At 45.3% G+C, this 132,553-nt stretch overlaps 5 protein-coding genes across 5 annotated transcripts in view; 1 reads left to right on the top strand and 4 right to left on the bottom strand.

Moving 5' to 3' along the window:
• Positions 1-1,373, top strand: part of LOC306982687 (uncharacterized protein) — a gene marked incomplete at its 3' end in the record, with an annotated part of 21,539 nt that extends 20,166 nt beyond the window's left edge. Inside the window, exon 7 of the mRNA XM_079583153.1 lies at positions 1,155-1,373. Within this exon, the coding sequence (XP_079439279.1) occupies positions 1,155-1,373 (219 nt within the window). The remainder of the gene's footprint in view (positions 1-1,154) is intronic.
• Positions 1,374-3,039: 1,666 nt separating this feature from the next.
• LOC306982686 (pleckstrin homology domain-containing family A member 7-like) lies at positions 3,040-7,759 on the bottom strand (the record flags this gene model as incomplete). The annotated part of the gene is made up of 6 exons (XM_079583152.1): positions 3,040-3,102; positions 3,157-3,207; positions 3,256-3,319; positions 6,049-6,176; positions 6,921-7,067; positions 7,742-7,759. 6 exons carry the CDS (start codon positions 7,757-7,759, stop codon positions 3,040-3,042), a joined length of 471 nt encoding a protein of 156 aa, XP_079439278.1.
• Positions 7,760-11,983: 4,224 nt separating this feature from the next.
• On the bottom strand, positions 11,984-94,326 carry LOC306982685 (pleckstrin homology domain-containing family A member 7-like; the record flags this gene model as incomplete). Its single annotated transcript, XM_079583151.1, has 22 exons — positions 11,984-12,274; positions 12,377-12,523; positions 20,896-21,086; positions 21,410-21,521; positions 22,015-22,125; positions 25,534-25,680; positions 27,086-27,166; positions 30,204-30,266; positions 32,214-32,306; positions 32,428-32,481; positions 37,162-37,287; positions 42,116-42,199; positions 47,943-48,351; positions 65,138-65,212; positions 65,283-65,552; positions 67,034-67,198; positions 67,269-67,579; positions 73,035-73,135; positions 73,882-73,954; positions 78,378-78,621; positions 79,061-79,138; positions 94,091-94,326. 22 exons carry the CDS (start codon positions 94,324-94,326, stop codon positions 11,984-11,986), a joined length of 3,462 nt encoding a protein of 1,153 aa, XP_079439277.1.
• A 12,290-nt stretch (positions 94,327-106,616) lies between these two features.
• Positions 106,617-115,743, bottom strand: LOC306982684 (uncharacterized protein). The gene is made up of 6 exons (XM_079583150.1): positions 115,719-115,743; positions 115,532-115,685; positions 111,749-111,944; positions 111,086-111,416; positions 107,974-108,513; positions 106,617-106,834 (listed from the first exon to the last, which is right to left on the bottom strand). The coding sequence occupies exons 2-6, from the start codon at positions 115,647-115,649 to the stop codon at positions 106,619-106,621; spliced, it is 1,401 nt and encodes a 466-aa protein (XP_079439276.1). The 5' UTR covers positions 115,650-115,685; positions 115,719-115,743; the 3' UTR covers positions 106,617-106,618.
• Positions 115,744-119,544: 3,801 nt separating this feature from the next.
• rps13 (ribosomal protein S13) lies at positions 119,545-126,811 on the bottom strand. The gene is made up of 6 exons (XM_079583146.1): positions 126,707-126,811; positions 123,951-123,999; positions 122,816-122,894; positions 121,409-121,578; positions 119,941-120,041; positions 119,545-119,616 (listed from the first exon to the last, which is right to left on the bottom strand). Exons 1-6 carry the CDS (start codon positions 126,727-126,729, stop codon positions 119,583-119,585), a joined length of 456 nt encoding a protein of 151 aa, XP_079439272.1. The 5' UTR covers positions 126,730-126,811; the 3' UTR covers positions 119,545-119,582.
• Positions 126,812-132,553: the final 5,742 nt, after the last annotated feature.

Raw genomic sequence — 132,553 nt, 5'->3', positions numbered from 1 at the left:
TGTGACCTGTGACCTCAGTGACCTCAGTGACCTGTGACCTCAGTGACCTCAGTGACCTGTGACCTCAGTGACCTCAGTGACCTGTGACCTCAGTGACCTCAGTGACCTGTGACCTCAGTGACCTCAGTGACCTGTGACCTCAGTGACCTCAGTGACCTGTGACCTCAGTGACCTCAGTGACCTGTGACCTCAGTGACCTCAGTGACCTCAGTGACCTCAGTGACCTCAGTGACCTGTGACCTCAGTGACCTGTGACCTCAGTGACCTCAGTGACCTGTGACCTCAGTGACCTGTGACCTCAGTGACCTCTGTGACCTGTGACCTCAGTGACCTGTGACCTCAGTGACCTGTGACCTCAGTGACCTCAGTGACCTGTGACCTCAGTGACCTCAGTGACCTGTGACCTCAGTGACCTGTGACCTCAGTGACCTGTGACCTCAGTGACCTGTGACCTCAGTGACCTCTGTGACCTCAGTGACCTGTGACCTCAGTGACCTCAGTGACCTCAGTGACCTGTGACCTCAGTGACCTCAGTGACCTCAGTGACCTCAGTGACCTCAGTGACCTGTGACCTCAGTGAAGCTAAAGTGAAGCTAAACTAAAGCTAAAGTTAAGCTAAAGTTAAGCTAAAGTGAAGCTAAGCTGAAGCTAAAGTTAAGCTAAAGTTAAGCTAAAGTGAAGCTAAACTGAAGCTAAAGTTAAGCTAAAGTTAAGCTAAAGTGAAGCTAAAGTGAAGCTAAACTGAAGCTAAAGTTAAGCTAAAGTTAAGCTAAACTGAAGCTAAGCTGAAGCTAAAGTGAAGCTAAAGTGAAGCTAAAGTGAAGCTAAGCTGAAGCTAAAGTTAAGCTAAAGTTAAGCTAAACTGAAGCTAAGCTGAAGCTAAGCTGAAGCTAAAGTTAAGCTAAAGTTAAGCTAAACTGAAGCTAAGTTGAAGCTAAAGTGAAGCAAAAGTGAAGCTAAACTAAAGCTAAACTAAAGCTAAAGTTAAGCTAAAGTTAAGCTAAAGTTAAGCTAAAGTGAAGCTAAAGTTAAGCTAAAGTTAAGCTAAAGTTAAGCTAAAGTTAAGCTAAAGTGAAGCTAAAGTGAAGCTAAAGTGAAGCTAAAGTGAAGCTCAGTGACCTCAGTGACCTCAGAGTTCTCCTCCTCCTCCTCAGGTCCACCGTGTGCTGCTGCCCCCTGCTGGCGACGCCTCGGAGCGACAGTCTCTGGCCTTCTTCATGCAGCCCGACGACAGCGCTGTGATTGGCTGCTGCGACGGCTCCGGCAAATATCCACCAATCACGTCCGAGCAGTACCTCAACGAGCGCTACGCCAACACGTACGGACCCCGCCCCTTACTGACCCCGACACGTACTGACCCCGCCCCTTACTGACCCCGACACGTACTGACCCCGCCCCTTACTGACCCCGACACGTACTGACCCCGCCCCTTACTGACCACGCCCCTTACTGACCCCGACACGTACTGACCCCGACACGTACTGACCCCGACACGTACTGACCCCGACACGTACTGACCCCGACACGTACTGACCCCGCCCCTTACTGACCCCGACACGTACTGACCCCGCCCCTTACTGACCCCGACACGTACTGACCCCGACACGTACTGACCCCGCCCCTTACTGACCCCGCCACGTACTGACCCGGCCCCTTACTGACCCCGCCCCTTACTGACCACGACATGTACTGACCCCGCCCCTTACTGACCACGACATGTACTGACCCCGCCCCTTACTGACCCCGCCCCTTACTGACCCCGACACGTACTGACCCCGCCCCTTACTGACCCCGACACGTACTGACCCCGCCCCTTACTGACCCCGACACGTACTGACCCCGCCCCTTACTGACCCCGCCCCTTACTGACCCCGACACGTACTGACCCCGACACGTACTGACCCCGCCCCTTACTGACCCCGCCCCTTACTGACTCCGACACGTTTTTCAAAAATAAAGGATCCAGGAAGTATTTGAGACGAGCGTGTTTTTCTTTTACTGCATTTCTGACCCAACGCTGCCTGTGGGTCGAACACGGCCACGTCACACAAACAACTGTGAGTAATAATAGTCATTTTATTTAGTTTTAGTAAAACAAAAAAGTCCAAAATGTGAACAAGAACCCCTTAACCTTGTGAAAGGAGTGAAACAGCGCCCCCACTTTAACGCTGGTGGCCACAAAGTGTACTGCATCCCCTTAACCTTGTGAAAGGAGTGAAACAGCGCCCCCACTTTAACACTGGTGGCCAAAAAGTGTACTGCATCCCCTTAACCTTGTGAAAGGAGTGAAACAGCGCCCCCACTTTAACGCTGGTGGCCAAAAAGTGTACTGCATCCTGATTTTCCATTGAGAATGAATGGGACGCAGAAGTAGGTCCCACTTTGGGCACCCCCGGTCCAAACCCCAATAAAGCAAACTGTGTGAACAGCAGGGGGCGCTGTGCAGACGCACTGTTAAACCAAACCAGCCGAAAAACTATCTTCACTTCAGGTCCAAGTTCTGGTGCTGTTGGTCCAGAGACAGAATGAACCTCTGAGCCTCACCTGAGCCTCACCTGAACCTCTGAGCCTCACCTGAACCTCACCTGAACCTCACCTTAACGTCTGAGCCTCACCTGAACCTCACCTGAACCTCACCTGAACCTCACCTGAACCGTTTCTCCAGTTCAACTTTACTCAAATCTAAAGCTTCTTGGAAAAGAGCCACAACCCATGACAAAAATGTGACAAAAAAGTCTTAGCTTTCAAATGAGGCGTCACACTGACCTCCGGGCTGTGAACTCCAGTCCAGAAGCTTCTACATTCTGTGCCACCTTTTTCACATAATTCTGCGAATCCACTTCAGTTCTGCTCAAAACGATTAAAGTCTGAGAAAAGTCAAGTTAAAAATGAGATGAAACACGAGCAGAAGCTTCAAGAAAACCACGAGGATCTTCAACGTTAGAAGTTTATTGAGTTGGAAACACTGAACATTCTGGACAAACAACGCCTGTGTTTTTAAAATACTTTTCAGTCTGTGTTTGGTCTCCATGGAAACCTTTAGCTCTTCTGCTGATCCAGGACCTGCTGCTCCAGGACCTTCTGCTGCTCCAGGACCTTCTGCTCCAGGACCTTCTGCTCCAGGACCTTCTGATCCAGGACCTTCTGCTCCAGGACCTTCTGCTGCTTCTGCTGCTCCAGGACCTTCTGCTGCTCCAGGACCTTCTGCTGCTTCTGCTGCTCCAGGACCTTCTGCTGCTTCTGCTGCTCCAGGACCTTCTGCTTCTGGAGCAGAGCTGAGCCGAGCTCCGACACGTCCATCAGAGCCTTAACCGAGAACCTGAGGAGCACATGAGCGTCAGAACAAACCAGAAGCTTCATTTCACCACATTTTACCAGAAACTCAATGAGAAATACTTTAGACTTTAGACTTGAGTCACATGACCGAGAGGCGGAGACTAGAGTCACATGACCCAGAGGCGGAGACTTGAGTCACATGACCGAGAGGCGGAGACTCGAGTCACATGACCGAGAGGCGGAGACTAGAGTCACATGACCGAGAGGCGGAGACTCGAGTCACATGACCGAGAGGCGGAGACTAGAGTCACATGACCGAGAGGCGGAGACTAGAGTCACATGACCGAGAGGCGGAGACTAGAGTCACATGACCCAGAGGCGGAGACTTGAGTCACATGACCCAGAGGCGGAGACTTGAGTCACATGACCGAGAGGCGGAGACTAGAGTCACATGACCGAGAGGCGGAGACTCGAGTCACATGACCCAGAGGCGGAGACTAGAGTCACATGACCCAGAGGCGGAGACTCGAGTCACATGACCGAGAGGCGGAGACTAGAGTCACATGACCGAGAGGCGGAGACTCGAGTCACATGACCCAGAGGCGGAGACTCGAGTCACATGACCGAGAGGCGGAGACTAGAGTCACATGACCCAGAGGCGGAGACTTGAGTCACATGACCGAGAGGCGGAGACTCGAGTCACATGACCGAGAGGCGGAGACTAGAGTCACATGACCGAGAGGCGGAGACTAGAGTCACATGACCGAGAGGCGGAGACTAGAGTCACATGACCGAGAGGCGGAGACTAGAGTCACATGACCCAGAGGCGGAGACTAGAGTCACATGACCGAGAGGCGGAGACTAGAGTCACATGACCCAGAGGCGGAGACTAGAGTCACATGACCGAGAGGCGGAGACTAGAGTCACATGACCGAGAGGCGGAGACTCGAGTCACATGACCCAGAGGCGGAGACTTGAGTCACATGACCGAGAGGCGGAGACTCGAGTCACATGACCCAGAGGCGGAGACTAGAGTCACATGACCCAGAGGCGGAGACTTGAGTCACATGACCCAGAGGCGGAGACTCGAGTCACATGACCGAGAGGCGGAGACTAGAGTCACATGACCGAGAGGCGGAGACTAGAATCACATGACCCAGAGGCGGAGACTAGAGTCACATGACCCAGAGGCGGAGACTAGAGTCACATGACCGAGAGGCGGAGACTAGAATCACATGACCCAGAGGCGGAGACTAGAGTCACATGACCCAGAGGCGGAGACTAGAGTCACATGACCCAGAGGCGGAGACTAGAGTCACATGACCCAGAGGCGGAGACTAGAGTCACATGACCCAGAGGCGGAGACTAGAGTCACATGACCGAGAGGCGGAGACTAGAATCACATGACCCAGAGGCGGAGACTAGAGTCACATGACCCAGAGGCGGAGACTAGAGTCACATGACCCAGAGGCGGAGACTAGAGTCACATGACCCAGAGGCGGAGACTAGAGTCACATGACCCAGAGGCGGAGACTTGAGTCACATGACCCAGAGGCGGAGACTAGAGTCACATGACCGAGAGGCGGAGACTAGAATCACATGACCCAGAGGCGGAGACTAGAATCACATGACCCAGAGGCGGAGACTTGAGTCACATGACCCAGAGGCGGAGACTAGAGTCACATGACCCAGAGGCGGAGACTAGAGTCACATGACCGAGAGGCGGAGACTAGAATCACATGACCCAGAGGCGGAGACTAGAATCACATGACCCAGAGGCGGAGACTAGAATCACATGACCCAGAGGCGGAGACTAGAGTCACATGACCGAGAGGCGGAGACTAGAATCACATGACCCAGAGGCGGAGACTAGAATCACATGACCCAGAGGCGGAGACTAGAGTCACATGACCGAGAGGCGGAGACTAGAGTCACATGACCCAGAGGCGGAGACTAGAGTCACATGACCGAGAGGCGGAGACTAGAGTCACATGACCGAGAGGCGGAGACTAGAGTCACATGACCCAGAGGCGGAGACTAGAGTCACATGACCCAGAGGCGGAGACTAGAGTCACATGACCGAGAGGCGGAGACTAGAGTCACATGACCGAGAGGCGGAGACTAGAGTCACATGACCCAGAGGCGGAGACTAGAATCACATGACCCAGAGGCGGAGACTAGAGTCACATGACCCAGAGGCGGAGACTAGAGTCACATGACCGAGAGGCGGAGACTAGAGTCACATGACCCAGAGGTGGAGACTAGAGTCACATGACCGAGAGGCGGAGACTAGAGTCACATGACCCAGAGGCGGAGACTAGAGTCACATGACCCAGAGGCGGAGACTAGAATCACATGACCCAGAGGCGGAGACTAGAGTCACATGACTGAGAGGCGGAGACTAGAGTCACATGACCCAGAGGCGGAGACTAGAGTCACATGACCCAGAGGCGGAGACTAGAATCACATGACCCAGAGGCGGAGACTAGAGTCACATGACCGAGAGGCGGAGACTCGAGTCACATGACCCAGAGGCGGAGACTAGAGTCACATGACCCAGAGGCGGAGACTCGAGTCACATGACCCAGAGGCGGAGACTCGAGTCACATGACCCAGAGGTGGGGGACTCAATATTATGTATTATGTATTATTTATTGTTTATTATTTATTATTATTTAAACCTGGCGTTTTCTTACCCGTTCTTCTTTATTATTTATTATTTATTATTTATTGTTTATTATTTATTATCATTTAAAGCTGGCGTTTTCTTACCCGCTCTTCTGGAGCCGGGTCCGGATCCGCTCCGCTCTTTCCCGGCGCTGCTGAAGCTCCTCTGAGCTCAGCTCCTCCGGCTCCGGCTCCAGGCGCTCCGGGATCCGGACTTTCTCTGGACGGGACAGCTGAGACAGAGGAGAGTTAGACATCTGTACGGAAACATCTGTACGGAAACATCTGCAACAAACCCACAGCGCCCCCTGCTGGAAACACCACAGAGACAAACCCACAGCGCCCCCTGCTGGAAACACCACAGAGACAAACCCACAGCGCCCCCTGCTGGAAACACCACAGGGACAAACCCACAGCACTTGTAGTTATAGTCCTGTAGTAGTAAGTACTTCTGGTTATAGTCCTGTAGTAGTAGTAGTTATAGTACTGTAGTAGTAAGTACTTGTAGTTATAGTCCTGTAGTACTGTAGTACTGTAGTAGTAGTTATAGTCCTGTAGTAGTAAGTACTTGTAGTTATAGTCCTGTAGTAGTAAGTACTTGTAGTTATAGTCCTGTAGTAGTAAGTACTTGTAGTTATAGTCCTGTAGTAGTAAGTACTTGTAGTTATAGTCCTGTAGTAGTAAGTACTTGTAGTTATAGTCCTGTAGTAGTAAGTACTTGTAGTTATAGTCCTGTAGTAGTAAGTACTTGTAGTTATAATACTGTAGCACTGTAGTATAAGTACTTCTCTGCTGAGGTCCAGACTGAACTCCTGCAGTACTGTAGTAGTAGTTATAGTCCTGTAGTAGTAAGTACTTGTAGTTATATTCCTATAGTAGTAGCTGTAGTCCTGTAGTAGTAGCTGTAGTACTGTAGTAGTAGTTATAGTCCTGTAGTACTGTAGTACTATAATACTGTAGTACTGTAGTATAAGTACTTCTCTGCTGAGGTCCAGACTGAACTCCTGCGGCTCCAGGTCGACCTCGGTGACGCCCGAACGCCTCGTCCTCTCCTCTGATTGGACCGCCTCACTCTGGCCACGCCCCTGGCCGCTCTGACCCTCTGTGATTGGCCGCTCCTCCCCCTGAGGAAGAAGAGTTTAAACTGAGCACGGCCTGCAGAGGGCGCTGCAGCGTGTACAGCTCATCTGTATTTCAATAAAGTCATATTTTTTACCTAAAGTAAATGTTTTGTTGTGATATTTTCAGATGAAGTTCTTTTCAAACTTCACAGTGTAGATACAGACGCATCTCGTCATAGAAGGGGGCGTGGCCTCGCCGAGGGGGAAATAAAATCATTTGGGAAACTCAATTTTTCACTCTTATTTATCACATAAATAAGGTCAAGTGTAAATCAGGCCCATATGGATATTTCCTCACAGCAGACAGCTAACCGTTAGCATTAGCCCGATGCTAACATGTAGCATTGTGTTAGTATTCTCCGTTATTCATGTATTTATGGGCTGTTGAACCACTTTGCTCCTCCCCATGTCTTTGTATCTTTATTTAGTAGAAACTATATTCATAATTCAGCGTTTGTTACAGTAGTTTTTAAATAATAAGAGAAAGTTTAGATTTTTCTCCAAATTGTTTTCCCCCTTAACTGTTTTCAAACATGACCATATATGGGCGATTCCAGAGATGCCGTCTGTGTCTATAAGATGCAGTTGTAATATTTGTAGTATCTGTAGTACTCGCAGTAGTGGCGGTTGCTTCAGTGCAGTAGTATTTGCAGTAGTTTTGGTGCAGTGTGAGTTACTTGGTTAATCAGAGCCATGCGGCGCCACCTCCAGGCCGTGTCCAGAACTGCAGGTCCTTCAGGCTCAGAGGCAATAAAGAGGAGGCTCCTGCAGAAACACACACACACACACACACACACACACACACACACACACACACACACTGACACACTGACACACTCTGGAGCCACAGTGGTTTATTCAGAGCACATGTGCAGAGGGAAAAGTCGATCAAACAGAACTTCCTCACGTGTGCGTCTCCACAGTTTACATGTTTTTTTCTGTCTCCTCCGTCACGGCTGTGGCTAAACACGTCAGTCCGTTCACACACATGCAGGTTAGCGCCGTTAGCATCTCCCATAGCAAACAAAGGCCACATTAGCGCTGAGCTAACACCACAAAGAGAAGGTTCAGGCTTCACCAAAAAAAAACACGTTTACGAATCAAATCTCGATCAGAAAACCTTCGAGTCTTCGCGAGGGGAGTGGCCTGTCGCAGGAGTCCCGCCCCCCTAGTTACTGTTGCTATAGCGACGGTCACCATTTTTTTGTTGGGTATTCAACTCATTTTTGTAACATTTTTGTCATTTTTTCGTCCATTCTTTGTCAATTTCTTGTGACCGTTTTGTGACATTTTTGCCACTTTTTTTTAATCCATTTTTTGTCATTTTTTAATCAAATTTTTGTCACATTTTTATCACATTTTTGTCATTTTTTGTCACATTTTTTATCAATTTTTTTGTCATTTTTTTGTCCAATTTTTTGTCAATTTCTTGTGAAATTTTTGCCACTTTTTCATCAATTGCTCTTTAAAAAAACGCGTTTACGAATCAAATCTCGATCAGAAAACCTTCGAGTCTTCACGAGGGGAGTGGCCTGTCGCAGGAGCCCCGCCCCCTAGTTACTGCTGCTATAGCGACGGTCGCTAAGGGGTTTGATTATGGGGTTTTGCTTTAGCTCATTCTCTATAAAACCATAAATAAAAGGCTAAAAAGTGACTAAAATAGACTCTCTATATATTTCAATAATATATATTTCATATTTTTAAAATGTCTGAATAAAGGAGGGAAAACTCTTTATTCCTGGCAGTAAATAGATCTCTCTCTGTTCAGATATTTCTCTATAAAACTCTCTCTGATTTGGTGAAGACTGAACTTTACAGTCGATCAAGAATAAAAAGGCACTTTCAAATTAAAACCACAGCAGAAAAGAACGGTGTAAAAGCAGAATCTCTAGAAATATAAAGTTATTATTATCATTATTACTGTTGTTACTGTTGTTTCCCTGTGCGTTTAAAGCCGCGCCGTGGAGCCTTTCCTCCGCCGTGTGGCTTTAAAGGGCGTTACATTCAGTGTCAGCGAGGTCCCAGCAGGGGGCAGTGCGGCAGCTCCTTTTCAATGTTCCGTACGGGCGTGTGTGTGTCTGCGCGGAGGCGGAGCTCGTCTGCGCGGAGGCGGAGCTCGTCTGCGCGGAGGCGGAACTCGTCTGCGCGGAGGCGGAGCTCGTCTGCGCGGAGGCGGAGCTCGTCTGCGCGGAGGCGGAGCCGGGCGTCACTGATGAAACTTAAAGGGATGTTTCAGGATGTTTGACACAGGGCCTCATGTCCTCGTTATCCAGAGCGTTGCTGATTTATGGAGATATGGTTTTTGTAATTCATGCAGTTCTTATGTTTGAAGAGTTTCGTGGCGCTAGGCTAATGCAAAGCTAGTGCATTTCTATGGTATCAGCTAGCCTGCATTAACACTCCCACTTTTTCTCCAGTTTGGCTTTACCCCAATCCAAAAGCTTCTAGAAAAAAGCTGTGAAAATAGCAACAAAACTGAGACGAAAAGAATGATGGAAATGTGACAAAAAGCGAGAAAACATTGACAAAAAGTGATGAAAAACTGATGAAAAAGTGGCAAAAATGTCACAAAATTGACAAAAAAAATTTGTCATTTGTTTCGTCAATTTTTTTGTCAATTTTTTTATCAAATTTTCGTCATTTTTTCGTCCATTCTTTGTCAATTTCTTGTGACCGTTTTGTGACATTTTTGCCACTTTTTTATCAATTTTTTGTCATTTTTAATCAATTTTTTGTCACATTTTTGTCATTTTTTGTCACATTTTTTATCAATTTTTTATCAATTTTTTGTAATTTTTTGTCAAATTTTTATCAAATTTTTATCAAATTTTTGTCACATTTTGTCATTTTTTTGTCCAATTTTTTGTCAATTTCTTGTGACATTTTTGCCACTTTTTCATCAATTTTTTTCTCGCTTTTTGTCACATTTCCATCATTGTTTTCGTCTCAGTTTTGTTGCTATTTTCACAGCTTTTTTCCAGAAGCTTTTGGATTGGGGTAAAGCCAAACTGGAGAAAAGGCGGGAGTTAAGGGGTTAATGCAGGCTAGCTGATACCATAGACATGCACTAGCCTAGCATTAACCTAGCGCCACGAAACTCTTCAAACATAAGAACTGCATGAATTACAAAAAAACAAATCTCCATAAATCAGCAACGCTCTGGATAACGAGGACATGAGGCCCTGTGTCAAACATCCTGAAACATCCCTTTAATGTCTCGTGTTTTGGGACGATGATGAAGAGATATTTGGATATCAGAGGATTTTGATATTTAGTTCCGTAGCTTGCAAATATATATATATAGTTTCTTTTCCTCAAATATCTTTTGAGCACACAATATTTCTCTCTCTTTTGGGCACTTTAGGGGCTCCGTAACATCCCCTTTGTTTTTGGCCATTTTGTTTTTTCCCCGAGGTTTTCAGAAACTTTCCCCATTATTTTCCCAATTTATTTAAAGGGGGGGTGTTCTGCAAAATTGACTTTTTCCAGCTTTCCATCATGTTCTTCTGTCACTCCCTCATTAAAAACATGGCTGAAGTGTTGCCTTGGCACATTCACGTATTTGTGAGTAATCTGTAAAAACTCTGATGGCGGCCATTTTAGGGATAGGTTTTTGTCACATTTTTGTTGAATTTTTGTCACATTTTTGTTGATTTTTTGTTGAATTTTAGTGAATTTTTAGTTGAATTTTTGTCTTTTTTGTTGTTGAATTTTAGTCAATTTTTTGTCAATTGTTTGTCATTTTTTTGTTGAATTTTTGTCATTTTTTTGTTGAATTTTTGTCATTTTTTTGTTGAATTTTTGTCAATTTTTTGTTGAATTTTTATCAATTTTTTGTCATTTTTTTGTCAATTTTTTGTCATTTTTTTGTTGAATTTTTGTCAATTTTTTGTCAAGTTTTTGTCATTTTTTTGTTGAATTTTTGTCAATTTTTTGTCTAATTTTTGTCAATTTTTTGTCATTTTTTTTGTTGAATTTTTGTCAATTTTTTGTCGAATTTTTGTCAATTTTTTGTCGAATTTTTGTCAATTTTTTGTCTAATTTTTGTCAATTTTTTGTCATTTTTTTTGTTGAATTTTTGTCAATTTTTTGTCGAATTTTTGTCAATTTTTTGTCGAATTTTTGTCAATTTTTTGTCATTTTTTTGTTGATTTTTTGTCAAATTTTTGTCAATTTTTTGTTGAACTTTTGTCAATTTTTTGTCGAATTTTTGTCAATTTTGTGTTGAATTTTTGTCATTTTTTTGTTGATTTTTTGTCACATTTTTGTCAATTTTTTGTTGAATTTTTGGCTGATGGCGGCCATTTTAGGGATAGGTTTGCCTGAGTCCTCCTAGGAACGCCCCCACCTCCTGGAGACGCCTCCGAGCTTTGGTCACCAGCCGAGTAACCAACCACTGCTCCTCAGCAGAACCCCCTCCCCACTGATGCCACAGACAGCGTGTGGAGGGGGCGTGTCTAAAGGCTCAGAGGTTCTTAAAGAGACAGAGGCCTATTTCAAGACATTCACTGCAGCCATTTTGAGAGAGACATTTTATACAAGGCAGTTATTCTAATTTACTGCATTTACAGACCAACAGAAGGTTTGTCATCATTGTAGTGAGATATAGACTGGTGCTATGTGACTGACAAAAGCAGAACACCCCCTCTTTAAAGCAGAACACCCCCTCTTTAAAGCAGAACACCCCCTCTTTAAAGCAGAACACCCCCTCTTTAAAGCAGAACACCCCCTCTTTAAAGCAGAACACCCCCTCTTTAAAGCAGAACACCCCCTCTTTAAAGCAGAACACCCCCTCTTTAAAGCAGAACACCCCCTCTTTAAACTTTTTTCCTCTTTACTCGATGTTGATCTAAGGCCCGGCTGCGCAGATGAAGCGTCGCCTGCGCAGATGAAGCGTCGCCTGCGCAGATGAACCCTTTCTAAGCGTTAGTCTCGGGGCCGAGTCTCGCGTTCAGGATTTGGCGGCGTCGCTCTCGGCTGCTGCTGCGCTTTGGCGTGGGGGGCGGGGCTCGTGAGGGGGGCGGGGCTCCGCGCGCGCACACCTGGGCGGAGCCGTGGTCCGATTGGCCGGCGTCGCTCCGGTGGCGCCTCATTCGCCGCAGCTGCTCGTCCGCGCTCATCCGGCCGCGCGACTGGACCGAGCTCAGCCAATCAGAGTCCAGCGCCGAGGGGGAGGAGGCGGAGCATTCGAAGGCGCTCTTCGGGCGCTCCTGAAACGACAGGTCAGAGCGTCACCTCCACCTGCTGATGCAGTCCAGCCTCTAGAGGTTCTGAGCTTTCAAATAAGGAACACAGACGTAAAGGTCACTGACCCGAGCCCCGGCTCCTCCGCGCAGAGTGACGAACGCCGACACGGAGCTTCGCTTCAGCTCAGAGGGGGCGGAGTCCAGGTGAGTGCAGGAGGAGGAGCCTACAGGTAACTCCGGCTCACTCAGGAACGAGCGGAGGTCCGTCTGAAACTGAGACAGGGAGAGAGGACCTCAGAGAGGGAGCACCTCAGAGAGAGAGCACCTCAGAGAGAGAGTACCTCAGAGAGAGAGCACCTCAGAGAGAGAGTACCTCAGAGAGGGAGTACCTCAGAGAGGGAGTACCTCAGAGAGAGAGCACCTCAGAGAGGGAGTACCTCAGAGAGAGAGTACCTCAGAGAGAGAGGACCTCAGAGAGGGAGTACCTCAGAGAGAGAGCACCTCAGAGAGGGAGCACCTCAGAGAGAGAGCACCTCAGAGAGGGAGTACCTCAGAGAGAGAGTACCTCAGAGAGAGAGCACCTCAGAGAGAGAGTACCCGCCTCAGAGAGAGAGCACCTCAGAGAGAGAGCACCTCAGAGAGAGAGTACCCGCCTCAGAGAGAGAGTACCTCAGAGAGAGAGTACCTCAGAGAGAGAGTACCTCAGAGAGAGAGTACCTCAGAGAGAGAGCACCTCAGAGAGAGAGCACCTCAGAGAGAGAGTACCCGCCTCAGAGAGAGAGTACCTCAGAGAGAGAGTACCTCAGAGAGAGAGTACCTCAGAGAGGGAGTACCTCAGAGAGAGAGCACCTCGGAGAGGGAGCACCTCAGAGAGAGAGTACCCGCCTCAGAGAGAGAGCACCTCAGAGAGAGAGCACCTCAGAGAGAGAGTACCCGCCTCAGAGAGAGAGTACCTCAGAGAGAGAGTACCTCAGAGAGAGAGTACCTCAGAGAGAGAGTACCTCAGAGAGAGAGCACCTCAGAGAGAGAGCACCTCAGAGAGAGAGTACCCGCCTCAGAGAGAGAGCACCTCAGAGAGAGAGTACCTCAGAGAGAGAGTACCTCAGAGAGGGAGCACCTCAGAGAGAGAGTACCTCAGAGAGGGAGCACCTCAGAGAGAGAGTACCTCAGAGAGAGAGCACCTCAGAGAGAGAGCACCTCAGAGAGAGAGCACCTCAGAGAGGGAGCACCTCAGAGAGAGAGCACCTCAGAGAGAGAGTACCTCAGAGAGAGAGCACCTCAGAGAGAGAGCACCTCAGAGAGAGAGCACCTCGGAGAGGGAGCACCTCAGAGAGAGAGCACCTCGGAGAGGGAGCACCTCAGAGAGAGAGCACCTCAGAGAGAGAGCACCTCAGAGAGAGAGTACCTCAGAGAGGGAGCACCTCAGAGAGAGAGTACCTCAGAGAGAGAGCACCTCAGAGAGAGAGCACCTCAGAGAGAGAGCACCTCAGAGAGGGAGCACCTCAGAGAGAGAGCACCTCGGAGAGGGAGCACCTCAGAGAGAGAGCACCTCGGAGAGGGAGCACCTCAGAGAGAGAGTACCCGCCTCAGAGAGAGAGCACCTCAGAGAGAGAGCACCTCAGAGAGAGAGTACCCGCCTCAGAGAGAGAGTACCCGCCTCAGAGAGAGAGCACCTCAGAGAGAGAGTACCTCAGAGAGAGAGTACCTCAGAGAGGGAGCACCTCAGAGAGGGAGCACCTCAGAGAGAGAGTACCTCAGAGAGAGAGTACCTCAGAGAGAGAGTACCTCAGAGAGGGAGTACCTCAGAGAGGGAGCACCTCAGAGAGGGAGCACCTCAGAGAGAGAGTACCTCAGAGAGAGAGCACCTCAGAGAGGGAGTACCTCAGAGAGAGAGTACCTCAGAGAGAGAGTACCTCAGAGAGGGAGTACCTCAGAGAGGGAGCACCTCAGAGAGGGAGCACCTCAGAGAGAGAGTACCTCAGAGAGAGAGCACCTCAGAGAGAGAGTACCTCAGAGAGGGAGCACCTCAGAGAGGGAGCACCTCAGAGAGAGAGTACCTCAGAGAGAGAGCACCTCAGAGAGGGAGTACCTCAGAGAGAGAGTACCTCAGAGAGAGAGTACCTCAGAGAGGGAGTACCTCAGAGAGGGAGCACCTCAGAGAGGGAGCACCTCAGAGAGAGAGCACCTCAGAGAGGGAGCACCTCAGAGAGAGAGCACCTCAGAGAGAGTACCCGCCTCAGAGAGAGAGTACCCGCCTCAGAGAGAGAGTACCTCAGAGAGGGAGTACCTCAGAGAGGGAGCACCTCAGAGAGGGAGCACCTCAGAGAGAGAGTACCTCAGAGAGAGAGCACCTCAGAGAGGGAGCACCTCAGAGAGAGAGCACCTCAGAGAGAGAGCACCTCAGAGAGAGAGCACCTCAGAGAGAGAGCACCTCAGAGAGAGAGCACCTCAGAGAGAGAGCACCTCAGAGAGAGAGTACCTCAGAGAGAGAGCACCTCAGAGAGAGAGCACCTCAGAGAGAGAGTACCTCAGAGAGAGAGCACCTCAGAGAGAGAGCACCTCAGAGAGAGAGTACCTCAGAGAGAGAGCACCTCAGAGAGAGAGCACCTCAGAGAGGGAGTACCTCAGAGAGAGAGCACCTCAGAGAGAGAGTACCTCAGAGAGAGAGTACCTCAGAGAGAGAGCACCTCAGAGAGAGAGCACCTCAGAGAGAGAGCACCTCAGAGAGGGAGTACCTCAGAGAGAGAGTACCTCAGAGAGAGAGTACCTCAGAGAGAGAGCACCTCAGAGAGAGAGTACCTCAGAGAGAGAGCACCTCAGAGAGAGAGCACCTCAGAGAGAGAGTACCTCAGAGAGAGAGCACCTCAGAGAGAGAGCACCTCAGAGAGAGAGCACCTCAGAGAGAGAGTACCTCAGAGAGAGAGTACCTCAGAGAGGGAGCACCTCAGAGAGGGAGCACCTCAGAGAGAGAGCACCTCAGAGAGAGAGCACCTCAGAGAGAGAGCACCTCAGAGAGAGAGCACCTCAGAGAGAGAGTACCTCAGAGAGAGAGCACCTCAGAGAGGGAGTACCTCAGAGAGAGAGTACCTCAGAGAGAGAGTACCTCAGAGAGAGAGCACCTCAGAGAGAGAGCACCTCAGAGAGGGAGTACCTCAGAGAGAGAGTACCTCAGAGAGAGAGTACCTCAGAGAGGGAGTACCTCAGAGAGAGAGTACCTCAGAGAGAGAGCACCTCAGAGAGAGAGCACCTCAGAGAGAGAGTACCTCAGAGAGAGAGCACCTCAGAGAGAGAGCACCTCAGAGAGGGAGTACCTCAGAGAGAGAGTACCTCAGAGAGAGAGTACCTCAGAGAGGGAGTACCTCAGAGAGGGAGCACCTCAGAGAGGGAGCACCTCAGAGAGAGAGCACCTCAGAGAGGGAGTACCTCAGAGAGAGAGTACCTCAGAGAGAGAGTACCTCAGAGAGGGAGTACCTCAGAGAGGGAGCACCTCAGAGAGGGAGCACCTCAGAGAGAGAGCACCTCAGAGAGGGAGTACCTCAGAGAGAGAGTACCTCAGAGAGAGAGTACCTCAGAGAGAGAGCACCTCAGAGAGAGAGCACCTCAGAGAGGGAGTACCTCAGAGAGGGAGCACCTCAGAGAGAGAGCACCTCAGAGAGGGAGTACCTCAGAGAGAGAGTACCTCAGAGAGAGAGTACCTCAGAGAGAGAGTACCTCAGAGAGAGAGTACCTCAGAGAGAGAGCACCTCAGAGAGAGAGCACCTCAGAGAGAGAGTACCTCAGAGAGAGAGTACCTCAGAGAGGGAGCACCTCAGAGAGGGAGCACCTCAGAGAGAGAGTACCTCAGAGAGGGAGCACCTCAGAGAGAGAGTACCTCAGAGAGGGAGTACCTCAGAGAGGGAGCACCTCAGAGAGGGAGTACCTCAGAGAGGGAGTACCTCAGAGAGGGAGCACCTCAGAGAGGGAGCACCTCAGAGAGAGAGTACCTCAGAGAGGGAGTACCTCAGAGAGGGAGCACCTCAGAGAGGGAGTACCTCAGAGAGAGAGTACCTCAGAGAGAGAGTACCTCAGAGAGGGAGTACCTCAGAGAGGGAGTACCTCAGAGAGGGAGCACCTCAGAGAGAGAGCACCTCAGAGAGAGAGTACCTCAGAGAGGGAGCACCTCAGAGAGAGAGCACCTCAGAGAGGGAGTACCTCAGAGAGGGAGCACCTCAGAGAGGGAGCACCTCAGAGAGAGAGCACCTCAGAGAGGGAGTACCTCAGAGAGAGAGTACCTCAGAGAGAGAGCACCTCAGAGAGAGAGCACCTCAGAGAGAGAGCACCTCAGAGAGGGAGTACCTCAGAGAGGGAGTACCTCAGAGAGGGAGCACCTCAGAGAGAGAGTACCTCAGAGAGGGAGTACCTCAGAGAGGGAGCACCTCAGAGAGAGAGCACCTCAGAGAGAGAGTACCTCAGAGAGGGAGCACCTCAGAGAGGGAGCACCTCAGAGAGGGAGCACCTCAGAGAGGGAGGACCTCAGAGAGGGAGCACCTCAGAGAGGGAGTACCTCAGAGAGGGAGTACCTCAGAGAGAGAGTACCTCAGAGAGGGAGCACCTCAGAGAGGGAGCACCTCAGAGAGGGAGCACCTCAGAGAGGGAGTACCTCAGAGAGGGAGGACCTCAGAGAGGGAGTACCTCAGAGAGGGAGCACCTCAGAGAGGGAGCACCTCAGAGAGGGAGGACCTCAGAGAGGGAGGACCTCAGAGAGGGAGCACCTCAGAGAGGGAGCACCTCAGAGAGGGAGGACCTCAGAGAGGGAGGACCTCAGAGAGGGAGCACCTCAGAGAGGGAGTACCTCAGAGAGGGAGGACCTCAGAGAGGGAGGACCTCAGAGAGGGAGCACCTCAGAGAGGGAGCACCTCAGAGAGGGAGGACCTCAGAGAGGGAGCACCTCAGAGAGGGAGTACCTCAGAGAGGGAGTACCTCAGAGAGAGAGTACCTCAGAGAGGGAGCACCTCAGAGAGGGAGGACCTCAGAGAGGGAGTACCTCAGAGAGGGAGCACCTCAGAGAGGGAGCACCTCAGAGAGGGAGTACCTCAGAGAGGGAGTACCTCAGAGAGGGAGTACCTCAGAGAGGGAGCACCTCAGAGAGGGAGCACCTCAGAGAGGGAGTACCTCAGAGAGGGAGCACCTCAGAGAGGGAGGACCTCAGAGAGGGAGTACCTCAGAGAGGGAGCACCTCAGAGAGGGAGCACCTCAGAGAGGGAGTACCTCAGAGAGGGAGTACCTCAGAGAGGGAGCACCTCAGAGAGAGAGCACCTCAGAGAGGGAGCACCTCAGAGAGGGAGCACCTCAGAGAGGGAGCACCTCAGAGAGAGAGTACCTCAGAGAGAGAGCACCTCAGAGAGAGAGTACCTCAGAGAGAGAGTACCTCAGAGAGGGAGCACCTCAGAGAGAGAGCACCTCAGAGAGGGAGCACCTCAGAGAGGGAGCACCTCAGAGAGAGAGCACCTCAGAGAGAGAGTACCTCAGAGAGGGAGCACCTCAGAGAGAGAGTACCCGCCTCAGAGAGGGAGTACCTCAGAGAGAGAGCACCTCAGAGAGGGAGTACCCGCCTCAGAGAGGGAGTACCTCAGAGAGGGAGTACCCGCCTCAGAGAGAGAGTACCTCAGAGAGAGAGTACCCGCCTCAGAGAGGGAGTACCCGCCTCAGAGAGGGAGTACCTCAGAGAGGGAGTACCCGCCTCAGAGAGAGAGCACCTCAGAGAGGGAGTACCCGCCTCAGAGAGAGAGTACCTCAGAGAGGGAGCACCTCAGAGAGGGAGCACCTCAGAGAGAGAGTACCTCAGAGAGAGAGTACCTCAGAGAGGGAGCACCTCAGAGAGAGAGTACCTCAGAGAGAGAGTACCTCAGAGAGAGAGCACCTCAGAGAGAGAGTACCTCAGAGAGAGAGTACCTCAGAGAGGGAGCACCTCAGAGAGAGAGCACCTCAGAGAGGGAGTACCTCAGAGAGGGAGTACCTCAGAGAGAGAGTACCTCAGAGAGGGAGTACCTCAGAGAGAGAGCACCTCAGAGAGAGAGCACCTCAGAGAGAGAGCACCTCAGAGAGGGAGTACCTCAGAGAGGGAGCACCTCAGAGAGAGAGCACCTCAGAGAGGGAGTACCTCAGAGAGAGAGCACCTCAGAGAGGGAGCACCTCAGAGAGAGAGCACCTCAGAGAGGGAGTACCTCAGAGAGGGAGCACCTCAGAGAGAGAGCACCTCAGAGAGGGAGTACCTCAGAGAGAGAGTACCTCAGAGAGAGAGTACCTCAGAGAGGGAGTACCTCAGAGAGGGAGCACCTCAGAGAGGGAGTACCTCAGAGAGGGAGCACCTCAGAGAGGGAGCACCTCAGAGAGAGAGCACCTCAGAGAGGGAGTACCTCAGAGAGGGAGTACCTCAGAGAGAGAGAGTACCCGCCTCAGAGAGAGAGCACCTCAGAGAGGGAGTACCTCAGAGAGAGAGCACCTCAGAGAGGGAGTACCTCAGAGAGGGAGTACCTCAGAGAGGGAGCACCTCAGAGAGAGAGCACCTCAGAGAGAGAGTACCTCAGAGAGAGAGTACCTCAGAGAGAGAGTACCCGCCTCAGAGAGAGAGCACCTCAGAGAGAGAGTACCTCAGAGAGGGAGCACCTCAGAGAGGGAGCACCTCAGAGAGAGAGTACCCGCCTCAGAGAGAGAGCACCTCAGAGAGAGAGTACCTCAGAGAGAGAGCACCTCAGAGAGAGAGCACCTCAGAGAGAGAGTACCTCAGAGAGAGAGTACCTCAGAGAGGGAGCACCTCAGAGAGGGAGTACCCACCTCAGAGAGAGAGTACCCGCCTCAGAGAGAGAGCACCTCAGAGAGAGAGTACCTCAGAGAGGGAGCACCTCAGAGAGAGAGTACCCGCCTCAGAGAGAGAGTACCTCAGAGAGAGAGTACCTCAGAGAGAGAGTACCCGCCTCAGAGAGAGAGTACCTCAGAGAGAGAGTACCCGCCTCAGAGAGAGAGTACCTCAGAGAGAGAGTACCTCAGAGAGAGAGTACCTCAGAGAGGGAGCACCTCAGAGAGGGAGCACCTCAGAGAGAGAGTACCCGCCTCAGAGAGAGAGTACCTCAGAGAGAGAGTACCTCAGAGAGAGAGTACCCGCCTCAGAGAGAGAGTACCTCAGAGAGAGAGTACCCGCCTCAGAGAGAGAGTACCTCAGAGAGAGAGTACCCACCTCAGAGAGAGAGTACCTCAGAGAGAGAGTACCCGCCTCAGAGAGAGAGTACCTCAGAGAGAGAGTACCCGCCTCAGAGAGAGAGTACCTCAGAGAGAGAGTACCCGCCTCAGAGAGAGAGTACCTCAGAGAGAGAGTACCCACCTCAGAGAGAGAGTACCTCAGAGAGAGAGTACCCGCCTCAGAGAGAGAGCACCTCAGAGAGAGAGTACCTCAGAGAGAGAGCACCTCAGAGAGAGAGTACCTCAGAGAGGGAGTACCTCAGAGAGAGAGTACCTCAGAGAGAGAGTACCTCAGAGAGAGAGCACCCGCCTCAGAGAGAGAGTACCTCAGAGAGAGAGCACCCACCTCAGAGAGAGAGTACCTCAGAGAGAGAGCACCCACCTCAGAGAGAGAGTACCTCAGAGAGAGAGCACCCACCTCAGAGAGAGAGTACCTCAGAGAGAGAGCACCCACCTCAGAGAGAGAGTACCTCAGAGAGAGAGTACCTCAGAGAGAGAGCACCTCAGAGAGAGAGCACCTCAGAGAGAGAGTACCCGCCTCAGAGAGAGAGTACCTCAGAGAGAGAGTACCTCAGAGAGAGAGCACCCACCTCAGAAGAGCACCTCAGAGAGAGAGCACCCGCCTCAGAGAGAGAGCACCTCAGAGAGAGAGTACCCGCCTCAGAGAGAGAGTACCTCAGAGAGAGAGTACCTCAGAGAGAGAGCACCCACCTCAGAGAGAGAGTACCTCAGAGAGAGAGCACCCGCCTCAGAGAGAGAGCACCTCAGAGAGAGAGTACCCGCCTCAGAGAGAGAGTACCTCAGAGAGAGAGTACCCGCCTCAGAGAGAGAGTACCTCAGAGAGAGAGTACCCGCCTCAGAGAGAGAGCACCTCAGAGAGAGAGTACCCGCCTCAGAGAGAGAGTACCTCAGAGAGAGAGTACCTCAGAGAGAGAGCACCCACCTCAGAGAGAGAGCACCTCAGAGAGAGAGTACCCGCCTCAGAGAGAGAGTACCTCAGAGAGAGAGTACCCGCCTCAGAGAGAGAGTACCTCAGAGAGAGAGTACCCGCCTCAGAGAGAGAGCACCTCAGAGAGAGAGTACCCGCCTCAGAGAGAGAGTACCTCAGAGAGAGAGTACCTCAGAGAGAGAGCACCTCAGAGAGAGAGTACCTCAGAGAGAGAGCACCTCAGAGAGAGAGTACCCGCCTCAGAGAGAGAGTACCCGCCTCAGAGAGAGAGTACCCGCCTCAGAGAGGGAGTACCTCAGAGAGAGAGTATCCGCCTCAGAGAGGGAGTACCTCAGAGAGAGAGTACCTCAGAGAGAGAGTACCCGCTTCAGAGAGAGGGAGTACCTCAGAGAGGGAGTACCTCAGAGAGGGAGTACCTCAGAGAGGGAGTACCTCAGAGAGGGAGTACCTCAGAGAGAAAGTACCCGCCTCGTGGCCTCACCTTCCAGTCCCCGCCCTCCCGGTCCCGCCTCCTCTCGTCTGATTGGCGCTTCAGACCTCTCACTGACGTGTGGCGAATGGCGGCGGCCTCTCGCGGCAGGGGCGGGACCTCGGGGGCGGAGTCTTCATCCTCTTCAAATCCACAAGGGAGGGGCGGGCGCGGGGGCGGAGCTGAAGGCTCTAACGTCCTCTCTGTCAACCAATCAGAGCACAGAACCTTTCACACTAAGAGCGTAGAGCTTTTGTTTCCTTCAGACCTTTGGCACAAGGTGGCGCTGTGTGTGTGTCATGTGTCATGTGTGTGTCATGTGTGTGTCATGTGTCATGTGTGTGTCATGTGTCATGTGTGTGTCATGTGTCATGTGTGTGTCATGTGTCATGTGTGTGTCATGTGTCATGTGTCATGTGTCATGTGTGTGTCATGTGTCATGTGTCATGTGTCATGTGTGTGTCATGTGTCATGTGTCATGTGTCATGTGTGTGTCATGTGTCATGTGTCATGTGTCATGTGTGACCTGTGTTCAGCAGGAGCTGGACGCTGCTGCTATAGGAGGATCTGCTGCTGCTGAGCCCGGACAGGACGTCCTCGATCCTCCACAGCTCCCTCTTCAGGTCGGAGCGCTGCAACTGCACACACAACAGTTACGTTAAACATGACCTGCTGCCGCCTGGAGAAACCCTCCAAGTTCATTCTCAATCACTCCATCCACTTTCTTCCACTTGTCCGTTTCCGGGTCGTGAAATCACACTGCACCAGCCCCTATGGCGCCCCCTGCAGGTGGTGGGTCCACAGGATGTTCTGTTGGTCTCTCATAAGGAGCTTCTGAAGAGGACCTGTTTGCCCTGGGAGACCCTACAGGATCATTCAGGATCAAACCCTCCACCACGTTCAGGGGGGGCTCCAGGAGGGGTGTGGGGGGGTTTACATTAACTATTTTTCATTTAGCTTTAGGCAAATTTTTGTCGCAAAAATAAAATATTTCTTTGACGAAACAGTTTAGTCGATGAAATGATGCCTCTGTTCATGTCTGAGTGAGGTCAGAGGAGTGGTCCAGTCCTGGTCCTGGTCCAGTCCGGGTCCTGGTCCAGTCCTGGTCCAGTCCTGGTCCTGGTCCAGTACCTGTGCGGCGGCGCTGAGGTCCAGCTGGTCCAGTTGGTTCTGTAGAGCAGACCTGAGCTGCTCCACAGACGTCTCCAGATGAAGATACTGCTCCCACGAGCGACACATGTCCTGGACAAAGAACCAAAACATTATCATCGTCATCCTCAAGTGAGTTAATCTCAGGTGAATTAATCTCAGGTGATTTAATCTCAGTTGATTTAATCTCAGGTGAGTTAATCTCAGGTGAGTTAATCTCAGGTGATTTAATCTCAGGTGATTTAATCTCAGGTGAGTTAATCTCAGTGAGTTAATCTCAGGTGATTTAATCTCAGGTGATTTAATCTCAGATGATTTAATCTCAGATGATTTAATCTCAGGTGATTTAATCTCAGGTGAGTTAATCTCAGTGAGTTAATCTCAGTTGATTTAATCTCAGGTGATTTAATCTCAGTTGATTTAATCTCAGGTGATTAAATCTCAGGTGAGTTAATCTCAGGTGATTTAATCTCAGGTGAGTTAATCTCAGGTGAGTTAATCTCAGGTGAGTTAATCTCAGGTGATTTAATCTCAGGTGAGTTAATCTCAGGTGAGTTAATCTCAGGTGATTTAATCTCAGGTGATTTAATCTCAGGTGAGTTAATCTCAGTGAGTTAATCTCAGGTGATTTAATCTCAGGTGATTTAATCTCAGGTGATTTAATCTCAGATGATTTAATCTCAGTTGATTTAATCTCAGTTGATTTAATCTCAGGTGATTTAATCTCAGGTGAGTTAATCTCAGATGAGTTAATCTCAGGTGAGTTAATCTCAGGTGAGTTAATCTCAGTGAGTTAATCTCAGGTGATTTAATCTCAGGTGATTTAATCTCAGGTGATTTAATCTCAGTGAGTTAATCTCAGGTGATTTAATCTCAGTTGATTTAATCTCAGTTGATTTAATCTCAGTTGATTTAATCTCAGTTGATTTAATCTCAGGTGAGTTAATCTCAGATGAGTTAATCTCAGGTGAGTTAATCTCAGGTGATTTAATCTCAGGTGATTTAATCTCAGGTGATTTAATCTCAGTGAGTTAATCTCAGGTGATTTAATCTCAGGTGATTTAATCTCAGGTGATTTAATCTCAGTGAGTTAATCTCAGATGAGTTAATCTCAGGTGATTTAATCTCAGGTGATTTAATCTCAGTGAGTTAATCTCAGATGAGTTAATCTCAGGTGAGTTAATCTCAGTTGATTTAATCTCAGTTGATTTAATCTCAGGTGATTTAATCTCAGTTGATTTAATCTCAGGTGATTAAATCTCAGGTGAGTTAATCTCAGGTGATTTAATCTCAGGTGATTTAATCTCAGGTGAGTTAATCTCAGGTGATTTAATCTCAGGTGATTTAATCTCAGGTGAGTTAATCTCAGTGAGTTAATCTCAGGTGATTTAATCTCAGGTGATTTAATCTCAGGTGATTTAATCTCAGATGAGTTAATCTCAGGTGAGTTAATCTCAATTGATTTAATCTCAGTTGATTTAATCTCAGGTGAGTTAATCTCAGGTGAGTTAATCTCAGGTGATTTAATCTCAGGTGATTTAATCTCAGGTGATTTAATCTCAGTTGATTTAATCTCAGGTGATTAAATCTCAGGTGAGTTAATCTCAGGTGATTTAATCTCAGGTGAGTTAATCTCAGGTGAGTTAATCTCAGGTGATTTAATCTCAGGTGATTTAATCTCAGGTGAGTTAATCTCAGTGAGTTAATCTCAGGTGATTTAATCTCAGGTGATTTAATCTCAGGTGATTTAATCTCAGGTGATTTAATCTCAGGTGAGTTAATCTCAGTGAGTTAATCTCAGGTGATTTAATCTCAGGTGATTTAATCTCAGGTGATTTAATCTCAGATGATTTAATCTCAGTTGATTTAATCTCAGTTGATTTAATCTCAGTTGATTTAATCTCAGTTGATTTAATCTCAGATGAGTTAATCTCAGGTGAGTTAATCTCAGGTGAGTTAATCTCAGGTGATTTAATCTCAGGTGATTTAATCTCAGTGAGTTAATCTCAGGTGATTTAATCTCAGGTGATTTAATCTCAGTGAGTTAATCTCAGATGAGTTAATCTCAGGTGAGTTAATCTCAGTTGATTTAATCTCAGTTGATTTAATCTCAGGTGATTTAATCTCAGATGAGTTAATCTCAGGTGAGTTAATCTCAGTTGATTTAATCTCAGTTGATTTAATCTCAGGTGATTTAATCTCAGGTGACTTAATCTCAGGTGAGTTAATCTCAGTTGATTTAATCTCAGGTGAGTTAATCTCAGGTGATTTAATCTCAGGTGACTTAATCTCAGGTGAGTTAATCTCAGGTGATTTAATCTCAGGTGATTTAATCTCAGGTGAGTTAATCTCAGTGAGTTAATCTCAGTTGATTTAATCTCAGGTGATTTAATCTCAGTTGATTTAATCTCAGGTGATTAAATCTCAGGTGAGTTAATCTCAGGTGATTTAATCTCAGGTGAGTTAATCTCAGGTGAGTTAATCTCAGGTGATTTAATCTCAGGTGATTTAATCTCAGGTGAGTTAATCTCAGTGAGTTAATCTCAGGTGATTTAATCTCAGGTGATTTAATCTCAGGTGATTTAATCTCAGATGATTTAATCTCAGTTGATTTAATCTCAGTTGATTTAATCTCAGTTGATTTAATCTCAGTTGATTTAATCTCAGATGAGTTAATCTCAGGTGAGTTAATCTCAGGTGAGTTAATCTCAGGTGATTTAATCTCAGGTGATTTAATCTCAGTGAGTTAATCTCAGATGAGTTAATCTCAGGTGAGTTAATCTCAGTTGATTTAATCTCAGTTGATTTAATCTCAGGTGATTTAATCTCAGGTGATTTAATCTCAGTTGATTTAATCTCAGATGAGTTAATCTCAGGTGAGTTAATCTCAGGTGAGTTAATCTCAGGTGATTTAATCTCAGGTGATTTAATCTCAGTGAGTTAATCTCAGATGAGTTAATCTCAGGTGAGTTAATCTCAGTTGATTTAATCTCAGTTGATTTAATCTCAGGTGATTTAATCTCAGGTGATTTAATCTCAGATGAGTTAATCTCAGGTGAGTTAATCTCAGTTGATTTAATCTCAGTTGATTTAATCTCAGGTGATTTAATCTCAGGTGATTTAATCTCAGGTGAGTTAATCTCAGTGAGTTAATCTCAGGTGAGTTAATCTCAGTGAGTTAATCTCAGGTGAGTTAATCTCAGTGAGTTAATCTCAGGTGATTTAATCTCAGGTGATTTAATCTCAGGTGATTTAATCTCAGGTGAGTTAATCTCAGTGAGTTAATCTCAGGTGAGTTAATCTCAGTGAGTTAATCTCAGGTGATTTAATCTCAGGTGATTTAATCTCAGGTGATTTAATCTCAGGTGACTTAATCTCAGGTGAGTTAATCTCAGATGAGTTAATCTCAGGTGATTTAATCTCAGGTGATTTAATCTCAGGTGATTTAATCTCAGGTGATTTAATCTCAGATGATTTAATCTCAGGTGATTTTCTGTTTACCGTGAAAGTGCGTGAGAGCTGCGCCCGCAGATGCACCAGGTCCTCCTGCAGAAGCTTCTGATGCAGAGAGACTTTCTGCAGAGCGTCAGGGTCAGAGGACTGCTCCACCTGCTGGTGACACAGCGCCAACACACTCTCCAACTGATCCTGGAAAAACAGGAAACGTCTGGTCAGGATTTAACTAAATAATGTTCAGAGTTAAAATGTTTAAACTTTATTCTGTGACGCATTAGAAACAAAGGGAATTTGGATCTGGTTTCGTTTTTGAATAAACTATAACTGGGCTCAAAGCTCAATAAATCCGTCAGAATCACAGACATTTTACATTTTTCAAACAATGTCCTACATTTTGCTTTTTCACAGTTGATCGTCCTCACTGAATAACTCAATAATCCTGTGTTTAAAGAGGGCGTGTTCTGCTTTAAAGAGGGGGTGTTCTGCTTTAAAGAGGGGGTGTTCTGCTTTTGTCAGTCCCATAGCTCCAGTCTATATCTCACTACAATGATGACAAACCTTCTGTTGGTCTGTAAATGCAGTAAATTAGAATAACTGCCTTGTATAAAATGTCTCTCTCAAAATGGCTGTAGTGAATGTCTTGAAATAGGCGTCTGTCTCTTTAAGAACCTCTGAGCCTTTAGACACGCCCCCTCCACACGCTGTCTGTGGCATCAGTGGGGAGGGGGTTCTGCTGAGGAGCAGTGGTTGGTTACTCGGCTCGGAGGCGTCTCCAGGAGGTGGGGGCGTTCCTAGGAGGACTCAGGCAAACCTATCCCTAAAATGGCCGCCATCAGAGTTTTTACAGATTACTCAAAATGGCCGCCATCAGAGTTTTTACAGATTACTCAGAAATACGTGAATGTGCCAAGGCAACACTTCAGCCATGTTTTTAATGAGGGAATGACATAATAACATGATGGGAAGCTTGAAAAAGTCCATTTTGCAGAATAACCCCCCTTTAAACCACTTTATCAACTACGATGTAAACCTGCTCTAACACTGACTCTGTTTGTTATAGTCTGTTTACTTTATTATTCACTGTTTGTACTTTTGTCCCCACAAAGTCCTTGGTATCATTGTACAGAAGAAACTCTTTCATTGTTTTTTTTCTCACATTTTCTGCCTATTTGCCCCTGAGTGTTTCTGAGAGCTGAATGTGACAAGTACATTTCTCCATTGTGATCAATAAAGGCTTTTCTTATCCGATCTGATCAAATAATAATAATAATAAATAAATAAAAACTTTTCCAAAATGTTCCTAAGTGTTTCAGAAGATTTAAAAACATATCTAAATGTTTTTATTTTATTTTTATTTTGAAAGCAAATTCTAAAACAAAAAAATACAACTTTTCCAAAATGTTCCAAAACTTTCCAAATGGTTTAAAAATATAAGAAATGCAAAAAAATAAATAAAAAAAAGTCCCACAAACTCAAAAGATGTCAAGAAAATATAAATGCATGTGAGTGTATGTGTGTGTATGTGTGTGTATGTCTGTGTGCGTGTGTGTGTGTGTGTGAGTGTGCGCGTTGCCTCGGGGCGGCTGTGGCTGCAGACCTTGTCCTCTGACAGCGCGCTGATCGTTTCCTGCAGCTCCTTCAGAGCCTTGTCCTGTTCACACAGACGACTGAGCTTCACCTGAAACAGACACGCCGTTAACCCGCGTCTGTACCGGGGTCATGTGACACTGGTCATGTGACGGTCATGTGGTGGTCATGTGGCGGTCATGTGACGGTCATGTGACGGTCATGTGGCGGTCATGTGACGGTCATGTGACGGTCATGTGACGGTCATGTGACGGTCATGTGACGGTCATGTGGCGGTCATGTGACGGTCATGTGACGGTCATGTGGCGGTCATGTGACGGTCATGTGGCGGTCATGTGACGGTCATGTGACGGTCATGTGACGGTCATGTGACAGTCATGTGGTGGTCATGTGACGGTCATGTGACAGTCATGTGGTGGTCATGTGACGGTCATGTGATGGTCATGTGACGGTCATGTGACGGACATGTGACGGTCATGTGACGGTCATGTGACGGTCATGTGACAGTCATGTGACGGTCATGTGGCGGTCATGTGGCGGTCATGTGACGGTCATGTGACGGTCATGTGGCGGTCATGTGACGGTCATGTGACGGTCATGTGGCGGTCATGTGACGGTCATGTGACGGTCGTGTGGCGGTCGTGTGACGGTCATGTGACGGTCATGTGGCGGTCATGTGACGGTCATGTGACGGTCATGTGGCGGTCATTTGACGGTCATGTGACGGTCATGTGGCGGTCATGTGGCGGTCGTGTGGCGGTCGTGTGACGGTCATGTGGCGGTCATGTGACGGTCATGTGACGGTCATGTGATGGTCATGTGATGGTCATGTGATGGTCATGTGATGGTCATGTGGCGGTCATGTGACGGTCATGTGACGGTCATGTGATGGTCATGTGATGGTCATGTGATGGTCATGTGGCGGTCATGTGGTGGTCATGTGATGGTCATGTGATGGTCATGTGATGGTCATGTGATGGTCATGTGGCGGTCGTGTGACGGTCATGTGACGGTCGTGTGACGGTCATGTGGTGGTGATGTGACGGTCGTGTGACGGTCATGTGATGGTCATGTGATGGTCATGTGATGGTCATGTGATGGTCATGTGACGGTCATGTGACGGTCATGTGACGGTCATGTGGTGGTGATGTGACGGTCGTGTGACGGTCATGTGACGGTCGTGTGACGGTCATGTGGTGGTGATGTGACGGTCGTGTGACGGTCGTGTGACGGTCATGTGATGGTCATGTGACGGTCATGTGGTGGTCATGTGGTGGTCATGTGACGGTCATGTGATGGTCATGTGACGGTCATGTGACGGTCATGTGATGGTCATGTGACGGTCTTGTGACGGTCATGTGGCGGTCATGTAACGGTCATGTGGTGGTCATGTGACGGTCATGTGACGGTCATGTGACGGTCATGTGGCGGTCATGTGATGGTCATGTGACGGTCATGTGACGGTCATGTGATGGTCATGTGACGGTCTTGTGACGGTCATGTGGCGGTCATGTAACGGTCATGTGACGGTCATGTGACGGTCATGTGGCGGTCATGTGACGGTCATGTGGCGGTCATGTGGCGGTCATGTGACGGTCATGTGACGGTCATGTGACACTGGTCATGTGACGGTCATGTGGTGGTCATGTGGCGGTCATGTGACGGTCATGTGGTGGTCATGTGACGGTCATGTGATGGTCATGTGACGGTCGTGTGACGGTCATGTGGTGGTCATGTGGTGGTCATGTGACGGTCATGTGGTGGTCATGTGGTGGTCATGTGACGGTCATGTGACGGTCATGTGGTGGTCATGTGACGGTCGTGTGACGGTCATGTGGTGGTCATGTGACAGACATGTGACAGTCATGTGACGGTCATGTGGCGGTCATGTGACGGTCATGTGACGGTCATGTGACGGTCATGTGGCGGTCATGTGACGGTCATGTGACGGTCATGTGACGGTCATGTGGCGGTCATGTGACGGTCATGTAACGGTCAAGTGACGGTCATGTGACGGTCATGTGACGGTCATGTGACGGTCATGTGACGGTCATGTGACGGTCATGTGACGGTCATGTGACGGTCATGTGATGGTCTTGTGACGGTCATGTGACGGTCATGTGGCGGTCATGTGACGGTCATGTGGCGGTCATGTGACGGTCATGTGGCGGTCATGTGACGGTCATGTGACGGTCATGTGACGGTCATGTGGCGGTCATGTGACGGTCATGTAACGGTCATGTGACGGTCATGTGGCGGTCATGTGACGGTCATGTGACGGTCATGTGATGGTCATGTGACGGTCATGTGACGGTCATGTGACGGTCATGTGGCACTGGTCATGTGACGGTCATGTGGCGGTCATGTGGCGGTCATGTGACGGTCATGTGACGGTCATGTGATGGTCATGTGACGGTCATGTGACGGTCATGTGACGGTCATGTGACACTGGTCATGTGGCGGTCATGTGACGGTCATGTGACGGTCATGTGATGGTCATGTGACGGTCATGTGATGGTCATGTGGCGGTCATGTGACACTGGTCATGTGGCGGTTGTGTGACGGTCATGTGACGGTCCTGTGACGGTCATGTGACGGTCATGTGACGGTCATGTGACGGTCATGTGACGGTCATGTGACGGTCATGTGACGGTCATGTGACGGTCTTGTGACGGTCATGTGACGGTCATGTGGCGGTCATGTGACGGTCATGTGGCGGTCATGTGACGGTCATGTGGCGGTCATGTGACGGTCATGTGACGGTCATGTGACGGTCATGTGGCGGTCATGTGACGGTCATGTAACGGTCATGTGACGGTCATGTGGCGGTCATGTGGCACTGGTCATGTGGCGGTCATGTGACGGTCATGTGACGGTCATGTGATGGTCATGTGACGGTCATGTGACGGTCATGTGACGGTCATGTGACACTGGTCATGTGGCGGTCATGTGACGGTCATGTGACGGTCATGTGATGGTCATGTGACGGTCATGTGATGGTCATGTGGCGGTCATGTGACACTGGTCATGTGGCGGTTGTGTGACGGTCATGTGACGGTCCTGTGACGGTCATGTGACGGTCATGTGACGGTCATGTGACGGTCATGTGATGGTCATGTGACACTCACGTCCACGTCGCTGTCCGCCGCTCTCACCGCTTTGCTCTCCCTCAGCGTCACGGCGCCCCCTGCCTAAAACACAGGCATTACAGACGTCAGGACAAACATCGACCAATGGCGTCTGTGAGAGATGACGTCATGGGTTTGCTGCAGCCAATGGGAGCGCAGGGGGCGGGGTCACACACGCTTAATGACGTCACAGGGCGGCTCCATTCTGAGGATTTAAATGTTTTTATATTTATGTAAAAATGGCCCAATAATAATGTTCTGCCGAGGGTTCAGGAGCACCCTCTGCACTGGGCCGCATTAGGCCCGCGGGCCGCACATTGGACACTCTGATCTTCCCTCAGTCTGAGCCACCGTTACCGCGGAGACGGAGCATCAGCAGCACTAGAGTCACAGGAAGCGATGGGTTGATGGTTCTACGCCCTAAAGGTCGGCGTTTGGGGAAGGTTCTGTTTGAGGGAAGGTTCTGTCTGAGGAAAGGTTCTGTCTGAGGGAAGGTTCTGTTTGAGGGAAGGTTCTGTTTGAGGGAAGGTTCTGTCTGAGGAAAGGTTCTGTCTGAGGGAAGGTTCTGTCTGAGGGAAGGTTCTGTCTGAGGGAAGGTTCTGTCTGAGGGAAGGTTCTGTTTGAGGGAAGGTTCTGTCTGAGGGAAGGTTCTGTCTGAGGGAAGGTTCTGTCTGAGGGAAGGTTCTGTTTGAGGGAAGGTTCTGTCTGAGGGAAGGTTCTGTTTGAGGGAAGGTTCTGTCTGAGGAAGGTTCTGTTTGAGGGAAGGTTCTGTCTGAGGGAAGGTTCTGTTTGAGGGAAGGTTCTGTCTGAGGGAAGGTTCTGTCTGAGGGAAGGTTCTATTTGAGGGAAGGTTCTGTCTGAGGGAAGGTTCTGTCTGAGGAAGGTTCTGTTTGAGGGAAGGTTCTGTTTGAGGGAAGGTTCTGTCTGAGGGAAGGTTCTGTCTGAGGGAAGGTTCTGTCTGAGGGAAGGTTCTGTCTGAGGGAAGGCTCTATTTGAGGGAAGGTTCTGTTTGAGGGAAGGTTCTGTTTGAGGGAAGGTTCTGTCTGAGGGAAGGTTCTGTCTGAGGGAAGGTTCTGTTTGAGGGAAGGTTCTGCTTGAGGGAAGGTTCTGTCTGAGGGAAGGTTCTGTCTGAGGGAAGGTTCTGTCTGAGAGAAGGTTCTGTTTGAGGGAAGGTTCTGTCTGAGGGAAGGTTCTGTTTGAGGGAAGGTTCTGTCTGAGGGAAGGTTCTGTTTGAGGGAAGGTTCTGTCTGAGGGAAGGTTCTGTCTGAGGGAAGGTTCTGTCTGAGGGAAGGTTCTGTCTGAGAGAAGGTTCTGTTTGAGGGAAGGTTCTGTCTGAGGGAAGGTTCTGTCTGAGGAAAGGTTCTGTTTGAGGGAAGGTTCTGTTTGAGGGAAGGTTCTGTTTGAGGGAAGGTTCTGTCTGAGGGAAGGTTCTGTTTGAGGGAAGGTTCTGTTTGAGGGAAGGTTCTGTTTGAGGGAAGGTTCTGTCTGAGGGAAGGTTCTGTTTGAGGGAAGGTTCTGTTTGAGGGAAGGTTCTGTTTGAGGGAAGGTTCTGTCTGAGGGAAGGTTCTGTTTGAGGGAAGGTTCTGTTTCTAAAGATCCGACCGGAGCTTCAGGTGAATCTGTGACTGTAATAAAGTCTGACTGGACCAGACGCCGACCTTCAGGTTTCTTCTCTGCAGTGACACATGCTCCACAGACAGCACTGCTGGGTCTCCACGAGGGCCGGGCCCCCAGGGGGCGACACCGAGCTGGGGGCCCGAGATCACTTAAATAAACAGAAACATGTTTGAAACTGAATAAGTCCAATAAAGAACTCGAGCTTCAGTAATCGCTGCTTAGTGTTTTATAACAGTCCAGTCTTTCACAGGGGGGCCCTGGGGGTCCGGGGGCCCTGGGGGCCCGGGGGCCCGGACTGTTCCAAACGTTTGGCCCCTGCTCTTTGGTGCAGTGAGTTTTTTCGAAGCTCGTCACAGAGACTCAGCAGCACTTCTGTGTCCTCATCGCTCTTACTTGTACTGGGGGCCCCGGGGGGGCGAGGGGCCCAGCAGTGCAGTGCAGTAACAGACTGTGCACCGCAGAGATCAGCGGCTGCAGAGCGCGGATCTGACCACACAGTTATTACACAGTTACTACAGACTGTCACTGGGACTGTCACAGGTTAGTGCATTAGTAAAAGTACTGCAGTACTGCAGTATTCCAGTATATTAGTACTAAGGAGAGTCACCTTGAGGTCGAGGAAGTCCAGGTCCTTCTTCAGCCGCAGGTACGAGTCGTCCACCTGAGAACAACAGGTCACCTCAGGTCAAAGAAATGAAATAAAACGTCCAGATAAATGAGCCTTATCTTAAAATATGTTTAAAAGCAAAAAAACAGACATTTATTTATTTATATTCCATTTCCTGGTACGGATCCTGCAGCCACAGCTCATGCTAACACTCATGCTAACACTCATGCTAATATGCTAATGCTAACTTCCTACGGTCTTGTAATTATGGTAATTATCACAGAAATCACAGAAACACCTCTAGCTCGGAGCCTGTTCCTACATGTACGGCGAGGTCCGTCTGATATACGGCGAGGTCCCCCTGATATACGGCGAGGTCCGCCTGATATACGGCGAGGTCCGCCTGATATACGGCGAGGTCCCCCTGATATACGGCGAGGTCCCCCTGATATACGGCGAGGTCCGCCTGATATACGGCGAGGTCCGCCTGATATACGGCGAGGTCCCCCCGATATACGCGAGGTCCCCCTGATATACGGCGAGGTCCCCCGGATGTACGGCGAGGTCCCCCTGATATACGGCGAGGTCCCCCCGATATACGGCGAGGTCCGCCTGATATACGGCGAGGTCCGCCTGATATACGGCGAGGTCCGCCTGATATACGGCGAGGTCCGCCTGATATACGGCGAGGTCCCCCTGATATACGGCGAGGTCCCCCTGATATACGGCGAGGTCCCCCTGATATACGGCGAGGTCCCCCTGATATACGGCGAGGTCCGTCTGATATACGGCGAGGTCCGTCTGATATACGGCGAGGTCCCCCTGATGTACGGCGAGGTCCCCCTGATATACGGCGAGGTCCCCCTGATATACGGCGAGGTCCCCCTGATATACGGCGAGGTCCGCCTGATATACGGCGAGGTCCCCCTGATATACGGCGAGGTCCCCCTGATATACGGCGAGGTCCGTCTGATATACGGCGAGGTCCCCCTGATTTACGGCGAGGTCCCCCTGATATACGGCGAGGTCCGTCTGATATACGGCGAGGTCCGTCTGATATACGGCGAGGTCCGTCTGATATACGGCGAGGTCCGTCTGATATACGGCGAGGTCCCCCTGATATACGGCGAGGTCCCCCTGATGTACGGCGAGGTCCCCCTGATATACGGCGAGGTCCCCCTGATATACGGCGAGGTCCCCCTGATGTACGGCGAGGTCCGCCTGATATACGGCGAGGTCCCCCTGATATACGGCGAGGTCCGCCTGATATACGGCGAGGTCCGCCTGATATACGGCGAGGTCCGTCTGATATACGGCGAGGTCCCCCTGATGTACGGCGAGGTCCCCCTGATATACGGCGAGGTCCCCCTGATATACGGCGAGGTCCCCCTGATATACGGCGAGGTCCGTCTGATATACGGCGAGGTCCGTCTGATATACGGCGAGGTCCGTCTGATATACGGCGAGGTCCCCCTGATATACGGCGAGGTCCCCCTGATGTACGGCGAGGTCCGCCTGATATACGGCGAGGTCCGTCTGATGTACGGCGAGGTCCGTCTGATATACGGCGAGGTCCCCCTGATATACGGTGAGGTCCCCCTGATATACGGCGAGGTCCCCCTGATATACGGCGAGGTCCCCCTGATGTACGGCAAGTTCCCCCTGATGTACGGCGCGGTCCCCCTGATATACGGCGAGGTCCCCCTGATATACGGCGAGGTCCGTCTGATATACGGCGAGGTCCGTCTGATATACGGCGAGGTCCCCCTGATATACGGCGAGGTCCCCCTGATGTACGGCGAGGTCCCCCTGATGTACGGCGAGGTCCGCCTGATATACGGCGAGGTCCGTCTGATGTACGGCGAGGTCCGTCTGATATACGGCGAGGTCCGTCTGATATACGGCGAGGTCCCCCTGATATACGGCGAGGTCCGTCTGATATACGGCGAGGTCCCCCTGATATACGGCGAGGTCCGTCTGATATACGGCGAGGTCCGTCTGATATACGGCGAGGTCCGTCTGATGTACGGCGAGGTCCGTCTGATATACGGCGAGGTCCGTCTGATATACGGCGAGGTCCCCCTGATATACGGCGAGGTCCGTCTGATATACGGCGAGGTCCCCCTGATATACGGCGAGGTCCGTCTGATATACGGCGAGGTCCGTCTGATATACGGCGAGGTCCCCCTGATATACGGCGAGGTCCGTCTGATATACGGCGAGGTCCCCCTGATATACGGCGAGGTCCCCCTGATATACGGCGAGGTCCGTCTGATATACGGCGAGGTCCGCCTGATATACGGCGAGGTCCGCCTGATATACGGCGAGGTCCGTCTGATGTACGGCGAGGTCCGTCTGATATACGGCGAGGTCCGTCTGATATACGGCGAGGTCCGTCTGATGTACGGCGAGGTCCGCCTGATATACGGCGAGGTCCGTCTGATGTACGGCGAGGTCCGCCTGATATACGGCGAGGTCCGTCTGATATACGGCGAGGTCCGTCTGATATACGGCGAGGTCCCCCTGATATACGGCGAGGTCCGTCTGATATACGGCGAGGTCCCCCTGATATATGGCGAGGTCCGTCTGATATACGGCGAGGTCCGTCTGATATACGGCGAGGTCCGCCTGATATACGGCGAGGTCCGTCTGATATACGGCGAGGTCCCCCTGATATACGGCGAGGTCCCCCTGATATACGCCGAGGTCCGTCTGATATACGGCGAGGTCCCCCTGATATACGGCGAGGTCCCCCTGATGTACGGCGAGGTCCCCCCGATATACGCGAGGTCCCCCTGATATACGCCGAGGTCCGTCTGATATACGGCGAGGTCCCCCTGATATACGGCGAGGTCCCCCCGATATACGGCGAGGTCCGCCTGATATACGGCAAGGTCCGCCTGATATACGGCGAGGTCCGTCTGATATACGGCAAGGTCCGCCTGATATAAGACGAGGTCCCCCTGATATACGGCGAGGTCCCCTTGATATACGGCGAGGTCCCCCTGATGTACGACGAGGTCCCCCTGATATACGGCGAGGTCCCCCTGATATACGCGAGGTCCCCCTGATGTACGGCAAGGTCCCCCTGATATACGGCGAGGTCCGTCTGATATACGGCGAGGTCCCCCTGATATACGGCGAGGTCCGTCTGATATACGGCGAGGTCCGTCTGATATACGGCGAGGTCCCCCTGATATACGGCGAGGTCCCCCTGATATACGGCGAGGTCCCCCTGATGTACGGCGAGGTCCCCCTGATATACGGCGAGGTCCCCCTGATATACGGCGAGGTCCGCCTGATATACGGCGAGGTCCCCCTGATATACGGCGAGGTCCCCCTGATATACGGCGAGGTCCCCCTGATATACGCGAGGTCCATCTGATATACGCCGAGGTCCCCCTGATATACGGCGAGGTCCGCCTGATATACGGCGAGGTCCGTCTGATGTACGGCGAGGTCCGTCTGATATACGCGAGGTCCCCCTGATGTACGGCAAGGTCCCCCTGATATACGGCGAGGTCCCCCTGATGTACGACGAGGTCCCCCTGATATACGGTGAGGTCCCCCTGATATACGCGAGGTCCCCCTGATGTACGACGAGGTCCCCCTGATATACGGCGAGGTCCCCCTGATATACGGCGAGGTCCGCCTGATATACGGCAAGGTCCGCCTGATATACGGCGAGGTCCGTCTGATATACGGTGAGGTCCCCCTGATGTACGACGAGGTCCCCCTGATATACGGCGAGGTCCCCCTGATATACGCGAGGTCCCCCTGATGTACGGCAAGGTCCCCCTGATATACGGCGAGGTCCCCCTGATGTACGACGAGGTCCCCCTGATATACGGCGAGGTCCCCCTGATATACGCGAGGTCCGCCTGATGTACGACGAGGTCCCCCTGATATACGGCGAGGTCCTCCTGATATACGGCGAGGTCCTCCTGATATACGGCGAGGTCCTCCTGATATACGGCGAGGTCCTCCTGATATAAGACGAGGTCCCCCTGATATACGGCGAGGTCCCCCTGATATACGGCGAGGTCCCCCTGATATACGGCGAGGTCCCCCTGATGTACGACGAGGTCCCCCTGATATACGGCGAGGTCCGCCTGATATACGGCGAGGTCCCCGTGATGTACGGCGTGGTCCCCCTGATGCCTCATTCTGAGCTACAGTCACGTCTCCAAAGGTCAGAACATTCATGAAGGATTTAGAGCAGAAACCTGAACAGCTGGAAACATCTGGATCTGTAATGTTTGAGACTGAATAATGTCCTGCATACACTAGGAAAAACGCAACTTCTCTTTTTTTTCAATTATACTAATGCTAATGCTAACATGTTAACATGCTAATGCTCAGGCTAACATGTCAACATGCTAACACTCAGGCCAACATGCGAACGCTCATGCTAACGTGTTAGCATGCTAATGCTTGCATGTCAACATGCTAATGCTCAGGCCAGCATGTTATCATACTAACGCTCAGGCTAACATGCTAACATGCTAATGCTCAGGCCAACATGTTAACATGCTATTGCTCAGGCTAACATGTTAAAATGCTAACGCTCAGGCCAACATGCTAACGCTCAGGCTAGCATGCTAACAGCAGCACATCACGGAGAAGCAGCCGCACCCACAGACGAGACGCACCATGTGACCACAGACAGACGAGAAGCAGCCAAACATGTACAATAGGCTCCTCTTTGAGTGTATGGCCCTAAAGGGTTTCCACCTGAGCAGAGCAGGGGCTCGGGCTGACCCTGGGGGCGGGGCTAGCGGACAGGAAGTCTCGTTTGAGGGCGGCCATCTTGGACTGCTGTCTGCGCAGCTGGATCAGGAGCAGCGTCAACTCCTCAGGCTGAAACAGACACAGTACTGCAATACTGCTATATCGAATACTGCAGATACTACCTCTACTACTGCAATACTATGAATACTCCCAATACTACTGCTACGATACTCCGATTACTCATATTACTGCTAATGATACTACTGCAACTACTACAACTGGATCAGGAGCAGCGTCAACTCCTCAGGCTGAAACAGAGCACTGCAATACTGCAGTACTCCCAATAGAACCTCTACTACTGCAATACTGCAATACTCCCAATAGTACCTCTACTACTGCAATACTGCAATACTTCCAATAGAACCTCTACTACTGCAATACTGCAATACTCCCAATAGTACCTCTACTACTGCAATACTGCAATACTCCCAATAGTACCTCTACTACTGCAATACTGCAATACTTCCAATAGAACCTCTACTACTGCAATACTGCAATACTCCCAATAGTACCTCTACTACTGCAAATACATATTAAACTACTGCTGCTAGTACTACGATGATTACTAGGGCTGGGACAAAATATGGGATCAGATTTGGATCGCAATACTTTGTACTGCAATACCAGGTCTTGATACTTTATCAAGTATCACAATACTTTCAGTACTTGTACTTGAGGCATTTTATCTGCAGTAACCGTGACAGTTACACTTCGTGGTCGGTGTTTCTGTGTAGGTTTTTCCACTGTTTTCCAAACTTCTCCAGGCGCCCGAGATCAGGCTCAGGTTTTCTCTCTCGCGTCTGAGCAGAACCAACGTGTCTCTGTGCAGTGTAGCAGTCTGTTATAGTGCTGCTGCTGCTGCTGTTGTGTTGTTGTTATAGTGCTGCTGTTGTTGTTGTTGTTGTTGTGGTTGTTGTTGTTGTGGTAGTGTTGTAGTTGTTGTTGTGGTAGTGTTGTAGTTGTTGTTGTGGTAGTGTTGTAGTTGTTGTTGTGGTAGTGTTGTAGTTGTTATAGTGCTGCTGTTGTTGTTGTAGTTGTTATAGTGCTGCTGTTGTTGTGTTGTTGTTATAGTGCTGCTGTTGTTGTTGTTGTTGTTGTTGTGGTAGTGTTGTAGTTGTTGTTGTTGTTGTGGTAGTGTTGTAGTTGTTGTTGTTGTTGTGGTAGTGCTGCTGTTGTGTTGTTGTTGTTATAGTGCTGCTGTTGTTGTTGTTGTTGTTGTTGTTGTTGTTGTTGTTGTGGTAGTGTTGTAGTTGTTGTTGTGGTAGTGTTGTAGTTGTTATAGTGCTGCTGTTGTTGTGTTGTTGTGGTAGTGCTGCTGCTGTTGTTGTTGTGTTGCTGTTGTGGTTGTTGTTGTGGTTGTGGTTGTTGTGGTTGTTGTTGTTGTGGTAGTGTTGTAGTTGTTGTTGTGGTAGTGTTGTAGTTGTTGTTGTGGTAGTGTTGTAGTTGTTATAGTGCTGCTGTTGTTGTTGTAGTTGTTATAGTGCTGCTGTTGTTGTGTTGTTGTTATAGTGCTGCTGTTGTTGTTGTTGTTGTTGTTGTTGTGGTAGTGTTGTAGTTGTTGTTGTTGTTGTGGTAGTGTTGTAGTTGTTGTTGTTGTTGTGGTAGTGCTGCTGTTGTGTTGTTGTTGTTATAGTGCTGCTGCTGTTGTTGTTGTTGTTATAGTGCTGCTGTTGTTGTTGTTGTTGTTGTTGTGGTAGTGTTGTAGTTGTTGTTGTTGTTGTGGTAGTGTTGTAGTTGTTGTTGTTGTTGTGGTAGTGCTGCTGTTGTGTTGTTGTTGTTATAGTGCTGCTGTTGTTGTTGTTGTTGTTGTTGTTGTTGTTGTTGTTGTGGTAGTGTTGTAGTTGTTGTTGTGGTAGTGTTGTAGTTGTTATAGTGCTGCTGTTGTTGTGTTGTTGTGGTAGTGCTGCTGCTGCTGTTGTTGTTGTTGTTGTTGTGGTAGTGTTGTAGTTGTTATAGTGCTGCTGTTGTTGTGTTGTTGTTGTTGTAGTGCTGCTGTTGTTGTGTTGTTGTGGTAGTGCTGCTGTTGTTGTTGTAGTTGTGGTAGTGTTGTAGTGCTGTTGTTGTTGTTGTTGTTGTTGTGGTAGTGTTGTTGTTGTTGTAGTGCTGCTGTTGTTGTTGTTGTTGTTGTTGTGGTAGTGTTGTAGTTGTTGTTGTTGTTGTGGTAGTGCTGCTGTTGTTATAGTGCTGCTGTTGTTGTGTTGTTGTTGTTGTTGTTGTTGTTGTAGTTGTTATAGTGCTGCTGTTGTTGTTGTTGTTGTTGTAGTGCTGCTGTTGTTGTTGTTGTTGTTGTTGTTGTGGTGGTGTTGTTGTTGTTGTAGTGCTGCTGCTGCTGCTGCTGCTGTTGTTGTTGTAGTTGTTGTTGTTGTTGTTGTTGTTGTGGTAGTGTTGTTGTTGTTGTAGTGCTGCTGCTGCTGCTGCTGCTGTTGTTGTTGTTGTTGTTGTTGTTGTTGTTGTTGTTGTTGTGGTAGTGTTGTTGTTGTTGTAGTGCTGCTGCTGCTGCTGCTGTTGTTGTTGTTGTTGTTGTTGTTGTTGTTGTTGTTGTTGTTGTTGTTGTTGTTGTTGTTGTGGTAGTGTTGTTGTTGTTGTAGTGCTGCTGTTGTTACAGGCTGTATCCGAATGTCTACTCCCTGACCCCTCATTCACTACACAGGCCGCACTATATAGTCACTGATTCTGTTGGCGATTCGGACACAACACACGACTTCCTCCGCGCTGCGTGACGTCAGGCGCTGCAGCTGCAGATACGTTTTTTGTTTTTTATCTGAATTTATTTATTGCTACAAACGTTTATTTTATGAAACAGAACGACTGTTTTGGCACCTTTACAGGCGTTACTGTCATCACAAAAAAAGGGAAAAAAAAAAAATCACTCCAGCGTGAGCTCAGAGACGCTGAGAGTCGCTCAGAGCCCGGTGTCCGAACACCAGCAGACTGAGCGACGACATCTGATAAAAGTTCAATAAACTCCGGGAATGAAGTATTTCTGTGATAAAAAACAAACTCAGAGACAGTGGAATATTTATGATAAATACAAGTCGGATACGCTTTTACTTCACATGGATTTTACATGAATGACCTGGATTATTCGAGAGGAAGCTGTCGGTCATTTAACAGCTCAAGCTAAAGGTTAGCAGCTAACGTTAGCATGAAGCTGTCGGTCATTTAACAGCTCAAGCTAAAGGCTAGCAGCTAACGTTAGCATGAAGCTATCGGTCATTTAACAGCTCAAGCTAAAGGCTAGCAGCTAACGTTAGCATGAAGCTATCGGTCATTTAACAGCTCAAGCTAAAGGTTAGCAGCTAACGTTAGCATGACGCTATCGGTCATTTAACAGCTCAAGCTAAAGGTTAGCAGCTAACGTTAGCATGAAGCTATCGGTCATTTAACAGCTCAAGCTAAAGGCTAGCAGCTAACGTTAGCATGAAGCTATCGGTCATTTAACAGCTCAAGCTAAAGGCTAGCAGCTAACGTTAGCATGAAGCTATCGGTCATTTAACAGCTCAAGCTAAAGGTTAGCAGCTAACGTTAGCATGACGCTATCGGTCATTTAACAGCTCAAGCTAAAGGTTAGCAGCTAACGTTAGCATGAAGCTATCGGTCATTTAACAGCTCAAGCTAAAGGCTAGCAGCTAACGTTAGCATGAAGCTATCGGTCATTTAACAGCTCAAGCTAAAGGTTAGCAGCTAACGTTAGCATGAAGCTATCGGTCATTTAACAGCTCCAGCTAAAGGTTAGCAGCTAACGTTAGCATGACGCTATCGATCATTTAACAGCAAAAGCTAAAGGCTAGTAGCTAACGTTAGCATGAAGCTATCGGTCATTTAACAGCTCAAGCTAAAGGTTAGCAGCTAACGTTAGCATGACGCTATCGGTCATTTAACAGCTCAAGCTAAAGGCTAGCAGCTAACGTTAGCATGACGCTATCGGTCATTTAACAGCTCAAGCTAAAGGTTAGCAGCTAATGTTAGCATGATGCTATCGGTCATTTAACAGCTCAAGCTAAAGGTTAGCAGCTAACGTTAGCATGACGCTATCGGTCATTTAACAGCTCAAGCTAAAGGTTAGCAGCTAACGTTAGCATGACGCTATCGGTCATTTAACAGCTCAAGCTAAAGGTTAGCAGCTAACGTTAGCATGAAGCTATCGGTCATTTAACAGCTCCAGCTAAAGGTTAGCAGCTAACGTTAGCATGAAGCTATCGGTCATTTAACAGCTCCAGCTAAAGGTTAGCAGCTAACGTTAGCATGAAGCTATCGGTCATTTAACAGCTCAAGCTAAAGGTTAGCAGCTAACGTTAGCATCTTTTCACCGTAACCGTTTATATTTAGGTCGTTTATTCCTGAGAAACACAAACACTCGACTGAAACAGCTGATTTACTTCAGTCGTGTTTAGTTCACAGACCTGTCTCTGTCAGGCTCTTCTCCCACTCTCCCAGTGCATTGTGGGAAATATTGAGCCGTTTAGTGACCATCGATGCTCACTACTTTTCCAGATGCATTGTGGGAAATTTCGAGTGGACGACTTTTTTCTCTCTGGACATTCGGAGACCCCTACAACATGTGACCACTGTATAGTCCCTATATAGTGACTATATAGTGACTATATAGTCACTATATAGGGAATAGTGTGGACATTCGGATACAGCCATAGTGTTGTAGTAGTCTCTTGTAGCGTTGTTGTTGTTGTTGTAGTAGTGTTGTTGTTGATGTGTTGTTGTTGTTGTTGTTGTTGATGTGTTGTTGTTGTTGTTGTTGTTGTTGTTGTTGATGTGTTGTTGTTGTTGTTGTTGTTGTTGATGTGTTGTTGTTGTTGTTGATGTGTTGTTGTTGTTGTTGTTGTTGTTGTTGTTGATGTGTTGTTGTTGTTGTTGTTGTAGTATTGCAGTATTTTCTCACAGTTTTCCCGTGCAGGCTGGGGGCGCTGATGGTGTGGGTCATGTGACCAGAGACGGGCAGCGAGCGGCGATCCAGCGTGGACGTCTGAAACAAGTCACACTTACATCAGACCTAAAGCGCTTTACATCAGAGTAACATTAACCTCCTCAAAGCACTTTACATCAGAGTAACATTAACCTCCTCAAAGCACTTTACATCAGAGTAACATTAACCTCCTCAAAGCACTTTACATCAGAGTAACATTAACCTCCTCAAAGCACTTTACATCAGAGTAACATTAACCTCCTCAAAGCACTTTACATCAGAATAACATTAACCTCCTCAAAGCGCTTTACATCAGAGTAACATTAACCTCCTCAGACCTAAAGCACTTTACATCAGAGTAACATTAACCTCCTCAAAGCGCTTTACATCAGAGTAACATTAACCTCCTCAAAGCGCTTTACATCAGAGTAACATTAACCTCCTCAAAGCACTTTACATCAGAGTAACATTAACCTCCTCAAAGCACTTTACATCAGAGTAACATTAACCTCCTCAAAGCACTTTACATCAGAGTAACATTAACCTCCTCAAAGTGCTTTACATCAGAGTAACATCAACCTCCTCAAAGCACTTTACATCAGAGTAACATTAACCTCCTCAAAGTGCTTTACATCAGAGTAACATTAACCTCCTCAAAGCGCTTTACATCAGAGTAACATTAACCTCCTCAAAGCGCTTTACATCAGAGTAACATTAACCTCCTCAAAGCGCTTTACATCAGAGTAACATCAACCTCCTCAAAGCACTTTACATCAGAGGAACATTAACCTCCTCAAAGTGCTTTACATCAGAGTAACATCAACCTCCTCAAAGCACTTTACATCAGAGTAACATTAACCTCCTCAAAGCACTTTACATCAGAGTAACATTAACCTCCTCAGGCCTAAAGCGCTTTACATCAGAGTAACATTAACCTCCTCAAAGCACTTTACATCAGAGTAACATTAACCTCCTCAGGCCTAAAGCGCTTTACATCAGAGTAACATTAACCTCCTCAAAGCACTTTACATCAGAGTAACATTAACCTCCTCAAAGCACTTTACATCAGAGTAACATTAACCTCCTCAAAGCGCTTTACATCAGAGTAACATTAACCTCCTCAAAGTGCTTTACATCAGAGTAACATTAACCTCCTCAAAGCGCTTTACATCAGAGTAACATTAACCTCCTCAGACCTAAAGCGCTTTACATCAGAGTAACATTAACCTCCTCAAAGCGCTTTACATCAGAGTAACATTAACCTCCTCAGGTCTAAGGCGTCATTTTTTGTAATATTTTAGTAATTTTTTTATAATTTTTTTGTCATTTTTTGTCATTTTTTTGGTCATTTTTTTGGTTATTTTTTTGGTCATTTTTTTGTCATATTTTTGTCTTTTTTTTTGTCATTTTTTGTCATTTTTTTAGTCATTTTTTTGTCATTTTTTTGTCATTTTTAGTCATTTTTTTGTCTTTTTTTGTCATTTTCTGTCATTTTTTTGTCATTTTTTTAGTCATTTTTTTGTCATTTTTTTGTCATTTTTAGTCATTTTTTTGTCTTTTTTTGTCATTTTTTGTCATTTTTTTTGTCATTTTTCTGACATTTTTTGTCTTTTTTTTGTCATTTTTAGTCATTTTTTTTGTCAATTGTTTTTGTCATTTTTTTGTTTGTTTTTTTGTCATTTTTTTGTCATTTTTTTGTCATATTTTTGTCTTTTTTTTTGTCATTTTTTGTCATTTTTTTGTAATTTTTGTCTTTTTTTGGTCCTTTTTTTGGTCATTTTTTGGTCATTTTTTTTGTCATTTTTTTGTCTTTATTTGTCATTTTTTTGGTCATTTTTTTTTCATTTTTTTTTTTGGGTCATTTTTTTGTCATTTTTTGTTCTCAGGTCTTAAATGCTTTACATCAGAGTAACATTAACCTCCTCAAAGTGCTTTACATCAGAGTAACATTAACCTCCTCAAAGCACTTTACATCAGAGTAACATTAACCTCCTCAAAGCACTTTACATCAGAGTAACATTAACCTCCTCAAAGCACTTTACATCAGAGTAACATTAACCTCCTCAAAGCACTTTACATCAGAGTAACATTAACCTCCTCAAAGCACTTTACATCAGAGTAACATTAACCTCCTCAGACCTAAAGCGTCATTTTTGTAACTTTTTTTGTAATTTTTTTTGTAATTTTTTTTTGTAATTTTTGTCATTTTCTGTCATTTTTTTTGTATTTTTTAGTCTTTTTTGTTTTCATTTGTTTTCATTTTTTTGTCATTTTTTTTGTAATTTTTTTCATAATTTTCTGTCATTTTTTTGGTCATTTTTGGTCATTTTTTGTTGTATTTTTTTGTCTTTGTTTTCATTTTTTTTCATTTTTTGTCATTTTTTGTCTTTTTTTGTAATTTTTTTTGTAATTTTTTGTCTTTTTCTGTCATTTTTTTTCCTTTTTTTTTTTTTGTAATTTGTTTTGTAATTTTTTTTCATTTTTTTGTTCATTTTTGTTCATTTTTTGTTGTATTTTTTAGTCATTTTTTTTTCAATTTTTTTTCATTTTTTGTCATTTTTCTGTCATTTTTCTGTCATTTTTGGTCATTTTTTTTTTTTTTTTTGTCATTTGTTTCTTTTTTTGGTAATTTTTTGTAATTTTCTGTCATATTTTTGGTCATTTTTGGTCTTTTTTTTTTGTCATTTTCTGTCATTTTTTTTGTCATTTTCTGTCATTTTTTTGTCATTTTTTTTGTCATTTTCTGACATTTTTTTGTCATTTTTTGTCATTTTTTTGTCATTTTCTGTCATTTTTTTGTCATTTTTTTTGTCATTTTCTGTCATTTTTTAGTCATTTTTTGTCATTTTTTAGTCATTTTTTGTCATTTTTTAGTCATATTTTTGTCTTTTTTTTTGTCATTTTTTGTCATTTTTTTGTAATTTTTGTCTTTTTTTGGTCCTTTTTTTGGTCATTTTTTGGTCATTTTTTTTGTCATTTTTTTGTCTTTATTTGTCATTTTTTTGGTCATTTTTTTTTCATTTTTTTTTTTGGGTCATTTTTTTGTCATTTTTTGTTCTCAGGTCTTAAATGCTTTACATCAGAGTAACATTAACCTCCTCAAAGTGCTTTACATCAGAGTAACATTAACCTCCTCAAAGCACTTTACATCAGAGTAACATTAACCTCCTCAAAGCACTTTACATCAGAGTAACATTAACCTCCTCAAAGCACTTTACATCAGAGTAACATTAACCTCCTCAAAGCACTTTACATCAGAGTAACATTAACCTCCTCAAAGCACTTTACATCAGAGTAACATTAACCTCCTCAGACCTAAAGCGTCATTTTTGTAACTTTTTTTGTAATTTTTTTTGTAATTTTTTTTTGTAATTTTTGTCATTTTCTGTCATTTTTTTTGTATTTTTTAGTCTTTTTTGTTTTCATTTGTTTTCATTTTTTTGTCATTTTTTTTGTAATTTTTTTCATAATTTTCTGTCATTTTTTTGGTCATTTTTGGTCATTTTTTGTTGTATTTTTTTGTCTTTGTTTTCATTTTTTTTCATTTTTTGTCATTTTTTGTCTTTTTTTGTAATTTTTTTTGTAATTTTTTGTCTTTTTCTGTCATTTTTTTTCCTTTTTTTTTTTTTGTAATTTGTTTTGTAATTTTTTTTCATTTTTTTGTTCATTTTTGTTCATTTTTTGTTGTATTTTTTAGTCATTTTTTTTTCAATTTTTTTTCATTTTTTGTCATTTTTCTGTCATTTTTCTGTCATTTTTGGTCATTTTTTTTTTTTTTTTTGTCATTTGTTTCTTTTTTTGGTAATTTTTTGTAATTTTCTGTCATATTTTTGGTCATTTTTGGTCTTTTTTTTTTGTCATTTTCTGTCATTTTTTTTGTCATTTTCTGTCATTTTTTTGTCATTTTTTTTGTCATTTTCTGACATTTTTTTGTCATTTTTTGTCATTTTTTTGTCATTTTCTGTCATTTTTTTGTCATTTTTTTTGTCATTTTCTGTCATTTTTTAGTCATTTTTTGTCATTTTTTAGTCATTTTTTGTCATTTTTTAGTCATTTGTTAATAACATTAACCTCCTCAAAGCACTTAACATCAGAGTAACATTAACCTCCTCAAAGCACTTAACATCAGAGTAACATTAACCTCCTCAAAGCACTTAACATCAGAGTAACATTAACCTCCTCAAAGCACTTTACATCAGAGTAACATTAACCTCCTCAAAGCACTTTACATCAGAGTAACATTAACCTCCTCAAAGCACTTTACATCAGAGTAACATTAACCTCCTCAAAGCACTTTACATCAGAGTAACATTAACCTCCTCAAAGCACTTTACATCAGAGTAACATTAACCTCCTCAAAGCACTTTACATCAGAGTAACATTAACCTCCTCAAAGCACTTTACATCAGAGTAACATTAACCTCCTCAAAGCACTTTACATCAGAGTAACATTAACCTCCTCAAAGCACTTTACCTCAGAGTAACATTAACCTCCTCAAAGCACTTTACATCAGAGTAACATTAACCTCCTCAAAGCACTTTACATCAGAGTAACATTAACCTCCTCAAAGCACTTTACATCAGAGTAACATTAACCTCCTCAAAGCACTTTACATCAGAGTAACATTAACCTCCTCAAAGCACTTTACATCAGAGTAACATTAACCTCCTCAAAGCGCTTTACATCAGAGTAACATTAACCTCCTCAAAGCGCTTTACATCAGAGTAACATTAACCTCCTCATGTCTAAAGCGTCATTTTTGTCATTTTTTGGTCATTTTTTTGGTCATTTTTGGTCATTTTTTTTTGTATTTTTTTGTCATTTATTTTATTTATTTATTTTCATTTTTTTTGTATTTTTTTGGTCATTTTTTGTAATTTTTTGTAATTTTCTGTAATTTTTTTGGTCATTTTTTGTCATTTTTTTGTGTATTTTTTTGGTCATTTTTAGTCATTTTTTAGTCATTTTTTTTGTCATTTTTTTTGTCATTTTTTGTCATTTTTTTGTCATTTTTTTGTCATTTTTTTGTCATTTTTTTGTCATTTTCTTGTCATTTTTTTCATTTTTTAGTCATTTTCTGACATTTTTTTTGTCATTTTCTGTCATTTTTTTGTCATTTTTTGTCATTTTTTTTGTCTTTTTTAGTCATTTTTTTTGTCATTTTCTGTCTTTTTTTTGTCTTTTTTTTGTCATTTTTTTGTCATTTTTTTGTCATGTTTGTCTTTTTTTCCCTCAGGTCTTAAGAGCTTTACATCAGAGTAACATTAACCTCCTCAAAGGTCTAAAGCGTCATTTTCTGTCATTTTTTGGTCATTTTTTTTGTCATTTTCTGTCATTTTTTTGTCATTTTTTTTGTCATTTTCTGTCATTTTTTTGTCATTTTTTTGTCATTTTCTGTCTTTTTTTTGTCTTTTTTTTTGTCTTTCTTTGGTCATGTTTGTCTTTTTTTCCCTCAGGTCTTAAGAGCTTTACATCAGAGTAACATTAACCTCCTCAAAGGTCTAAAGCGTCATTTTCTGTCATTTTTTGGTCATTTTTTTTGTCATTTTCTGTCATTTTTTTGTCATTTTTTTTGTCATTTTCTGTCATTTTTTTGTCATTTTTTTGTCATTTTCTGTCATTTTTTTGTCATTTTTTTTGTCATTTTCTGTCATTTTTTTGTCATTTTTTTGTCATTTTTTGTCATATTTTTGTCATGTTTTTGTCATTTTTTGTCCTTAGGTCTTAAGAGCTTTACATCAGAGTAACATTAACCTCCTCAGGCCTAAAGCGCTTTACATCCTGGTCTAAAGTGTGTTTTACCTTGAAGAACTGTGATTGGCTCCTCCTGGGCGACGCTGTGAAGGCCCCGCCCCTCGCCGCACCCTCATTGGTCGGCCTGACCGTCAGCCTCTCGGCCGGGGTGTGGGGCCTGCGCCCGATTGGCCGCGAGAGCTGGGAGGGCGGGACTTCCGGGGCAGAGGGCGGGACCTCGATGCAGCGCGGCGTGGGCGCCCGGTCGGCCGCGGCGACGGGGCGGGGCCCGTAGGGCTGCAGGGGGGCGGGGCTGTAGAGCGGCGCCGTGGGGTTTCCGTGGCGATACCGGTGCCGCTGCTGCCACTCGTAAAGACGCCAAACCTGAGGCGGCGGCGCGGAGGCGGAGTCAGACAGGCCGAGGTGAGAGAGGCGGTCCTGAGCGTAGCGGTACTCCCCCGCACGGCCAGAGGGGGCGCTGTGGAGACACGTTTCAAAACCAGGGAAACAGAGTTAACTGGGGAGGCAGCGAGACCGCTTTCTCTAAAACCGACACGAGTGCTTTGATTTGAAAGCTAAGACCTACAAACTCATCTGAAATCATCTGTTCTCGCCGCGTCGCTGCTTCGTCCTCACTTTTTGGTTGCGTTTTCATCCATTTTTCTCAGTTTTGTCTCATTTTTGTCGCTCTTTTGACACTTTTTTCCAGAAACGTTTCGATTTGGGTAAAGCCAAACTGGAGAAACTGTGCTGGGTTCAGGCGGGGGTCAAGGGTCACTCAAGGCTGAAGCTCCGCCCCCTCTCACCCTCACACTTTGGCCTCTGTTTTTAGACGATGCAACTTTTCAACTAAATAAAACTCCCAGAGGCTGATTTGGAACTTGTTTCCAGCTCTCACAATCCCTCCCCAGACCCTCCGGACACCTGAGGAACCCGAGGCTCCACCTTCACGTGTGACGAACAACACGTGTGACAAACAACACGTGTGACCAACAACACGTGTGACCAACAACACGTGTGACCAACAACACGTGACAGCAGGAGGTATTTTAGACGTTTCTTTGGTAAGACACTCACAAAACCAGAAAAACCTCCAAACACGAGGAGCGCGCACGAGGAACACGCACGAGGAACACGCTAAGGTCACGGAGCACACACGGAGCACATACGGTCTCTAACAGGCTTCTGTTCATTCCTCAGATGTTTCCAGTTCCTTCTGTGAGGAGACGACACTGGACAAGGTGAACTTTGTGTATGAAGAACATTCACAGCAGCGCGAGGAGCTTCAGACCAGCTGAGAACAACGTCTCCAACCGTCCATGAAAAGATGAAGATGAAGAAAAGATGAAGATATAAAAATGTGGGTTTTTAGCCTGAACGATGCCCATTTTAACACATTTATTGCTCCGCCATTGCTGTAGTTCCTCCATATCGCCACTAGGCCCCCATTGAAAAGCATTGGAGTTTAGACACGTTAAAAACAACTTTAACGCCTGGTTTCTGTGTTTCCAACACTAGACTCGGCTGATCTTCCTCCTGAGGTAACGTTGGGTCACAGTTAAAGAAACCAGGCTGGTTTTCATAAGAATTTTGGAAATCTCGTCCTTAACCTCTTAACTCCCGCCTGAACCGAGAGGATCTTTTTCCTCACGTCATCACATTTTTTTCCCCATCATTTTTTTGTCGGGTATTCAACTCATTTTTGTCACTCTTTTTTTTTGTAATTTTTTGTCACATTTTTGTCATTTTTTCGTCAACTTTTTGTCAATTTTTTATCCCTTTTTTTGTCCTTTTTTGGTCAATTTTTTTGGGTCAATTTTTTGTCAATTTTTTGTCAATTTTTTGTAATTTTTTTGTCAATTTTTTGTCAATTTTTTGTCATTTCTTTGTAATTTTGGGGTCAATTTTTTGTCCTTTTTTTGGTCTTTTTGTGGTCATTTTTTGGTCAAATTTTAATGACATTTTTGTATTTTTTTGTAATTTTTGGGTCAATTTTTTGTCACATTTTTGTAATTTTTTTTGTAATTTTTTTGTCATTTCTTTGTAATTTTGGGGTCATTTTTTGGTCCTTTTTTGCGTTTTTTGGTCAAATTTTAATGACATTTTTGTATTTTTTTGTAATTTTTTTGTATTTTTTTTGGTAATTTTTTTGTAATTTTTTTTGTAATTTTTTTTGTAATTTCTTTGTCCTTTTTTGTCTTTTTTTGGTCAAATTTTAATCACAATTTTGTATTTTTTTGTAATTTTTTTGTAATTTTTTTGTAATTTTTTTGTAATTTTTTTGTAATTTTTTTGTAATTTTTTTGTAATTTTTGGGTCATTTTTTTTTCCTTTTTTGGTCAAATTTTCAATCAATGACGGCCCCTGGTGTCGTGGTCATAAAGCAGCCGGCGGCCATTGTTTGGGAACCCCCTCAGGGACACTCAGACGTTACCTCACCTTTAGCCACGCCCACGTGCATCATATATAACCGCACATGCCCCGCCCCCTCGGCTAGCCCCGCCCCCCTGGTGGCGTTTATAAACCGCGGCTTCTCGAAGTCAGACTCATATTTTTTCCAAGCAAAGCAAAACACCATGAAGCTCCGCCTCCTCCTCTGGCTGGCCCTGATGATGTCACAGATGATGTCACTCACGGTAAGACGCTAAAACCTTTATTTATTTATTGAAGCCGGTCTTGGTCTCAGGTCACGGCGGCTTCAGGGGATTACGGTCTGTTCATAGTTTAGTCGACATGTCCCCAAACCCGTCCGAGCGCCATCGCCGCCGCCGCGGGGCCGAATACTCCCCCTCGTACATGTACATTCTACTGCATTCTCCTGTCACATTACTGTCACACTGTGTTTACGAGCTAAAGCAGCACTAGCGTGTGCTTGAACACGGGTGTTTACACATGAGTGAAGTTCATGTTTTTGTTTTTTCCAGGCGGCGCAAGACGACGGCGCAGGTGAGGCTCAGGGGGCGGGGCATAAGCATCACAGTTAAATGACACTTAAAGGAACACCATACTTTCCACACTGAGATATGTTCTTACCTGAGCTGTGACGAGTTCTTTAGGACCTGTCTGATCTTCAGTCACGTAAACACAGCGCAGACGGCGTTAGCATTTAGCCTCTCCCTCTCTCCTCTATAGCTCCAAAACAGGTCAAGATAGAAGCTACCGAGCTCTTCCACGTTTTCCCTATTTAAATATGGTTACGTGAAGTGTTCCACTACAAAGTATAATTACACACAATTAAACTATGTGGATTTTCTAAGCGGATAAAAGGGGGAACTATATTGTAAGGCGTAATAATACCAGGAGTAGTTCGAAATCCGCAAAGTAATCTTCACTTTTAGCTCCTTTAGCTCCTTTAGCTGCTTTAGCTCCTTTAGCTCCTTTAGCTGCTTTAGCTGCTTTAGCTCCTTTAGCTGCTTTAGCTGCTTTAGCTGCTTTAGCTCCTTTAGCTCCTTTAGCTCCTTTAGCTCCTTTAGCTGCTTTAGCTCCTTTAGCTGCTTTAGCTGCTTTAGCTCCTTTAGCTCCTTTAGCTGCTTTAGCTCCTTTAGCTCCTTTAGCTGCTTTAGCTGCTTTAGCTCCTTTAGCTGCTTTAGCTGCTTTAGCTCCTTTAGCTGCTTTAGCTCCTTTAACTCCTTTAGCTGCTTTAGCTCCTTTAGCTCCTTTAGCTGCTTTAGCTGCTTTAGCTCCTTTAGCTGCTTTAGCTGCTTTAGCTGCTTTAGCTGCTTTAGCTGCTTTAGCTCCTTTAGCTCCTTTAGCTGCTTTAGCTGCTTTAGCTCCTTTAGCTCCTTTAGCTGCTTTAGCTGCTTTAGCTGCTTTAGCTCCTTTAGCTGCTTTAGCTGCTTTAGCTCCTTTAGCTCCTTTAGCTGCTTTAGCTGCTTTAGCTGCTTTAGCTCCTTTAGCTGCTTTAGCTCCTTTAGCTGCTTTAGCTGCTTTAGCTCCTTTAGCTGCTTTATCTCCTTCAGCTGCTTTAGCTCCTTTAGCTGCTTTAGCTGCTTTAGCTGCTTTAGCTCCTTTAGCTGCTTTAGCTGCTTTAGCTCCTTTAGCTGCTTTAGCTCCTTTAGCTGCTTTAGCTGCTTTAGCTCCTTTAGCTGCTTTAGCTGCTTTAGCTCCTTTAGCTCCTTTAGCTCCTTTAGCTGCTTTAGCTCCTTTAGCTCCTTTAGCTGCTTTAGCTGCTTTAGCTCCTTTAGCTGCTTTATCTCCTTTAGCTGCTTTAGCTGCTTTAGCTGCTTTAGCTGCTTTAGCTGCTTTAGCTCCTTTAGCTGCTTTAGCTCCTTTAGCTGCTTTAGCTGCTTTAGCTCCTTTAGCTGCTTTAGCTGCTTTAGCTCCTTTAGCTGCTTTAGCTCCTTTAGCTGCTTTAGCTGCTTTAGCTCCTTTAGCTCCTTTAGCTGCTTTAGCTGCTTTAGCTCCTTTAGCTGCTTTAGCTGCTTTAGCTCCTTTAGCTGCTTTAGCTCCTTTAGCTGCTTTAGCTGCTTTAGCTCCTTTAGCTGCTTTAGCTGCTTTAGCTCCTTTAGCTGCTTTAGCTGCTTTAGCTCCTTTAGCTGCTTTAGCTCCTTTAGCTGCTTTAGCTGCTTTAGCTCCTTTAGCTCCTTTAGCTGCTTTAGCTGCTTTAGCTCCTTTAGCTGCTTTAGCTGCTTTAGCTGCTTTAGCTCCTTTAGCTCCTTTAGCTCCTTTAGCTGCTTTAGCTGCTTTAGCTCCTTTAGCTCCTTTAGCTCCTTTAGCTGCTTTAGCTGCTTTAGCTGCTTTAGCTCCTTTAGCTGCTTTAGCTCCTTTAGCTCCTTTAGCTCCTTTAGCTCCTTTAGCTGCTTTAGCTCCTTTAGCTCCTTTAGCTGCTTTAGCTGCTTTAGCTCCTTTAGCTCCTTTAGCTGCTTTAGCTCCTTTAGCTCCTTTAGCTCCTTTAGCTCCTTTAGCTGCTTTAGCTCCTTTAGCTCCTTTAGCTGCTTTAGCTGCTTTAGCTCCTTTAGCTGCTTTAGCTGCTTTAGCTGCTTTAGCTCCTTTAGCTCCTTTAGCTCCTTTAGCTGCTTTAGCTGCTTTAGCTCCTTTAGCTCCTTTAGCTCCTTTAGCTGCTTTAGCTGCTTTAGCTGCTTTAGCTCCTTTAGCTGCTTTAGCTCCTTTAGCTCCTTTAGCTCCTTTAGCTCCTTTAGCTGCTTTAGCTCCTTTAGCTCCTTTAGCTGCTTTAGCTGCTTTAGCTCCTTTAGCTCCTTTAGCTGCTTTAGCTCCTTTAGCTCCTTTAGCTCCTTTAGCTCCTTTAGCTGCTTTAGCTCCTTTAGCTCCTTTAGCTGCTTTAGCTCCTTTAGCTCCTTTAGCTCCTTTAGCTCCTTTAGCTCCTTTAGCTCCTTTAGCTCCTTTAGCTGCTTTAGCTCCTTTAGCTCCTTTAGCTCCTTTAGCTCCTTTAGCTCCTTTAGCTGCTTTAGCTCCTTTAGCTGCTTTAGCTGCTTTAGCTGCTTTAGCTCCTTTAGCTGCTTTAGCTGCTTTAGCTCCTTTAGCTGCTTTAGCTCCTTTAGCTGCTTTAGCTCCTTTAGCTGCTTTAGCTGCTTTAGCTGCTTTAGCTCCTTTAGCTGCTTTATCTCCTTTAGCTCCTTTAGCTGCTTTAGCTCCTTTAGCTGCTTTAGCTGCTTTAGCTCCTTTAGCTCCTTTAGCTGCTTTAGCTGCTTTAGCTCCTTTAGCTGCTTTAGCTGCTTTAGCTCCTTTAGCTCCTTTAGCTCCTTTAGCTCCTTTAGCTGCTTTAGCTCCTTTAGCTGCTTTAGCTGCTTTAGCTCCTTTAGCTGCTTTAGCTGCTTTAGCTGCTTTAGCTGCTTTAGCTGCTTTAGCTCCTTTAGCTCCTTTAGCTCCTTTAGCTGCTTTAGCTGCTTTAGCTCCTTTAGCTGCTTTAGCTCCTTTAGCTGCTTTAGCTCCTTTAGCTGCTTTAGCTGCTTTAGCTCCTTTAGCTCCTTTAGCTCCTTTAGCTCCTTTAGCTGCTTTAGCTCCTTTAGCTGCTTTAGCTGCTTTAGCTCCTTTAGCTGCTTTAGCTGCTTTAGCTGCTTTAGCTGCTTTAGCTGCTTTAGCTCCTTTAGCTGCTTTAGCTCCTTTAGCTGCTTTAGCTCCTTTAGCTCCTTTAGCTGCTTTAGCTGCTTTAGCTCCTTTAGCTGCTTTAGCTCCTTTAACTCCTTTAGCTGCTTTAGCTCCTTTAGCTGCTTTAGCTGCTTTAGCTCCTTTAGCTGCTTTAGCTGCTTTAGCTGCTTTAGCTGCTTTAGCTGCTTTAGCTCCTTTAGCTCCTTTAGCTGCTTTAGCTGCTTTAGCTCCTTTAGCTCCTTTAGCTGCTTTAGCTGCTTTAGCTGCTTTAGCTCCTTTAGCTGCTTTAGCTGCTTTAGCTCCTTTAGCTCCTTTAGCTGCTTTAGCTGCTTTAGCTGCTTTAGCTCCTTTAGCTCCTTTAGCTGCTTTAGCTCCTTTAGCTGCTTTAGCTGCTTTAGCTCCTTTAGCTGCTTTATCTCCTTCAGCTGCTTTAGCTCCTTTAGCTGCTTTAGCTGCTTTAGCTGCTTTAGCTCCTTTAGCTGCTTTAGCTGCTTTAGCTCCTTTAGCTCCTTTAGCTGCTTTAGCTGCTTTAGCTCCTTTAGCTCCTTTAGCTCCTTTAGCTGCTTTAGCTCCTTTAGCTGCTTTAGCTGCTTTAGCTCCTTTAGCTCCTTTAGCTCCTTTAGCTGCTTTAGCTCCTTTAGCTGCTTTAGCTCCTTTAGCTGCTTTAGCTCCTTTAGCTGCTTTAGCTGCTTTAGCTGCTTTAGCTCCTTTAGCTCCTTTAGCTGCTTTAGCTGCTTTAGCTCCTTTAGCTGCTTTAGCTCCTTTAGCTGCTTTAGCTGCTTTAGCTGCTTTAGCTGCTTTAGCTCCTTTAGCTGCTTTAGCTCCTTTAGCTGCTTTAGCTCCTTTAGCTGCTTTAGCTCCTTTAGCTGCTTTAGCTGCTTTAGCTCCTTTAGCTGCTTTAGCTGCTTTAGCTCCTTTAGCTGCTTTAGCTCCTTTAGCTCCTTTAGCTGCTTTAGCTGCTTTAGCTCCTTTAGCTGCTTTAGCTGCTTTAGCTCCTTTAGCTGCTTTAGCTCCTTTAGCTGCTTTAGCTCCTTTAGCTGCTTTAGCTCCTTTAGCTCCTTTAGCTGCTTTAGCTGCTTTAGCTCCTTTAGCTCCTTTAGCTGCTTTAGCTGCTTTAGCTCCTTTAGCTGCTTTAGCTCCTTTAGCTGCTTTAGCTGCTTTAGCTCCTTTAGCTGCTTTAGCTCCTTTAGCTGCTTTAGCTCCTTTAGCTGCTTTAGCTGCTTTAGCTGCTTTAGCTGCTTTAGCTCCTTTAGCTGCTTTATCTCCTTTAGCTGCTTTAGCTCCTTTAGCTGCTTTAGCTGCTTTAGCTGCTTTAGCTCCTTTAGCTGCTTTAGCTGCTTTAGCTGCTTTAGCTCCTTTAGCTGCTTTAGCTGCTTTAGCTGCTTTAGCTGCTTTAGCTGCTTTATCTCCTTTAGCTGCTTTAGCTGCTTTAGCTGCTTTAGCTCCTTTAGCTCCTTTAGCTGCTTTAGCTGCTTTAGCTCCTTTAGCTGCTTTAGCTGCTTTAGCTCCTTTAGCTGCTTTAGCTGCTTTAGCTGCTTTAGCTCCTTTAGCTGCTTTAGCTCCTTTAGCTGCTTTAGCTGCTTTAGCTGCTTTAGCTCCTTTAGCTGCTTTATCTCCTTTAGCTGCTTTAGCTCCTTTAGCTGCTTTAGCTGCTTTAGCTGCTTTAGCTCCTTTAGCTGCTTTAGCTGCTTTAGCTGCTTTAGCTCCTTTAGCTGCTTTAGCTGCTTTAGCTGCTTTAGCTGCTTTAGCTGCTTTATCTCCTTTAGCTGCTTTAGCTGCTTTAGCTGCTTTAGCTCCTTTAGCTCCTTTAGCTGCTTTAGCTGCTTTAGCTCCTTTAGCTGCTTTATCTCCTTTAGCTGCTTTAGCTGCTTTAGCTCCTTTAGCTCCTTTAGCTGCTTTAGCTGCTTTAGCTCCTTTAGCTGCTTTATCTCCTTTAGCTCCTTTAGCTGCTTTAGCTGCTTTAGCTCCTTTAGCTGCTTTATCTCCTTTAGCTGCTTTAGCTGCTTTAGCTCCTTTAGCTCCTTTAGCTGCTTTAGCTGCTTTAGCTGCTTTAGCTGCTTTAGCTGCTTTAGCTCCTTTAGCTGCTTTAGCTGCTTTAGCTGCTTTAGCTGCTTTAGCTGCTTTATCTCCTTTAGCTGCTTTAGCTGCTTTAGCTGCTTTAGCTCCTTTAGCTCCTTTAGCTGCTTTAGCTGCTTTAGCTCCTTTAGCTGCTTTATCTCCTTTAGCTGCTTTAGCTGCTTTAGCTGCTTTAGCTGCTTTAGCTGCTTTAGCTGCTTTAGCTCCTTTAGCTGCTTTAGCTGCTTTAGCTGCTTTAGCTGCTTTAGCTGCTTTATCTCCTTTAGCTGCTTTAGCTGCTTTAGCTGCTTTAGCTCCTTTAGCTCCTTTAGCTGCTTTATCTCCTTTAGCTGCTTTAGCTGCTTTAGTTGCTTTAGCTGCTTTATCTCCTTTAGCTGCTTTAGCTGCTTTAGTTGCTTTAGCTCCTTTAGCTGCTTTAGCTCCTTTAGCTGCTTTAGCTGCTTTAGCTGCTTTAGCTCCTTTAGCTGCTTTAGCTGCTTTAGCTGCTTTAGCTCCTTTAGCTGCTTTAGCTGCTTTAGCTGCTTTAGCTGCTTTAGCTGCTTTATCTCCTTTAGCTGCTTTAGCTGCTTTAGCTGCTTTAGCTCCTTTAGCTCCTTTAGCTGCTTTAGCTGCTTTAGCTCCTTTAGCTGCTTTATCTCCTTTAGCTGCTTTAGCTGCTTTAGCTCCTTTAGCTCCTTTAGCTGCTTTAGCTGCTTTAGCTCCTTTAGCTGCTTTATCTCCTTTAGCTGCTTTAGCTGCTTTAGCTGCTTTAGCTCCTTTAGCTGCTTTAGCTGCTTTAGCTCCTTTAGCTGCTTTAGCTCCTTTAGCTGCTTTAGCTGCTTTAGCTCCTTTAGCTCCTTTAGCTGCTTTAGCTGCTTTAGCTCCTTTAGCTGCTTTAGCTGCTTTAGCTCCTTTAGCTGCTTTAGCTCCTTTAGCTGCTTTAGCTGCTTTAGCTCCTTTAGCTCCTTTAGCTCCTTTAGCTCCTTTAGCTGCTTTAGCTCCTTTAGCTGCTTTAGCTCCTTTAGCTGCTTTAGCTGCTTTAGCTCCTTTAGCTCCTTTAGCTGCTTTAGCTGCTTTAGCTCCTTTAGCTGCTTTAGCTGCTTTAGCTCCTTTAGCTGCTTTAGCTCCTTTAGCTCCTTTAGCTGCTTTAGCTCCTTTAGCTCCTTTAGCTGCTTTAGCTCCTTTAGCTCCTTTAGCTCCTTTAGCTCCTTTAGCTGCTTTAGCTCCTTTAGCTCCTTTAGCTGCTTTAGCTCCTTTAGCTCCTTTAGCTCCTTTAGCTCCTTTAGCTCCTTTAGCTCCTTTAGCTGCTTTAGCTCCTTTAGCTCCTTTAGCTCCTTTAGCTCCTTTAGCTCCTTTAGCTGCTTTAGCTCCTTTAGCTGCTTTAGCTGCTTTAGCTGCTTTAGCTCCTTTAGCTCCTTTAGCTGCTTTAGCTGCTTTAGCTGCTTTAGCTCCTTTAGCTGCTTTAGCTGCTTTAGCTGCTTTAGCTCCTTTAGCTGCTTTATCTCCTTTAGCTGCTTTAGCTCCTTTAGCTGCTTTAGCTCCTTTAGCTGCTTTAGCTCCTTTAGCTGCTTTAGCTGCTTTAGCTGCTTTAGCTGCTTTAGCTCCTTTAGCTGCTTTAGCTCCTTTAGCTGCTTTAGCTCCTTTAGCTAAAGGAGCAAGTAAAGTGAAGATTACTGTGCGGATGCCAAACTACTCGTGGTATTATTACGCCTTACAATATAGTTCCCCCTTTTATCCGCTTAGAAAATCCACATTGTTTAATTGTGTGTAATTATACTTTGTAGTGGAACACTTCACGTAACCATATTTAAATAGGGCAAACGTGGAAGAGCTTGGTAGCTTCTATCTTGACCTGTTTTGGAGCTATAGAGGAGAGAGGGAGAGGCTAAATGCTAACGCCGTCTGCGCTGTGTTTACGTGACTGAAGATCAGACAGGTCCTAAAGAACTCGTCACAGCTCAGGTAAGAACATATCTCAGTGTGGAGAAACACTGGCCTGTTCCTTTAAACCGCTAAGGCCCGACGCTGCAGGAGAACAGGAGAAAAACAAAAGTACAGCCATGACAGTGCGAGGGGAATATATATATATATATATGAGGAAAAATGCCCAAAATGTTTGGATCTGGTTTAGTTTTGGAATAAATAATCTGCCAAAATTGTAATTCCTTGTTATTGATTATTGAGCTCAATAACGTGTCATAATCAGATCTGTAAAAACCGTGTTTCCAGATGTAGTGGAGTCGCAAACTGTCAGTAAATAATCTGATTATTGTGAAGGTTTATCTGTTCAGTTTCTCCTGAACTCGGCCAATAAGTACGGAGGCCCGGAGGCGACATCTGACAAAATATATATATATGTTTGACCACATATTATGCAAGAATCATCTTCCTCTCCAGAATCACAGTTTTGTTGTTTGCAGATGAAGAGGACGTGAGTGAAGCCATCGCCAAAGCCAACCATGGCGTCGGTGCGTCCTGACCTTCTGGATATAGTATATATAGTTACAGTAACAGTATTACAGTAACAGTAACAGTACTACAGTTACAGTAAGAGTACTACAGTTACAGTAACAGTACTACAGTTACAGTAAGAGTACTACAGTTACAGTAACAGTACTACAGTTACAGTAACAGTACTACAGTTACAGTAACAGTACTACAGTAACAGTACTACAGTTACAGTAACAGTACTACAGTTACAGTAAGAGTATTACAGTTACAGTAACAGTACTGCAGTTACAGTAACAGTACTACAGTAACAGTACTACAGTAACAGTACTACAGTTACAGTAACAGTACTACAGTTACAGTAAGAGTACTACAGTTACAGTAACAGTACTACAGTTACAGTTACAGTAACAGTACTACAGTAACAGTACTACAGTAACAGTACTACAGTTACAGTAACAGTACTACAGTTACAGTAAGAGTACTACAGTTACAGTAACAGTACTACAGTTACAGTAACAGTACTACAGTAACAGTACTACAGTAACAGTACTACAGTTACAGTAACAGTACTACAGTAACAGTATTTGTCCTGCAGCGGGGCGTCTGCTCGAGGGCGACATCGTGATGGATCGGCGCAGAAACGCTGTGTCCTGTTGGTTTTGTAAATGGCCCAAATACAGAGACCGGGTTTTCGTTCCCGTCCACATCAGCTCCAGATACAGTGAGTCACAAACAAAACTAAGAGCCATAAATCCTGATCCTGATCCTGATCCTGATCCTGATCCCGATCCTGATCCTGATCCTGATCCCGATCCCGATCCCGATCCCGATCCCGATCCCGATCCCGATCCCGATCCCGATCCCGATCCCGATCCTGATCCTGATCCTGATCCCGATCCTGATCCCGATCCCGATCCCGATCCCGATCCTGATCCCGATCCTGATCCTGATCCCGATCCTGATCTCGCTCTCGCCACAGGCTCCGACGAGGCCGCCCTGATCCGAGCGGCGCTGAAGTCCATCCAGGACCAGACCTGTGTGTGGTTCTACGAGATCTCCAGGAGAGCCACGTACTACTACCGCCACCTGTACATCTACAGCGGCTCAGGGTGAGCACTACAGCAGGCTACAGCAGGCTAACAGCAGGCTAACAGCAGGCTAACAACAGGCTAACAGCAGGCTAACAACAGACTAACAGCAGGCTAAAACAGGCTAAAGACAACACCACCTGTACATCTACAGCGGCTCAGGGTGAGCACTACAGCAGGCTAACAACAGGCTAAAACAGGCTAACAGCAGGCTAACAACAGGCTAAAACATGCTAACAACAAGCTAACAACAGGCTATAACAGGCTAAAGACACAGCCACCTGTACATCTACAGCGGCTCAGGGTGAGCACTACAGCAGGCTAACAGCAGGCTAACAACGGGCTAACAACAGGCTACAACAGGCTACAACAGGCTAAAGACAACACCACCTGTACATCTACCGCGGCTCAGGGTGAGCAACAGGCTACAACAGGCTAACAACAGGCTAACAACAGGCTAACAACAGGCTAACAACAGGCTACAACAGGCTAAAGACAACAACACCTGTACATCTACAGCGGCTCAGGGTGAGCAACAGGCTAGCAACAAGCTACAACAGGCTAACAACAGGCTAACAACAGGCTAAAACAGGCTAAAGACAACACCACCTGTACATCTACAGCGGCTCAGGGTGAGCAACAGGCTAGCAACAAGCTACAACAGGCTAATAACAGGCTAACAACAGGCTAAAACAGGCTAAAGACAACACCACCTGTACATCTACAGCGGCTCAGGGTGAGCACTACAGCAGGCTAACAACAGGCTAACAACAGGCTACAACAGGCTAACAACAGGCTACAACAGGCTAACAGGAGGCTAACATCAGGCTAAAACAGGCTAACAACAGGCTACAACAGGCTAGCAACAGGCTAGCAACAGGCTACAACAGGCTAACAGCAGGCTAAAACAGGCTAACAACAGGCTAACAACAGGCTAACACAGGCTAGCAACAGGCTAAAACAGGCTAACAACAGGCAAGCAACAGGCTAACAGCAGGCTAAAACAGGCTAACAACAGGCTAACAACAGGCTAACAACAGGCTAACAACAGGCTAACAACAGGCTAACAACAGGCTAAAGACAACACCACCTGTACATCTACAGCGGCTCAGGGTGAGCAACAGGCTACAACAGGCTAACACAGTGTGTACTCCTGTGTACAGGTGCTGGTCGTACATGTAAAGTACTTTACAGTGTGTACTGTGTACAGGTACTGGTCGTACATGTAAAGTACTTTATAGTGTGTACTGTGTACAGGTGCTGGTCGTACATGTAAAGTACTTTACAGTGTGTACTCCTGTGTACAGGTACTGGTCGTACATGTAAAGTACTTTATAGTGTGTACTCCTGTGTACAGGTGCTGGTCTTACATGTAAAGTACTTTACAGTGTGTACTGTGTACAGGTGCTGGTCCTACATGTAAAGTACTTTATAGTGTGTACTCCTGTGTACAGGTGCTGGTCGTACATGTAAAGTACTTTACAGTGTGTACTCCTGTGTACAGGTGCTGGTCGTACATGTAAAGTACTTTACAGTGTGTACTGTGTACAGGTGCTGGTCGTACATGTAAAGTACTTTACAGTGTGTACTGTGTACAGGTGCTGGTCGTACATGTAAAGTACTTTACAGTGTGTACTCCTGTGTACAGGTACTGGTCGTACATGTAAAGTACTTTATAGTGTGTACTCCTGTGTACAGGTGCTGGTCTTACATGTAAAGTACTTTACAGTGTGTACTGTGTACAGGTGCTGGTCGTACATGTAAAGTACTTTACAGTGTGTACTCCTGTGTACAGGTACTGGTCGTACATGTAAAGTACTTTATAGTGTGTACTCCTGTGTACAGGTGCTGGTCCTACATGTAAAGTACTTTACAGTGTGTACTGTGTACAGGTGCTGGTCGTGCATGTAAAGTACTTTATAGTGTGTACTCCTGTGTACAGGTACTGGTCGTACATGTAAAGTACTTTATAGTGTGTACTCCTGTGTACAGGTGCTGGTCCTACATGTAAAGTACTTTATAGTGTGTACTGTGTACAGGTGCTGGTCGTACATGTAAAGTACTTTACAGTGTGTACTGTGTACAGGTGCTGGTCGTACATGTAAAGTACTTTACAGTGTGTACTCCTGTGTACAGGTGCTGGTCCTACATGTAAAGTACTTTACAGTGTGTACTCCTGTGTGCAGGTGCTGGTCGTACATGTAAAGTACTTTACAGTGTGTACTCCTGTGTACAGGTGCTGGTCCTACATGTAAAGTACTTTACAGTGTGTACTCCTGTGTACAGGTGCTGGTCGTACATGTAAAGTACTTTATAGTGTGTACTGTGTACAGGTGCTGGTCGTGCATGTAAAGTACTTTACAGTGTGTACTCCTGTGTACAGATGCTGGTCGTACATGTAAAGTACTTTATAGTGTGTACTGTGTACAGGTGCTGGTCGTACATGTAAAGTACTTTACAGTGTGTACTCCTGTGTACAGGTGCTGGTCGTACATGTAAAGTACTTTATAGTGTGTACTGTGTACAGGTGCTGGTCGTGCATGTAAAGTACTTTACAGTGTGTACTCCTGTGTACAGGTGCTGGTCGTACATGTAAAGTACTTTATAGTGTGTACTGTGTACAGGTGCTGGTCGTACATGTAAAGTACTTTATAGTGTGTACTGTGTACAGGTGCTGGTCGTACATGTAAAGTACTTTACAGTGTGTACTCCTGTGTACAGATGCTGGTCGTACATGTAAAGTACTTTACAGTGTGTACTGTGTACAGGTGCTGGTCGTACATGTAAAGTACTTTACAGTGTGTACTCCTGTGTACAGGTGCTGGTCCTACATGTAAAGTACTTTACAGTGTGTACTCCTGTGTACAGGTGCTGGTCGTGCATGTAAAGTACTTTACAGTGTGTACTGTGTACAGGTGCTGGTCGTACATGTAAAGTACTTTATAGTGTGTACTGTGTACAGGTGCTGGTCGTACATGTAAAGTACTTTATAGTGTGTACTGTGTACAGGTGCTGGTCCTACATGTAAAGTACTTTACAGTGTGTACTCCTGTGTACAGGTGCTGGTCGTGCATGTAAAGTACTTTACAGTGTGTACTCCTGTGTACAGATGCTGGTCGTACATGTAAAGTACTTTATAGTGTGTACTGTGTACAGGTGCTGGTCGTACATGTAAAGTACTTTATAGTGTGTACTGTGTACAGGTGCTGGTCGTACATGTAAAGTACTTTACAGTGTGTACTCCTGTGTACAGATGCTGGTCGTACATGTAAAGTACTTTACAGTGTGTACTCCTGTGTACAGATGCTGGTCGTACATGTAAAGTACTTTATAGTGTGTACTGTGTACAGGTGCTGGTCGTACATGTAAAGTACTTTATAGTGTGTACTGTGTACAGGTGCTGGTCCTACATGTAAAGTACTTTACAGTGTGTACTCCTGTGTACAGATGCTGGTCGTACATGTAAAGTACTTTATAGTGTGTACTGTGTACAGGTGCTGGTCGTACATGTAAAGTACTTTATAGTGTGTACTGTGTACAGGTGCTGGTCGTACATGTAAAGTACTTTACAGTGTGTACTCCTGTGTACAGATGCTGGTCGTACATGTAAAGTACTTTACAGTGTGTACTCCTGTGTACAGATGCTGGTCGTACATGTAAAGTACTTTATAGTGTGTACTGTGTACAGGTGCTGGTCGTACATGTAAAGTACTTTACAGTGTGTACTCCTGTGTACAGATGCTGGTCGTACATGTAAAGTACTTTATAGTGTGTACTGTGTACAGGTGCTGGTCGTACATGTAAAGTACTTTACAGTGTGTACTCCTGTGTACAGATGCTGGTCGTACATGTAAAGTACTTTACAGTGTGTACTCCTGTGTACAGATGCTGGTCGTACATGTAAAGTACTTTACAGTGTGTACTCCTGTGTACAGATGCTGGTCGTACATGTAAAGTACTTTACAGTGTGTACTCCTGTGTACAGGTGCTGGTCGTACATGTAAAGTACTTTATAGTGTGTACAGGTGCTGGTCGTACATGTAAAGTACTTTATAGTGTGTACTCCTGTGTACAGGTGCTGGTCGTACATAGGGAGGAAGTACTGGATGCGTCAGCAGAAAATCTCTCTGTCTAAAAACGGCTGCATCTTCACGTCCATCGTCCAACACGAGATCCTTCACGCGCTCGGCTTCGCCCACGAGCACTCGCGCTCCGACCGCGACGACTACGTCAGCGTGCTGAGGGAGAACATCCAGGAGGGTACGGGGGGGTACGGGGGGCACGGGGGGGCGCGGGGGGTACGGGGGGGGGGGCACATGTAGGAGTACAGGGGGCGGAAGGGCATCTGGCTGAACTGTCTGTCTCTTTCAGGACTTGAGGGAAACTTCAACAAATACAACACCAACAACCTCCAGACGCCGTACGACTTCGAATCCGTCATGCAGTACAGCAAGTGAGTACAAATACTGCAACTACTGCCAAGACGACTGCACAAACTACTGCACAGAATACTGCACAGAATACTACAACTACTGCCAAGACGACTGCATAAACTACTGCACAGAATACTGCATAGAATACTGCATAAACTACTGCACAGACCCATCTTTATTTCCCTCTCTCCAAACCTCGGCAGGACAGCGGACAGACCGACAAATAAATCTCACACTTTAGACCCAGTGAAGTGACTCGTGTCTCGGGTCTCGGACCTCGTGTCTCGTGTCTCGGGTCTCGGACCTCGTGTCTCGGGTCTGACTCGTCTCTTCTGTTTCAGTTTCGCCTTCTCTAAGAACGGGAGGCCGACGCTGCTGTCGCGCAGAAACCCCAACCTCCGCTTCGGGAACGCGAGGGAGGCCAGCGCCAACGACCTGCTGCGGGTCAACCGCTACTACAACTGCAAGGCCCGCGGGCGCTAGGGGGTCAGAGCCCCGGAGCCGGGGTCAGAGCCCCGGAGCCGGGGTCAGGGCCCCGGAGCCGGGGTTAGACCCCCGGAGCCGGGGTCAGGGCCCCGGAGCCGGGGTCAGGGCCCCGGAGCCGGGGTTAGACCCCCGGAGCCGGGGTCAGGGCCCCGGAGCCGGGGTCAGGGCCCCGGAGCCGGGGTTAGGGCCCCGGAGCCGGGGTCAGGGCCCCGGAGCCGGGGTCAGTCTCAGGCTCAGCGTCTGGAGCAGCTCTACACTGACAGCCTCTTCTCTACTGTCTGTAAAATGCTCTGGCTCTAAATAAAGCTGATCTGAGGAAACATCTGTGTTTAGAGTTTGTTTGTCGACTCGGGAACCGTTAAACGATGATATCAACAAAAATATTAAGTTCTACTGGAATCGGCAAAATAAAAGGGATCAGAGAAAGTGAAATAAATGAGACACATTTAAAAGAAGTATTTTATGGAATAAATGTTTTCTGGTTGTCGGCCATAATATTTTAGTATAGGTATCATAAACCGAGAGTCCTTAAAGGGCCGGTCCCCAGCCCTGATCTCTGGGGTCAGAAAACCTTCTCGTTTGTGAGTGAATCCATCTGGTTTGAATCCGAACCACAAGTGGTTTGGACTGAATGGATTTTAAAACATTTCCAAGTGGTGCCTGAAGTAGTAGCAGTAGTAGGAGTACTTAAAGTAAAAGTACTCACGTGTGATACGGCGGCTCGATGGGGCTGAACTGTGTGGGCGGAGTCACGCGGTGCAGGCTGTTTCTGGAGCTGGATCTGAAATAAGAACAAAGTTTACAGAGAGTTTGTGAAAGGGTCAGGTCTGGTTGAGGCTGTGACCTCTGACCTCCGCTGCTCCTCCCTCTGCACTTTCACCCAGTTCTGGACCTGGTCCCTCAAGTTAGGGGGCGTGGCCTGTCTTCCGGTGGGCGTGGCCTGTCTCGGTGTGGGTGTGGTCTGTCTGTATGCACTTCCCGTGGGCGTGGTCTGTCTGGCGGTGGGCGTGGCTGGTCGGTAAACACTTCCTGGGGGTGTGTCGTGGGCGGGGCTGGTCTGGTAAGTTCCCGCGGCGATACCGTTGGGCTCGAGGATCGGACTCTGGTCCAGATCGTCAAACCTGAGGAAACAAAGGGTCAGAACCCGGAGTCACTGTCAGAGTCAGGGTTAGAGCCCGGAGTCAGGGTTAGAGCCCGGAGTCAGGGTTAGAGCCCGGAGTCAGGGTTAGAGTCCGGAGTCAGGGTTAGAGCCCGGAGTCAGGGTTAGAACCCGGAGTCAGGGTTAGAGCCCGGAGTCAGGGTTAGAGCCCGGAGTCAGGGTTAAAACACGGAGTCAGGGTTAGAGCCCGGAGTCAGGGTTAGAGCCCGGAGTCAGGGTTAAAACCCGGAGTCAGGGTTAAAACACGGAGTCAGGGTTAGAGCCCGGAGTCAGGGTTAGAGCCCGGAGTCAGGGTTAAAACCCGGAGTCAGGGTTAAAACACGGAGTCAGGGTTAGAGCCCGGAGTCAGGGTTAGAGCCCGGAGTCAGGGTTAGAGCCCGGAGTCAGGGTTAAAACCCGGAGTCAGGGTTAAAACACGGAGTCAGGGTTAGAGCCCGGAGTCAGGGTTAGAGCCCGGAGTCAGGGTTAGAACACGGAGTCAGGGTTAGAGCCCGGAGTCAGGGTTAGAGCCCGGAGTCAGGGTTAGAGCCCGGAGTCAGGGTTAAAACACGGAGTCAGGGTTAAAACACGGAGTCAGGGTTAGAGCCCGGAGTCAGGGTTAAAACCTGGAGTCAGGGTTAGAGCCCGGAGTCAGGGTTAAAACCTGGAGTCAGGGTTAGAGCCCGGAGTCAGGGTTAGAGTCAGGAGTCAGGGTTAGAACCCGGAGTCAGGGTTAGAACCCGGAGTCAGGGTTAGAGCCCGGAGTCAGGGTTAAAACACGGAGTCAGGGTTAAAACACGGAGTCAGGGTTAAAACACGGAGTCAGGGTTAGAACACGGAGTCAGGGTTAAAACCCGGAGTCAGGGTTAAAACCCGGAGTCAGGGTTAAAACACGGAGTCAGGGTTAGAACCCGGAGTCAGGGTTAGAGCCCGGAGTCAGGGTCAGAGTCAGGGTTAGAGCCCGGAGTCAGGGTTAGAACCCGGAGTCAGGGTTAAAACACGGAGTCAGGGTTAGAACCCGGAGTCAGGGTTAGAGTCAGGAGTCAGGGTTAGAGCCCGGAGTCAGGGTTAAAACCCGGAGTCAGGGTTAAAACACGGAGTCAGGGTTAGAACCCGGAGTCAGGGTTAGAACCCGGAGTCAGGGTTAGAGTCAGGGTTAGAGCCCGGAGTCAGGGTTAGAGCCCGGAGTCAGGGTTAGAACCCGGAGTCAGGGTTAGAGCCCGGAGTCAGGGTTAGAGCCCGGAGTCAGGGTTAGAGCCCGGAGTCAGGGTTAGAGCCCGGAGTCAGGGTTAGAGCCCGGAGTCAGGGTTAGAGCCCGGAGTCAGGGTTAGAGCCCGGAGTCAGGGTTAGAGCCCGGAGTCAGGGTTAGAACCCGGAGTCAGGGTTAGAGCCCGGAGTCAGGGCTCAGTCCGGGTCTGAGGCTCAGGATCTGGAGCGCTCGCTGAGGGCGTGACCCGGAGGTACCTGCTTTGAGAGGGGGCGGGGTCCGGAGGGGGCGGGGTCAGGTGAGTGGTCACCGCGACGACCGGACTCTTCTGGACTCTGTGCAGCGGCTCCAGCTGGACCTCGTGGATCAGAGTCTGGTCCGACGAGAGAGACGAGTCCAGCAGCTCCAGGACCTCACGACGCCTGAGCAACGAGAGAGTCACAAAGTAAATAAACAAACAAACAAACAAACAAACACAAACAGTATCAGTACCGTGTGTCTGTGCTGGTGTTGGTGCCGCAGTGGACCCCGTTGTGGACTTTGCGGACCCCGTTGTGGCCCTCGGGCCGCGCGTCTGCGTCCTGGACTCGGGCCGCTCGGTTCATGGCCGTGATCCAGGCGTTCATGTCGTCCTGAGTCTCCGCGCTGAAGAAGTACGTCCTCATCCCGGGGTGCTGCGCCTGCCGGCCAATCACAGGGCTGCTGCTGCGTTTGAACCGGCCAATCACAGAGCTGCTGCGTTTGAGCGGGCCAATCCCAGCGCGGCGTTGGTGCGGGGGCGTGCGCATGGCGGAGGGGCGCGCCTGAGACACAGGAGAACATTCATCTACAGGTTCTCTAAAGTCACTGAACCTCTGAACCCCCACAGGTCGGCTTTACTCAAATCTAAAAGCTAAAAAGAAAAGCATCAAAATAACGACAAAAAAAGAGGATGAAAAGAAAACAAAAATGTGCCGGAAAAAGCATTAAAAAAGGGTGACAAAAATTAAACAAAAAGTGACAAAAAATTCAACAAAAATGTGACAAAAATTCAACAAAAATGTGACAAAAAATTCAACAAAAATGTGACAAAAATTCAACAAAAATGTGACAAAAACTCAACAAAAATGTGACAAAAATTCAACAAAAATGTGACAAAAAATTCAACAAAAATGTGACAAAAATTCAACAAAAATGTGACAAAAACTCAACAAAAATGTGACAAAAATTCAACAAAACTATGACAAAAAATGCGGCAACTTGACAAAAAATTGCAATCACTTTGTAGGTCTCAGCTTTCAAATGAGGTGTTACATTGTTGCTCTCCAGCCGAGAAGCTTTTAGATTTGGGTAAAGCTGGTCAGAGTTCAGGGCTGTTTTTCAGTCCCAGTTCGCCCCTGGCTCGGTCAGAGGTTAAAGGTTCTTTTTCAGAGTAAATGTTTCTCATGCAGCACAGTTTTATCACAAAGTCATTTTTTTACATGATCACAAACCGTCACCGAAACGAGAAAAACAAGCCACAACCTGCGGAAACTTAAAGCTTTCAGTTCGTAATAATAAATAATCCAAGTTTATGTTTTCACGGGCAGAGTTTCTGTATTTACATCAGCAAAATAAATCCTGTTTTTACGAGAAAAGAACAAATATCAGCACTGGGAACTTTGAGTTTAGTTTAGGGGCCGTCAACAAATTACTTTACTAGATGGAAAAACAATTAGCTTCATGGGCATTTGACCCAGTGACCCCGAACAACTTTAGATTCTTAGTACCATTGTTAATTTTGTCAACATATTTTATTTTAGTTTTAGTCTTTTGGTTAATTTTAGTCGAAATTTTGTTGAATAATTGTAAACAAATTTAGTGGCCTTTGCCTTTATAATATTCATTATAGTCACATTTAACCAAGCTCCTCTGCTTCATGGAGCTGCTCCCACATGAAAGCTGAGAACAGATTTAAATGATCTGAGGCCATTTCAGAGTGTCAGTTTTAATGATTTTAGTCTCTTTTAGACATTTCAGTCACAACTTTTGATTTAGTTTTAGTCCAATAAGACACGTTAACAACTCGGGGCCCCCATTGTAAAACTCTTATGCTGCTTTAAGGCCAGAAAAAACATTAAAAATCAAGTTAATATGTACTTAAACTGTTTTGTATAACTGAAGGAATTTCACAAATGGGCTGTTTTACCCTCAAGAATATGCTAAAACACTAGCATTTTTCTTTTTGTTTCATCTTGAAATCATCTAGGGACCCCAATCCAAGGTCCCTAACTCTCGCTCCATATCTCAGGCTCAGTCATTTGTTGACGGTCCCTAACTCTCGCTCTATATCTCAGGTTCAGTCATTTGTTGACGGTCCCTAACTCTCGCTCCATATCTCAGGTTCAGTCATTTGTTGACGGTCCCTAACTCTCGCTCTATATCTCAGGTTCAGTCATTTGTTGACGGTCCCTAACTCTCGCTCCATATCTCAGGTTCAGTCATTTGTTGACGGTCCCTAACTCTCGCTCCATATCTCAGGTTCAGTCATTTGTTGACGGTCCCTAACTCTCGCTCTATATCTCAGGTTCAGTCATTTGTTGACGGTCCCTAACTCTCGCTCCATATCTCAGGTTCAGTCATTTGTTGACGGTCCCTAACTCTCGCTCCATATCTCAGGTTCAGTCATTTGTTGACGGTCCCTAACTCTCGCTTCATATCTCAGGCTCAGTCATTTGTTAACAGTCCCTAACTCTCGCTCCATATCTCAGGTTCAGTCATTTGTTGACGGTCCCTAACTCTCGCTTCATATCTCAGGCTCAGTCATTTGTTGACGGTCCCTAACTCTCGCTCCATATCTCAGGCTCAGTCATTTGTTGACGGTCCCTAACTCTCGCTCCATATCTCAGGTTCAGTCATTTGTTGACGGTCCCTAACTCTCGCTCCATATCTCAGGCTCAGTCATTTGTTGACGGTCCCTAACTCTCGCTCCATATCTCAGGCTCAGTCATTTGTTGACGGTCTCTAACTCTCGCTCCATATCTCACTCAGTCATTTGTTGACGGTCCCTAACTCTCACTCCATATCTCAGGCTCAGTCATTTGTTGACTGTCCCTAACTCTCACCTCATATCTCAGGTTCGGTCATTTGTTGGCGGTCCCTAACTCTCGCTCCATATCTCAGGTTCAGTCATTTGTTGGCGGTCCCTAACTCTCGCTCCATATCTCAGGTTCAGTCATTTGTTGACGATCCCTAACTCTCACCCCATATCTCAGGCTCAGTCATTTGTTGACGATCCCTAACTCTCACCCCATATCTCAGGCTTAGTCATTTGTTGTCGGTCCCTAACTCTCGCTCCATATCTCAGGCTTAGTCATTTGTTGGCGGTCCCTAACTCTCGCTCCATATCTCAGGCTCAGTCATTTGTTGATGGTCCCTAACTCTCGCTCCATATCAGGTTCAGTCATTTGTTGACGGTCCCTAACTCTCGCTCCATATCTCAGGCTCAGTCATTTGTTGACGGTCCCTAACTCTCGCTCCATATCTCAGGCTCAGTCATTTGTTGACGGTCCCTAACTCTCGCTCCATATCTCAGGCTCAGTCATTTGTTGATGGTCCCTAACTCTCGCTCCATATCTCAGGTTCAGTCATTTGTTGACGGTCCCTAACTCTCGCTCCATATCTCAGGTTTAGTCATTTGTTAACGGTCCCTAACTCTCGCTCCATATCTCAGGCTTAGTCATTTGTTGTCGGTCCCTAACTCTCACTCCATATCTCAGGTTCAGTCATTTGTTAACGGTCCCTAACTCTCGCTCCATATCTCAGGCTTAGTCATTTGTTGTCGGTCCCTAACTCTCGCTCCATATCTCAGGCTTAGTCATTTGTTGTCGGTCCCTAACTCTCACTCCATATCTCAGGTTCAGTCATTTGTTAACGGTCCCTAACTCTCACTCCATATCTCAGGTTCAGTCATTTGTTGACGGTCCCTAACTCTCGCTCCATATCTCAGGTTTAGTCATTTGTTAACGGTCCCTAACTCTCGCTCCATATCTCAGGCTTAGTCATTTGTTGTCGGTCCCTAACTCTCGCTCCATATCTCAGGCTTAGTCATTTGTTGTCGGTCCCTAACTCTCACTCCATATCTCAGGTTCAGTCATTTGTTGACGGTCCCTAACTCTCGCTCCAAATCTCAGGTTCAGTCATTTGTTGACCGTCCCTAACTCTCGCTCCATATCTCAGGTTCAGTCATTTGTTGACGGTCCCTAACTCTCGCTCCATATCTCAGGTTCAGTCATTTGTTGACGGTCCCTAACTCTCACTCCATATCAGGTTCAGTCATTTGTTGACCGTCCCTAACTCTCACTCCATATCAGGTTCAGTCATTTGTTGACGGTCCCTAACTCTCGCTCCATATCTCAGGCTTAGTCATTTGTTGACGGTCCCTAACTCTCGCTCCATATCAGGTTCAGTCATTTGTTGACGGTCCCTAACTCTCACCCCATATCTCAGGTTCAGTCATTTGTTGACGGTCCCTAACTCTCACTCCATATCAGGTTCAGTCATTTGTTGACCGTCCCTAACTCTCGCTCCATATCTCAGGTTCAGTCATTTGTTGACGGTCCCTAACTCTCGCTCCATATCTCAGGCTCAGTCATTTGTTGACGGTCCCTAACTCTCGCTCCATATCTCAGGTTCAGTCATTTGTTGACGGTCCCTAACTCTCGCTCCAAATCTCAGGTTCAGTCATTTGTTGACGGTCCCTAACTCTCGCTCCATATCTCAGGCTCAGTCATTTGTTGACGGTCCCTAACTCTCGCTCCATATCTCAGGTTCAGTCATTTGTTGACGGTCCCTAACTCTCGCTCCATATCTCAGGTTCAGTCATTTATTGACGGTCCCTAACTCTCACTCCATATCTCAGGCTCAGTCATTTTGGTGAAAAAACTGAAACTTTACTCCTAAAAACAGGATTATTTTGGGCATGAAAACAGAATCTTTTCTTGTGTAAACAGAAACTAATAATTCAAATGAATGCCATAAGTTCCCGTATGAACCAGACACACCACGAGTTCACCAGAAATCACCAAAATCACAGGGAAATCACTCCCACACCCGGCACAGCTCCAGGACATGCAGTGATTGGTGCAGCAGGTTCTGAGGGGGCGGTACCTACTCAAACGAAGCGCTCTCATTGGATGTTCAAACGGAGCGAGTGACACCATTGGACAAAACTCAGGGGGGGGCGGTCCAATCGGAGGCGGGACAAACAGACGACACATTAAAAAGAACAAGAGGAAGTTTAGACGTGAACCACATTCTCGACACAAATCTCTGAGCAACTCTGCAGAGCGCCCCCCTCAGGAGCGACTCTGCAGAGCGCCCCCTCAGGAGCGACTCTGCAGAGCGCCCCCCTCAGGAGCGACTGTGCAGAGCGCCCCCCCTTTAGGCGCAGTACAGGACCTTATCTCAGAAAGAGCGCCCCCCTCAGGCGCAGTACAGGACCTTATCTCAGACAGAGCGCCCCCCTCAGGCGCAGTACAGGGCCTTATCTCAGAAAGAGCGCCCCCCTCAGGAGAGACTGTGCAGAGCGCCCCCCTCAGGAGAGACTGTGCAGAGCGCCCCCCTCAGGCGCAGTACAGGGCCTTATCTCAGACAGAGCGCCCCCCTCAGGCGCAGTACAGGGCCTTATCTCAGGCAGAGCGCCCCCCTCAGGCGCAGTACAGGGCCTTATCTCAGACAGAGGCCAGAGAAGGAGCTTATCTTTGACATTGTCCCAGAACACAGAGGAGTCTAAGGGACGTCATGTTCATACCCAGGAGAGGCTATTCCTGAGCTCAGAGTCAGAGCCACTTTCTGAGTCTGAGGAAGTGGAGTTTCCCAGAAGCCACAGGGTGTAGAAGCTCACCTCTGCTGCCCCCTGCTGGACAGAAAGGTTTAAACGCTAGATCGCTTTTCTGGGAGACGCGGCTTTTCCGTCTCCACAACGTGAAACAGAGACGAGACTTCAGGCCAAAACGGGAGACAGTAGTACTCGTAGTAGCAGGAGTAGTAGTACTCGTAGTAGCAGGAGTACTAGTACTCGTAGTAGCAGGAGCAGTAGTACTCGTAGTAGCAGGAGTACTAGTACTCGTAGTAGCAGGAGCAGTAGTACTCGTAGTAGCAGGAGTACTAGTACTCGTAGTAGCAGGAGCAGTAGTACTCGTAGTAGCAGGAGTGATAGTACTCGTAGTAGCAGGAGCAGTAGTACTTGTAGTAGTAGTACTAGTACTCGTAGCAGCAGTAGTAGAAGTTGGTTCTTACCTTGAAGGTGAACTTGCGGCTGATGTGGTCGTCCGCTCCCACTGGACTCACCTCATAACTGGGCAGTGGGATGGAGCCCAGGACGGTCTGCTCTCTGCTGTCTGGGGGGGGCAGAGCAAGGGGGCGGGGCAGAGCGAGGGGGCGGGGCAGAGCGAGGGGGCGGGGCAGAGTGAGGGGGCGGGGCAGAGTGAGGGGGCGGGGCAGATAACGGTAAGTGTCAGACTAAGATTAGCGCCTCGTGCAGCGACACATTCCTCTGAGACGACCTCAGAAAGAGGTCGCTTCAGTTTGGACCTGAGGACCAAAGACTGAGACTCAGACCTGAGACTCGAGACCCGAGACCCGAGACTCAGACCCGAGACTCAGTCTCGGGTCTGAGTCTCGGGTCCCTGGTCTCTCTCCTAAAGAAACTTCCTATAACGTCAGGACTCGAGGTCTCAGACTTGAACCCAGGACCAGATATAAATATCTGAAGGACTTTGAGTAGACTTTTCTCACATGGTCAGAGTTAGAGAGTACTGCAGTACTACAGTACTCCTACTACTGTGTACAGCTCATACTGCAGTGACATCTACTACTGTGTAGTATGAGTACTGCAGTACTGCAGTATGAGCTGTACACAGTAGTAGGAGTACTGCAGTACTGCAGTACTACAGTATGCCAAAAAACAATACTAAATCAGTGAATATTTTTTCACAGGATTGGGGGAAATGTCAGATTTCAGACACAACAAGAAGCAAATCATTTCAACTCAAAAACTTTCTATTTATGCTGAAAAAAACTTAATAAATGTTTATTTGACAGATTTAATCCAGTTTCATGATTTCATGTGTTTCATGTTTCGTACCTTTGTAATAGAAAAGACAGAAATCGGACAAAACGAACCACTTCCTCTTCCAGAGACGCATGCCCCGCCCATCCTGTAACATATATATATATAAACACAATAGCCCCGCCCATCCTGTAACATATATATATATAAACACAATAGCCCCGCCCATCCTGTAACATATATATATATAAACACAATAGCCCCGCCCATCCTGTAACATATATATATATAAACACAATAGCCCCGCCCATCCTGTAACATATATATATATAAACACAATAGCCCCGCCCATCCTGTAACATATATATATATAAACACAATAGCCCCGCCCATCCTGTAACATATATATATATAAACACAATAGCCCCGCCCATCCTGTAACATATATATATATATATAAACACAATAGCCCCGCCCATCCTGTAACATATATATATATATAAACACAATAGCCCCGCCCATCCTGAAAACACAGTCATATATATCAATAATATACATATTTATATATATATATATATATAAACACAACAACCCCCCCGTCCTGGAAAACAAACACCAGGGGTTATGTGTATGATGTCACTGAGGGTTATGTGTATGATGTCACTGAGGGTTATGTGTGTGATGTCACTGAGGGTTATGTGTATGATGTCACTGAGGGTTATGTGTGTGACGTCACTGAGGGTTATGTGTGTGATGTCACTGAGGGTTATGTGTATGATGTCACTGAGGGTTATGTGTGTGATGTCACTGAGGGTTATGTGTATGATGTCACTGAGGGTTATGTGTGTGATGTCACTGAGGGTTATGTGTGTGATGTCACTGAGGGTTATGTGTGTGATGTCACTGAGGGTTATGTGTGTGATGTCACTGAGGGTTATGTGTGTGATGTCACTGAGGGTTATGTGTGTGATGTCACTGAGGGTTATGTGTGTGATGTCACTGAGGGTTATGTGTATGACGTCACTGAGGGTTATGTGTGTGACGTCACTGAGGGTTATGTGTGTGATGTCACTGAGGGTTATGTGTGTGATGTCACTGAGGGTTATGTGTGTGACGTCACTGAGGTTATGATGTCACTGAGGGTTATGTGTATGATGTCACTGAGGGTTATGTGTATGATGTCACTGAGGGTTATGTGTGTGATGTCACTGAGGTTATGTGTGTGATGTCACTGAGGGTTATGTGTATGATGTCACTGAGGGTTATGTGTATGATGTCACTGAGGTTATGTGTATGATGTCACTGAGGGTTATGTGTATGATGTCACTGAGGTTATGTGTATGATGTCACTGAGGGTTATGTGTGTGACGTCACTGAGGTTATGATGTCACTGAGGGTTATGTGTATGATGTCACTGAGGGTTATGTGTATGATGTCACTGAGGGTTATGTGTATGATGTCACTGAGGGTTATGTGTATGATGTCACTGAGGGTTATGTGTATGATGTCACTGAGGGTTATGTGTATGATGTCACTGAGGGTTATGTGTATGATGTCACTGAGGTTATGTGTATGATGTCACTGAGGGTTATGTGTGTGATGTCACTGAGGGTTATGTGTGTGATGTCACTGAGGTTATGTGTATGATGTCACTGAGGTTATGTGTGTGATGTCACTGAGGTTATGTGTGTGATGTCACTGAGGGTTATGTGTGTGATGTCACTGAGGTTATGTGTGTGATGTCACTGAGGGTTATGTGTATGATGTCACTGAGGGTTATGTGTATGATGTCACTGAGGGTTATGTGTATGATGTCACTGAGGGTTATGTGTATGATGTCACTGAGGTTATGTGTATGATGTCACTGAGGGTTATGTGTGTGATGTCACTGAGGGTTATGTGTGTGATGTCACTGAGGGTTATGTGTGTGATGTCACTGAGGGTTATGTGTATGATGTCACTGAGGTTATGTGTGTGATGTCACTGAGGGTTATGTGTGTGATGTCACTGAGGGTTATGTGTATGATGTCACTGAGGGTTATGTGTGTGACGTCACTGAGGTTATGTGTATGATGTCACTGAGGGTTATGTGTGTGATGTCACTGAGGGTTATGTGTGTGATGTCACTGAGGGTTATGTGTGTGATGTCACTGAGGTTATGTGTGTGACGTCACTGAGGGTTATGTGTGTGACGTCACTGAGGGTTATGTGTGTGATGTCACTGAGGGTTATGTGTGTGATGTCACTGAGGGTTATGTGTATGATGTCACTGAGGTTATGTGTGTGATGTCACTGAGGGTTATGTGTATGATGTCACTGAGGTTATGTGTGTGATGTCACTGAGGGTTATGTGTGTGATGTCACTGAGGGTTATGTGTATGATGTCACTGAGGGTTATGTGTATGATGTCACTGAGGGTTATGTGTGTGACGTCACTGAGGGTTATGTGTGTGATGTCACTGAGGGTTATGTGTATGATGTCACTGAGGTTATGTGTATGATGTCACTGAGGGTTATGTGTGTGATGTCACTGAGGGTTATGTGTGTGATGTCACTGAGGGTTATGTGTGTGATGTCACTGAGGGTTATGTGTGTGATGTCACTGAGGGTTATGTGTGTGACGTCACTGAGGGTTATGTGTGTGATGTCACTGAGGGTTATGTGTGTGATGTCACTGAGGGTTATGTGTGTGATGTCACTGAGGGTTATGTGTGTGATGTCACTGAGGGTTATGTGTGTGATGTCACTGAGGTTATGTGTGTGATGTCACTGAGGGTTATGTGTGTGATGTCACTGAGGGTTATGTGTGTGATGTCACTGAGGGTTATGTGTGTGATGTCACTGAGGGTTATGTGTATGATGTCACTGAGGGTTATGTGTGTGATGTCACTGAGGGTTATGTGTATGATGTCACTGAGGGTTATGTGTGTGATGTCACTGAGGGTTATGTGTATGATGTCACTGAGGGTTATGTGTGTGATGTCACTGAGGTTATGTGTGTGATGTCACTGAGGGTTATGTGTGTGATGTCACTGAGGGTTATGTGTGTGATGTCACTGAGGGTTATGTGTATGATGTCACTGAGGTTATGTGTGTGATGTCACTGAGGGTTATGTGTGTGATGTCACTGAGGGTTATGTGTGTGATGTCACTGAGGGTTATGTGTGTGATGTCACTGAGGGTTATGTGTGTGATGTCACTGAGGGTTATGTGTGTGACGTCACTGAGGGTTATGTGTGTGATGTCACTGAGGGTTATGTGTGTGATGTCACTGAGGGTTATGTGTGTGATGTCACTGAGGGTTATGTGTGTGATGTCACTGAGGGTTATGTGTGTGATGTCACTGAGGGTTATGTGTGTGATGTCACTGAGGTTATGTGTGTGACGTCACTGAGGGTTATGTGTATGATGTCACTGAGGGTTATGTGTGTGATGTCACTGAGGTTATGTGTGTGATGTCACTGAGGGTTATGTGTATGATGTCACTGAGGTTATGTGTGTGACGTCACTGAGGGTTATGTGTATGATGTCACTGAGGTTATGTGTGTGATGTCACTGAGGGTTATGTGTATGATGTCACTGAGGGTTATGTGTGTGATGTCACTGAGGGTTATGTGTGTGATGTCACTGAGGGTTATGTGTGTGATGTCACTGAGGTTATGTGTGTGATGTCACTGAGGGTTATGTGTGTGATGTCACTGAGGGTTATGTGTGTGATGTCACTGAGGGTTATGTGTGTGATGTCACTGAGGGTTATGTGTATGATGTCACTGAGGGTTATGTGTATGATGTCACTGAGGGTTATGTGTGTGATGTCACTGAGGGTTATGTGTGTGATGTCACTGAGGGTTATGTGTATGACGTCACTGAGGGTTATGTGTGTGATGTCACTGAGGTTATGTGTGTGATGTCACTGAGGGTTATGTGTGTGATGTCACTGAGGTTATGTGTGTGATGTCACTGAGGGTTATGTGTGTGATGTCACTGAGGGTTATGTGTGTGATGTCACTGAGGGTTATGTGTATGATGTCACTGAGGGTTATGTGTGTGATGTCACTGAGGGTTATGTGTATGATGTCACTGAGGGTTATGTGTGTGATGTCACTGAGGGTTATGTGTGTGATGTCACTGAGGGTTATGTGTGTGATGTCACTGAGGGTTATGTGTATGATATCACTGAGGGTTATGTGTATGATGTCACTGAGGTTATGTGTATGATGTCACTGAGGTTATGTGTATGATGTCACTGAGGTTATGTGTATGATGTCACTGAGGGTTATGTGTATGACGTCACTGAGGTTATGTGTATGATGTCACTGAGGTTATGTGTATGATGTCACTGAGGTTATGACGTCACTGAGGTTATGTGTATGACGTCACTGAGGTTATGCGGATGACGTCACTGAGGTTATGCGGATGACGTCACTGAGGTTACGCGGATGACGTCACTGAGGTTATGACGTCACTGAGGTTATGCGGATGACGTCACTGAGGGTTATGACGTCACTGAGGTTATGCGGATGACGTCACTGAGGGTTATGACGTCACTGAGGTTATGCGGATGACGTCACCTGTTTGCAGAGCCAGCCGCGCCGCTCCACGCTCACGCTGAGGTTCCGTCGGACCGAAAGCTGCCGTTTCCCGAAGCTGTGAACTTTGACCCCTCGAGCCTGAAACAAGAGGCGGGCTTTAGTTTCTGTCTGACCTCGCTGACCCCACACGGCGCCCGTTTGAAGAGTTTTTACCGCTTTGAGGCCGGACGCGGCGCCCGGCGTGGACAGCTCCGGTTTGGACATGGCTCTGGACTGAGGAACTCTGGGAAAACAAACGAAACGTCAGAGCTACGACTGGACCGGGGACTGATTCATTACAACATTTACTGTGGTTTGTGTCTGTACATATTGATTTAATCACCTCTAATGATGGAATCCTTTTGCCCTCCAGGTGGCGCCGCAGTTCAGGAGAGTGCGTGCTATTTTAGTTTAAATCCTGACCTGCTTTAACACTGACTTTAACTTTTCCCGCTCATTCTCAAAGTGAAGCCCTTAAGTGGGGGTGCAGTTCACTGTGTGTCCACCAGTGTCAAACTGGGGGCGCTGTTTCCCCGTTTGTTGGTCTGACTTGTCTCTGTTGAGTTTGTAACAGTCTTTCACTTCACCGGCGCCGCTCGTAGTGGTAGTAATATTTGAAGTGTTGTAGTATTGTCAGTAGTATGTGTAGTATTTGTAGTATTTGTAGTATTTGTAGTACTCACAGCTCCCTCAGGATGAAGCTGTGGTCGGCGCAGAGTCCAGCCTGGGGGTGGGTGAAGGTCGTCCTCCGCTCGTTGTGACTGAAACACAAACATTTAACATCAGCCCGGTCCAGACGACGGCGTAAAGCTTCGGCCCTGGGTCTGATCTCAGTGACTCACAGTGATTATTATTATTATTATAATCAGTGAAATCTCAGGCAAAGGCGAGACTGAACTGTGACTAAAGAGAAAAACAAACTCACGTTCCATCAAAGTCAGAGAGAAAAGAGTCAGAGCAACAGCAGAGCAGACAGAGGGGGGGGGGGGAAACTGTGGGGTCAGCAGAACGAACAGAGAGGGGGAGAGGGGGGAGGGGGGGAGGGGGGAGAGGAGGGAGGAGAGAGAGAGAGAGGAGAGAGAGAGAGAGGAGAGAGAGAGAGAGAGAGGAGAGAGAGGAGGGAGGGAGGGAGGGAGGAGAGAGAGAGGAGAGAGAGAGAGGAGGGAGGAGAGGGAGGAGGGAGGGAGGGAGGGGGGGAGGGAGAGAGGAGGGAGGAGGGAGAGGAGGGAGGGAGGGAGGGAGGAGAGAGAGAGGAGAGAGAGAGAGGAGGGAGGAGAGGGAGGAGGGAGGGAGGGAGGGAGGGAGGGGGAGAGAGAGAGAGAGGAGAGAGAGAGGAGGGAGAGAGGAGGGAGAGAGGAGGGAGAGAGAGAGAGAGACAGAGAGAGAGAGACAGAGGAGGGAGGGAGAGGGAGGGAGGGAGGGAGGGAGGGAGGGAGGGAGGGAGGGAGGGAGGGAGGGAGGGAGGGAGGGAGGGAGGGAGGGGAAGAGAGAGAGAGGAGAGAGAGAGAGAGAGAGACAGAGAGAGAGAGACAGAGGAGGGAGGGAGAGGGAGGGAGGGAGGGAGGGAGAGAGGAGAGAGAGAGGAGAGAGAGAGAGAGAGACAGAGAGAGAGAGACAGAGGAGGGAGGGAGGAGAGGGAGGAGGGAGGGAGGGAGGGGGGGAGAGTGAGAGAGAGAGAGGAGGGAGAGAGAGAGAGAGAGGAGAGAGAGAGGAGGGAGAGAGGAGGGAGAGAGAGAGAGAGAGAGACAGAGAGAGAGAGACAGAGAGAGAGAGACAGAGAGAGAGAGAGAGGAGGGAGAGGGAGGGAGGGAGGGAGGGAGGAGAGAGAGAGGAGAGAGAGAGAGGAGGGAGGGAGGGAGGGAGGGAGGGAGGGAGGTAGGGAGGGAGGGAGGGAGAGAGGAGAGAGAGAGAGAGGAGGAATGATCATGATCATGTTCATGTGATCATGTTTTAATTTGAAGTTTAAGCTGCTGACAGGAAGTGACATAGATGAAGGTAAAGGTCTGACAGGAAGTGACATAGATGAAGGTAAAGGTCTGACAGGAAGTGACATAGATGAAAGTAAAGGTCTGACAGGAAGTGACATAGATGAAGGTAAAGGTCTGACAGGAAGTGACATAGATGAAAGTAAAGTTCAGGCACAGCAACAGTTTAAATGATCCGCCTTCATCTATGTCACTTCCTGTCAGACCTTTACCTTCATCTATGTCACTTCCTGTCAGACCTTTACCTTCATCTATGTCACTTCCTGTCCGTTCACTATAAACATCTTTAGTAAAGTCTTAAATATAATTAACTTAAAGCTTGTGTCACATGACCTTTCAATCATCCAATGACTGTTGACTTTATAACACGAGGCCACGCCCACAAACAAGAAAATAAACTTTCAAATCCTCAAAATAATAATAAGTTTATTCCAAAACTAAACCGGATCCAAACCTTAGAAACTAAACTGTCAAAATAAGAGTCTTTAAACAGAGAAAGTCTCGTCTGTTTCTGTAAATGATTCATACAGTCCTGTGTACCTGAAGTATCGCAGTACTCCTGAGTATCGCAGTACTCCTCAGTATCACAGTACTCCCTGGTACTGCAGTACTCCCTGGTATCGCAGTATCACAGTACTCCTCAGTATTGCAGTACTCCTCAGTATCGTAGTACTCTCAGGTACTGCAGTATTCCCTGGTATCACAGTACTCCTCGGTATTGTAGTTTCGCAGTACTCAGAATTGCAGTACTCCCTGGTTTCGCAGTACTCCTCAGTATTGCAGTACTCCTCAGTATCGCAGTACTCCTCAGTATTGCAGTACTCCTCAGTATTGCAGTACTCCTCAGTATCGCAGTACTCCTCAGTATCGCAGTATTCCTCAGTACTCCTCAGTATTGCAGTACTCCTCAGTATCGCAGTATTCCTCAGTACTCCTCAGTATTGCAGTACTCCTCAGTTTCGCAGTATTCCTCAGTACTCCTCAGTATTGCAGTACTCCTCAGTATTGCAGTACTCCTCAGTATTGCAGTACTCCTCAGTATTGCAGTACTCCTCAGTACTCCTCAGTATCACAGTATTCCTCGGCACGTCGGAGTGGAAGTACGTGGCGTGTGTAGCGGGTCACAGAGTACACAGAGTACACAGAGTACACAGAGTACACACACGCGCGGTACACGAGGTACAGCTGAAACTGCAAATAGACCGAGCGGCTGTGACACAAATATCTGACTCTCGCTCGCCCACAGTATTTACATTCACTACAGGGAGAGAGGGAGTATTTGTACTTTTCTCCTGAGGCAGAAACTGGCCTGAGCAGGTTTAAGGGTCTTAGCTTTCAAATGAGGCGTGTCCTGTAGCTGGAAGAGGCTGTTAGATTTGGGTAAAGGTGAGAAACATGTGGCTGTCAGTGCAGCAGCAGGTCACATGACCTACGGTGCACATGTGTTTGAACTGACGCTGTGCATGACTTCAAATCCAAACAACGACGCCCAAGAAGTGACTTCCTGTTTCCTTCCAGCTCGCCAAAATAAAAGCCCCGTCTTATTCATGAGCTCAACTTTCCAACTATTTTTGTATTTAATGATATTCTTGTAATGTTGAAGAACTAATGTTAATGTTGTGCTAACAGCGGCTAATGTTGTGCTAACAGCGGCTAATGTTGTGCTAACAGCAGCTAATGTTGTGCTAACAGCGGCTAATGTTGTGCTAACAGCGGCTGATGTGGTAAAAGCGACTAATGTTGTGCTAACAGCGGCTAATGTTGTGCTAACAGCGGCTAATGTTGTGCTAACAGCGGCAAATGTTGTGCTAACAGCGGCTGATGTGGTAAAAGCGACTAATGTTGTGCTAACAGCGGCTAATGTTGTGCTAACAGCGGCTAATGTTGTGCTAACAGCAGCTAATGTTGTGCTAACAGCGGCTAATGTTGTGCTAACAGCGGCAAATGTTGTGCTAACAGCGGCTAATGTTGTGCTAAAAGCGGCTGATGTGGTAAAAGCGACTAATATTGTGCTAACAGCGGCTAATGTTGTGCTAACAGCGGCTAATGTTGTGCTAACAGCAGCTAATGTTGTGCTAACAGCGGCTAATGTTGTGCTAACAGCGGCAAATGTTGTGCTAACAGCAGCTAATGTTGTGCTAACAGCGGCTAATGTGCTAAAAGCGACTAATGTTGTGCTAACAGCGGCCATTGTTGTGCTAACAGCGGCCATTGTTGTGCTAACAGCGGCTAATGTTGTGGTAACAGTGGTTAATGTTGTGCTAACAGTGGCTAATGTTGTGCTAACAGCGGCTAAAGTTGTGCTAACAGTGGATAATGTTGTGCTAACAGTGGCTAATGTTGTGCTAACAGCGGCTAATGTTGTGCTAACAGTGGCTAATGTTGTGCTAACAGCGGCTAATGTTGTGCTAACAGTGGCTAATGTTGTGCTAAAAGTGGCTAATGTTGTGCTAACAGAGGCTAATGTTGTGCTAACAGCGGCTAATGTTGTGCTAAAAGTGGCTAATGTTGTGCTAACAGAGGCTAATGTTGTGCTAACAGCGGCTAATGTTGTGCTAGCAGCGGCTAATGTTGTGCTAAAAGTGGCTAATGTTGTGCTAACAGAGGCTAATGTTGTGCTAACAGCGGCTAATGTTGTGCTAAAAGTGGCTAATGTTGTGCTAACAGAGGCTAATGTTGTGCTAACAGCGGCTAATGTTGTGCTAGCAGCGGCTAATGTTGTGCTAACAGTGGCTGATGTGCTAACAGCGGCCATTGTTGTGCTAACAGTGGCAAATGTTGTGCTACCAGCGGTTAATGTTGTGCTACCAGCGGCTAATGTTGTGCTAACAGTGGCTAATGTTGTGCTAACAGCGGTTAATGTTGTGCTACCAGCGGCTAATGTTGTGCTAACAGTGGCTAATGTTGTGCTAACAGCGGTTAATGTTGTGCTAACAGTGGCTAATGTTGTGCTAACAGTGGCTAATGTTGTGCTAACAGTGGCAAATGTTGTGCTAACAGTGGCTAATGTTGTGCTAACAGTGGCTGATGTGCTAACAGCGGCCATTGTTGTGCTAACAGTGGCAAATGTTGTGCTAACAGCGGCTAATGTTGTGCTAGCAGCGGCTAATGTGCTAACAGTGGCTAATGTTGTGCTAAAAGTGGCTAATGTTGTGCTAACAGAGGCTAATGTTGTGCTAACAGCAGCTAATGTTGTGCTAAAAGTGGCTAATGTTGTGCTAACAGCGGCCATTGTTGTGCTACCAGCGGTTAATGTTGTGCTACCAGCGGCTAATGTTGTGCTAACAGTGGCTAATGTTGTGCTAACGGCGGTTAATGTTGTGCTACCAGCGGCTAATGTTGTGCTAACAGTGGCTAATGTTGTGCTAACAGCGGTTAATGTTGTGCTACCAGCGGCTAATGTTGTGCTAACAGTGGCTAATGTTGTGCTAACAGCGGTTAATGTTGTGCTAACAGTGGCTAATGTTGTGCTAACAGTGGCTAATGTTGTGCTAACAGTGGCAAATGTTGTGCTAACAGTGGCTAATGTTGTGCTAACAGTGGCTGATGTGCTAACAGCGGCCATTGTTGTGCTAACAGTGGCAAATGTTGTGCTAACAGCGGCTAATGTTGTGCTAGCAGCGGCTAATGTGCTAACAGTGGCTAATGTTGTGCTAAAAGTGGCTAATGTTGTGCTAACAGAGGCTAATGTTGTGCTAACAGCAGCTAATGTTGTGCTAAAAGTGGCTAATGTTGTGCTAACAGCGGCCATTGTTGTGCTAACAGTGGCTAATGTTGTGATCAGCCTTTATTGATCTCATAACGGTGAAAAGCACTTGTTACTTTCAGCTCAGAAACTCTCAGGGTGAGCAGGAAATGTGAAAACAGGGAGATGAAGGTAAACAGTACCGTTGTCGTAGCAACAGTTGTAGTAATAGTACAGTCGTAGTAACGCTCGTAGGAGGAGAAGCCTCGTTGGCAGAGTTTCCGCTTCAGCTCAGACTTTAGTGACTCAGACGGAAACATCAGAAACTCACATGAGCTCTGATTACAGTGGAACAGTGAGACAGCGCCCCCTGCAGCTCTGATTACAGTGGAACAGCGCCCCCTGCAGCTCTGATTACAGTGGAACAGCGCCCCCTGCAGCTCTGAATACAGTGGAACAGCGCCCCCTGCAGCTCTGATTACTCTCACAGAGACGATCAGGAGCAGATGGGAGTCGTCTTTAATCTTTCACTCCAGACTCAGGGGAAGCTGCTGTTGGAGCCACGGCCGCCTCCGGGGCAGGCTGACGGAGGCGTGGCCCTATTGTACATGTTGTAGCGCTCACTCCTCACTTCCCCATCGTTTCCGGCGTGCTGAATATTCATGAGCTCCAGAGCGTTGCCGTGGAAACAGAGCGTCTGGTTAAGGTCAAGGAAAAGGTTTGAGGCTTTTCACGAGCCTCCGTGGGAGAGGGTCGGCTTTACCCAAATCTGAAGGTCACAGACGACATTCAGACCTTTTGATTTAAAGTCTAGGCTTTAGATCTTCGACTGGACCGTTGTGTTTCTCCTGTGGGCCTCGTTTCCACATGTTTAAAGAGGCGGATCTGCCTGAGCTTCGTTTACGGTTTCAGAGTCTGTGACTAACCCTGACTCACTGCATCAGAGCACGGGCAGGTAAAGGAGAGAGTGGGAGGACAGAGAGGGAGGGGGGACGAGGGGGGGGAAGCAGGTAAAGGAGAGAGTGGGAGGACAGAGAGGGAGGGGGGACGAGGGGGGGGGGGGGCAGGTAAAGGAGAGAGTGGGAGGACAGAGAGGGAGGGGGGACGGGGGGGGGGGGGCAGGTAAAGGAGAGAGTGGGAGGACAGAGAGGGAGGGGGGACGAGGGGGGGGGGGGAGTGAGTGGGAGGACCAGAGCGAGGTGTGAGTCTGTGACTAAACATCCACCGTCTCTGACAAACACCAGGAAACATCAGCTTTAAACACCAGGAAACATCAGCTTTAAACATCAGGAAACATCAGCTTTAAACATCAGCTTTAAATACCAGGAAACATCAGCTTTAAACATCAGCTTTAAACATCAGCTTTAAATACCAGGAAACATCAGCTTTAAACATCAGCTTTAAACATCAGGAAACATCAGCTTTATGGTAAATGGTCTCAACTTATATAGTGCTTTTCCACCTACATTAGGCCCTCAAGGCGCTTTACAGCAGGACCCACTCACCCATTCATACTTTCATTCATACAACAATGCACACAGACACTGGGGGCAATGTGGGTGAAGTGTCTTGCCCAAGGACACAACGACAGTGTGCACTTCCAGGAACATCAGCTTTAAACGTCAGCTTTAAACGTCAGGAAACATCAGCTTTAGTGCGTTAATTTGGATTCATTAAATACAAAGATTTTAACGACAATTAATCTAATTTCCCCCGAGCCGGAACCTTTCTATTTGCGTGTTTCTGGTACGTCCGTATATCTGACGCACATCCGCCCACAACAGGACGGAGACGCTTCAGTCGACCCGACAGTCAGTCTGTGAGCAGGTTTACTCAAGTACCATCTCAATGTAAAACATGTACAATACAAACACATAGACGTCCTCCATGCTAATGTTAGCTTTAGCCTCAAACACAGAGACGTCCTCCATGCTAATGTTAGCTTTAGCCTCAAACACAGAGACGTCCTCGATGCTAATGTTAGCTTTAGCCTCAAACACAGAGACGTCCTCCATGCTAATGTTAGCGTTAGCCTCAAACACAGAGACGTCCTCCATGCTAATGTTAGCTTTAGCCTCAAACACAGAGACGTCCTCCATGCTAATGTTAGCTTTAGCCTCAAACACAGAGACGTCCTCCATGCTAATGTTAGCTTTAGCCTCAAACACAGAGACGTCCTCCATGCTAATGTTAGCTTTAGCCTCAAACACAGAGACGTCCTCGATGCTAATGTTAGCTTTAGCCTCAAACACAGAGACGTCCTCCATGCTAATGTTAGCGTTAGCCTCAAACACAGAGACGTCCTCCATGCTAATGTTAGCTTTAGCCTCAAACACAGAGACGTCCTCCATGCTAATGTTAGCGTTAGCCTCAAACAGAGAGACGTCCTCCATGCTAATGTTAGCTTTAGCCTCAAACACAGAGACGTCCTCCATGCTAATGTTAGCTTTAGCCTCACACACAGAGACGTCCTCGATGCTAATGTTAGCTTTAGCCTCAAACACAGAGACGTCCTCGATGCTAATGATAGCTTTAGCCTCAAACACAGAGACGTCCTCGATGCTAATGTTAGCGCTAGCCTCAAAAACAGAGACGTCCTCGATGCTAATGTTAGCGTTAGCCTCAAACACAGAGACGTCCTCGATGCTAATGTTAGCGCTAGCCTCAAAAACAGAGACGTCCTCGATGCTAATGTTAGCGCTAGCCTCAAACAGAGAGACGTCCTCCATGCTAATGTTAGCGCTAGCCTCAAACACAGAGACGTCCTCCATGCTAATGTTAGCGCTAGCCTCAAACACAGAGACGTCCTCGATGCTAATGATAGCTTTAGCCTCAAACACAGAGACGTCCTCGATGCTAATGTTAGCGCTAGCCTCAAAAACAGAGACGTCCTCGATGCTAATGTTAGCGTTAGCCTCAAACACAGAGATGTCCTCCATGCTAATGTTAGCTTTAGCCTCAAACACAGAGACGGCCTCCATGCTAATGTTACATTTAGCCCCAAACACAGAGACGTCCTCCATGCTAATGTTAGCTTTAGCCTCAAACACAGACGTCCTCGATGCCAATGTTAGCTTTAGCCTCAAACACAGACGTCCTCGATGCCAATGTTAGCTTTAGCCTCAAACACAGAGACGTCCTCCATGCTAATGTTAGCTTTAGCCTCAAACACAGAGACGTCCTCCATGCTAATGTTAGCTTTAGCCTCAAACACAGAGACGTCCTCCATGCTAATGTTAGCGCTAGCCTCAAACACAGCAACGTCCTTGATGCTAATGTTAGCATTAGCTTCAAACACAGAGACGTCCTCGATGCTAATGTTAGCGTTAGCCTCAAACAGAGACGTCCTCGATGCTAATGTTAGCATTAGCCTCAAACACAGAGACGTCCTTGATGCTAATGTTAGCGTTAGCCTCAAACACAGAGACGTCCTCCATGCTAATGTTAGCATTAGCCTCAAACACAGAGACGTCCTCGATGCTAATGTTAGCGTTAGCCTCAAACAGAGACGTCCTCGATGCTAATGATAGCTTTAGCCTCAAACACAGAGACCTCCTCGATGCTAATGTTAGCATTAGCCTCAAACACAGAGACGTCCTCGATGCTAATGTTAGCTTTAGCCTCAAACACAGACGTCCTCCATGCTAATGTTAGCTTTAGCCTCAAACACAGACGTCCTCCATGCTAATGTTAGCTTTAGCCTCAAACACAGACGTCCTCCATGCTAATGTTAGCTTTAGCCTCAAACACAGAGACGTCCTCGATGCTAATGTTAGCGCTAGCCTCAAACACAGCAACGTCCTTGATGCTAATGTTAGCGTTAGCCTCAAACACAGAGATGTCCTCGATGCTAATGTTAGCATTAGCCTCAAACACAGAGACGTCCTCGATGCTAATGTTAGCGTTAGCCTCAAACACAGAGACGTCCTCGATGCTAATGTTAGCATTAGCCTCAAACACAGAGACGTCCTCGATGCTAATGTTAGCGTTAGCCTCAAACAGAGACGTCCTCGATGCTAATGTTAGCTTTAGCCTCAAACACAGAGACCTCCTCGATGCTAATGTTAGCATTAGCCTCACACACAGAGACGTCCTCGATGCTAATGTTAGCTTTAGCCTCAAACACAGAGACCTCCTCGATGCTAATGCTAGCATTAGCCTCAAACACAGAGACGTCCTCGATGCTAATGTTAGCTTTAGCCTCAAACACAGAGACCTCCTCGATGCTAATGATAGCCTTAGCCTCAAACACAGAGACGTCCTCGTTGCTAATATTGGCACTAGCCTCAAACACAGAGACGTCCTCGATGCGAATGTTAGCGTTAGCCTCAAACACAGAGACGTCCTCGATGCTAATGTTAGCGTTAGCCTCAAACACAGACCAGACGTCCTCGATGCGAATGTTAGCGTTAGCCTCAAACACAGAGACGTCCTCGATGCTAATGTTAGCGCTAGCTTCAAACACAGAGACGTCCTCGATGCTAATGTTAGCCTTAGCCTCAAACACAGACCAGACGTCCCGATGCGAATGAATAACCATCGACTTTTCTACCTTTTACTTTCCTGTGGTTCGATCTCAGTGTTTTTAATATTCATGAGCTTCGAACCGATAAACCGTCCCGGAATAAAATAGCTAATGTTAGTGCTAGCATCAAACACAGCAATGTCCTTGATGCTAATGTTAACGTTAGCCTCAAACACAGAGACGTCCTCGATGCTAATGTTAGCATTAGCTTCAAACACAGAGACGTCCTCCATGCTAATGTTAGCGTTAGCCTCAAACAGAGACGTCCTCGATGCTAATGTTAGCATTAGCCTCAAACACAGAGACGTCCTTGATGCTAATGTTAGCGTTAGCCTCAAACACAGAGACGGCCTCCATGCTAATGTTAGCGCTAGCCTCAAACACAGATGTCATCCATGCTAATGTTAGCTTTAGCCTCAAACACAGACGTCCTCCATGCTAATGTTAGCTTTAGCCTCAAACACAGAGACGTCCTCGATGCTAATGTTAGCGCTAGCCTCAAACACAGCAACGTCCTTGATGCTAATGTTAGCGTTAGCCTCAAACACAGAGACATCCTCGATGCTAATATTAGCATTAGCCTCAAACACAGAGACGTCCTCGATGCTAATGTTAGCGTTAGCCTCAAACACAGAGACGTCCTCGATGCTAATGTTAGCATTAGCCTCAAACACAGAGACGTCCTCGATGCTAATGTTAGCGTTAGCCTCAAACAGAGACGTCCTCGATGCTAATGATAGCTTTAGCCTCAAACACAGAGACCTCCTCGATGCTAATGTTAGCATTAGCCTCAAACACAGAGACGTCCTCGATGCTAATGTTAGCTTTAGCCTCAAACACAGAGACCTCCTCGATGCTAATGTTAGCCTTAGCCTCAAACACAGAGACGTCCTCGTTGCTAATATTGGCACTAGCCTCAAACACAGAGACGTCCTCGTTGCTAATGTTAGCTTTAGCCTCAAACACAGAGACGTCCTCGATGCTAATGTTAGCGTTAGCCTCAAACACAGACCAGACGTCCTCGATGCGAATGTTAGCGTTAGCCTCAAACACAGAGACGTCCTCGATGCTAATGTTAGCGCTAGCCTCAAACACAGAGACGTCCTCGATGCTAATGTTAGCGCTAGCTTCAAACACAGAGACGTCCTCGATGCTAATGTTAGCGCTAGCCTCAAACACAGAGACGTCCTCGATGCTAATGTTAGCGCTAGCTTCAAACACAGAGACGTCCTCGATGCTAATATTGGCACTAGCCTCAAACACAGACCAGACGTCCTCGATGCGAATGTTAGCGTTAGCCTCAAACAGAGACGTCCTCGATGCGAATGTTAGCTTTAGCCTCAAACACAGAGACGTCCTCGATGCTAATGTTAGCGCTAGCTTCAAACACAGAGACGTCCTCGATGCTAATGTTAGCGCTAGCCTCAAACACAGAGACGTCCTCGATGCTAATGTTAGCGCTAGCTTCAAACACAGAGACGTCCTCGATGCTAATATTGGCACTAGCCTCAAACACAGACCAGACGTCCTCGATGCGAATGTTAGCGTTAGCCTCAAACAGAGACGTCCTCGATGCGAATGTTAGCCTTAGCCTCAAACAGAGACGTCCTCGATGCTAATGTTAGCCTTAGCCTCAAACACAGAGACGTCCTCGTTGCTAATGTTAGCGCTAGCTTCAAACACAGAGACGTCCTCGATGCTAATATTGGCACTAGCCTCAAACACAGACCAGACGTCCTCGATGCGAATGTTAGCGCTAGCCTCAAACACAGAGACGTCCTCGATGCTAATGTTAGCGCTAGCTTCAAACACAGAGACGTCCTCGAAGCTAATGTTAGCGCTAGCCTCAAACACAGAGACGTCTTCGATGCTAATGCTAGCACTAGCCTCAAGCAGAAATATTAAGTTTGACCACAGGGGGCGCTGTACCTGTGACAGTAGGAGACCTTCATGTTTTTGACCACAGGGGGCGCTGTGCCTGTGACAGTAGGAGACCTTCATGTTTTTGACCACAGGGGGCGCTGTACCTGTGCCTGTGACAGTAGGAGACCTTCATGTTTTTGACCACAGGGGGCGCTGTACCTGTGCCTGTGACAGTAGAAGACGCCGTTGGCCTCCGGGCTCCGCTCCGATCCGCCCCACATTTTCAAACCCTCCTCCGGCCGGGCACACCTGGTCTCCACGGCGACGGCGGCTGAGTCACAGGACGAGCACACCTGGATCCACAGCCTCGGGGAGAGTCTTTGAACGCATCGTCACGGAAACGCTGTAAAAATCCCACGCGAGGCTCCGACACTCTGCTGCACGTCTCCAGTTTCTTTCAATAAAATGAATCCGTTTTTGATGAATAAACAAATTAAAGGTTTACCGTTAACCGTCGACTTTTCTACCTTTTACTTTCCTGTGGTTCGATCTCAGTGTTTTTAATATTCATGAGCTTCGAACCGATAAACTGTTCCGGAAAAAACATAAAAGTATCAAGAACTGAAAACAAGTTTTTGATGCTGTGGGCCGTCGTCATTTAAAAGAAAAAAAGGGAAACACGGGCTGAAAAAAAAAATGTAAAAGGGACAAAAAGGTAAATTTGTGGAAAAAAAAAAAAAAAAAAATCTGGTAAATAAATAAATAAAATAAAAAAAAATGTGTAAATTTGTGAAGAAAAAAAAAATGGAAAAAAAATGTGGTAAAAAAATAAATAAAATTAAAAAGATGTGTAAATTTGTGAAAACGTAAAAAAAAAATGTGGCAAAAAAAAATATAAAAAATAAAATGTAAAAAGTAAAAAGGGAAAAAAAGGGTAAACTTGTGAACAGAAAACCAAACTAAAATCTGGTAAAAAAAATAAACTATTTTTTGAAAAAAAATTAAATTTGTGGGGGGAAAAAAATTGTTAAAAAAAAGCTAAATTAGGAAATAAATCGGGAACATTTTGGAAAAAAAACTAAAAAAATGTGCGAAAAAAATAAAAACTTGAAAAGAGTTTTTTCTGCCCTTTTGTCGTTAAGTTTCTCGGTCGTTTCACCTCAAACAAACGACACCAAGATAATAAATAAAACAAACGAAAAGGAAAGAAAAGGAATAAACGGACATGATCGCTCAGGTATCGGTATCGAAAACCAGGTATCGTCACAGAAGTATCGAAGCCTGAACAGAAGTGAATGTTTGAAGAGTTTCAGGCGTTCGGAGCAGAATCCCAGATGTTCACCGTTACCCAGATGTTCCCCGGCGTCGCTCTGAAACGTGGTTTATCTGAGCAGCCCGGTCCAGACGCAGAGGCTCTTTCACCGAAGCAACAGGTGAGTCACGGCTCCCCCAGCGCCGAGCTTTCCCGCTGTCCTCAAACGCCTCCGTCTCCACAAAGTCCGTCCAAAACGCGGCGACGCCTGACCCGGAAAAAACACCTGCGAGCCGGGAGAATCCAGGACAGATCCGGCCCGGGACCAGGACTCGAGGGGCGCGAAGACCGGGGCCAGACCGGGACCAGACCGGGACTAAAGCGGGACTAAAGCGGGACTAAAGCGGGACTAAACCGGGACTCGATGCATCGTCTGGAGGAAATAACGGAGGAAACCAGGAGACGAGCTGCATTTGAGTCAGACACGAAATGAAGGAGCGGGAGAGAAACAGGGGAGGGAGGAGGGAGGAGGGAGAGAGGAGAGAGGAGGGAGAGAGAGAGCTGCTATTTTTGTCCTGCTTCCTCTGCAGCGGCCAGCAGAGGGCGCCAAAGCTCAGGCTCAGCAGAGACACTTCTGCTTCAAAGAGCTGCAGGAGTTCATTCAGAAAAAAAAACACACTCACACTGTTATTGTAAAGAAACTCCCTAAATGTGCCAGACTACGGGACTATTTTGTGTGGGTTATTAGCCGGTCACTGAAGGCTGGTCTCAGAGCGAGTCATTCTCCGCAGCTATTACGAGGATCTCAGTCAGGCTCAACGACACAACATCAGCACAGAATCACAACACAACAGGACTAACCCGGAAACACTTTTCCCTGGAAGGAAACACCGATATGCGCCACTCGTGGGCACCACTTATTTACCTTAGTTTTTGTCACAATATTTGTCTTTTTTTGTCTTTTTTTGTCTTTTTTTGGGGTTTTTTTGTCGTTTTTTGTCGTTTTTTGTCTTTTTTTGTCACATTTTTTGTCGTTTTTTGTCGTTTTTTGTCACATTTTTTGTCGTTTTTTGTCGATTTTTGTCGTTTTTTGTCGTTTTTTGTCACATTTTTTGTTGTTTTTTGTTGTTTTTTAGTTGTTTTTTTGTTGTTATTTGTCGTTTTTTGTCGTTTTTTGTCACATTTTTTGTAGTTTTTTGTCACATTTTTTGTCGTTTTTTGTCGTTTTTTGTCGTTTTTTGTCACATTTTTTGTTGTTTTTTGTTGTTTTTTTGTTGTTTTTTTGTTGTTATTTGTCGTTTTTTGTCGTTTTTTGTCGTTTTTTGTCACATTTTTTGTTGTTTTTTGTCACATTTTTTGTTGTTTTTTTGTTGTTTTTTTGTCGTTTTTTGTCACATTTTTTGTCGTTTTTTGTTGTTTTTTTGTTGTTATTTGTCGTTTTTTGTCGTTTTTTGTCGTTTTTTGTCGTTTTTTGTCACATTTTTTGTTGTTTTTTGTCACATTTTTTGTTGTTTTTTTGTTGTTTTTTTGTCGTTTTTTGTCACATTTTTTGTCGTTTTTTGTCGTTTTTTGTCGTTTTTTGTCGTTTTTTGTCGTTTTTTGTCACATTTTTTGTTGTTTTTTGTCACATTTTTTGTTGTTTTTTTGTTGTTTTTTGTCGTTTTTTGTCGTTTTTTGTCACATTTTTTGTTGTTTTTTGTTGTTTTTTGTTGTTTTTTGTCACATTTTTTGTCTTTTTTTTTGTCAGATCTTCATCCTTGTTTTCGTCTCAGTTCTGTCGCTATTTTCACACCTTTTTTCCAGAAGCTTTTGGATTGGGGTAAAGCCGAGCTGGAGAAAACGTGCTCGGTTCAGGCGGGAGTTCAGGGGTTAACCTGAAGAAACAGCTGCGGTGGAGTCGCTCACACCTGGGCCCCCCCAACTCAAACTTTTATGTTTGACTTTACTAATCCAGACAAATATGCTTCAATGCAGGATCATTTTATGTACGGCTGAAAATGATGAATAGCCTTAACCGTTTCCAATAGAAATGTAAAGCTCATATGTTATTAACAGTAGCTAACCGAGCTGCTCACTCTCCTCTACAAACATTTAGCAAACACTAAATCATCTCATACGTTCCTGTCAGTCACTGATTACGCCTTTATCTGATTCAGCTGTGTCAGGCGTTGCTATGGCGACGCCACAGCGGAGTGACATCCCAGTGATTTAACTACCGGACTAAAATAATGCACCAGCCAATCAGAGTCCAGCATTCACCCAGACCATGGTGTAATGTAACATAATTAAAGGAGTAATCAGTCGTCAGTAATCTGATTACTCTTTGAAGTTATACAGACGTGACGGCAGAATCACACTCTGAAACATCTGTGTGTCCGACCCGCCTCAGGCCCAAAGTCTTACCCACGCTGCAGGTCAAAGGTCAGGAGCTGGTCCCGGTTCAGTCTCGTCACAATCCGGGTTTTACTCTGAGCTCCAGGCCCCAGAGCGCCCCCTCCAGGTCCTCCAGCGCCCCCTCCAGGTCCTCCAGCGCCCCCTCCAGGTCCTCCAGGTCCTCCAGGTCCCACAGCGCCCTCTCCAGCGCCCCCTCCAGGCCCCAGAGCGCCCCCCAGAGACAGGCGGCTGCAGCAGCGCCCCATTAGAATAACGGGAAGAAAAAGTCTGAAAGTTCTCGGACGTTTTTATCCCAAACCAGAGTTGATGAAAAGACTCAGATTGAAACTTGTTTCCAAACGTCCTCGTGTCACGTTATCCTCAAAAGAAACACTTTGGCGACGCCTCGTTCTCTGAGGCGAGTCTGAGTCCAGATAAACGTCAGTGTAAATGTCTGAGGCCAGATGTTCTTTGTCTCGGGACTCGGAGACAAAGTCCTCTGTGTTTGTGTCAAAGACTCTTTGTCTGATGGAAACAGCTGCTGCAGAAACACCAACGCCCGAGCGCCGACTGTTCTGCAGTCCTCGTCTGGACCGGGACCAGCTCACTAGTCCAGTGGGGGGGGCGGGGGGGGGGGGGGGGGGGACCTGGTCAGAGGTTCAGGTTAGGGTTAGAGGTTAAACCCTGACCCATAAATGATATGATCTAAAATCATCACACATGACATGGGCGGGGGCAGCTCAGCCGTCACGTGCTGGAGGGAGTGAGAGTACCCGGCCTTCTTGGAGTCCCTGTGGGGGGGCTCCGGGAGTGTGGGGTCTGGGGCCCTCGTGGTGCCCTGTGGGGGGGCTCCGGGTGTCCCTCATCTCATCTGTTTGCAGATGTTGTTCTGTGGGACCTCCTGCTCTGGTCTGCAGCCGAGTGTGAGGAGGCCATGGTTCTCCTTCCCCTCCTCAGGTCGGTGGGGAGGCCTCGCCTCAGGGGGAGGAGCTTAAGTATCTCGGGGGCGTGTTCTCAGTGAGGGACAGACGGATGGGGGCGGGGTCAGTGATCACCTGTCACAGGGTCGCAGATACAAACGGGCGACAGGAGTTTCCCTCTCAGGGCGGCTGGGGGGGAGGAGCTCATCTGTTCCGGATACCTCCTCCTGGTCGTCTGTGACGCTGATGCAAACTTATTTCACCAACAGATAAATACGTTTCTTTTGGAAACACGCGTTACAGGTGTTGCTGGTCTTAGCTTTCAAATGAGGCGTGGCTCTGACCCTTTTTTCAAGAAACTTTAGATTTGGTTAAAGTTCTGAAACGCCGAGTTTAAAAACAAACTTCAGACTAATCCTGACGAGTCGGCCTTAAAAGAGCAGTTAATTCCTCCTCTCTCTCCCTCCTCTCTCTCCCTCTGGTTCTGTCGTCACGGTTTCAGACGAGGCTTTTCATCGATGAAAGACGTGAGTCAGAGGAAAACAGTGAATGGACTAAAAATATCTGAGGAAACAGAGACATCGATACAGACGCTCAACAATCGTAAAGCTTCACCCAGAGACGCTGAGTCACTGTTTCTCATCTGAGCTGTCACTGTCACTCCCTCATTAAAAACATGGCTGAAGTGTTGCCTTGGCACATTCACGTATTTCTGAGTAATCTGTAAAAACTCTGATGGCGGCCATTTTAGGGATAGGTTTGCCTGAGTCCTCCTAGGAACGCCCCCACCTCCTGGAGACGCCTCCGAGCTTTGGTCACCAGCCGAGTAACCAACCACTGCTCCTCAGCAGAACCCCCTCCCCACTGATGCCACAGACAGCGTGTGGAGGGGGCGTGTCTAAAGGCTCAGAGGTTCTTAAAGAGACAGAGGCCTATTTCAAGACATTCACTACAGCCATTTTGAGAGAGACATTTTATACAAGGCAGTTATTCTGATTTACTGCATTTACAGACCAACAGAAGGTTTGTCATCATTGTAGTGAGATATAGACTGGTGCTGTGGGACTGACAAAAGCAGAACACCCCCTCTTTAAAGCAGAACACCCCCTCTTTAAAGCAGAACACCCCCTCTTTAAAGCAGAACACCCCCTCTTTAAAGCAGAACACCCCCTCTTTAAAGCAGAACACCCCCTCTTTAAAGCAGAACACCCCCTCTTTAAACGCTTGTCATTATTTAACTCTGAGCACCTTCTGTCCGGCTCAGCTTTACCCAAATCTAAAAGCTTCAAATGAAGCATCAAAACAGCGACGAAAAAGTGAGAAAAAACAATGAGACGCGACAGTGAACAGCTTTAAGGCCTTAGCTTTCAAATGAGAGAGACTCTCATGTGCTGATCACACGTCATCTTCGGCCTCGTGTTTTGGTGAAGATGAAAAGTTACTGAAGCACCAGAGGCACCAGCCCCCCCCCCCCCCCCCCACCCTGACCCCCCCTCTCTGCAGCAGGAGCAGGAGGCGCAGTAAAAGTAAAAGTAAAAGTAAAAGTACTGACTCGATGAAGTAAGTGTCTCCCTGGGGGGTGAAGTCCTCCTCCCAGCCCCGAGGCAGATCTGAAACACAAACAAACTAAACTCAGACTAAACTGAGAAGGAGAAACTAAACTCAGCCGCACGTCTGTAACGACCGAGGGAGGGGCCCATTAAACATGATTATAATGAATAATAATACTGGAGTTGCCCGCGGGGAGAGACGGCGGGCTGGGGTGGGTTTCCTCATATCCCCCCAGCTCAGCCGTCACGTGTTGGAGTTCACCCCGGTGGACGAGAGGGTCGCGTCCCTACGCCTTCGGGTCGGGGACAGGTCTCTCACCGTTGTCTCGGCCTACGGGCCCAACATCGGTGCAGAGTACCCGGCCTTCTTGGAGTCCCTGGGAGGGGCACTAGATAGTGCTCCGACTGGGGACTCCATTGTTCTGCTGGGGGACTTCAACGCCCACGTGGGTAACGACAGTGAGACCTGGGAGGGAGTGATTGGGAGGAACGGCCTCCCCGATCTGAACCCGAGTGGTGTTCTGTTATTGGACTTCTGTGCTAGTCACAGTTTGTCCATAACGAACACCATGTTCGAGCACAAGGGTGTCCATAAGTGCACGTGGCACCAGGACACCCTCGGCAGGAGGTCAATGATCGACTTTGTAGTTGTGTCGTCTGACCTCCGGCCGCGTGTCTCGGACACTCGGGTGAAGAGAGGGGCGGAGCTGTCAACCGATCACCACCTGGTGGTGAGCTGGATCCGCTGGCAGGGGAGGAAGCCGGTCAGACCTGGCAGGCCCAAGCGTTTTGTGAGGGTCTGCTGGGAACGTCTGGCGGATCCCTCTGTCAGTGGGGTCTTCAACTCCCACCTCCGGAAGAGCTTCACCCAGATTCCGGGGCAGTGATTAGAGTGAACATGGCCCCCCCTCAAACTCAAATTTAAATGAAAACTATGTCCATCGTTTGTACTGTTTTCGTTTTTGAGATTTTGATGATTGTTTTTTAATGCAGTGTGTGTTGCTGTGCGCCTCAGACACGTGTGCGCCTCAGAGGAGGACGAGGGCGACGCCTCAGAGGAGGACGAGGGCGACGCCTCAGAGGAGGACGAGGGTGACAAACAGCACAGGTGTGGAGGAGGCGGTGACACCTTTGTCCCCGTTTATAACGAGCACCTCAGATCTGACCAATCAAACAATCACTCATGTCTCAAAAACAGAAACAGCACAAACGGAAATCTTTACAGCACAAAAGATTTACATATTTTTTATGTAAATTTGAGCATAATTTTTTTTTTTTTTTTTTAGTTTTTATTGTTTACATACAATTTATTTTCCTTTTTCTTTTTTCTTTTTTAATAAGGAAAAACAAAAACAAAAAAAGAACATAGTCAGGGGTAAACAAGACAAAACAAAATATGGTCCCGAAACAAGAAACAGAAACAGCAACACAATACTTTATGTTTTTTTCTTCTTTTGAAAACACGTCTACATCAGCAGCAGCAGCACTATTGGGCATAATGAGGGGCTACTTCACAGCAGTGGGGCAGAGGGGGGGGGTCGGGGCAGAGGGGGGGCCGGGGCAGTGGGGGGGTCGGGGCAGTGGGGGGGTCGGGGCACGGCCTGAGAGCCGGGACTGACCTGAGCGGATCATGTGACCGGAGTTGACCGGAAGTCCGGTTCGGGGGTGGAGCCAGGTGGTTGTCCGCGCGGCGTCGCTGATAAAAACACACAAACAAAAAAACAGCTGTTACACGGGCGCGCGCACGGTAACGGCGGGGCGCGCGCACGGTAACAGCGGGGCGCGCGCACGGTACCGGTCACGCACCTGATGAAGAACGCACGGCCGTCCGCGCGCACGCCATAGCTCCAACGCTCCGGGAGCTCCTGCATGAGGAGAGACTTTAACCTTTGAGCCGGAGATCCAGGGGGCGGAGCCAGGCGCGTGCGGGAGCTGCAGAGCGGAGCGGCTGCAGATCCACGACCCTGCAGAGTCTCCACCCTCACATCCACGACCCTGCTATTATACATGTTTACAGGAGCTATTGTACATGTTTAAACATGTACAATAGCTCCTGTAAACATGTAGTTAATATCAGAGGTCCCTATGCTAAAGTGGCTATGATAGTTAGCATCAGAGGTCCCTATGCTAAAGTGGCTATGATAGTTAGCATCAGAGGTCCCTATGCTAAAGTGGCTATGATAGTTAGCATCAGAGGTCCCTATGCTAAAGTGGCTATGATAGTTAGCATCAGAGGTCCCTATGCTAAAGTGGCTATGATAGTTAGCATCAGAGGTCCCTATGCTAAAGTGGCTATGATAGTTAGCACCAGAGGTCCCTATGCTAAAGTGGCTATGATAGTTAGCATCAGAGGTCCCTATGCTAAAGTGGCTATGATAGTTAACATCAGAGGTCCCTATGCTAAAGTGGCTATGATAGTTAGCATCAGAGGTCCCTATGCTAAAGTGGCTATGATAGTTAACATCAGAGGTCCCTATGCTAAAGTGGCTATGATAGTTAGCATCAGAGGTCCCTATGCTAAAGTGGCTATGATAGTTAGCACCAGAGGTCCCTATGCTAAAGTGGCTATGATAGTTAGCATCAGAGGTCCCTATGCTAAAGTGGCTATGATAGTTAGCATCAGAGGTCCCTATGCTAAAGTGGCTATGATAGTTAGCACCAGAGGTCCCTATGCTAAAGTGGCTATGATAGTTAGCACCAGAGGTCCCTATGCTAAAGTGGCTATGATAGTTAGCATCAGAGGTCCCTATGCTAAAGTGGCTATGATAGTTAGCATCAGAGGTCCCTATGCTAAAGTGGCTATGATAGTTAGCATCAGAGGTCCCTATGCTAAAGTGGCTATGATAGTTAACATCAGAGGTCCCTATGCTAAAGTGGCTATGATAGTTAGCATCAGAGGTCCCTATGCTAAAGTGGCTATGATAGTTAACATCAGAGGTCCCTATGCTAAAGTGGCTATGATAGTTAGCATCAGAGGTCCCTATGCTAAAGTGGCTATGATAGTTAGCATCAGAGGTCCCTATGCTAAAGTGGCTATGATAGTTAGCATCAGAGGTCCCTATGCTAAAGTGGCTATGATAGTTAGCACCAGAGGTCCCTATGCTAAAGTGGCTATGATAGTTAGCATCAGAGGTCCCTATGCTAAAGTGGCTATGATAGTTAGCATCAGAGGTCCCTATGCTAAAGTGGCTATGATAGTTAGCACCAGAGGTCCCTATGCTAAAGTGGCTATGATAGTTAGCACCAGAGGTCCCTATGCTAAAGTGGCTATGATAGTTAGCACCAGAGGTCCCTATGCTAAAGTGGCTATGATAGTTAGCACCAGAGGTCCCTATGCTAAAGTGGCTATGATAGTTAGCATCAGAGGTCCCTATGCTAAAGTGGCTATGATAGTTAGCATCAGAGGTCCCTATGCTAAAGTGGCTATGATAGTTAGCATCAGAGGCCCCTATGCTAAAGTGGCTATGATAGTTAGCATCAGAGGCCCCTATGCTAAAGTGGCTATGATAGTTAGCATCAGAGGCCCCTATGCTAAAGTGGCTATGATAGTTAGCATCAGAGGTCCCTATGCTAAAGTGGCTATGATAGTTAGCACCAGAGGCCCCTATGCTAAAGTGGCTATGATAGTTAGCATCAGAGGTCCCTATGCTAAAGTGGCTATGATAGTTAGCATCAGAGGTCCCTATGCTAAAGTGGCTATGATAGTTAGCATCAGAGGTCCCTATGCTAATGTGGCTATGATAGTTAGCACCAGAGGCCCCTATGCTAAAGTGGCTATGATAGTTAGCATCAGAGGTCCCTATGCTAAAGTGGCTATGATAGTTAGCACCAGAGGTCCCTATGCTAAAGTGGCTATGATAGTTAGCATCAGAGGTCCCTATGCTAAAGTGGCTATGATAGTTAGCACCAGAGGTCCCTATGCTAAAGTGGCTATGATAGTTAGCACCAGAGGTCCCTATGCTAAAGTGGCTATGATAGTTAGCATCAGAGGTCCCTATGCTAAAGTGGCTATGATAGTTAGCATCAGAGGTCCCTATGCTAAAGTGGCTATGATAGTTAGCACCAGAGGTCCCTATGCTAAAGTGGCTATGATAGTTAGCACCAGAGGTCCCTATGCTAAAGTGGCTATGATAGTTAGCATCAGAGGTCCCTATGCTAAAGTGGCTATGATAGTTAGCACCAGAGGTCCCTATGCTAAAGTGGCTATGATAGTTAGCATCAGAGGTCCCTATGCTAAAGTGGCTATGATAGTTAGCACCAGAGGTCCCTATGCTAAAGTGGCTATGATAGTTAGCACCAGAGGTCCCTATGCTAAAGTGGCTATGATAGTTAGCATCAGAGGTCCCTATGCTAAAGTGGCTATGATAGTTAGCATCAGAGGTCCCTATGCTAAAGTGGCTATGATAGTTAGCACCAGAGGTCCCTATGCTAAAGTGGCTATGATAGTTAGCATCGAGGCTCCTCCCCCTAACTCCTTCCTAACTGACAGACCAATTCGGACGATTCTTGTCATGGCGGACGCTGATGCACGTCCGTACGAGCTCTGACCAGTTTATTGGTTCCGGACGAGCCGCATGTTCCAGCTTCCAACGTCCTAATGTTGTTGAGTTTGAGTTTGGAAAGTTTAAAGTTTAAAGTCTGTGGGAGCGACTGAAAAACAAACAATAATCTGTGAATCAGTGAATAATGAAATAAAGTCAGGGATTGTTTAGTTTCCAGGTTTAAACGGTGTTTCCTTTAAAGAGTCTTGGTTTCACTGACAGTTCATCTGTTCCTGAAAGAGAGAGTTCACCTTCAAACATCCACAATGAAACTAATAAAGAATAAATAAAAATAAAAAACAATAATAAATAAAGAACCTCCTCAGTCACATTTAGTCTCAAACCAAACCCCAGACAGTGCGCCCTCTGCTGGACAATTAGGATCTGTCACCGCGTGTCCGCCTTGTCCAGCAGAGGGCGCACTGTCGTCACGGTGCGTTCACGGACACAGCAGTGGGAACATATTCAAATCGTTCACACCTTCATCCACCGGGGGGCGCTGCTGCCTCGCACACGGCCTGGAAATCAAGCTTTTATTTTCTGACTTTAACCTCTTAGCCCCCGCCTCAGCCGAGCGCATTGTCTCTTCAGCTTTACCCAAATCTAAAGGTTTACAGCCCATATTCATATACACTGCTCAGAAAAACTTAGGGCACACTCAAAAAACACATCCTAGACGTCAATCAATTCGATTTTTCAGATGAAAATCTTTATTCATAGTGTAGGGCAATGTGTTGAGAACAAAATAACATAAGAATGATAAATGGAAATCAGATTCTCAGCCCCTGGAGGTCTGGATCCAAAATTATAGTCAAAATCAAAGTGACAAATCAGTCACTGGTTGATCCAGATTCTGTAGAAATTCCTCCAAACGAGTCTGTATCATCCTCAGTGGTGTGTGTGGCCTCCACGTGCCTGAATGCACTCCCTACAACGCCTGGGCATGCTCCTGATGAGACCACGGATGTCCTCCTGAGGGATCTCCTCCCAGACCTGGATTAGAGCATCAGCTCCTGGACAGTCTGTGGTGCGACGTGGCGTTGATGGATGGACCGAGACATGATGTCCCAGATGTGCTCTATTGGATTTAAGTCTGGGGAACGGGCAGGCCAGTCCAGAACATCAATACCTTCATCATGCAGGACCTGCTGACACACTCTTGCCACATGTGGCCTGGCATTATCAGGCATCAGAAGGAACCCAGGGCCCACAGCACCAGCATATGGTCTTACAATAGGTCTGAGGATCTCATCCCGGTGCCCAATGCCAGTCAGGGAACCTCTGGCTAACACATGGAGGGCTGTGCGGCCTCCAATGAAATGCCTCCCCAGACCATCACTGACCCACCACCAAACCGGTCATGCTGGATGATGTTGCAGCAGCAGAACGTTCTCCAGGGCGTCTCCAGACTCTGTCACGTCTGTCACATGTGCTCAGGGTGAACCTGCTCTCATCCGTGAAGAGGGTTCGGCCATTTTGGATGAGCATCACTCCCTGAGCAGCTTCTGTGGGTTGTAGATGCTCCTCATGATGCCTCTAGTGGTGAGAACACTGGACAAATGCAAAAGTGTTCCAACAATACGGAACAAAGGATGAAGACGGGGAAATGGTCTGTGGTTCCTCTTTTGGAGTGATCTTGCTAATTGTCTCTCATTTCCACCTGTGTCTGTTTCATTTCCACAACACCAAGTGAAACTGATTCACAATAAGCGGCTTCATAACGGGACAGTCTGATATCCCAGAGATCTGACTTACCTGGAGCTACATGGTGTTTTTTGGTTTGAGATTGTGAGTCTGTTTTACTGGTTTACGTTGAAAGGTGAAGATCCACCTCGTGACATCATCAGGTGGAGCGGCGTGTTCCTGGACAGACTGCGCCGGCTGCTGCCCGTCTCCATGGCGACCGCCTCTGTCGCCGTGGGAGACAGAGTCAGCAGTTACAGCAGCGAGGGGGGAGGGGGGGGCGGAGGGGGAGGAGTCTCTGGAGAACAATTAGAGTCAGTCTGGTCCTGATGCAACAGTCGTGTCTCGGTTTCGCCGCTGATGAAATAAAACGTTCACGTCGAGAAAAAACAAAGCTACGGCGAGGATGAAAAGACGATGAAAACACGACAAAAACACGACAAAAACACGACAAAAACACCACAAAAACACGACGAAAACACGACAAAAACACCACAAAAACACGACAAAAACACGACAAAAACACCACAAAAACACCACAAAAACACCACAAAAACACGACAAAACACGACAAAAACACGATGAAGAAGCTACTATTGGAAGAGCAACAAAAGGTGAAAAAGCAGAGAAAACGACGCGGTGAATCTGCGAGGAAAGATCTCAGATGACTTTTGTAGGTCTTAGCTTTCAAATGAGTCTAAACAAGGAGCTTTTAGATTTGGATAAAGCTGGAGAAAATGTGCTTGGTGAAGGCGGGGCTTAACAGGTTCATCCACTTCTACTACTAAACAAATATTCAGATATTTTACAGCCAAGTAAAAAAATTACTTAAAAAAAAAAAATGGCTGAAAATGTTAAACTTGGGTCAAAGGTCATTTACAGTTTTGTTTTTATGTCAAGTTGAATTTTCATGTTTTCTTCCCATTGACTCATTATAAACACGTCACACTGTAAAACATCATCTGTGTTTTTCTTTTTATAGTTCATGGAGAAATGTGACTTTTTAACAGTAAAAACACTGAATAAACTAAATGTAGTTTATTATCTCCCCCTCCTGGAGCCCCCGCCTCACCGTGGGGGGGTTGAGCCTGAAGGATCCTGGAGCTCCTGGTGTCGGGGCTTCGTGTCCCTGTAGGGTCTCCAGGTCAAAGGTGACGGGTCAACAGGTGAGGCCGTCCTTCTGCGGTCCCACCACCTGCAGGGGGCGCTGTAGGGGCAGGTGCTGCTCCAACAGCGCCCCCACGGCCCGGATACAGACAAGTGGAAGGAGATTTCTCTTCTTCTCTTAAACTAATACTAAGATAGTGTTAGTTGAGAAAATCCGTTTGTTACTTCCCGTCGTGGTGAAACTTAAGTGTTTCCTGTAAATTGAAAAAGCGTCACCTGACTCCTCCTGAGCGTCTGATTGGCTCAGGCTCACCTGACTCCTCCTCCTGAGCGTCTGATTGGCTCAGGCTCACCTGACTCCTCCTCCTGAGCGTCTGATTGGCTCAGGCTCACCTGACTCCTCCTCCTGAGCGTCTGATTGGCTCTCGCTCACCTGCTGCTCTAATTGAAAGTCGTCTCTGGGGAGTTTCATCATGTGTGTTTTCAGCAGCGCCTGACGACATCCTCACAGTCTGGTTACACTGACCCCATAACCTGCCTTAAAGGAACAGGCCACGTTTTTTACATACTGAGATATGTTCTTACCTAACCTTAGCCGAGTTAATATATCCCCGTCTGGTCTTTGTCCGTGCGCTCACACATACGCAGCCTCTAAAGACTTCCCCCGCTCACTTCCATCAATAACCTTTAGGAGTTACTGCGCGGACGCTGTGCTCCTGTATCATTACGCCTCACAATATAGTCCCCCTTTTTATCTGCTTATAAAATCCACACGTTACATTTCTGTGTAAATATACTTCGCATGAAAACACTTCACGTAACTTTATTTAAATAGGGAACACGTGGAAGAGCTTGGTAGCTTCTATCGTGAGCTTTTTTGGAGCTATGTGACATGTGGGAGAGGCTGCGTATGTGTGAGCGCACGGACAAAGACCAGACGGGGATATATTAACTCGACTAAGGTCAGGTAAGAACATATCTTAGTATGTAAAAACGGTGGCCTGTTCCTTTAAGAAACCTCCCTGCCCCTGATAACCCTCCATAACTAACCTCTCACAGTGAGACTCTCAGGCTCAGGTAAAGACAGTTTAATAAAGCTACAGTCGGTTTTATCACATTCACAGGTTTTGTAAAAATCACCAGAAACAAACAGTAGAAAAGTAGAAACAGAACAATATTAATATAATTATAATAATTACTATAATAATTATTATAATTATTATTATTGCACTAATGAACATTCGATAGGAAAGCGGCTCTTTCTGCACAAACATCTGAGGAGGAACTTTGGATAAATAAAGATAAAACATTATCGTGACTGAGACGCTGCAGGAGAACAACACGTTTACACAATCCACATGTGTCTGAAGAGCAGATGTTACAGATGTTACAGAGGAATAAAAGAGACGCACCGATCCTGTTTCCGATACTGAGGGTTTGAGTATCGGCCGATATCGGAGAGAGAGAAAGTGAATGTTCCTCTTTCCTCCAGAGTCAGATCAGTAACGTCTGATTAAACTAAAGCTGCTGATTAAAGAGGAAAACCCGGACTAAAACATGTGGAGCAGCTGTGCTCAAAGAACAGGATCAGTGTCGGTCTCCCACAAAGGAAATGACCATGTTTGGATCTGCGTGTTGTCGGGGGGATTCCGTGTGTGGACCTGCAGCGTCAGCAGAATAAATTAAATAAGTTAAGTGTGAGGTAGAGCTGCTGAAATGAAGAGTCTCCTCTGTGAGAGTGCAGGACGAGCCGCCAGTCGCTAAGGCCGGCAGGTTAGTCCTCGTCTGGACCGGGCTGTGTCCGCTCCGCCCTCAGACACGCCCCCACAGTCCTCCCGCCCTGAGACACGCCCCCACAGTCCGCTTCGCCTCGTCAGTCCTCGTCTGGGCCGGAGCTCCGCCCTCAGACACGCCCCCACAGTCCGCTCCGCCCTCAGACACGCCCCCACAGTCCGCTCCGCCCTCAGACACGCCCCCACAGTCCGCTCCGCCCTCAGACACGCCCCCACAGTCCTCCCGCCCTCAGACACGCCCCCACGGTCCTCCCGCCTCCTGGACACGCCCCCACAGTCCTCCCGCCTCCTGGACACGCCCCCACAGTCCTCCCGCCTCCTGGACACGCCCCCACAGTCCGCTCCGCCCTCAGACACGCCCCCACAGTCCTCCCGCCCTCAGACACGCCCCCACAGTCCTCCCGCCCTCAGACACGCCCCCACAGTCCTCCCGCCCTCAGACACGCCCCCACGGTCCTCCCGCCTCCTGGACACGCCCCCCACAGTCCTCCCGCCTCCTGGACACGCCCCCACAGTCCGCTCCGCCCTCAGACACGCCCCCACAGTCCGCTCCGCCTCATTAGGGCCGGAGCTCCGCCTCATTAGGGCCGGAGCTCCGCCCTCAGACACGCCCCCACAGTCCTCCCGCCCTCAGACACGCCCCCACAGTCCGCCCCGCCTCGTTAGTCCTCGTCTGGGCTGGAGCTCCGCCCTCAGACACGCCCCCACAGTCCGCCCCGCCTCGTCAGTCCTCGTCTGGGCCGGGCTGTGTCCTCCTGCGGACCCGCTCGCGGTGCTCCGCCCTCAGACACGCCCCCACAGTCCTCCCGCCCTCAGACACGCCCCCACAGTCCTCCCGCCTCCTGGACACACCCCCACAGTCCTCCCGCCTCCTGGACACGCCCCCACAGTCCTCCCGCCTCCTGGACACGCCCCCACAGTCCGCTCCGCCCTCAGACACGCCCCCACAGTCCGCCCCGCCTCGTCAGTCCTCGTCTGGGCCGGGCTGTGTCCTCCCGCGGGCCCGCTCGCGGTGCTCCGCCCTCAGACACGCCCCCACGGTCCGCTCCGCCTCCTGGACACGCCTCCTGAAGCGGTCTCGGTCCCGGGCCAGCTCCTCCCAGGGGCCTCTGCGACAGGAGCGACGGGCGAAGTCCCAGGAGCGCATCACGTGCACCTGCAGCTCGTCACTGAAGCGCACCTGAGGGGGCGGAGTCAGAGGGGGCGGGGTTAGTCACACAAATGAATATGTAGCGATACATTCAATAAAAAAGTGACAAAAAATCAACAAAAAAATGACAAAAATTCGACAAAAATTAGACAAAAAAATGACAAAAAAAATGACAAAAATTCTATAAAAAAATGACAAAAATGTGACGAAAATTCAACAAAAAAATTACAAAAAATCAATAAAAATGTGACGAAAATTCAATAAAAATGTGACGAAAATTCAATAAAAATGTGACGAAAATTCAATAAAAATGTGACGAAAATTCAATAAAAATGTGACAAAAATTCTATAAAAAAATGACAAAAATTCTATAAAAAAATGACAAAAATTCTATAAAAAAATGACAAAAATTCTATAAAAAAAATGACAAAAATTCTATAAAAAAAATGACAAAAATTCTATAAAAATGTGACGAAAATTCAATAAAAATGTGACGAAAATTCAATAAAAATGTGACGAAAATATGACAAAAATTCTATAAAAAAATGACAAAAATTCAATAAAAAAATGACAAAAATTCAATAAAAATGTGACAAAAATTCTATAAAAATGTGACAAAAAATCAACAAAAAAATGACAAAAATTCGACAAAAATTAGACAAAAAAATGACAAAAAAATGACAAAAAATCAACAAAAATGTGACAAAAATGTGACGAAAAAATGACAAAAATTCTATAAAAAAATGACAAAAATGTGACGAAAATTCAACAAAAAAATTACAAAAATCAATAAAAAAATGACAAAAATTCAATAAAAATGTGACGAAAATTCAATAAAAATGTGACGAAAATTCAATAAAAATGTGACGAAAATTCTATAAAAAAATGACAAAAATTCTATAAAAAAAATGACAAAAATTCAACAAAAAAATGACAAAAATTCAATAAAAAAATGACAAAAATTCAATAAAAATGTGACGAAAATTCAATAAAAATGTGACGAAAATTCAATAAAAAAATGACAAAAATTCGACAAAAATTCAATAAAAATGTGACAAAAATTCAACAAAAAAGTGACTGGTGGAGCTACAGTTCCTCAGGCTTCACACAGATGTTCTCCTGAGGTTTGATTATTCACTTTATGAAGAGAAAGCAGAGCTCAGACTCACCTTCTTCTTCTTCTTCTTCTTCTTCTTCTCGCTGGTGGACTGTGGCGTTCCTCCATGAGGCTGAGGCTGAGGCTGAGGAGCAGGGGAAGCCTGGGGCCTCCGGGCTCTGGTCCAGGGCCGGACAGTGACCTGTGGGTGCTGGTGCTTGTGGAGCCTCCTCTGGGTCAGCTCGGGCTTCTGTCCTCGGCTCCTCGGCCTCCTCTCCGCCCTGGGCTCCGCGGCGCTGAAGTTGAGGGGGTGGTAAGGGTCTCTCTCTTTGCTCAGGCCTCCCCACAGCTCCTCCTCCTCCTCCTCGCTGCTGGAGGTCCTCTCCGCTCTGGGCTCCGCGGCGCTGAAGCACAGGGGGTTGTACGGGTCGCTGTTGAAGCACAGGGGGTTGTGCGGGTCGCTGTTGGTGAACAGGTCCCACAGGAGGCGGTTCTGCTCCTTCTCCTCGGCGCTCTCAGAGTTCTCAGAGTTCTCAGAGCTGTCCGAGCTCCAGCTGCAGTCGCTGTCCGAGCGCTTCACCAGAGCCACGCTCCGGGAACCCTCTGAGGGATCCTCTGGAGAAGAATCCTCTGCGTCACTGCTCTCCTCTGAGCTGCTCTCCCAGAAGCGGCCAGCAGGGGGAGCCTGAGACAACATTAACTTTAGCATCAAACAGAGTAATAATAATGTACAATATCCGCTTCACTGACGTCAAGAAATGGGTCAAACATGGGGAAGAAGAGCTTTAATTATAGAGACAAATACAAATAAGAGAGAAATTGTGAAATTAGGAAAATATTATTAATTTTATTAAAAAAATTGACATTTAAAAATAAAAAAATTTGAAAAAAAATTGGAGATTTTTTTTTTCTTATTTAAAAAAAAAAAAAAATTTGAACAAAAAAAAATATATATATGAGGGGGAAGTGGGGAAATATGGAAAATATTAATAATTTAAAAAATGAGCCAAAATTTGAAAAATAAATCAACCAATAAATAAAAACTTGAAAAAATAAAAGAAAATATACATATTTTTTAAATAATAAAAAAAGTAAAAAAATAAAAAGTTTAAAAAAAATTTACATTTAAAAATCAAAACATTTGAAAAAAATGGAAAACATTTTTTTTTCTTATTTAAAAAATAAATAAAATAAATAAATAAGATACGGAAATAAAATTGGAGGAAATTACGAGTAATAAATGAGCAAAAATGTGGAATTTTTGGGAATAAATAAAAACTATCATTAAAAGCCTTAACTTTGAATTGTTGGTGATTATTTGTCTCTTTGCCTCATTAATATGCATGATGTCATCAAAGTATTATTATTGGAATAAAAAGTATCGGTATCGTATCGTCCTGCTAAATATCCCGAAATCGATCTATTGTAGAGAGGCACCGATACCGATACGAGTACGAGTTTTCCTTAAGTAAAGTCGGCGACACATTTAAGAGCCGTTATATATTAGAATTGTGCTGATGACATTTATTTATTTATTTTTATTTCTCTGTCCATCACAGACAGAAAAGCCCATGTCCTAAAGCTCCAATGCCTGAGCTTTATTCATTTATGTGTTTTTATTTAACAATAGTATTGAGATGTTTCTTAAATGGTCTCTTTTCGTCTTTACTTCAGCTCCTGTAGATTTTCTCGTGTGTTTGTAGTAACTTAGCGAGAAGCTACAGCGTTTTCATTGTTCTGCTGCAGCTCATTTTCCCTCAATATAAACATGCTGTATGTCTTTAATTTGGATTTTCTGAGGACTTTTTAGTCGCTGGGTTAGTTTTTCAGACGAATAAACCCCTGGGCTTAAAACGGCGTCAGAATGGCCCAAACTGTTAGCCTCGAGTTAGCATCGTTAGCCTGTATGTTGTAAACACTGCAGACGCTGCAGCGAGTTAGCATCGTTAGCCTGTATGTTGTAAACACTGCAGCGAGTTAGCATCGTTAGCCTGTATGTTGTAAACACTGCAGACGCTGCAGTGAGTTAGCAACGTTAGCCTGTATGTTGTAAACACTGCAGACGCTGCAGTGAGTTAGCATCGTTAGCCTGTATGTTGTAAACACTGCAGACGCTGCAGTGAGTTAGCATCGTTAGCCTGTATGTTGTAAACACTGCAGACGCTGCAGTGAGTTAGCATCGTTAGCCTGTATGTTGTAAACACTGCAGACGCTACAGCGAGTTAGCATCGTTAGCCTGTATGTTGTAAACACTGCAGACGCTACAGCGAGTTAGCAACGTTAGCCTGTATGTTGTAAACACTGCAGACGCTGCAGCGAGTTAGCATCGTTAGCCTGTATGTTGTAAACACTGCAGACGCTGCAGCGAGTTAGCATCGTTAGCCTGTATGTTGTAAACACTGCAGATGCTGCAGCGAGTTAGCATCGTTAGCCTGTATGTTGTAAACACTGCAGACGCTGCAGCGAGTTAGCATCGTTAGCCTGTATGTTGTAAACACTGCAGATGCTGCAGCGAGTTAGCATCGTTAGCCTGTATGTTGTAAACACTGCAGACGCTGCAGTGAGTTAGCAACGTTAGCCTGTATGTTGTAAACACTGCAGACGCTACAGCAAGTTAGCATCGTTAGCCTGTATGTTGTAAACACTGCAGACGCTACAGCGAGTTAGCAACGTTAGCCTGTATGTTGTAAACACTGCAGACGCTGCAGCGAGTTAGCATCGTTAGCCTGTATGTTGTAAACACTGCAGACGCTGCAGCGAGTTAGCATCGTTAGCCTGTATGTTGTAAACACTGCAGATGCTGCAGCGAGTTAGCATCGTTAGCCTGTATGTTGTAAACACTGCAGATGCTGCAGCGAGTTAGCATCGTTAGCCTGTATGTTGTAAACACTGCAGACGCTGCAGCGAGTTAGCATCGTTAGCCTGTATGTTGTAAACACTGCAGACGCTGCAGCGAGTTAGCATCGTTAGCCTGTATGTTGTAAACACTGCAGACGCTGCAGCGAGTTAGCATCGTTAGTTTTAATTAATCTATTGTCACAGCGTTTTATACAAAGACAAATCTGGAGAAATGTCGTTACCTCCACATCGTCACCATCGAAGGCGGGGCTACAGCTGTCACTTTCCCATGATGCTTCACTCTCCTCCCTCTCACAGGGCGCTCTGGACTCCGTCTCCCATGATGCTTCACTCTCCTCCCTCTCACAGGGCGCTCTGGACTCCGTCTCCCATGATGCTTCACTCTCCTCCCTCTCACAGAGCGCTCTGGACTCAGTCTCCCACAATGCTTTGCTGTGGGTGGAGATGCAGGCGGAGAAGCAGAAGGGGTCGTAGGGGTCGCCGGAGCGGGACAGCGACTCCCACAATGCTTTGCTCTCGTCGCAGTCGAACTCCAGGTGCTCCTCCTCGCTGCTCCAGCAGGAGGCGGCGCTGCGCTCCTCGTCTGAAGAGCGAGTCTCCGAGCTCGACACGAAGAAGTTCCAGTCGCCGACCGTCGCCGACCACGAGGACGGACGCCTGAGGGAGGAGGAGGAGGAGGTCAGAGGTCACAGGAGGAGGTCACAGTCAGAGGGAGGAGGAGGTCACAGTCAGAGGGAGGGGAGGTCACAGGAGGAGAGGGAGGAGGAGGTCACAGTCAGAGGGAGGGGAGGTCACAGGAGGAGAGGGAGGAGGAGGTCAGAGGTCACAGGAGGAGGAGGTCAGAGGTCACAGGAGGAGGTCACAGTCAGAGGGAGGAGGAGGTCAGAGGAGGAGGAGGTAAAAGTACAAGTACAAGTAGAAGTAAAAGTAAAAGTAAAAGTAGAAGTAGAAGTACAAGTACAGGACTAGTGGGGACCCTCCGTACTCACTTGTGTCCGATGTAAATGCCTCCCTCGCCGTCGCAGCATAGCTCCTCCCCCCTCAGCGAGGACAGCAGCGCCTCCGCGTGGTCGGCCCCGCCCTCCTCGGAGAACAGCGAGGAGAAGAGCAGGTCCGAGGGGTCAGGGGTCGCCGAGGGGTCGTCGGTGATGCGCACATGAACCTCGAACCGGAACATCTGGAAAACTGAGGCCAGAAAAACAAAACGCTTTAGACGCCGAGTTTCATTTATAATCAGGCCTGAGGTTTAACCAGGGCCGTCCCCGACCGAGCGGCTTTAACCTCTTAACCCCCGCCTCAACCGAGCACATTCTCTACAGTTTGGCTTTACCCTAATCAAAAAGATGCTTAGGGGAAAAGCACCAAAACAGCCACAAAAAAATAAGAAAACAAGGATGTAAACAAAAAGAAAAAAGTGACAAAAATTCAATAAAAATGTGACAAAAATTCAATAAAAATGTGATAAACATTCAATAAAAAAATGACAAAAATTCAATAAAAATGTGACAAAAATTCAATAAAAAAATGACAAAAATTCAATAAAAATGTGACAAAAATTCAATAAAAAAATGACAAAAATTCAATAAAAATGTGACAAAAATTCTATAAAAATGTGACAAAAATTCAATAACAAATGACAAAAATTCAATAAAAAATGAAAAAAATTCAATAAAAATGTGACAAAAATTCAATAAAAATGTGACAAAAATTCAATAAAAATGTGACAAAAATTCAATAAAAAAATGACAAAAATTCAATAAAAATGTGACAAACATTCAATAAAAATGTGACAAAAATTCAATAAAAAAATGACAAAAATTCAATAAAAAAATGACAAAAATTCAATAAAAATGTGACAAAAATTCAATAAAAAAATGACAAAAATTCAATAAAAAAATGACAAAAATTCAATAAAAATGTGACAAACATTCAATAAAAATGTGACAAAAATTCAATAAAAAATGACAAAAATTCAATAAAAATGTGACAAAAATTCAATAAAAATGTGACAAATTCAATAAAAATGTGACAAACATTCAATAAAAATGTGACAAAAATTGAAAGAAAAAAAAACATACAAAAGGTGACACAACACAGCAACAACGCGAAGTAAAGATCAGTTTTGTGGGTCTTAGCTTTCAAATGAGGCGTTACACAGGCCTACATAACAGCCAGAGAGGACAGAGGCGGCTGGTGAGAGGCTCAGGTCTTTAACGGCTCCATTTCCCTCTGAGCGAACAGAAGCTTCAGCCTCAGAGGGAGAAGCTCTGAGGCTGAAGCTAAAGGAACAGGATCTCAGTCTTTATTACCAGTTTATTAGGACGGATCACATGAACAACATAAACGAGGAGGTTCAGCCCTGAATCCCAGCTTTAAAAACCTCTGGGAGAATCAGCTGATGTAACGTTTGCATCACATGACACCACATGTAACGAAACATCCAATGAAATCCCTCAAGGCTCCTCTAAACCCCGCCTCCAACAACAAACACAGCTCCGTACATACAGTTTAGACTTTACACGGCAGCTTTACCCGAATCTACAGGGTCTCATGTACAGTGTCTGTGAGGCTCCACATAAACACAGCTCTGCTTCTGGGTCAGGTCTATTTTGTTCTCGTCCTCATGTGGAGCTAAATGTGTCTCTTGAGCTCAAACCGAGTCAGGTCATTGTTCTAAAAATAATCCTGACAAAGTGAAACGGCTCAGACGCTGGACTTTGGGTCAGACTTTCACAACTTTATCAGCAAACTGCAGGCTGCTGAGTCACCGCGGAGGAATAAAAACTGATCTGCTTCCTTCAAACATCACGGACATGGAGATCTGTGGCCGTCAGATGAGTCTGATCATAGTAAAGTTAATAAACCACAGGCAGGAGAAGCTAAAGGAAGTGACAAACTTATTATTATCTTACAGTTTCTTCACACTTAAACCCCTTCACTCCCACCTGAACCGAGCACATTTTCTCCAGCTTTACCCCAATCCAAAAGCTTCTGGGAAAAAGGTGTGAAAATAGCGACAAAACGGAGACGAAAACAAGGATGAAAATGTGAAAAAAGTGAGAAAACATGGACGAAAAATGTACAAAAAAACGACAAAAACTGACAAAAATGTGACGAAAAATTGACAAAAAAATTGACAAAAAAACGACAAAAATGGACAATAATTTGACAAAAAAAGTGAGAAAAATTGGACGAAAAAATTTAGAACAAATTGACGAAAAAGTGCCAAAAATGTTTACAAAAAATGTACAAAAAACTACAAAAAAGTGAGAAAAAATTGACAAAAAAGTGAGAAAAAATTGACAAAAAAGTGAGAAAAATTTGACAAAAAAGTGAGAAACAATGGACGAAAAATGTACAAAAAAAACGACAAAAATTCACAAAAATGTGACAAAAAATTGATGAAAAATTTAGAAAAAATTGATGAAAAAACGGACAAAAAAGTGCCAAAAAATATACAAAAAACGACAAAAATGGACGATAATTTGACAAAAAAAGTGAGAAAAATTGGACGAAAAGTTTAGAAAAATTGGATGAAAAAATTTAGAACAAATTGACGAAAAAGTGCCAAAAATGTTTACAAAAAATGTACAAAAAAACTACAAAAAAGTGAGAAAAATTTGACAAAAAACTGACAAAAAATTTGACAAAAAATTGAGAAACTGACAAAAAATGTACAAAAAAACCAACAACAAAAAATTTGAACAAAAATTTAGAAAAAATGGACAAAAAAACACAAAAATTTGACTAAAATGAGTCGACTGCCCGACAAAAAAAGTGATGAAAAAATCTGCCGTGAGGAAAAAGATCAATTTAGTTTTGTTGGTCTTTCAAACGAGGCGTTGCACTGGCCTACAGGATTTGGGTAAAGCTGAACTGGAGAAAATGCTCTCGGTTCAGGCGGGAGTTAAGAGGTTAATCAAACTGTTCCTTAATATAACATGATAAAACTTCTAAAATCTTTTCAATAAAGTCACAATGATTCACATAAACAGATATTCTCTAACAGTCACATTTAGATAAACTAGTGGATAAACAAAGGTGATTTAGTCCCGCCTTCGCCTGTTGTGATGAATAGTTATATTTATAGACAGTCAGACATTTACATGACTGAATAAACAGAGGTAGTGTTAGTCTGTAGAGTCCAGGGTGTGTGAGTGATGTCACAACATGGCAACAGACAAGTGTCAACACTGAGTCAGGACATGTGTTATGACTCTGCAGTGACCTCTGACCCGAATCTGACCGTTTATTGGAAAAAGCGACGAAAAAGGGATAAAAATGTGGCAAAAAAGTGAACTAAAATACAGCAAATATGTGACAAAAAACATGACAGAAACGTTAGGAAAAAAACGTTAGGGAAAAAACGTTAGGAAAAAAACGTTAGGGAAAAAACGTTAGGAAAAAAACGTTAGGAAAAAAACGTTAGGGAAAAAACGTTAGGAAAAAAACGTTAGGAAAAAAACGTTAGGAAAAAAACGTTAGGGAAAAAAGTGACAATTTTAAACTTTTTCTTGCAGTTTCGTCAATTTGCACTGATGTAAAAAAAATAAAAAAATAAACATAAAATTAAATAAGAATAAAATAAAAAAATAAATACAAATAAAAAAATAAAAAAATAAAAAGTTTCGTAATTTTTTTTTTTTCCGGCACTTTCGACACTTTACCGTCACATTTTTCTTAACGTTTTTGTTCCTTTTTTCCAATAAACGTTTACATTCGGGTAAAGCCAAAGTGGAGAAAAAGCTCCGACGGTTGAAACACCTCCGTACCTGATATGAAGGTGTAGTAGATGACCTGCACCAGGAGCCGCAGCTGGTCCCACAGAACCGCGATCATGTGCCTGGTCCACGGCAGCAGAGCCATCCCCGCCCCGCCGAACCGCTCCATGGCCCCGGCGAGCCTCTCCCCGGACCCGCCGAGCCTCTCCCCGGTCCCGCCGAGCCTCTCCATCTCCACAGCCCTCTCCCTGGTCCTCTCCCGAGCCGCCGCCATCTTCCCTCTTCTTCCTCCTTCTTCTTCTTGTCGCTGACTCCGAGCGGGAAGCGCGTGCGAACCCTCACGTATTCTGGTATTCCTGATATTCTTCGACAAAATCCGCCAAACTCCGAGGCCTCGGTTCGTCTGTGTGTGAGCGCGGGAGGTCGAGCTGCAGTCGCGACATTTTAGCGCCTTTTTGGTTCCGTTTCGAGTCACAAAGTCCCGGTTTTGTTCGCGTTTGTCTCCATGTTTCTGTGGTTTGTTGATCGTAGTAAAGGCAGAATGTCGAGCGGTTGCAACAGCCCGGGCTTTTATAACCGCGGTGACGTCACGCTCGGCTCTGATTGGCCGAGGCTCCCGTCAGTCACGTGCTTTTCCCTTTCCTTTACCCGGTAAGCCCCGCCCACCGCGTGACGCACAGAAAGTGCCGGTAATTTCCCACGGAGTCGGGAAACGGTTTGTTTATTTCGACTTTTAGCCTCGGAAATAACTTTAAGAAGCGAAATTATTCAGTTTATGTGAGATTCGATTCTGCAAAGACTTCACTTTCCAAACAAAACAGCACGAGCCAAAAGACTGAGGGGTTAAAGAGAAAACAAACTAGAGATAATTGTCCTGGAAACTACTATCCTCATGTTCAATCTGTCAAAACAAAAGATATATATATATATTAAAAATAAAAAGTGTTTTCTAAAGCAGTGGTTCTCAACCTGGGGGTCGCCAGATCATTTAGATAAAATAGCCATATTTTCATTAGCATATAATCTGATATGTTATTGTAGCATGTGTGTTGCTATTTTACCAGAGTGACATTATTTGTTTGTAGTTTAAGGAATTTCATTTTAGCCATTTGTTTTTTTAACCCCTTAACTCCCACCTGAACCGAGCATGTTTTCTCCAGTTTGGCTTTACCCCAATCCAAAAGCTTCTGGAAAAAAGGTGAGAAAATAGCAACAAAACTGAGACGAAAACAATGATGGAAATGTGACAAAAAAGTGACGAAAAAATGACAAAATGTGACAAAAATTTGATAAAAAATTTACAAAAAATGACAAAAAAATGATAAAAACTTTATTTAAAAAAATGACAAAAAAGTGATTAAAATGTGACAAAAATTTGAAAAAAAAGGGACAAAAAAATTACAAAAAATTTGACAAAAAATTGATAAAAAATTACAAAAATTTGACCAAAATGTGACCAAAAAAATGACACAAAGTTACAAAAGTGAGTTGAATACCCGACAAAAAAATGCTGGAAAAAAAAGTGCTGACGTGAGGAAAAAGATCGTCTCGGTTCAGGCGGGAGTTCAGAGGTTAAGAATTATGTCGGCTTCTATTTCTATTCCTCACGGTGTGACCCGGGCGGGGGTCACGAACCCCTTTTACTGTTAAAATGGGGGCCGCGGCTCCAAAAGGTTGAGAACCACTGCTGTAAACACACCCTCTGTATGTTCTGTATTGTTCTATACATTACAGGGGAAATGGGACACGCCTGCACTACAAAAAAATATTCTTATTTTACTTTATTAGATCCATCGCTGTTTTGATGCTTTTCTTTGAAGCTTTTAGATTTAGGTAAAGCTGGGTTAAGGCGGGGGATGAGAGGAGGCCAGACCTGCCCCTCTGAGCTCCTCCAGAAGGAACATACGGCCGGTCCTGGAGACATGTTTCACTTCAGCCTGAACCCTCTCGGTCGTGTTGGTCATGAATAACTGGATGTTTAAAGTTAACGTGTATTATTTCATATTGTGAAAGACTCTAAAGTCAGAAGCTCATTGGCCGCTGTTTAAACCTCACGTTGCCTCCGCCCCGGGACGACACATGAAAATGAGCCTGTAGCAAACTCACACGTGTGCAAGGTCCCGTCAAATACAGGAATGAGGACCTAATAATTCACCGTGAATTTAACCCACAAACGCCATATTCTGCACATTTAAAGCAATTCAATTCGACAAGTCAGTCTGAAAATATGTCCTGAGAAAACAGTTTGAAACCAGGGCACAGAAAGATGAGAAACATGCAAAGGTTAATAACATACATGACTCATTAGCATGTTAAGGTTTAATTATGTTTTCTGGTGAGGGTCTGACGCAGTGAAAACCTCCCAGACACTCAGGGCCCACTGAGATTAAGTCACCAAGCTGACCCCTGTCAAATACACAAATAACCTTTTATATCCACATAATGCAGCTTTAACCATGCCTGGTTTGTGATACTTCTACTTGTAAAACATGTCGTCTAAAACCCGATAACCAGATGTGAAGGACTGGATTTACATCAATGGCAAAGACATTTAATTAACTTTGGTTTAACCTCTTCACTCCCGCCTGAACCGAGAGGATCTTTTTCCTCACAGCACATTTTGTTTTCATCATTTTTTTGTTGGGTATTACACTCATATTTGTAACTTTGTCATTTTTTCGTCAATTTTGTATCAAATTTTTGTCACTTTTTTGTCACCATTTTTTTTTTATCACATTTGTCATTTTGTCAAATTTTTCCGTCACTTGTCATTTTTTTGTCCTTTTTTAATCAAATGTCAGGTTTTTTTTTATATCACATTTTTATCAATTTTTTGTCACATTTGTCAAATTTTTTCGTCACTTTTTTGTCACATTTCTAGGGCTGAAACAACTAATCGATTATTGAAAGAGTCGACAACTATTTGAGTGATCGATTAATGGTTTTCTGGTTCACAGATTCACATAGAGCAAAACTGACATGAAAATGTATTTTTGATGAAAACCTACAGTGTTTTTATAGTGTATGTAGTTCACTTTGTACTTTGTAAATTTCATGAACATCTGTTTGTGTCTCTTGTCCGATCAGAAGCAGAATCAGCACCAAGAGCCTCCGACAAATGTTTACGTTTCCTCCATCAACACGTCCTCGAGCGGATCCACTTCAGCTTCATGTGATAAAAAAATGGAACAAATAAAGTTCTCCTAAACCTTTCACAGCCAAGCGACTAATCGATTAATCGTAAAAATAGATAGATTAATCGATTACAAAATAATCGTTAGTTGCAGATCTACACATTTCCATCATTATTTGTCTGTTTTGTTGCGACTTTAATTTGTCTTTTTTGTGTCAAATTTTTTATCATTTCGTCGTTTTTTTTAAATCAACTTGTCATTTTGTCACATGCCATTTTTCATCAATTTTTTATCAGTTTCTTGTGACATTTTTGCCACTTTTTCGTCAACGTTTTCTCACTTTTGTCACATTTCCATCATTGTTTTCGTCAGTTTTGTTGCCATTTTCAGCTTTTTTCCAGAAGCCAAACTGGAGAAAATGTGCTCGTTCAGGCGGGAATTAAGGGGTTAAAAAAATGGGGGAAATATTAGCAATACAGGGGGGGAAAATTAGACACAAAAAAAATAGCGGCAAAAAGGGAGGGGGGATTATTTGAGCTGAAACAATGAAGCTCCTGGAACAGACTTGGATCTATGTTTCTTTTTTGGTTCCTATATCAGGTGGAACTAAACCCCAGCCTGTTTGAGTGAATCCTGCATGTGGAACCCACAGGTCTCCAGCCTGAGCTCCAGCCTGAGCCCCAGCCTGAGCTCCAGCCTGAGCTCCAGCCTGAGCTCCAGCCTGAGCTCCAGCCTGAGCCCCAGCCTGAGCTCCAGCCTGAGCCCCAGCCTGAGCTCCGGCAGAGGCTCTCCCTGCTCTCCCTGGGGACTCGTCTCATTAACGATGGTGTAACACTGGTGTAACTGTTGACTCAGACTTTCAGCCGTTTCAAAAACAAAAGCCCGTCTGCAGGAGGAGGAGGAGCCAAAGGAAAAACACCAGAGACCAAGTCAAATTTAACACGTTTTTATTCATCCAAAAAGAGCGTTTACGCCACGAGAGCAGAAGCTGTGGACGACTCGCTGTGGAGACAAGAGGAACCAGTTAGAACCAGTTACTAAACACCACACACTTCTACAAACTTCTATATCAAATCTGTTATTTAGACTTAATGGCTGAAAAAAGTTGTGTGTGAAGGGGACTGGCAGAGGCGGCACTGTTAGCCACTCTGCTAATTGACCTCCATGTTTCTGTAGCACAGTAGAAATATCTCTGGTCCAAACACGAGGAGCAGGACAATGAACTGTGCGAACCCAGCGACTCACGTGGAAGGTCCATGTAAAACCTGAATACTTTTACTGCTAACGTACGGCTTCAGCCTCCTGTGAGAGAGTAAAAGTACGTACTACTTCCAGTTGGGGGCCAGGACCCTCTTGGTTTTGTAGTAACGAGCCAGTCTGTGGATCCTGCTCTCGATGAGGATCAGGCGGAACTTGGCGTCTTTGTCCTGACGGGAAAGAGACAAACATTAGACCCAGACTCTGCCGACCCTCAGAGGCTTTGTGAACGCTGTGGACTGTGGAGCCAGGTCCGGCTGACTGGCTGTGACTGGCATTACCACTGCAGGTGCATGAGCGTCAGACGGATCGTGAGCTCTGGAAATCATCAAACACTCAGATATCCACTTCATTAGGTGTGTTTAAGATGAAGTGGCCTCGCCTCGATTCCAGACGAGACCAGGCGGTGGCGTCAGAGGGCGAGAAAGGCGCCTCTAATCAAGTCAGACACATCTCAGCCCCGAGAACAGAGAGGAGCCTCAGGTCACGCAGCGTCTCACGTTTGTTACAAAGAGTTTGGGAATAAAACTATTGTTAAAGTTTGTGACACATTTGTGCTTCTCCCACACACCAGACAGACCCATCACTACAGCGACAATAACAGACTCTCCTCTTACAGTTTAGGATTAGAATAATAAACTTATGCTTATTTAAATGTGGGCCATTTGTCGAACACGCAGCACTTTCTGTCAAATATGAAGCATTTCTGCAGATTTAAGTAGATCTGTGATGAGTAAAAAGGATGCAGGAGCTGCGGAGCGTCAGGGCAACACGTTTCTGATCTAAACACAACACGTCTCCGATCATCTGTCAGTCCTCTGTCAGCAAACGTGTTTACAGCACTTCATTTCCCACAATCCCTTTGGCCTTTGTAGTTCAGCCGAGCGAGGCGGAGAAAAGCGACTTCGCTCGCCGACCCAAGGCGCTCCAGCCGCCTCGGTCTCACGAGAATACGGCACCGTCGCACAGGTGAAGTCAGAGCGATTCTGACCGGCTGCACCGCTCGCCTGCAGCGCCTCGCTCATCTTAAACACACCTACTGGTCTGTTTCCTCTCCAGGTGTTTAAATACCGCGCTCTCATTGGCCCCTTACCTTCCTGTTCCTCTCCAGGTGCTTGTATACTGACCTCTCATTGGTCCAGGTGCTTAAATACCGCGCTCTCATTGGCCTCTTACCTTCCTGTTCCTCTCCAGGTGCTTAAATACCGCGCTCTCATTGGTCCAGGTGCTTGTACACTGCGCTCTCATTGGTCCAGGTGTTTAAATACCGCCCTCTCATTGGTCCTTACCTTCCTGTTCCTCTCCAGGTGCTTGTATACTGCGCTCTCATTGGTCCAGGTGCTTGTACACTGCGCTCTCATTGGTCCAGGTGTTTAAATACCGCCCTCTCATTGGCCTCTTACCTTCCTGTTCCTCTCCAGGTGCTTTAACACTGCGCTCTCATTGGTCCAGGTGCTTGTATACTGCCCTCTCATTGGTCCTTACCTTCCTGTTCCTCTCCAGGTGCTTGTATACTGCCCTCTCATTGGTCCCTTACCTTCCTGTTCCTCTCCAGGTGCTTGCGGACGGCCACAGCCTTCTTGATGAGGTGGTACAGGTCCTCGGGCAGATCCGGGGCCAGACCTTTGGACTTCAGGATTCTCAGGATCTTGTTCCCGGTGACGAATCGCACCTGAGCCACACCGTGAGAGTCCCGGAGGATCACACCTGCACAGACACCACGGGTTAGATCTGCAGGAAACTGTTCAAGAGTCTGTGTGTTCCTGTAGGGCTGAGCTACACCAGCTACACCACAACTTTAACCACACCAGAGGTCACATTAACCGAAAATTCTCCGTCATTTACAGAATATTTTTTACTTTGACGGAAAATTTCAAAGGCCGTCCGTCATTTTGAAGGATTGAAAATCAAGCCGTAACGAAAAGACGCAGCTCTGCTGTTTTTCAGAGCACGCGGGCCTCTCTCTCTAAAGTTTCACACCGCGTCTTACAAGTTGTGTCACTGCCTCGCTCGCTTACTTTCCTGACCCGGGCGCTAACAACAACACGGGGAAGAAAACCACGATGCAAACGCGGTTAAAGACTAATAATATGGAGTGCTCTTCTCACGTAAGTCTCAGGATGAGCCATTGAGCTCACTCTCTTTCTTTCCCCCCCATGTGCATAGTGGCCCGTAGTGCAGTGATGGAACTGGTAAACATTGTCCCGTTCACCCACCGTTTCTTACATTCCGTTAAAATAAAAAAATAAAAAGCAAATAGTAAGCTCCAGTTTACATTTGTATGAGCGTAGTCTGAGACTGATGTTGAGGAGCAGGTGACTCTGAAACTCGTCTCCTCTGAGACTTTTACGCACCAGTTTATTCACATTTCTGCTGCAAAATGTACCAAGACTGTTCAGATCAGGTTTAGTTCAGCTCCATTTATCCTGCAATCTCACATTTCTACTAACATATATAACATGCAGCCTATATATATATTAATTAAAACAAAAACGCTTATGAGAGATTATTCATGAAGGATAAAAATTGCTCATGATGGATTTTTTTCAACCCTGTCCTTCAAAATGAAGGAGAGAAATGATCCCGAGCGAAACCACTGAACCACACTAAGACATGTGTCGTCAGAAGTGGAAGATCTGCACATTTACTACATCAGGATAATCTACAGCGGCAGGAAATGTGGGAAAAATAAAGGAGTAATTTAGGGGGAAAATGGGTTATAAAAATGAGGGGGAAGAAAAAAAACAATTGGTGGGAAATAAAGAAAAAATTGTAATAAAAATGAGGACAAAAATTGGGGGGAAAAAAATGAAGAAATGGGAGAAATAGTGCAAACATTGAGTGGGAAAAAAACTTAGTTCCTGCTTTGGATCCTTTCATTTCTCTCACACTGGACTGATAAGTTTAAAGCGGCCCCGCCCGGTCTCTCAGCTCTGACACTCACCGATCTGGGAGGGAGTCAGGCCCTTCTTGGCCAGTTTAAAGATCTGCTCTTTCACATCGTCAGACGTCAGTTTCAGCCACTGGGGGAAAAGAACAAGCGTTTACAGCAGGCGAGCGAGGGGCCGACAGGAGCCTCCAGTGAACAGTTCATATAATCACAGAATGAGCTTAATACAAGTGTTTCTTTGAGCTTTAGTGTCGACTCTAAGAGCTGTGGTTTAACCCCTTAACTCCAGCTTTACCCCAATCCAAAAGCTTCTGGAGAAAAGCAACAAAACTGAGACTGAAACTGAAATAATAATAATAAAATGACAAAAATGAATTACAAAAAATTGATAAAAAAAAAAAAATGACAAAAAAAAATGACAAAAAAGTGACGGAAAAAACAAACAAAAATGTATTTAAAAAAATGAAAAAAATGAAAAATTGTGATGAAAAATGACAAAAAATTAGCAAAAATGTGAAAAAAATTACTAAAACTTAATTACAAAAATTGATGGAAAAAAAAGGGATGAAAAAGTGACAAAAAAGTCACGAAAAAAACCGAACAATGACAAAAAAGTTACAAAAAGGAAACAAGGTGACGAAAAATGTACAAAAATTAAGCAAAAATGTGAAAAAAAGGCAAAAAATTGATTAAAAATGACAAAAATGTGACAAGAAATTGACCAAAAAAACAATTTGACAAAAAAATTACAAAATGTGAAAAAAATGACAAAAAATTGATAAAAAAAGAGACAAATTGATGAAAAAAAGTTACAAAAATGAGTTTAACACCCAATAAAAAAAAATGGAAAAAAATGTGATGACGTGAGGAAACAGATCCTCTGGGTTCAGGCGGGAGTTCAGAGGTTAATCCTTTTCACTTTGTCCCAAAAGTCAAACAGCTTCTTCTACAGAGATGTTCAAACAAACTCAGCGATCAGGACAAAACAAGCCTTTGTAAACGCTCCACATCCTGAACCTTTTAAACATTTACTACGTTCATCAGGGCTGATCCAGACCATTCTCTACAGGAACCCAGAGCTTCACTTTCCCTCTGAGGCGCTGGAGCTCCTCACGTTCACATCTTCACCTCTGTCCCTTTAACCTCGTCAGCACATCTGTATACAGTGTTCAGTGTGGGCGGGACTTACGGTGGGCACGGAGCGTCTGTACGGCAGCGCTGACTGGGACAAACCCTTTCTGTGGAGACGAAACACAAGCTCAGGGTTAGAACTGGACACGAGTCAGACCCGTCACACTGGTACTGATACAAACACCAGACTCACTTATGCTAAACACACGAGTCAGACCCATCACACTTACTGATATAAACACCAGACTCACTTATGCAAAACACAAGCTCAGGGTTAGAACTGGACACGAGTCAGACCCATCACACTGGTACTGATATAAACACCACACTCACTTATGCTAAACACGGGGCGTCTGCAGAGCTGGACAAGTCAAATCTAAGACTTTTTAAGACACGAAATCTCTAAAATAACACCTGTTTTTGAACAATATTTAAATAGACTGAAGAAAATCACACTCACAAAAATCCAAGAGTCAAACTGTTGTTAATTTTCCACATTAGGCATTTTAACCATTCAAGTTTGAACAACCTCATCCCATAATAAGAATATTGAGATTGAATAATTACTCACAATCATCAGCAGATATTTAGTTTGTGTGTTTAAAATGCTTTGTAAGACTTGAGCTGGTTAAACATTCACTGTTTCTAAAAATAAAAGCAGCTTTTCCGCTCACTCAAAACACTGTCAACTTTACAACTAATTAATGATCATTTGAATGATATTATTATTAGGCCAGAATCTAGTCTGGGTTTGATGTTTTCTAAACTGGTTTGTCAGATGTTTTAATGAACAAAGTGAGAAACGTGTTTCTAAAGTACGGCTGCAACTACCAATTATTATAGTAGTCGATTAATCGACCGATTATTTTCACGATGAATCGCTTGGCTGTGAAAAGTGATGGAAATTGTATTTCTTCATTTTTTTATCACATGAAGCTAAAGTGGATCCGCTCGAGGACGTGTTGATGGAGTAAACTTAAAGTAAATGTTTGTTGGAGGCTCTTTGTGCTAATTCTGCTTCTGATTGGACGAGGCAAAGACAGATGTTGATTAAATTCACAATGTACAAAACACTGCAGACCCTCACTTTAAAAACAAAGTAGGTTTTCATCAAATACATAAATATCATGACTTTTTTCCTCTATTTTAGTCTGTGTTTGCTAGAAAACGCTTCATCGATCACTGAAAGAGTCGTCTTTCTTTAGTAATCGCTTAGTTGTTTCAGGCCGATTCTAAAGTAACAGGAGCTTCACTTTCCTTCTGTCCCAGAGCAGAGGAGCGTCAGCTTTAGGGCTGAAACTACTAATCGATTAATCTTAAAAATAGTCGATTAATCAATTACAAAATAATCGTCAGTTGCCGCCTCGTTCGCTTTGTGTCTCCCAACATTTGGACAAACTTTATTGTGAATTATGTCGTTCATGACCTTGAGTTGGTTATTTACAGTGAAGGATTTACCCTGGATTTAAGACCAAACAGGCAGAATTTTAGACTTTAAGACCCCGCGGACACTCTGTGAATATGACCTTTGACTCTGAACCCCCCAGGTTTAGTGTTTATCACCTTTATAAAGCCTCTGTCAGGAGCTAAAGGAAACACATTATTTGACTCAATCTAAACGACTTCTTCTGCATAATTGACTGGATGAAGTGACATTAACAGATAGATCTGATCAAACTGAATGTTACATGTGCTGCTCTGGAAACAGGACCAGTGTCCACATTATTCACGCTTCTGCTCATCTGTAAAGTATTAAAGAACCAAATAAAGTCTCTTCATCCTGAAAAAAACTAAACCGATTTTCCTTCGACCAACATTAAACTTTGTTGTAAAAATGTGGCAGAACTGGAGGTAAAGGGACAAAACTGAAGACACACAGTCAGACACTGGTTTGATTTAAACAACAATAAGTGTGACTGTCAAAGCCCAGACTGTCCCGGGACACTCAGGACGACATACTGCTCATAACGAAGACAAAAGTTTATACAAACATATATATATAAACATATATATAAACATATATATAAGCAGGAGTCAGTTCTATGTGAGCCAGTCTTTGCTTGTTTATGCTCAGGGTCCAGAACCCCCGCCCTGGGCAAAGATACGCTGATAAACGTGTAGCTTGACTTGGTTTATAAGTTGAATTTCCTTTAAATAAACTAAACGTTGCATTTTTAGCCAAACTCAGTAAAGAGTCTGTCCCCCCAGTCCCAGAACATGAGGGACAGAGACACAATGAGAGTAAAACGTTATGAATGACAAATATGAATCTCCTGAATATAATTAAGTGTCAAAAGGATCGAGTTAAGAGTTTGTTCTGGCCCAGAAACCAGTGAAAAAGCGCCTTTAGAGCCGTGACAGTGTCCTCTTCACCCCGTGTCCCGGAGCAGCAGCAGCAGCAGTGAGGAGCTCCAGATGCTACCGGAGCTCCAGCCCGGAGCTAACCCGAGCTCCCCGTCTCTGCCCCGGCTTTAATCACGGCCAAACCCCGGTTTAACTGAAGAATCGCCCGTTTACAAACAGGTACGGGTCATGAATCATCTACATCTGACGAGGTTTTACTTCCAGAGGCCGTTTTCAACACGAGCCGTGACGTTAAAGCGAAGCTAACAGAAGCTAACGGGAGCTAACGGGAGCTAACCGCTGATCTCCGCATCCCCCGGGCTCTTTTATCACTTTTATTTCACTTTTTAACACCTTTTTTATCCCCGTTTCAGTCTGAGGCGGTGTCTAACGTGTTCCACCGTCACAATGACCCCTTAAACCCAACCTGTGGACTGGATTTCGTGTGTTTTTTCCGTTTTTCTCTCTTACCCGGGAGCGTGCATGCGACCCATGATGGCGGCGGAGGAAGAGAGAGGCCCACGCGAGGAACAAGAGGCTTCTGCGCACGCGGAGGACGTGACGTCACGAACCCGGAAATGTACTGGTCACGTGTTACAAAAAAAGCAAAAATATTTAAAATTGATTTTATAAAATAAAAAGAAAGACAGAAAAAATGTAGAAAAATAAAAATAAAAAAATCTAAATTTATTTGGAAAAAATAAACAAAAATAATGAATCAAAATTAAACTCTTTTCTGATGTAAATAAACCAAAACAAAAGTCAGACTCAAAGTTACTGCAGATTTTTATTTGAACAACCAGATCAAGCTTTTATTTTATTTTAATTAATTAAGATATTAAAGATATTCGCTAGTTTTTTTTCTCAAAAGTCTAAAACAGAGCACAGAGAGCTCCCCCAGGCCCGGGGGCCAAACCCGGCCCTCCAGCGCAGAACCTCCGGCCCCCAAGATGATTTTGAGAAATATTTTTATGCAAATGAGAAATCAAATACCTGTTAAAGTCTAAACATGTGAGAAATATCGTCAGTGTTTTAAAAAGGTCCTGTCAGAACGTCCCATATTATATCATATTATATTATACCTAAAGTGGGTCACGAGTCTAAAGGGAACTTTTATTCAGTGTTTCCACCTGAAACTGTCTCGTTCAACAGAAGCTCGTTTATACGATACACGACAGAGGAGTTTTGTTTGGGCCTCGAGTCCTGAAGAATCACTGAGGAAAAACAAAACATTTACAGCCAGGATCCTGATGAGGGTGCGAAAACACGAGCACATCACCCCCATCCTCCGTACACTGCACTGGCTCCCCGTTCAGTCCCGCATACAATACAAGGTCCTCTTGCACACCCATCACTGTCTGCACGGTGTGGCCCCCACTTACCTCACCGAACTGCTCACACCACACCCCTCAACCAGGACCCAGTCACTGACCTCACCGAACTGCTCCCACCACACCCCTCAACCAGGACCCAGTCACTGACCTCACCGAACTGCTCCCACCACACCCCTCAACCAGGACCCAGTCACTGACCTCACCGAACTGCTCCCACCACACCCCTCAACCAGGACCCAGTCACTGACCTCACCGACTGCTCACACCACACCCCTCAACCAGGACCCGGTCACTGACCTCACCGACTGCTCACACCACACCCCTCAACCAGGACCCGGTCAGGCCAACAGCACCGTCTGGTCATGCCCAGGACACGGCTCAAAACCATGGGCGACAGGGCCTTTGAAGCCGCTGCTCCCTGCCTGTGGAACGCCCTCCCGGACCACCTCAGGGCCCCACAGACAGTGGACACATTTAAAAAAGGACTTAAAACCCACCTTTTTACAAAAGCTTATTTTAACAGCTAATGCTTTGTTTTTTTAGTCCTGTCTTTTAATATATGTTGTGTTGTATTTTATGATGTTTTGTTTTTAACTATGCTGTCCACTGTAGCACTTTGAGATTTGGTGTCAAATGTAAAGTGCATTATAAATAAAATGTATTATTATTATTATTACAGAAAACAGCGTCTCTGACCTGAGTCTGCACCAAACACTGCCCTGCTCCACACGAGCACCTCCATCACCCACACATACTTATACTTATACTGAGTACTTATACTGAATACTTATACTTATACTGAGTACTTATACTGAGTACTTATACTTATACTGAGTACTTATACTGAGTACTTATACTTATACTGAGTACTTATACTGAGTACTTATACTTATACTGAGTACTTATACTGAGTACTTATACTTATACTGAGTACTTATACTGAGTACTTATACTTATACTGAGTACTTATACTGAGTACTTATACTTATACTGAATACTTATACTGAGTACTTATACTTATACTGAATACTTATACTGAATACTTATACTTATACTGAATACTTATACTGAATACTTATACTTATACTGAATACTTATACTGAGTACTTATACTTATACTGAATACTTATACTGAATACTTATACTGAATACTTATACTTATACTGTATACTTATACTGAATACTTATACTTATACTGAATACTTATACTGAATACTTATACTTATACTGAATACTTATACTTATACTGAATACTTATACTGAATACTTATACTGAATACTTATACTTATACTGAATACTTATACTTATACTGAATACTTATACTGAATACTTATACTTATACTGAATACTTATACTGAATACTTATACTTATACTGAATACTTATACTTATACTGAATACTTATACTTATACTGAATACTTATACTGAATACTTATACTTATACTGAATACTTATACTTATACTGAATACTTATACTGAATACTTATACTGAATACTTATACTTATACTGAATACTTATACTGAATACTTATACTGAATACTTATACTGAATACTTATACTTATACTGAATACTTATACTTATACTGAATACTTATACTGAGTACTTATACTTATACTGAATACTTATACTGAGTACTTATACTTATACTGAATACTTATACTGAATACTTATACTGAATACTTATACTGAATACTTATACTTATACTGAATACTTATACTGAGTACTTATACTTATACTGAATACTTGTACTGAATACTTATACTTATACTGAATACTTATACTGAATACTTATACTGAATACTTATACTTATACTGAATACTTATACTGAATACTTATACTTATACTGAATACTTATACTGAATACTTATACTTATACTGAATACTTATACTGAATACTTATACTTATACTGAATACTTATACTGAATACTTATACTTATACTGAATACTTATACTTATACTGAATACTTATACTGAATACTTATACTTATACTGAATACTTATACTGAATACTTATACTTATACTGAATACTTATACTGAATACTTATACTGAATACTTATACTGAATACTTATACTTATACTGAATACTTATACTGAGTACTTATACTTATACTGAATACTTATACTGAATACTTATACTGAATACTTATACTGAATACTTATACTTATACTGAATACTTATACTGAATACTTATACTTATACTGAATACTTATACTGAATACTTATACTTATACTGAATACTTATACTGAGTACTTATACTTATACTGAATACTTATACTGAATACTTATACTGAATACTTATACTGAATACTTATACTTATACTGAATACTTATACTGAATACTTATACTTATACTGAATACTTATACTGAATACTTATACTTATACTGAATACTTATACTGAATACTTATACTTATACTGAATACTTATACTTATACTGAATACTTATACTGAATACTTATACTGAATACTTATACTGAATACTTATACTTATACTGAATACTTATACTGAATACTTATACTGAATACTTACTTATACTGAATACTTATACTTATACTGAATACTTATACTGAATACTTATACTGAATACTTATACTGAATACTTATACTTATACTGAATACTTATACTGAATACTTATACTTATACTGAATACTTATACTGAATACTTATACTGAATACTTATACTTATACTGAATACTTATACTTATACTTATACTGAATACTTATACTTATACTGAATACTTATACTGAATACTTATACTGAATACTTATACTTATACTGACATACTTATACTTACACTGAATACTTATACTGAATACTTATACTTACACTGAATACTTATACTGAATACTTATACTTATACTGAATACTTATACTTATACTGAATACTTATACTTATACTGAATACTTATACTTATACTGAATACTTATACTTATACTGAAATACTTATACTTACACTGAATACTTATACTTACACTGAATACTTATACTGAATACTTATACTTACACTGAATACTTATACTTATACTGACATACTTATACTTACACTGAATACTTATACTGAATACTTATACTTACACTGAATACTTATACTGAATACTTATACTTATACTGAATACTTATACTTATACTGAAATACTTATACTTATACTGAATACTTATACTGAATACTTATACTGAATACTTATACTGAATACTTATACTTATACTGAATACTTATACTGAATACTTATACTGAATACTTATACTTATACTGAATACTTATACTTATACTGAATACTTATACTGAATACTTATACTGAATACTTATACTGAATACTTATACTTATACTGAATACTTATACTGAATACTTATACTGAATACTTATACTTATACTGAATACTTATACTTATACTTATACTGAATACTTATACTTATACTGAATACTTATACTGAATACTTATACTGAATACTTATACTTATACTGACATACTTATACTTACACTGAATACTTATACTGAATACTTATACTTACACTGAATACTTATACTGAATACTTATACTTATACTGAATACTTATACTTATACTGAAATACTTATACTTATACTGAATACTTAAACTGAATACTTATACTGAATACTTATACTTATACTGAATACTTATACTTATACTTATACTGAATACTTATACTTATACTGAATACTTATACTGAATACTTATACTTATACTGAATACTTATACTGAATACTTATACTTATACTGAATACTTATACTTATACTGAATACTTATACTTATACTGAATACTTATACTTATACTGAATACTTATACTTATACTGAATACTTATACTGAATACTTATACTGAATACTTATACTTATACTGAATACTTACACTGAATACTTATACTTATACTGAATACTTATACTTATACTTATACTTATACTGAATACTTATACTGAATACTTATACTTATACTGAATACTTATACTGAATACTTATACTTATACTGAATACTTATACTGAATACTTATACTTATACTGAATACTTATACTGAATACTTATACTGAATACTTATACTTATACTGAATACTTACACTGAATACTTATACTTATACTGAATACTTTTACTTATACTTATACTGAATACTTATACTGAATACTTATACTTATACTGAATACTTACACTGAATACTTATACTTATACTGAATACTTATACTGAATACTTATACTTGTACTGAATACTTATACTGAATACTTATACTTATACTGAATACTTATACTGAATACTTATACTTGTACTGAATACTTATACTTATACTGAATACTTATACTGAATACTTATACTTATACTGAATACTTATACTTTTACTTATACTTATACTGAATACTTATACTGAATACTTATACTTATACTGAATACTTACACTGAATACTTATACTTATACTGAATACTTATACTGAATACTTATACTTATACTGAATACTTATACTGAATACTTATACTTATACTGAATACTTATACTGAATACTTATACTTATACTGAAATACTTGTACTGAAATACTTATACTGAATACTTATACTGAATACTTATACTTATACTGAATACTTACACTGAATACTTATACTTATACTGAATACTTATACTTATACTTATACTTATACTGAATACTTATACTGAATACTTATACTTATACTGAATACTTATACTGAATACTTATACTTATACTGAATACTTATACTGAATACTTATACTTATACTGAATACTTATACTGAATACTTATACTGAATACTTATACTTATACTGAATACTTACACTGAATACTTATACTTATACTGAATACTTTTACTTATACTTATACTGAATACTTATACTGAATACTTATACTTATACTGAATACTTACACTGAATACTTATACTTATACTGAATACTTATACTGAATACTTATACTTGTACTGAATACTTATACTGAATACTTATACTTATA

Source organism: Gobius niger (genome assembly GCF_951799975.1).
Source record: "Gobius niger genome assembly, contig: SCAFFOLD_32, whole genome shotgun sequence".
NCBI lineage: Eukaryota > Metazoa > Chordata > Actinopteri > Gobiiformes > Gobiidae > Gobius > Gobius niger.
The sequence above is the reverse complement of the archived record's forward strand: the minus strand, read 5'-3'. Positions and strand labels throughout refer to the sequence as shown.

Excerpts from the sequence above, each read along its gene's own strand:
- rps13 (XM_079583146.1), bottom strand. The coding sequence starts at position 126,729 with ATGGGTCGCATGCACGCTCCCGG. Across the intron at positions 121,579-122,815 it reads CCTGACTCCCTCCCAGATCG|GTGTGATCCTCCGGGACTCT; the intron begins GTGAGTGTCAGA and ends GTGTCTGTGCAG. Across the intron at positions 120,042-121,408 it reads ACCTGGAGAGGAACAGGAAG|GACAAAGACGCCAAGTTCCG; the intron begins GTAAGGGACCAA and ends CTTTCCCGTCAG.
- LOC306982684 (XM_079583150.1), bottom strand. The coding sequence starts at position 115,649 with ATGGAGCGGTTCGGCGGGGCGGGGATGGCTCTGCTGCCGTGGACCAGG. Across the intron at positions 108,514-111,085 it reads GTGAGAGGGAGGAGAGTGAA|GATCCCTCAGAGGGTTCCCG; the intron begins GCATCATGGGAG and ends TCTTCTCCAGAG. Across the intron at positions 106,835-107,973 it reads AGAAGAAGAAGAAGAAGAAG|GTGCGCTTCAGTGACGAGCT; the intron begins GTGAGTCTGAGC and ends CCGCCCCCTCAG.